Source organism: Mytilus galloprovincialis, chromosome 9, assembly GCF_965363235.1.
Source record: "Mytilus galloprovincialis chromosome 9, xbMytGall1.hap1.1, whole genome shotgun sequence".
NCBI classification, from domain to species: Eukaryota; Metazoa; Mollusca; class Bivalvia; order Mytilida; family Mytilidae; genus Mytilus; species Mytilus galloprovincialis.
Window position 1 is genome coordinate 17,052,423 of NC_134846.1, and position 144,179 is coordinate 17,196,601.

General features: G+C 32.1%; 3 protein-coding genes and 1 long non-coding RNA gene across 8 annotated transcripts; 2 read left to right on the forward strand and 2 right to left on the reverse strand.

Annotated features, from left to right (window-relative positions):
* Positions 1–10,507: 10,507 nt before the first annotated feature.
* LOC143044522 (mitochondrial Rho GTPase 1-A-like) lies at positions 10,508–53,491 on the reverse strand. 5 transcript variants are annotated; one of them, XM_076216578.1, is made up of 22 exons: positions 53,179–53,491; positions 49,577–49,635; positions 48,808–48,889; positions 45,972–46,015; positions 45,014–45,067; positions 44,663–44,773; positions 44,345–44,395; positions 42,831–42,932; positions 41,524–41,565; positions 40,114–40,170; positions 37,522–37,539; positions 33,733–33,841; positions 32,990–33,110; positions 29,887–29,971; positions 29,181–29,326; positions 28,770–28,864; positions 27,972–28,063; positions 22,232–22,354; positions 21,135–21,260; positions 18,295–18,491; positions 17,412–17,480; positions 10,508–13,288 (listed from the first exon to the last, which is right to left on the reverse strand). In XM_076216578.1, exons 1-22 carry the CDS (start codon positions 53,219–53,221, stop codon positions 13,171–13,173), a joined length of 1,944 nt encoding a protein of 647 aa, XP_076072693.1. In that variant the 5' UTR covers positions 53,222–53,491; the 3' UTR covers positions 10,508–13,170. The 5 variants fall into 5 exon arrangements, with proteins under 5 accessions (XP_076072693.1, XP_076072694.1, XP_076072695.1 ...); XM_076216579.1 differs by lacking the exon at positions 37,522–37,539; XM_076216580.1 differs by lacking the exon at positions 17,412–17,480.
* Positions 53,492–53,569: 78 nt separating this feature from the next.
* On the forward strand, positions 53,570–81,856 carry LOC143044525 (uncharacterized). Its single transcript, XM_076216583.1, has 9 exons — positions 53,570–53,632; positions 61,778–61,974; positions 70,448–70,590; positions 72,265–72,445; positions 72,989–73,095; positions 77,274–77,414; positions 78,524–78,604; positions 78,873–79,082; positions 81,228–81,856. The coding sequence occupies exons 2-9, from the start codon at positions 61,920–61,922 to the stop codon at positions 81,342–81,344; spliced, it is 1,035 nt and encodes a 344-aa protein (XP_076072698.1). The 5' UTR covers positions 53,570–53,632; positions 61,778–61,919; the 3' UTR covers positions 81,345–81,856.
* Positions 81,857–94,944: 13,088 nt separating this feature from the next.
* LOC143044526 (uncharacterized) lies at positions 94,945–110,097 on the forward strand. Its single transcript, XR_012968700.1, has 4 exons — positions 94,945–95,140; positions 99,097–99,175; positions 106,739–106,837; positions 109,961–110,097. It is a non-coding gene; the product is annotated as an uncharacterized LOC143044526 (long non-coding RNA).
* A 7,563-nt stretch (positions 110,098–117,660) lies between these two features.
* LOC143046430 (integrase/recombinase xerD homolog) lies at positions 117,661–119,080 on the reverse strand (the record flags this gene model as incomplete). Its single annotated transcript, XM_076219593.1, has 1 exon — positions 117,661–119,080. A coding segment is annotated over one exon (1,029 nt), but the record flags the coding sequence as incomplete, so codon positions are not given.
* Between the last annotated feature and the right edge of the window lie 25,099 nt (positions 119,081–144,179).

Genomic DNA, 144,179 nt, shown 5'->3' on the forward strand with positions numbered 1-144,179 from the left:
TAGCATCATTAAGTCATGCTAAACTACTGAAATCTTCACAATTTTAGTTAAATTTTAAACGGTTTCCGTCTTAAATGAAAGCTGCTGCATTCGTGTTCATTCATATTATTGAAATGTAAGTTGTATTTGATGATATTACATAACATATATAAAGGTTGAGGATGAACACGGATGCGGCCACTTACAATTTTGACAAAAAATCATCTGAAAGTGACTTTTTTTGGCATATTTTATAGATTTTTCATATTTAAGCTTGGATCGGAGCGTTTTTAATGACTAAGTCAGTTAAAATCTTTCACATAAACTAATTGAATCAATTGAAATAGACACTTAAGTGTTTAAAAAGTGTCCAAAATCTTTCGTTTGATGAACCTGAAATTTGAGGCCAAAATCGGCCCTTACTGGACCTACTCCTTTTGGGTTATTTCTGTAATTTAGTTCTTTTTTATTTCGATATATCCTTATTTTCTCTTATTAGTTCAACAGAAAAAAGTAATTTTACAAAAATGTATGCAGATTGTGAGCTTAAATGAACGGTGATCCAACTTTTTTTTTTTAAATTTTTCAATTAAGTATAAGATAAAGTTCATTCGTAGAAAAATATAGGGAAATCTTATATTAGAAGAAAAAATTGTTTTTTACCCGCGAGCCCCTTAAGAACATTTATCAGTCAAACTGAAAGTGTAAATAACTATTAAAAGAATTTATATCAAGAAAAAAAAATGAGCATCCATTTGTTGCAATAAAATCATATCTAAACAGTCGATGTAGTTGTAATTATTTCTAAAATCATTCAGTCTAATGCTACATGTGTGCATAACAATAAAATCTCTTATTTTTAGAATAAATTTTAAAATCTTAATGTATCATAAATTTGATAAAACATTATACATGTACAATATATCAAAGTCAATCACATACCTTATCAAATAAAAATAAAAGGTAAAATTTTACTCGCTATTGAAATAATAGTCAGTTGTTTGAATTGCATGTGTTCACGAAGTAGTTTTGTTTGAATTGCATATGTGTTCACAAAATAGTTTTGTTTGAATTGTATATGTGTTCACAAAATAGTTTTAACCCGACTTCCACTTACCTAATGGCAGCAAAACAAATTCACTCTTGACTATTGATAATGCGTGGAAGTTTTGTCCCAGAAGGTTTCACCAGGCCAGTAGTCAGCACTTCGGTGTTGACATGAATATCAATTATATGGTCATTTGAATAAATTTCATGTTGACAGAACTTTAATTTTTTTGAAAAAAAACTAAGGATTTTCTTATCCCAGGAATAGATTACCTTAGCCATATTTGGAATTTTGGGTCCTAAAAGCTCTTCAACTTTTACTTAATTGGCTTTACAACTATTTTGATCTGAGCGTCACTGGTGAGTCTTATGTAGACGAAACGCGTGTCTGGCGTATTAAATTAGAATCCTGGTACCTTTGAAAACTATTGCAAGCTTGAACTAATATATTCTAATCAGAGCTGGCAAATTTTGCGTTCTGATGCCAGCACCGACAAAATAGCCAATGTTTATTTTCTCTCCATCTTTTAAGTATTTGATTTAACGCCCTAATACTACGAAATGAGATTGATAGCCTGAAAGGTCAAAAACGGTATACACTTCTTCTTTATATATACCCTTGGCTATCATAATCTTTCCACTGAAAAGAAGAATATCAAATCAAAACAATAGCAGACTGACACATCATCTAATTCGAATATCACCAATAACCAAAGAACAAGTCTTTTGAATTAGTTTTATATATAATGATTATGGTAAATAACAGAACAATCAATACTATTGATGTGTGTTTGATTTTTCTAAATTAGCTAGATGTATAGGGTGAGGGCTGAGATCTCACAAATCATGTTTACCCTACTGTATTTTTCCACCTGTCCAAAGACAGGAGCCTCTGGCCTTTGAGAGTCTTGTATGATTTTTAATTATAGTTAATTTATATGTTTTGGAGATTAGTATGTTATCCATCATCACTGAAATAGTACACATTTTTTAGGGGCCAGATGAAGCACGCCTTTGGGTTATTAGATGTTGTCTTTACCTGGTGTGTCCAAAACTTCCTATAATTCATAAATCAATAAGCAGAACAGTTATTTTCTTAATAGAACAGCTTATATCAACCAGATGCTCCGCAGGGCGCAGCTTTATACGACAGCAGAGGTCGAAACCCTGAACAGTTTGGGCACGTATGGCCACAACATTCAAGCTGGATACAGCTCTAAATTTCGATTGTGATTAAATAGTTGACACAGCATAGGTTTCTGACACAAAATGAATGTGGTCTAACGAACTTAATTTGTATTTGGCCTCTGAGCATTTCACTATGCTGTTGAATATTAACTCCAAAAAAAAAACCAGGTGCTCCGCAGGGCGCAGCTTTATACGACCGCAGAGGTCGAACCCTGAACAGTTGGGGCAAGTATGGACAAAACATTCAAGCGTGATACAGCTCTGAATTTGGATTGTGATCAAATTTTTGACATTACATGTTTTTTTTTTTACACAAAACAAATGTCACGATTTTACAAATCAATTAAAGATTTCTTCTTCAAACTTTTTAAATTTGAAATTAAATAGTTGACACAGCATAGGTTTCTGACACAGAATGAATGTGGTCTAATGAACTTAAAAGTTTTTTTTTGCCTTTGAGCAATTCACTATGCTGTTGAATATTAATCCTCTCAAAAAAATATTTGAAGAAATTTTCTTTTTATTTATGAAATCTGAAATGAGAAAACTTTAAACCCCCCCCTTTTTTTCACATCCCCGTTTCCCTTTTTCCAAAACTGATATCAATTCAAATTTCTAATGGAGTTTGCAACAAAAACTACTCATTTAAATACATCATAAAATATCAAAATGTAAAAAAAGTGCTTGTTATCACTGAATGGTAAAGATTGGTTGTTAGTAAAAGTGAATATACATTGTTTATTGTATAAAACAATAAACAAAACTTCATCAGCAACATTTTATATTGGCAAATTTCCAATGAAGTTATTTACATAAAGTTATTGGCAAATAAAAATAGAAAATGACATCATAGTCATGTCTGGCAAATGTCCAACATACATTATCTAAAACATTTTAGATAAGATAAGGAAAAAAAGCTTCATCAGCAACATTTTATATTGGCAAATTTCCAATGAAATAATTTACATAAAGTTATTGGCAAATAAAAATAGAAAATGACATCATAGTCATGTCTGGCAAATTTCCAACATATATTATCAACTACTATTTTATACAAAGAAAGATAACTCCAATTGAAAATTAATTGCTATTGCACAATATTATGCAATTAGATATTTCTTGCTATTGTGCAATACTGTGCAATTGAAAATTTCTTGCTATTGCACAATACTTGATATGGAATCCTGATTTGGACCAACTTGAAAACTGGGCCCATAATCAAAAATCAAAGTACATATTTCGATAAAGCATATCAATTAAGCCCAAGAATTTAATTTTTGTTAAAATCAAACTTAGTTTAATTTTAGACCCTTTGGACCTTAATGTAGACCAATTTGAAAACTGGACCAACAATTAAGAATCTACATACACAGTTAGATTTGGCATATCAAAGAACCCATTTATTCAATTTTTGATGAAATCAAAAAAAGTTTAATTTTGGACTCCGATTTGGACCAACTTGAAAACTAGGCCAATAATTAAAAATCTAAGTACATTTTTAAATTCAGCATATCAAAGAACCCCAAGGATTCAATTTTTGTTAAAATCAAACTAAGTTTAATTTTGGACCCTTTGGACCTTAATGTAGACCAATTTGAAAACGGGACCAAAAATTAAGAATCTACATACATAGTTAGATTCGGCATATCAAAGAACCCCAATTATTCAATTTTTGATGAAATCACACAAAGTTCAATTTTGGACCCTTTGGGCCCCTTATTCCTAAACTGTTAGGACCAAAACTCCCAAAATCAAACCCAACCTTCCTTTTATGGTCATAAACCTTGTGTTTAAATTTCATAGTTTTCTATTTACTTATACTAAAGTTATGGTGCAAAAACCAAGAATAATGCTTATTTGGGCCCTTTTTTGGCCCTTATTTCCTAAACTGTTGGAACCAAAACTCCAAAAATCAATCCCAACCTTCCTTTTGTGGTCATAAACCTTGTGTTAAAATTTCATTGATTTCTATTCACTTTTACTAAAGTTAGAGTGCGAAAACTAAAAGTATTCGGACGACTACGACGACGACGACGCCGACGACGACGACGACGCCAACGTGATAGCAATATACGACCAAAAAATTAAAGTTTTTGCGGTCGTATAAAAACTTAACTATAACCACTGAACCATGCAAATGAGGTCAAGGTCGGATGACACTTGCCAGTTAGACATGTTCACCTTACAGTCCTTCCATAGACCGAATATACTAGACCTATTGCTTATAGAAACTGACATATGGACTTGACCACCAAAACTGAACCTTGTTCACTGATCCGTTAAATGAGGTCGAGGTCAAGTGAAAACTGTCTGACAGACATGAGGAACTTGCAAGGTGCGCACATACCAAATATAGTTATCATATTACCTATAATAAGAGAGAATTTAACATTACAAAAAATCTTAACTTTTTTTCAAGTAGTCACTGAAATATGAAAATGAGGTCAAGGACATTGGACATGTGACTGACGGAAAGTTCGTAACATGAGGCATCTATATACAAAGTATGAAGCATCCAGGTCTTCCACCTTCTAATATATATAAGTATACCTATGTCGATCTTTCTGCAACAAAAGTTGCAGGCTCGACAAAAATCCATAGAATTTGATAAAAGGGTTGTAAAAAGTTAATTACGACAATTCCGTGTCAATATCAAATATTGGGATGGTAGTGTCGTTTATCTGTCAAAACTTAATGATTTTCCAACAGTCTCTTGTTTGTGTTTTAGGTATACATCTAAAATCCTTTACAATGTTGGATAATTAAGTAAGTGCAAGATAATAAGTCAAACTTGCATGATAAATTCTCGCATTTGAGATACATTTTCCGATTAAAATTTCAACAGTGTTTTCTTAATTTGTTGTTTTCGCTGATGTTTATTTTTGGTCATATATTTTCTAATACAATATTGGAATTTTTTAGACATTTGAAATTCTTTGTGCTATTCTACTTGAAAAAGTCATAAAATTTAGTTGGTTTGTTGGAACCTATTCACAATATTGTCTATAGAAATAAAAGGATGTGGTATGAGTGCCAATGAGACAATTCTCCTTCAAAGGCACAATATGTAACCAGATGTTCCGCAGGGCCCAGCTTTATACGACCGCAGAGGTTGAACCCTGAACGGTTGAGGCAAGTATGGACAAAACATTAAAACTGGATACAGTTCTGAATTTGGATTGTGATTAAAAAGTTGACACAGCATAGGTTTCTGACACCGAATGAATGTGGTCTAATGAACTTAAAATGTTGTTTTTTTGCTTTTGTGCAATTCACTATGCTGTTGAATATTAATCCTTTAATATTTGAAGAAATTTTCTTTTTCATTTCTGAAATCTGAAATAAGAAAAATTTAACCCCACCAATTTTTTTTTCACCTCCCCCTTTCCCTTATTCCAAAAATGATCTCAATTCAAATTTCTAATGGAGTTTTCAACAATAACTACTCATTTAAATACATCATAAAATATAAAATGTCATACATTCATGATTTAAGTTGATTTACCTACTATTCTGGACAAAGAAAGATAACTCCAATGCAACATTTTATATTGGCAAATTTCCAATGAAGTTCATTAAACTAAAGTTTTTGGCAAATTTCCAATGGAATTTATTAATAACAAAGTTATTGGCAAATTTCCAATGGAATTTATTAATAACAAAGTTATTGGCAAATTTCCAATATACATAATTTTAGAGCAGTTTAGGTGAGCTATTAAAATGAGTTTCAATTACCAACCTTACACTGCTTTTAAATTATGTTTTGTACTTAAATAATTGTCCATTAACCTGGAAACCCTTTTCCCCCCTTTTTTGCACCTTATTCCTTAACGGTTTGAGCCATAACTCCCAAAGACAATTCTTACCATCCCTTTGTGGTATTCCAATATCAAAAATCTACATACATGGTTAGATTCATCATATCAAAGAACCCCAAGGCCACACCAATTTAATTTCTTGTTCTACAGATTTTTGGACTCCAAAAATTGGGGCGAGCGAGCGATTTTAAAATTTTAATAAAAAGATATTTAATTCGCAAATTTTTGAGGCGAAAAGTGAAGGCGAGCGATTATAATTTTTTTTGTAAATATAAAATAGTAGGTTTTAACAATATCAAAACTTGATTTATCACTTGTACTTTGACAATTCTTTGATTTATGAAGTATTTTTTCCCTTGTTCACCAAGAAATATAGACAATAACTGTTTAGTGTCTTTAAATATCAGCTGTATTTGTACGAGGCTAGGAAACAAGGTGTATGCGAGCTTTTAGCGAGCTACTACACCTGTTTCGAGCCGAGTACAAATACAGCTGATATTTAAAGACACTAAACAGTTATTGTCTTTATCCTGCAATTAATTATGTATATTGTTTGTGTTTTGAAAGACACAAAAACTAACATATTTAGCATTTGTAATCCCTTGAGGCCCGCGTAGTAATCAAAATCACACATTAAGCTGAAGACGGGTTTGTAAAAAGAATCTCGAATGGTCAACAATAATACATCGCTCAAGGTGAATAATTATCTATTTTAACATAACAACTAATTTCAACAGTAAAAACAAATAACAAAACATTGTCAAATTTGAAACAGAAGTGTACGAGTTGTCCTACGCTTCAGACTTGACATTCACTAAACATGCATGCTGAAATTGACATGGTTGATTTTGTAACACAATCATACACATTCAAGTTTTGAAATCGACAATTGTCATCTCCATTGGAATGCAACTGGAATACACATTCTGAGGTCACACAGGTTCAAACAATACTCAGTCCGGCAATGGGCGGAGCTTTTAAGCGATATCTGTATAGTATACAGATACAGCATAGCGATATCTGTAGGGCTGTATCTGTATAGTAGGACACCCAATCGCAGGATAAAATTGTATAATTAAATCTGGTCTATGTATGTGTGACTGACAATGAGACAATTCTCCATCTAACTAAGTCATAATCAGGTTGGGAACATATATATTTCTTTGTAAACACTTTTTAGTACAAACATGACAAAAGCGCTCATATATTCCCAAAGAACTATATATATATATATCTATCTTGTATTAAATGGTCAAAACATGTTCAAGAATTTTGTAATATTCCTGCACTTAAACCATGTTAATATAACACATTTACTTTAACAGTTTAATATTATTCAAAATAAGTGGACCCCTCTTTTAGCAAAATGTTTAGAAAAGTTGTTTAAAATATGATGTATTTCTCCTCTTTTTGATTAAAAAATTCTAAGTTTTCAAAGTTTTGCATAGTAGCACCATACAAATCCTTGGTATTTCTATTCCCTTTTCTACAACAGTGAAATAACCCCTTGTCTGAGGGAGGGTTGTTCCCAACCTGATAATAACAAACACAGGTCAAATTACGGCCTTTTACACAGGGCTTTGATCCAGACCAAACAGCAAGCTATAAGTGACCCCAAAATTATTAGTTTACACAGTTCGAGCAGGAAATCCAACTATCTAATTTATATATCCAAACGGGAAAATACCAATGACCCACATCAACAAACGATAACTGCTGAACGACAGGCCCCTGAATCAATCAGGACAGGTGCATAAACATGCAGCGTCTATGGATAGTTTTGTTTTGATAGGGAATATAAGTAAGGGGGAAAATAACCAATGTTTTGTTCTGTACAGGTATTTCCGCTGTTATATATTTATATCGGAGCACTCCCATGAGGGATAAATTGCTTTTATGCTGAAACAAATATTCTCACAGATATTTACACAGTGTGATGGGGTGCTTATGGGTTTAAAATCGTTATATACAGGTTAGACTGTGATTTTAAAAAACAAATGTTGATATCTTTTTATAATGCTTACAAAAGAACGGTGCGGGAAAAAGACATGATTACATTTCCGGATGCGGGAAGTGGGAATATTTTATAAAAAAATTCTGTTTTGAAAAAAAACAGGTGCTGGCGGGTCCTTCGAACAAGGAATTAAATTGGTGTGGCCCAAGAATTAAATTTTTGATGAAATCAAATAAAGTTCAATTTTGGACCCTTTAGACCTCAATGTGGACCAATTTGATAACCGGTCCTAAATATTAAAAATCTAAATACATGGTTAGATTCAGCATATTGAAGAACCCCATATATTGAATTTTTGTTGAAATCAAACAAAGTTTTATTTTGAACCCCGATTTGGACCAACTTGAAAACGGGGCCCATAATAAAAAAAAACTAAGTACATGTTAAGATTCAGCATATTAAAGAACCCCAAGAATTCAATTTTTGTTAAAATCAAACTAAGTTTAATTTTGGACCCTTTGGACCTTAATGTAGACCAATTTGAAAACGGGACCAAAAATTAAGAATCTAAATACACGGTTAGATTCTGTATATAAAAGAACCCCAATAGTTCAATTTTTGATGAACTCAAACATTTTGGACCCTTTTGGACCCTAATTCGTTGGGACCAAAACTCCAAAAATCAATCCAAACCTTCCTTTTGTGGTCATAAACCTTGTGTTAAAATTTCATAGATTTCTATTTACTTTTACTAAAGTTAGAGTGCGAAAACCAAATGTCTTCAGACGACAACGACGACGGACGGCGATGCCAACGTGATTCCACTAAACAACCAAAAATTTTTCAATTTTTGCGGATTTTTAAAACACGGTCTCACTATAATTAGCGACAAAAAGCGTCAAGAAGAAACAAGAACACTATTTAGCGACAAGAAAACATTTTATTTTTTATCAAAATTACTTATCCAAATAGATATTAAAAGAACATGCAAAAGGAAACAATTTTAGGGACAAGAAAGTTAATATTCTATCAATAAATAGATAGAAAAAGTCATTTATTTGTGATTTTTTATTATTTATTATGTATTACAGCAAGTACTACGTTAAACCTATTGTATTATGATATTAATTCTACTTGTGTTTTAGAACAATAATATATTTATCCTTTACTTTGTTTTTTTTTAAAACTCTCTTTGTTCAATATATAATAAACTTGCAAAATGCATTATTTGTGCATCTTTGTCCAGAAAATACAGACACAAATTGTAAAAAACAAAGAACTGAAATCAAACAAGAGGAAAACATAATTAAAATGTGAATATTTTTCATCATTTTGTTTTGAGTTTTGCCTCATTTAATGATATTTATTATGTTTATGCATAGTTTAATGTTAATTGAAGATTAAGGGAAATTAATGACAATTTAGAGTTTTCAACAGGTGTTCACTATTTAGTGATTGTATATTCTTCCACGCGTAATTGTATAGATGCTTGTACAACGTTGAAGGTGTTAATTGGGTGTTATTTTAGCAATAAACCAAGGGACACGCTCCTCGTTAATCTCATTTGATGTTTCACATTGTGTGTACTGTTATTATCTTAGGGTGAAGCCACATTCAATGTTGTTCCTATCAAGAACAATGAAATGTACTATTGGAAAGGAAATGATATTTTATGTTTTTGGTTCAATAAATTCTTCAAAGTAAAGTTGATAAATGTTTTTTTTATTTCCATTTCATAAATGCATATTTTTTAATATTTATTTGCAAGAAATAATCTTAATAAAAAATAGTCTTCTTGTCGCTTCTTGACACTTCTTCGCTAATTAGTGAAACCCGTAAAAAGTAAACAAATATAGGTCAAAGTACGTTCTTCAACATGCAGTCTTGGCTCACACCTAACTTTAAGCTATACAAGACCCTAAAATTACTAGTGTATAACAATTCAAACGGGAAAACTACATGGTCAATCAATATAAAAAAACAAAAAGCGAGAAAAACGTATGAAAAAAGAAAAGTAAAATCACAAATATACTCAACTCAACTCTTCTAAATGGAAAGTCCCTAATCAAATGGCAATATCAATAGCTCAAACACATAAAACAAATGTACAACAAATGTCATATTCCTGACTTGGTACCACACCAACAAATGACAAACACTGAACATTAGGTTCCTGACTAACACATATTTATGTTCATTTCAGATACAATTCAGTTCAAGTATATTGTTTGTATTATTTTTTTTATACTAATCATTTTATCCAATCATTTCATGTTTTGTTGTGAGGATACATAAAGTAACAAACTAATATAATGGTGAATAACAGAACAATGTATCTTATAAAAAGAGAACAAAACAGTCAATCATATGATGCCATCTCATTCTGGTATATTCAATTTTTTTTTAATTATCATATCCATACCACAAAAAGAAGAACAGCCATTCTTTTTTAACAGGACAGCCAATATCAATTATTGCAGAAAGGGTATGGTCATTTTCTATAAGCAGAATGAACAAAATATTGTTTCTTTTAAAATTTTATTTTCATTTTCAGTATCTTTCAGACATGTATAATAAAACACAGACTCAAATATGACTAACAATGTACATAATTACATAAATAGTTTGACTACATCTAATAATATATACATTCATAATCTAAATTTGTGGTTAATCTTAACAATATCAGAACTTATTTCATACTCTATTGCAGACAATCTATACAGCAGATAAAACATGTACAATAGGATCTGTGGCTACTGATTGCTATGAAAAACAATGGGTTTCAGATTACAAAGCACACAGGAAATATTGTCATGCACAAACTTTGTTGCATAATTTTACATTGATTTCTTTTTTTGATTTTTTTTGTCCAATCAAAGTTTTTTTTAAAGTTTCATTTTTAACAATTAAATAAAAAAAAAGGAGTTAGATTTTAAATAAGGTGCAGTATGTTGAACCACTTATATCTAAAAATAGAAAAAACTTTAAAAAAAACATATTGCTAACAAACACATTTTCTATCAATCTATCACCAGACAAGCAGGAAATATTCTATTATACAAGCACTGGTTTTCTGTCAAACTTGAGTCCTAACATTTTCACAAATTCATTATTTAAAAATATACTTCACTTTTAAATCCTTCTGTATGCAGATACATTTCACTCTTGTTTAGAAAAGAAAATATTTCAGTACTTAAATTTCAAATTGATTCCTTTCCTACTGAAAAAAGGGTTCTTTTAGAACCGTCTGTCAAGCTCAAGTTATATCTCTTATGGAAGCAAAAATTCATAAGGATGTGAGAACTATACATTTGTACTACCTGATTTTTTTCCGAGTAATTTTGTTTTAAGATAAACTAGTTATGAACTAAGCCTCGAATAAAATTGATATCATAATGACCTCGAAGAAATATGGACAAATCTGAAATATTATAATAAACACCAACAAATATCAATAAAACCTTTATAGTATTATCAATAACAAGTGTTAACAGAAATCTTTCATGATTAGAAACATAATGTCAACTGATAATCAGAGCTAAGACATACAAATGATACAATAATGACACTTGACTAATGTTTGAATTTTTTTGTATGCATTCTCTATTTTCTTTTGAAGAAACTATAACGCAATATTTACATTGGATTGATCCCAAAAACATGAGAAAGATAAAATGGTCATGGTATATTTCTAGATGTTTAATATGTAGTTAGGTCATTTATGTGTACCCAATATGCCCTTTAATGCTGAGTCCACACGTAATTCAAATTCGATTCGCATTAAATAATTAGAATTAGTTTAATTCATATTCGAAACATTTTACGTCCTAACGTCAATTCTAATTTGAATTGCAAAGCGGGTCAAATTCGCTTTACTGTCCAAACGACATTACCTTTTAATTCGTATTAACAAAAGCGTATTTCTAATGCGAATTGGATACTTGGAATTTAAAAAGAAGAGTGTGTGAACGCGATTAGCGAATTCTATTCACTTTCGATTCAAATTCTATTGGAATTAAATGTACGTGTGCTCGACGCATAAATCATACACATAATGCATTAGGCAATGTAAGAGTTTTGGAAGTTAAATATGAGATTTTATGCAGTGTGTAGAATACATAATATGAAAACCTTTAATTGAAAACAAAATCTATCAGTTGTATGGTAAAGTTATTACATATAATCTTCATTAATAAATCTACTTGAGAATAATGAGATTTGGTGTATTTTCTATATAAATGAGAAAAGTTCATGAGGTGAAAAAAAACTGGACAATATATATAGAATTTTTTTGTAATTATATATGCATCATAATTGACTGTTAAATAAAAAGAAAAGGCTTCAATGCATTTGATAAATATTGCGGTTTCAAATCTATAAATTTTGGTTCATTTTCATTTAAAATCCAGACAATTATACTATTAAACTAAAATTTATCTTTGGATTTTTAGGCCCACAAGTACTATTATATGGATTTTTTTTAGCTATCTCCTATAAAAAAATTAGTAAAAAGAGAAGATTTAACATTTTTAATCCCACTCAGAAATTGCAAGAAGTGTTTTAAAAAATATTTGAAAATGTCAATTATGATATATACCCAAACCATTAGAGTGAATAGTGTACTGTCAACAAAAAAACTTTATAAAAAAACACAATTCAACCATTCAGCCTCTGAAGAAGGAACATTAAAGGACTGAAATTGGTCAGGCTTTATTATCATCAGGCGCTGTTATTAAGTTGTAACGGCATATATCTTCCTATATTTTATACCCAAACCATTAGTTAATTCTTTTTATTCTGTTCAAGCTGATCACATTACAAAGCTTAAATATATTCCAATATCAAGTTTTACAGCTTTGAATGATAGATGAACACCACAAACATTTAAGAAGTCTTTAAAACCCAAATTTTCAAGCCATCAGTCAAAAGAAGCTCTTGAGCAAATCTCAAACAATGCATCAAGAGTGAACTTTACAGATGATATCTACTAACACATGCTTACTTCCCTTTCATAAAATTTCCTTAAAATTATATCTTAATATAATTCTAGAACTAACAGATTCTAAAAATTTCTGAATTTCTTTTTTGTCCTTGAAGCAACATTTGCATTGCTTGTGCCAAGAACTCATGATTGTTTTCTGAATGCTTTCTGTAATTTGTTGAACTAGCACTAAGTCGCTGTTATCGGAGAGCCTTTGTAATTCTGTATACTATAAAACCAAAAACTGACGCCATAGCAAGTCCGACACCAATTTTCATAAACAGTCTATCGTTCTGTAAAACAACATCCCTCACATGTCTGAAATAAAAAGAAAAAAGTTGTATTTTAAAAATTTAATAACATGAGATTAAAAGATAAAGAATTATATGACAATAAATCCAAAATACAACCAAAAAAGTTATTTTCATCAATATTCTTTTGTAAATAATTTCCATTGTAGATCATGAGATGATAAAAATTATTTTGACATTTAATGCAATTAAGGCCTGTGATATGTTAACAATGGTTAATGTACCTAGAATACAAATAAAATAAATCTTCATTTTCACATGTTTTGCTTTTTATTATCAACATCTATTCTTGTTACAAAAATGTGCAACATTGGCCACATGATTTCTTAACAGTGCTCTTTCAAAATATTACATGACAATAAAATCTCAAGACAGGAAATTCAACTTTTACAGCTCCATCACTAATACTAATCTAACTGTTTTCTACAATCCTGTGTATTTTCTATGTTACAAAAAAAAAGGACTAATTAATTTGTAACAACCAATTTTTGTAACACTAAACATGGAGGTAAAACTTAATTTCCGAGTTTTTGAACTTTAAAAGTTTTACAGAAAAATTGAAGTTGTATCTTTTTACAAAAAACATGCTACATTTACATCCATATATTAAAATTAAATTCTGAATACACACAAAACAAGTAAAATAATGAGCAGCTATTTTATATGAATATCTATATTTTAGCATTCAAGTACAGCACACTTCAGTACAGCCTTTTTTATAAATTTAAACCATTGCATTTCCTGGGTACAAATGAACCATAAATCTAAATGTGCAACAAAAATTACAACTTCTGTTCAGGCTTGCATGCTAACTTTGACACGACTGCAATATTGAATATCAACAAAAATGCAAATTTAAAATCAATGAAATTTGGTAGTCATCCAAAATAAATGAATCCCCAATATTATGTTCTGTTTATTCTATTATTCTGCTCATTAATTGTTTTTGACTTCGTTTCAGATATTTGGAATCCTCTGGTCTTATCCATCTATTGCCCAGAAAAAAACTTGCCCACTAAGCACTTTTATTCTTTTCATAACTTTCTTTCTTATAGTTTAAAAGCCATATTTGAATATGTTATAAAATTCTTGTTACTTTTTTCATGGTTTTTGAAAGAAAAAGCTGGAAATGTCAGTTGTATGAAAAATCTAAAGAAAATCATTTCCCGCTCCCGCCAAATTTTCAATGCCTTAATCTCAATTGCAGGCACACTGACCCATCATGTTCCTCTTCTTTTTAAATTCCTTTATTAATATACTATCAATTTATAAGTCTGTTAATACGCTTGTCATTTTGAAATGGAGTGGTAAATATCTTTAAGTGAAAAACTTATAGTAATACTGATGCATTTTGAACCTCAAATCAATGTTCGCCTCCTTCATGAGGTTAAATTTCTCTGATCAACTGTATAACTTTCATATACAAGCTTGACTGGAATTATTTTTCAAATTCGGTAGTTCCATAAAATGTTAACATTATTCAGTGAAATCTGTTAAAACTGACCCCATAAAAATTTGTAACCTGTCTAAAATGAACACTTTGTCACCTTAACCTCACTGAGCCTATAGCTAGTATCATGACATTTTTTGACATTTTTTTTTGCAATTCAAATTGTTTAATACCCAACATTTATCTTTTCTGAACAAAATTTGTAGTTCAATAAGGAAAAGTTTAGGAAAAGTTTAAGCCTTGTTTTATCATGTTTATGTTAAATAGAAGGCCTTAAAGTAAATACACCAATAGATGGCAGAGTAAAAGGAATAATAACAATAAAGAAGTATGAAGTCAAAGATTAAGGTGGTACCCAACACTTTCACTAAAATTAATTTGGCTCGTTTAATTTTCATAAAATTTTGACAAAGTATTTTCTTTGACCCTTTGACAAAAATATCAAAAATTCCAAAAATTTGAACCAACCATTTTATCAGAAAAATTAAACTGGTTATATAGCAGTTTGACAGACACTTATTTTGATCATTGAGAAGCTTAATATTCCCTAAACAACACAACGTAATTAAAACGTTTAGCTGATTTTACAGAGTTATCTCCCTGTGGTGTTAGGTACCACCTTAAGGCACTGATTAAACGATATAAACTTCATTAGTTTGATGAAAAAAGTTATACATGTATTTTTGAAGCAAAATGAGCTAATTTGGGTTTAATTAAGCAATGTACAAGGTTAAAGGGGCATAAGGGGTTAAAATTCATGATAACCAATTTGACCCAAATTATCATTATTGATTTTCAACATACTAAAACCTTTTTCCAACAAGAGTGCACACGCTGAAATGTCTCGCCTTCTATACTAATCATTAATATTATGTTGATAGTCCCTAAGTATAAAGCTAAACTTTATTACAACTGTCACATAAACTTAACATTAACCAAGATAACTAAACAAAGACCAATGAACCTTGAAAAAGAGGTCCAGGTCAGATGAACCATGCCAGGCAGACAGGTACAGCTAACAATGCTTCTATACAACATATATAGTTGACACATTACTTATAGTTTAAGAAAAATAGACCAAAACACAAAAACTTAACACTGTGCAATGAACCGTGAAAATGAGGTCACGGTTAAATAAAACCTGCTCGACTGACATAAAGATCATAAAATATTTCCATACACCAAATATAGTTGACCTATGGCATATAGCATTAGATAAAAAGACCAAAACTCAAAAACTTAACTTTGACCACTGAACCATGAAAATGAGGTCAAGGTCAGATGACACTTGCCAGTTGGACATGTACACCTTACAGTCCTTCCATACACCAAATATACTAGCCCTATTGCTTATAGTATCTGAGATATGGACTTGACCACCAAAACTTAACCTTGTTCACTGATCCATGAAATGAGGTCGAGGTCAAGTGAAAACTGTCTGACAGACACGAGGACCTTGCAAGGTACGCACATATCAAATATAGTTATCCTATTACTTATAATAAGAGAGAATTTAACATTACAAAAAATTTGAACTTTTTTTTTCAAGTGGTCACTGAACCATGAAAATGAGGTCAAGGACATTGGACATGTGACTGACGGAAACTTCGTAACATGACGCATCTATATACAAAGTATGAAGCATCCAGGTCTTCCACCTTCTAAAATATTAAGCTTTTAAGAAGTGAGCTAACGCCGCCGCCGTAGCCGCCTCCGGATCACTATCCCTATGTCGAGCTTTCTGCAACAAAAGTTGCAGGCTCGACAAAAACAAAAAGTGTAAGAGACACAATTAACAATGCAAGGTTTAAGGTACTGATAATTCAAAAGAGGAAACGTTTTAAATATACAGCAGTGTGTCTTTAATATGCATGAATCATGCAATTTTGTACAATGTCCATAAGGCCAGGCTATCTTTACCATAACCTGACAACCCTGGTGGTGTAAGCACCCCCATATCTGGCAAAAAGGAATTCACTAGCCAGCTCTGTTGGTAATATATATAAGTCTGACATTAAAATAAATTTTGTTATTAGTTTAGTTTCTTTTTCCAGGATACAGTTTAGTTACTGGTTAGTTTGTATCCAGCTTGGCTCTATAAATAATGACAGAACAGAAAAAGGACCAGTACAACACCTCATGCTACAACATACAGCCTGACAGTTTTTAATTTCTAAAAAAAAAGGAGTTATTTCCCTTTATTTGTTAAATACTAAAAAAATTATGATCTGTCTTTTAAACTATCTTTCCCATATATTTTTTTATTTTGTAAAAGATCAATATAATACAGCTTTAACCCTTTCATTATACAATATTTTTTTGTCACAAGGTCAAGCTATTTTAATGATTAGGATATAATTTCGAAGCAATCTAAAAATTGAACATTAGTTGTAATTCTGCAAGAGTTTTAGACTGGTATGAACTTTACCCCAGATAAGTTCATAATTATTCTAAATGTGATATTACATTGAACAAAACAATAAAATAAGGCTAGATTATAAAATTAATTTTCAGGAGTCAAATACAAAATTTGTTAACAATTAATTCCTAAAAAACAAGGGAAACAACTCTCTTTTCTAGAAAAACAGGAAACAAATAACCATGATATATACACACTTATAAACATATCCAAGGAGAGTACATGCAGCAGGCTACGATATATAGATAAAATGTTTGAGACCTGATTTTTTCTTCAAGCCAAAGTGGATTCTGCCGAACCAGTAACATGTGCACGAGTCGTTTGAGATTTCTGAAGGATAAGGACATTTATATAGAGAAGCATAAAAAAAAAAAGAAAAAGAAAAACAGTTTGTTTTCATCAGGCAAATCATGCAATTAACAGCAAATGAATATTTCTGAACCTCCTGGATATTACAAATGATATTTATAACAGCTTTTTTTCAAATATAGAATATATCTATTATTATTTCTCTGTAAAGGCTTTTAATACTATACAGATTATTCCTGAAAACATATTTATTTTTTTGACCGTATTTAGCCGTACATAGTTGGGGCTGTTCCATTAGAATAAATTGGGGAGGGAAGGAAAGAAGTTCTAAAACCCTCCTACAACAAATATATTTTCTTTGAATAATTTTGCATAGATCATTTGGATCTACAACTGTATGTCTAACAACCCATGTATAAAATAAAACATCCCCTGCCTATTCGCCCATAGACATCTCAATGGAACAGCCCTTTAACATAAACATGTATAAAATAGACTAGTACACAACATTAAACATGAATAACAAATTCTAAAAAAACTTGTTTATAAGAATTAAATATAAAAAGAATTGTACTTTTATTATACCCAATTAAGACTAAGTCTAATATCTGTTAAATGAGTAACTTTACTCTTCTCAGTAATATTTCAAACTTCAAATTTTGAATAAACTTGTTTAATAATTTCCTGATATAATGACTATTACACTGTTAAATATTTGTGAAAAAAAATAATGATGAAAATATATTTCAAGATGGCCTTCCAAATTCATTTACTGAAAAGAGTAACTTTAAATTTGAAGTTGTACAAATGTACATGTCACAAGACCATTACTTACGGATATGCAGCCATTGTAGCTAATTTGATATAAACATCTTTGTTAATTTTATCTAAGCAGGCAAAATCTTCAGGGGGCGGAAGTTTGAATTTTTGACAAAATTGTGGAGGAGTCATTTCAAAGTCCTGCCGCACTGCAGGGTATTCCGTTTTTCCAGCCACAAATAAAACTGGGATACGACTGTCTATGAAATGTTTCTGAAAAATAAAAAATATTCATCACAGATATACAGAAATTTTGAAACATGGACAAACTAACAAAGCTTTAGAAAAAGTTACTTTGAAAAAAACTTGTTACAATCCTGAAAATTTGTCACAAAATACTTTTGTAGAGTAGCAAATGTTTTGTGATATAAAGCAAGAGTTGTGATTGAAATGATTGATTGATAAAAAGCTGCTTTATGTTCAGCAGAATATATCAATAAAATATTTTAAAATGATATCATATTGTCAGTGGTTGTGGTTTGCTTGTGTGGTTCATAGGTGTTTCTGGATTTTTGTATAGATAAGACTAGGCTTTCCTATTTAAACTGCATTACGTCATTTTCGGGCCCTTTATAGCTAACTGGTTGCTGTGAGACAAGGCTTTGTTTTGAAGGCAGTACTTTGACCTTTAATGGTTAACCTCTTATACAATGTGACTTGGATGGAGATTTGTCTCGTTGGCACTCATACCACATCTTCTTCTTTATATTTAGTACTAGATGGACACAAAAAGTAAGATTTGTTTTTTTTAATATGTAAGTTCTAAAGGTCAATTTTAACTGAATTAGTACACAATTTTATTTAGGGGTTAACTGAGAACCATCTCCAGATGCAGGATTTTTTTTGCTGCGTTAAAGACTCATTGGTGACCGTAGGCTGTTGTATGCTCCATGGTCGGGTTGTTGTCTCTTTGACATATTCCCCATTTCCATTCTCAATTTTATTTGTCATCCTCATATATGCATAGGATATTTGGTTGTTTGCCTGTGAGAGAACTATAATGGTTTACTTTTATAAATTGTTATTTGGATGGAGAGTTGTTTCATTTGCACTCACACCACATATTCCTATATCTATAGAAACAGTCAATACTATTTATATTGCCAATGGTTTGATATCTTGTTTGTATGAATCTTATCCATGACTTTCACACAATGCACTATAAAAAAGAATGAGGCAGACAATATATCAATTTACATAATGTGGAGAATAATCATGTTGAGATAGTAGTAAAGATCTATGCTGTAATACTGATATATGTCCTATAGTGTATGCATTTTGTAATCATGACTAAAATTTCAAATTCCACATCAATCTACATGTATACTTAAAAGTTAGATGCAAAACAGTTTGGTAATCTCTTCAAGATTTATGCTAACTTTTCGATAAAAGAGGCATTAAAATTGAAAGGATGTTCAAATTATCTCCCTTAAACTTATAAATACATTCAGGCAAATGGTAGCAACTGATATATAATGAGTCCAAGAAGAAAAAATAATATCTTCATAAGACTGAAAATTGGTGACATCATATAAACTAGAGGCTCTCAAGAGCCTGTGTCGCTCACCTGTTAATGTGTTTACTGATGTCGGCCATCTTCGTTGGTAGGCGGGGTCATTAGACCCTTTTTTTTTAAATAGATACCCTAGTACAATGTATTATGATTGTAGCGAAGTTTGGTTAAATTTGGACAAGTCGTTTTAGAAAAGATTTTTATACAAGTTACAAAAATGACGAAAAGTTGTTCAATATTGACTATAAAGGGCAATAACTCCTTAAGGGGTCCTCTAACAATTTTGATCATGCTGACTTATTTGTAGATCTTAATTTGCTGAACATTATTGCTGTTTACAGTTTATCTCTATCTATAATAGTATTCAAGATAATAACCAAAAACTGCAAAATATCCTTAAAATCACAAATTTTAGGGCAGCAACCCAACAACCGGTTGTCCGATTCAACTCAAAATTTGTGAGGGGATATATCTTATTCTGATGGACATTTAAATGTTGAAATATTTGCCCTAAATGTCTTAGTTTCAAAGATATAAAGCAAAAACTGCATTTTACCACTATGTTCTAATTTTAGCCATGTCGGCCATTTTGTTTAGTAGGCTGGGTCATCGGACACATTTTTTAAACTATAAACCACAATGATAATTGTGGCCAAGATTGGTTAAATTTGGCAAAGTAGTTTTGGAGAAGAAGATTTTTAGAAAAGTTGTTAAAAATGACGAAAAGTTGTTAAAAATTTACTATAAAGGGCAATAACTCCTTAAGGGGTCAACTGACAATTTTGGTCATGTTGACTTATTTGTAGGTCTTACCTTGCTGAACATTATTGCTGTTTACAGTTTATCTCTATCTATAATAATATTCAAGATAATAACCAAAAACAGCAAAATTGCCCTAAAATTACCAATTCAGGGGCAGCAACCCAACAACCGGTTGTCAGATTCATCTGAAAATTTCAGGGCAGATAGATCTTGACCTGATAAACAATTTTACCCCATGTCAGATTTGCTCTAAATGCTTTGGTTTTTGAGTTATAAGCCAAAAACTGCATTTTACCCCTATGTTCTATTTTTAGCCATGGCGGCCATCTTGGTTGGTTTGACGGGTCACGCCACACATTTTTTAAACTAGATACCCCAAGGATGATTGTGGCCAAGTTTGGTAGAATTTGGCCCAGTAGTTTCAAAGGAGAAGATTTTTGTAAAAGTTTACGGACGACGGACGACAGACGACGGACGCAGGACGACGGACGACGGACGCCAAGTGATGAGAAAAGCTCACTTGACCTTTCAGGTCAGGTGAGCTAAAAATGGAAAAGAATTTGAATAATAAATAATCATACCAGATACATTTTAGCACAGAATTCAAACGACCGAGGGTTGGTCACATCATATAATAAACAAGCTACATCACAGTTCATCTCTGTCGGGTTTAACATATCACTAACAACAACATCTACTTCATGTAACTGCAAATAAAAACAATCAAAATAATGAAATACATGTACATACATGTATATGCAACAGTCTATCTGCTTTTTATTGATGATGGAAAGTCAAGTAAAACTTAGAAAAAGTTGAATGTTATGAGGGAATAATGGTGGCCAAATTATATGAAAGTAGGGATTTTTTTTTATCAAATATATAACATTCACTATTATTTTGAATATAAATATAAAATGAAAGTATGTGAAATCTTTAAACTTTTATTGGTGTTAAGCATGAACTTGGAAGAAACTGTTTTCCAATTATTTTTTTAAAGCATAGAGAAGATATTGTAGCTTAATATGCCAAATGACAAGTAAGATAATAAGTAGATTCAGAAATGTTATTTTATTGGATATATACCCTGATTGGTCCAAACATAATCAATGTGGGTGCTGAGAATGTAATTAATAAGGACCAAAGTAAAGTTCTGAGTCTATTGTTCAGATATATTTGATAGTATACATATCATGTATATTACTTTAAGAACTCAACTTGTTTTCATTTGGATTGTTCTTTATTTTGTTTTTTATCTCATTGTTTGTAGAGTATTGTGAAAATCATTGATGTTGTAATGTTTATGTCCTTTGGGCCCATAATTTGAAATAAACAAGAATGTCTCCCCAGTACACGGATGCCCCACTTGCACTATCATTTTCTATGTTCAATGGACCGTGAATTGGGGTAAAAACTCTAATTTGGCATTGAAATTAAAAAGATCATATCAAAAGGAACATGTTTCAAGTTGATTGGACTTCAACTTTATTAAAAACTACCTTGATCAAAAACTTAAACCTGAAGCAGGACTGACAGACGCACAGACAGAAAACATAATGCCCCTCTACTATCGTAGGTGGGGCATAAAAAATCTTCTTCATACAAAAAGTTCTACATTATAGATATTCTTCATAAATACTGTTATCGATACCTTAATTAATCAAAACTTTTGACTTACCATTAAATATTTTTCTTGACCATAGACCTGTACAGTATTGATTGTAAAAGTAGATAAATGTTCCTTCTCTAACGTTGCTAAATATCGGAGATTCCGTCCTAAATGACCTTGTAATAACGAGGTCTGAAACAAATATTCAAAAATAATAGTTCTAATGCATATTTGTGTATCGAAAAAATGTCATATATATAACATAATACTATAAAATAATGATATCAATATGTATAATTTGAAAACATTGTGAAAATTCTAATAATCTTAAAGGCAACTGTTTTGAAATGACTTTTAGAAATAATGCAACCCAAAATACAGATTTACTATAAACTAGAGGCTCTAAAGAGCCTGTGTCGCTCACCTTGGTCTATGTGAATATTAAACAATGGACACAGATGGATTCATGACAAAATTGTGTTTTGGTGATGGAGATGTGTTTGTAGATCTTACTTTACTAAACATTCTTGCTGCTTACAATTATCTCTATCTATAACAGTACTTTCTGTGGAAAATGTTATTGAAAATCTTCAAATTTTAAGAAATTTGTTAAAAATTGACTATGAAGGGCAATAACTCCTTAGGGGGTCAATTGACTATTTTGGTCATACTGACTTATTTTTAGTTCTTACTTTGCTGTACATTATTGCTGTTTACAGTATATCTCTATCTATAATAATATTCAAGATAATAACAAAAAAACAGCAAAATTTCCTCAAAATTACCAGTTCAGGGGCAGCAACCTAACAACCAATTATCCGATTCATCTGAAAATTCCAGGGCAGATAGATCGTGACCTGATCAACAATTTTACTTCCTATCAGATTTGCTCTTAATGCTTTGGTTTTTGAGTTATAAGCCAAAAACTGCATTGTACCCCCATGTTCTATTTTTAGCCATGGCGGCCTTGGTTTGTTGGCCGAGTTACCAGACACATCTTTTTAACTAGATACCCCAATGATGATTATGGCTAAGTTTGGTTAAATTTGGCCCAGTAGTTTCAGAGGAGAAGATTTTTCTAAAAGATTACTAAGATTTACAAACTAGAGGCTCTAAAGAGCCTGTGTCGCTCACCTTGGTCTATGTGCATATTAAACAAAGGACACAAATGGATTCATGACAAAATTGTATTTTGGTGATGGTGATGTGTTTGAAGTTCTTACTTTACTGAACAATTTTGCTTCTTACAATTATATCTATAATGAACTTTGCCCATTAGTAACAGAGAACTATATTTGGTAAAAATTTACATATATTTACCAAATTAATGAAAATTGTTAAAAATTGACTATAAAGGGCAATAACTCCTTAAGGGGTCAATTGACCATTTAGGTCATGTTGACTTATTTGTAGATCTTACTTTGCTGAACATTATTGCTGTTTACAGTTTATCGCTATCTATAATAGTATTCAAGATAACCAAAAACGGCAAAATTTCTTTAAAAATTACCAATTGGAGGGCAGCAACCCAACAACCAGTTGTCCAATTCATCTGAAAAATTCAGGGCAGATAGATATTGACTTGATTAACAATTTAACTTCTTGTCAGATTTGCTCTAGATGCTTTGAATTCATAGTTATAAGCCAAAAACTGCATTTTACCCCTATGTTCTATTTTTAGCCGTGGCGGCCATCTTGGTTGAATGGCCAGGTCATCGGACACATTTTTCAAACTAGATACCCCAAAGATGATTGTGGCCTAGTAGTTTCAGTGGAGATTTTGTAAAAGATTACTTAGATTTATGAAAAATGGTTAAAGATTGACTATAAAGGGCAATAACTCCTAAAGGGGTCAACTGACCATTTTGGTCATGTTGACTTATTTGTAGATCTTACTTTGCTGAACATTATTGCTGTTTACAATTTATCTCTATCTATAATAATATTCAAGATAATAACCAAAAACAGCAAAATTTCCTCAAAATTACCAATTCAGGGGCAGCAACCCAACAACCGATTGACCGATTCATCTGAAAATTTCAGGGCAGATAGATCTTGACCTGATAAACATTTTTATACCATGTCAGATTTCCTCAAAATGCTTTGGTTTTTGAGTTATAAGCCAAAAACTGCATTTTACCCCTATGTTCTATTTTTAGCGGTGCGGCCATCTTGGTTGGTTGACCAGGTCACGCCACACATTTTCTAAACTAGATACCCCAAAGATGATTGTGGCCAAGTTTGGATTAATTTGGCCCAGTAGTTTCAGAGGAGAAGATTTTTGTAAAAGATTACTTTAATTAACGAAAAATGGTTAAAAATTGACTATAAAGGGCAATAACTCCTAAACGGGTCAACTGACCATTTTGGTCATGTTGACTTATTTGTAGATCTTACTTTGCTGAACATTATTGCTGTTTACAGTTTATCTCTATCTATAATAATATTCAAGATAATAACCAAAAACAGCAAAATTTCCTCAAAATTACCAATTCAAGGGCAGCAACCCAACAACCGATTGACCGATTCATCTGAAAATTTCAGGGCAGATAGATCTTGACCTGATAAACATTTTTACCCCATGTCAGATTTGCTCTAAATGCTTTGGTTTTTGAGTTATAAGCCAAAAACTGCATTTTACCCCTATGTTCTATTTTTAGCCGTGGCGGCCATCTTGGTTGGTTGACCGGGTCACGCCACACATTTTTTAAACTAGATACCCCAATGATGATTGTGGCCAAGTTTGGTTTGATTTGGCCCAGTAGTTTCAGAGGAGAAGATTTTTGTAAAAGTTAACGACGACGGACGACGACGGACGCCGGACGACGACGCCGGACGCCGGACGCAAAGTGATGGGAATAGCTCACTTGGCCCTTCGGGCCAGGTGAGCTAAAAAAGAAAGACAATCTGATATTAAAACCAAAAAGATCACATTTATTAACTGATTTTTACAGCTTGATAATTCTTGATAAGTTCTACCATAACAGAAAAAGCTTTCAGCCAGAAACATATTTTTTGCTTTATTTCAAGACATCAATTCCATGAAGGATGGTCTCAGATTGTGTACACTAGCTCTGAATTTGTGCAACTGATTTAACCAGATGCTCCGCAGGGCGTAGCTTTATACGACCGCAGAGGTTGAACCCTGAACGGTTGGGGCAAGTATGGACACGACATTCAAGCTGGATTCAGCTCTAAATTTGGATTGTGATTAAATAGTTGACACAGCATAGGTTTCTGACACAGAATGAATGTGTTCTAATGAACTTAAAATTTTTGTTTTCTCTTAGAGCAATTCACTATGCTGTTGAATATTAATCCTCTCAAAAAAATGTTTGAAGAAATTTTCTTTTTTATTTATGAAATTTAAAATGAGAAAAATTGAACCCAATTTTTTTAATCACATCCCCCTTTCCCTTATTCCAAAACTAATCTCAATTAAAATTTCTAATGGAGTTTGCAACAATAACTACTCATTTAAATACATCATAAAATATTAAGATGTAAAAAAACTGCTTGTTATCACTGAATGGTAAAGATTATTTTAATTTATCAGTTGGTAGTAAAAAGTGAATATACATTGTATATTGTATATAACAAAGATTTAAGTTGATTCTGGACAAAGAAAGATAACTCCAATTAAAAAAAAATCTTGCTATTGCACAATATTTTGCAATTAGATATTTCTTGCTTACTATTCTGGACAAAGAAAGATAACTCTAATTAAAAAAAAATTTGCTATTTCACAATATTGTGCAATTAGATATTTCTTGCCATTGCGCAATACTGTGCAATTGAAAAGACTTGCTATTGCACAATACTTAATATAATAATTTTAGATCCTGATTTGGACCAACTTGAAAACTGGGCCCATAATAAAAAATCTAAGTACATTTTTGGATTCAGCATATCAAAGAACCCCAAGATTTCAATTTTTGTTAAAATCAGACTAAGTTTAATTTTGGATCCTTTGGACTTTAGTGTAGACCAATTTGAAAACAGGACCAAAAATGAAGAATCTACATACACAGTTAGATTTGGTATATCAAAGAACCCCATTTATTCAATTTTTGATGAAATCAAACAAAGTTTAATTTTGGACCCCGATTTGGACCAACTTGAAAACTGGGCCAATAATCAAGAATCTAAGTACATTTTTAGATTCAGCATATCAAAGAACCTAACTGATTCATTTTTTGTCAAAATCAAACTAAGTTTAATTTTGGACCCTTTGGACCTTAATGTAGACCAATTTGAAAACGGGACCAAAAGTTAAGAATCTACATACACAGTCATGCCAGTTAGATTCGGCATATCAAAGAACCCCAATTATTCAATTTGGATGAAATCAAACAAAGTTTAATTTTGGACCCTTTGGGCCCCTTATCTGTTTGGACCAAAACTCCCAAAATCAATACCAACCTTCCTTTTATGGTCATAAACCTTGTGTTTAAATTTCATAGATTTGTATTTACTTATACTAACATTATGGTGCGAAAACCAAGAAAAATGCTTATTTGGGTCCCTTTTTGGCCCCTAATTCCTAAACTGTTGGGACCTAAACTCCCAAAATCAATACCAACCTTCCTTTTGTAGTCATTAACATTGTGTTTAAATTTCATTGATTTCTATTTACTTAAACTAAAGTTATTGTGCGAAAACCAAGAATATAATGCTTATTTGGGCCCTTTTTTGGCCCCTAATTCCTAAACTGTTGAAACCAAAACTCCCAAAATCAATCCCAACCGTTCTTTTGTGGTCATAAACCTTGTCAAAATTTCATAGATTTCTATTAACTTAAACTAAAGTTATAGTGCGAAAACCAAGAAAATGCTTATTTGGGCCCTTTTTGGCCCCTAATTCCTAAAATGTTGGGACCAAAACTCCCAAAATCAATACCAACCTTCCTTTTGTGGTCATAAACCTTGTGTTAAAATTTCATAGATTTCCATTCACTTTTACTAAAGTTAGAGTGCGAAAACTAAAAGTATTCGGACGACGACGACGACGACGACAACGCCGACGTGATAGCAATATACGACGAAAAAATTTTCAAATTTTGCGGTCGTATAAAAATGTATGAATCAGCCGAGGTTTCTTCAAGTTGCATTTAAATAGTGAGAATCTATTTTTTTTCTAACTCTCTTTCATCATAGATATTGGTTGTGTTTGGATATGTGCCAAAGGGGGTCTATGGTTTGGGTACCTATGGTTTGACATTTTATATAGCAAAATAGCAAACCAAAGGTGCCTATGGGTATCTATAGGCCACCTCAGGCATATATCCAAACATAGGTTTTAAATGCAAACATTATTACGATTCCAGCAATGCTATAATATACTGATTGCTTGTTACTATTTAAATTCTAGTTGTAATGCTTTAGATTGAACAAAAAACACTCAAGTTTTTATATAACGATATAATAAATTATTACATTGGTTGCAATTAATTACACTGATTTCCCAGTTAAATGAAAACCGATAATTTCACATGTGAAATAAACGTTGTTATTTCACTCTCTGACATCATACAACAATAGGCGTTGTCAAGACGTCGATAACAGCAGATCAAAACAAATTGTGAATGCGTAGAAAAAAGATATAGTTCCTTACATGTTTTACATTAATTTATTTAAAAAAAGCCATTTGGCAATGAAATAAAAAGAATAACTACTTAAAGAATTCAAATATCGAAAAATATTCAACTAGTGACTGAACAACACTGATAATTAACTCATGCGCTATGCCCATTCGTGAATTAATGTGTTGTTCAGTCACTCGTTGAATATTTTTCTCTATAATTACATACCTTGCCCACAGACTTAGCACCAAGCACATGACATCTGAACACATTTCTGGAGGTATGTTTCTTGTCTAAATCTATTTTCTTATCTCTAGTGACTATAAAACAAAACAAACATTTATGTAATGAAAATATTTCAAGCAGCTTTCTAATTTTAATATACATTATCTGTCATTCAGACTAAACCAGAATTATTATAGTGAAATTGTTGTCTTTTATATTTTCTCAAATACATACTCAATTTGATATAATTTCTGGATTGAAATCCATTGATTTTTTCATCAAATTTCTTGAATACGTTTTATGCCTTCAATCCTACAAAACTTAAACTTAGTTAATATTAGACAGATAAAATATTCATTTATGTGTATATTGATGTACATGTATGTATTTGAGAAGACAAAACTAAGTGGCATTTGCTTAGGTACTTTCCAGAGTTTGGTATTTTTGCAATTAATCTTTTTGACCGTGACAGGCACTGGTCAGGTATTATATTCACATTTCCAAACAACATGCAAATAGAAATTACCCTGGTCAAACATGCATGTTATTTGTCTTTCAATTTGTTGATTGATCATTGATGTTCAATGCCACTTTCAGCATTTTTTCTATGGAAGGTGCACTTCCTTTAGGTGGGCAGTGTGTGACTGATTCAAGAAGTGTATGATTTAGTTGCAATTTTCTTTCAATCGCAAATGAAGATAACAGCTTTGTATTTCACGTGTAATTGACACATGCATGATCTCTGATGTCAGCATTACAATTTTGAATATTTGATCACATAATATTTTTATTTTCACTAACCTTGAATAGCCGAAACCTGGCTGTCATGTAAATACTGATAACCTAAATATGCTAAAAATTCTATAGTTCTGGGTACATCTAGGAGCGTGGTCAGTCTGAAATGTATAAAAATTGATTGCTTCAGGTACAAGTTAAGAAGTGTCACTAGCCTCAAAATACTCCCACTGATCATGATAGCCTTGTGATGTTATATAAAATTTAAAGTTTGTACAGAAATTATACATTAGGTATTTACTGAAAATTATACTTTATGGATTAAAATAGCATATAGAGTTTGCACAGAAATTATACATAAGGTATTCACTGCAAATTATACTTTATGGATTAAAATAGCATATAGAGTTTGCACAGAAATTATACATTAGGTATTCACTGAAAATAATTCTTCATGAAAATATTTTTTTAACTTACGCCCATTGAGCCAGATAACCTTGCGAAGTTATCCAACCATTAGGATTTGTACAGACTGTATTATTAACATCTTGTCCCCACGGCATCACAGGACAAGTACTAAATAAGTTCTGTAATTCTGGTGGTGACAGGCATCCATCACTATCCTGAAAATAACAAGAATATTAGTAAAAGATTATACAAAGTTCAGCTAAGGTCAATAAGGAGGAGGTATGATAAGGTACTTTTTTAGGCTAATTAAATTCAATGTCAACAGACAATGACGACAATGATGGTGATGATGATAATTGAGGAACTGTACAAATTATTATACTGACTGCAAGACTTTAGATAAAGTTGGTCAGACTTAAGATGTAATTATTTCTAAAACATTTTGAAGATTTTAAGCCTTGTATTTTGTTCATGACTACTATCTATAGCTATAGTAAGGACCATTTTTCAGACTTGCTCATACCACAAGTTTCAATTTGGTTTGACTTCTTCAAATAAGAATAGTCAACCTGTGTCACATCCAACCTGCTTTCCATGGTAGATAACTCACATTAAATTATGAATTATTGAAACCTATATAGTTACAGCAGTTGTTCTGATGATCAAGGGAATTTACATTATAATTTTCCTTCATCTCTTGTCTTTTTCGTGTGTCAAAAATAGTATGAAAATGTAACGGTTATTTTCTTACAGGTAATATTACCTAAATACTTACTTCATCATATTTGTTAAAAACCATTTTAAGAAACTGTATCCCTTGTAACGTTAACTCTGTTGTGGAACCAGATCCCACCATTATTCTGTAACAAAAGAGAAACTTTAAAAAATTGAACTGTTTGAATGTATTAGATAATTAAAAAAAGTGTAAATATAATCTTCTTATGAAAACTGGTACTTTTTTTGTAATTTCATGTAATTAAACAAATATGATGTATTTCAGTCAATTATTAAAAGTAAATTAAAAGGGTAACAAACTGAGATTAAATCAACTAGATCAAAATTATTTTGTCACATATTTTTATCAAATATTTTAATCAAATAAGTCAACAATTCCTGTAACTGAAATGTTGGTGATTTTATTTGTAGTAATCTTTGTGTGCATTAACACTTTTCAGTTCGGTAATAATTGTTAGTAGTTAAAAAATATTATAAGGGTCCTGTGGAACCCAGTGTTTCCCCTATTTTTGCTGTTAGTGGCAGGCTCAACATAAATGGGGAAACAATATTAAAATTTTTCCTTTAGATACCATCTTTTGATTATAAGAAGCTTTTATCCAACTGACAGAAAAATGAAGTCCATTTATAAAAAAAATATGGATTTACAGGATTTTTTAATTTTTTTTTACAAAATTTGCATATGGTTACTATCTTATGATCATAAACAAGCTTCTGCCCAAGTTTGGTAGAATTCTGGAATACTTTAAGAAAATTTCAACCAGGTGCTCCGCAGGGCGCAGCTTTATACGACCACAGAGGTCGAACCCTGAACAGTTGGGGCAAGTATGGACAAAACATTCAAGCATGATACAGCTCTGAATTTGGATTGTGATCAAATTTTTGACATTACATGGTTTTTTTTTACACAAAACAAATGCCAAGATTTTACAAATCAATTAAAGATTTCTTCTTCAAACTTTTTAAATCTAAAATTAAATAGTTGACACAGCATAGGTTTCTGACACAGAATGAATGTGGTCTAATGAACTTAAAAGGTTTTTTTTGCCTTTGAGCAAATCACTATGCTGTTGAATATTAATCCTCTCAAAAAAATGTTTGAAGAAATTTTCTTTTTATTTATGAAATCTGAAATGAGAAAAATTTAACCCCCCCCCCTTTTTTTTCACATCCCCGTTTCCCTTTTTCAAAACTGATATCAATTCAAATTTCTAATGGAGTTTGCAACAATAACTACTCATTTAAATACATCATAAAATATTAAGATGTAAAAAAAACTGCTTGTTATCACTGAATGGTAAAGATTATTTAAATTTATCAGTTGGTAGTAAAAAGTGTATATACATTGTATATTGTATATAACAAAGATTTAAGTTGATTCTGGACAAAGAAAGATAACTCCAATTAAAAAAAATTCTTGCTATTGCACAAATAGGATATTTCTTGCTTACTATTCTGGACAAAGAAAGATAACTCTAATTAAAAAAAAATTTGCTATTTCACAATATTGTGCAATTAGATATTTCTTGCCATTGCACAATACTGTGCAATTGAAAAGACTTGCTATTGCACAATACTTAATATAATAATTTTAGATCCTGATTTGGACCAACTTGAAAACTGGGCCCATAATCAAAAATCTAAGTACATGTTTAGATTCAGCATATCAAAGAGGCCCAAGAATTCAATTTTTGTTAAAATCAAACTTAGTTTAATTTTGGACCCTTTGGACTTTAATGTAGAATTTGAAATTTGAAAACAGGACCAAAAATGAAGAATCTACATACACAGTTAGATTTGGCATATCAAAGAACCCCAAGGATTCAATTTTTGATGAAATCAAACAAAGTTTAATTTTGGACCCTTTGGACCTTAATGTAGACCAATTTGAAAACTGGACCAAAAAAACTTCAATAATCAAGAATCTAAGTACATTTTTAGATTCAACATATCAAAGAACCCAACCGATTCATTTTTTGTCAAAATCAAACTAAGTTTAATTTTGGACCCTTTGGACCTTAATGTAGACCAATTTGAAAACGGGACCAAAAGTTGAGAATCTACATATACAGTTAGATTCGGCATATCAAAGAACCCCAATTATTCAATTTTGATGAAATCAAACAAAGTTTAATTTTGGACCCTTTGGGCCCCTTTTTCCTAAACTGTTGGGACCAAAACTCCCAAAATCAATACCAACCTTCCTTTTATGGTCATAAGCCTTGTGTTTAAATTTCATAGATTTGTATTTACTTATACTAACATTATAGTGCGAAAACCAAGAAAAATGCTTATTTGGGTCCCTTTTTGGCCCCTAATTCCTAATCTGTTGGGTCCTAAACTCCCAAAATAAATACCAACCTTCCTTTTGTGGTCATAAACATTGTGTTTAAATTTCATAGATTTCCATTTACTTAACCTAAGGTTATTGTGCAAAAACCAAGAAAAATGCTTATTTGGGCCCTTTATTGGCCCCTTATTCCTAAACTATTGAAACCAAAACTCCCAAAATCAATCCCAATCTTTCTTTTGTGGTCATAAACCTTGTGTCAAAATTTCATAGATTTCTATTAACTTAAACTAAAGTTATGGTGCGAAAACCAAGAAAATGCTTATTTGGGCCCTTTTTGGCCCCTTATTCCTAAAATGTTGGGACCAAAACTCCCAAAATCAATACCAACCTTCCTTTTATGGTCATAAACCTTGTGTTAAAATTTCATAGATTTCTATTCACTTTTACTAAAGTTAGAGTGCGAAAACTAAAAGTATTCGGACGCCGGACGACGACGACGACGACGACGACGACGCAGACGCCAACGTGATAGCAATATACGACGAAATTTTTTTCAAAATTTGCGGTCGTATAAAAACTTTAACCACAGAGTGAATATTTGTTGACCCTGCTTACGACAGGAATGTAGGATTACTATATCTAACTTTTGCAACAAAAGTTGCAGGCTCCATAAAAATGAATACATATTTCTGAACTTCCTACATTTTGTAATTGATTAAGATTGTGGTGGTATCAACAATACGATCAAATGAAGAATTTCAATCCAACTTTCCTAATCATATATATCTTTATAAATAATATAAATCAAAATCAAGATAATTTTTTCGCTAAAGTATAAAATAAAATTTACTTTGGGTATAAAAAATCTCGTGTGAGCTGCAATCGATCGTCGTAACCAAAAGCCCTCATAACTGTCCATGTTGTCTCATGTCGACCTCGTTGTATAAATAACGTGTGTAGAAATAAAAACCCTGAAATAAAAGACAATTTTGTTAGTTTTTTTCATTTAAATTGTTTTACATTTGTGATTTAATCCTTTATATATGACTATTCCGTATGGGATTTGCTCATTGTTGAAGACCATACAGTGACCTATAGGTGTTAATTTCTGTGTCATTTAGTCTCTTGGAGAGCTGTCTTATTCACAATCATACCACATCTTCTTTTTTATATTGTTATCAAATATCATATCTTTAAAACAATACAATCTTGAAATAATATATATAGAAATCAATCTCAAGGTGTGGGATTTTCGCCCTGTGTTGAAGAGCAGTGGTGGCCTTTCTGCTATTTGGTTTGGTTATTGCTTCTTTGACACATTCCAAGTTTCCATTCTCATTTTCATATTGATGAGACTTAAAAAAAACCTGAAGATCTTGTTTTGTTTCTTGTCTTTGAGTTGCTGCCATATTGTTCCAGCTTCAACTTTCTATAAATAATTAAGTTAAAATGAACAAAACTTTTCAGCCTTTTTTTTTTGTTTTTTCATTTTTTACTTTGATGGAGATTAATTGGAACTTATACCAATGTTTTTATTCATATTAACAATGATTAATTGAATTGGTGGTGTGATACCAGAATATAACAACAAACCTTTAAGCGTTAAGGCATTCTCTTTGACCCCATCAGTTATATTTCTTTTAACAATTGACTTCACATCATCTAAGGCTTGCTGGTGTAGTGGTGCATTAAAACATTTCCTCTGCAAAAAAAAATAAAAATGGGAGGATATTCAATTAAAAATATAATTGTTAAAAAAAAATACAAAAACAAATATGGCAAATGCTACATTTAAAGTTTTTTTAGACTCTCTCCATCACTGGTTTTTAAATCACTGACTAATGAATGGAAGACACAAGTAATGACGTCCATTCTTCTGTTACAAAAGAAATTTCCAACACTCAAAAGTTGATGGTGTCAAGTTGTATAACAACAAACCCAGTGGCAGATCCAGCCATTTAAAAAGGGGTGGTGGTTTCAAACCCAGAGTAAAAGGGGGGGGGGTTCTAACTATATGCTCCCATTCAAATGCATTGATCGTCCAAAAAAGGGGGTTTCAACCCCCAGACCCCCCCCTCCCTGGATCCGCCACTGAAACCTTCTATTTGCAGATATGAAATTTGCTTTCAAAGGACAACTCATCAAATTAAAGTCCCACAGCATGATTCATCAAATATCAAACCAACCAACTTAATTTAACAAATATGTGATGAGAATGTCAATAATACGTGTCAGTATTCAAAGTATTTTTTACAAAGAAGGAAGTAACTGTCCTGCAAATACTGTACATGTTTAACTCATAGCAATAAATTTTGAGAACAAATATCAGATCATTTCTTCATACAAAAGTCAGAAAACATGTAGCAAAATTACGGACAAACTAACAAATAGCAAATGTAAATGCAGTATAACTGCCCTCTGGAAATTTGGCTTAATGAGGGGGAAAAAGAAACATGAGAAAGAAAATGGGAATGGGATACTCAGATCATTATGTATAATAATTAAGGTGGTGCCTAACACTACAGGGAGATAACTCTGTAAAATCAGCTCAACGTTTTGATTACGTTGTGTTGTTAAGGGAGTATCAAGCTTCTCAATGATCAAAATAAGTGTTCATCAAACTGCTATATAACCAGTGTAATTTTTCTGATAAAACGGTTGGTTCAAATTTTTTGAAATTTTTATATTTTTGTCAAAGGCTCAAAGTAAATACTTTGTCAAAATTTAAAGAAAATTAAACGAGCCAAATTAATTTTAGTCAAAGTGTTGGGTACCACATTAAAGTAAATGTAGGGTTTATGTCAAAGAGACAACAACAAAACAACACGAAAACCGAAGAACATCTTGATGTCTGCATATCACAACGGCCAAATGAAACTTTGATAAAAACTGATGGTCTCCAATGTCAAAACATTTCTTAAGAAAGTAAAAAATATTCTAGAACTGAAACAAAATTCTGGTAACATATAGGATTTCAGACATATACAATGTACCATTACATGTTAGAAAACCAGAAACTCTCCTATTTCATGTAGCCCCAACTGTTAACTTTCAGACACATAACAGTATCATTAAATTTTCTAATGCTTTAATTTAGGAAACCAGAAACTTTCCCAGTTTTAATCATTATCTTTTAGTCAACAACCAAAAGCACAGATTCATTATACCATGACCAACATGCAAACAATAATTTAGTCCTGAAACCATCTGATTTTCAAACATGCTTCAGTTTAAGCATCCCCAATATTAAAGATTATTATGAAAATAAACAGCTGAAGCAAAAAAAAAACATTGTTAAACTGGGAGAAAAAAAGTAGAATTAAGATAATTGAATAGGATAATTGTCACTGCTTGATAATTATTTAGTTTATACATTATTACCCCCTTTTTGTGTAGGATGTATAAATACAAATATGAATACACTACAATGTCTTATGTAGGCCTAGGTTGACCAACACTCTCTGGATATTAAAAAACCCTCGCAACAATTTGTTTAGGCCTCATAGCTGGTTCGCTGGAAGATAAAAATTTGAACTTCAAACAAACATTAAAATTTGCATAGGCAAACTTAAGTAAAATTGTGGAAATGAAAACTAAAAGGACACAAGGACTATCAAAGGTAAGGGCATACAAAATCTATGATTCATTTACAATCAAGAAGACTATTCTGGATTAAACCTTGATCCAAACACTTGTCCTAAATATGCATGAAATATTTGCCACTGCACAATAAGCTAGCAAAAAAACAACCAGTCATCTTGACATTCTGAGTCAAAAGTTAGGAAAGGTGAAGATGTACATGATGTACAAGCATGAAAAGGGAATATTATCAATGTGGCCTTATAAGGATTATCGAATGACGTAGGTTGTAGTGGAACTCTAAACCGTTGTTTAAAAAAAACCTGCAATATAAATCAACAAAGAAAACAGATGAGATGTAAATTCTTAGCTTTATGATACAACCCAACATAAATTAACAACGATTTTTAGAAATCGTCAAATGTAACAAATCCTGCTCAGTATGGAAGCGTTGTTTACTAGTCTAACACTAACTACCAATAAGCAGTGGTATTTTATAAGACAATCAAATTTAATGAATTTCTAGAATATAAAAGCTGTGCTGCAAAAGGTTGGAACACATGTAAACACATGTGATTATCTACCAAAAGAAAAAAAGAGTTCCTAAAGACCTGAAATATAACTGCCTAAAGAAAAGTTGAAATGTTAGCAAGTTTGCCTGCAAAATCATGATGATGTAACAATTCATCAAGTGAAGTAACTAAGGCCACTCAAAGCTTGCTGTCAGAAAATGCAAAGTGCAAAAATCACCAAAGCTTATCAAATAAGAGCAAATTGTCCATAGAAAGACTAAGAGAAAAATGGTAGAATTTTGTTAACACTTCCTCCCTCTAATATATTTTACATAAATGGTCTTTATGTGCAATGTCACTGTTAAAAGTCTTAAATTAACAGGAAACATTAAAATTTCATTTATGTTGAACTTTCCTAATCAATAAAATTGAGCTTTAAGTTTATAAACATAAACAGAAAGAGTAACATAAATGTGGTAATACCCATTGGTGGCCCTTGGCTGTTGTCTGCTCTATGGTCGAGTTGTTGTCTCTGACACATTCCCCATTTCCATTCTCAATTTTAAATAAAACTTTGTAAGTAAAGGTTAGGCCCTTTAAAATCAGCAAACTTAAAATAAGAAAAACATTTAATAACTTCTTTCTATATTTCAAGAAAAAAGTCTGCTAAAATTTGTGTGCAAAATTATGCTTTTTCCCTTATGAAGTTATGTAGACAAACACACATATGGTGTACAAAACTATACATGCTATAAGCCTTGAATCTTTTGATTAGTTTCTTTATGTATGACAATTTTTCCCCCACTACAATGACAAGACCTGTAAAGTCTGATTGAACAAATATAACTGTATTATCATCAAGTTGCCACAGCCAAATGTACAGTAAACAATACTGGAATGTAGGCAGAAGTCTTTCACCTCTTACTTAACTCCCAAAACTGATGTGTACCTGCTATCTATCAACTATGCAGCTTAAATCTGAGAAGCTGCCATGGCGAAAGCAAAAATTGATATTTAACTCTGCCTTTTATTATTCTATAATATTTTCTTGTTGTTGCAAGTCTGTGAATCAACTTTCAAGAATTCAGTTATCCCTAGATTTGGCAAGCCACTTAACCTCAAGGCTTCACTCCTGCATTTGCCATATAGATTATATCCTTAAACCCTCTTGCCAATCTGCTGCAGCAATAAGCTCAGCATATTGTCTTTGTTCTAAGACATTTTGACAAGTAAAAACTACAGGACAGCAGCAGTTGCTAGCAAGTTAACCATTAAAGTCTTATAAAGTCACCTTTAACTCTGTATATACCTGAAGAAGGAACAGTTAAATTCACATAAAGTTTAAAGAAATCATATGCACACATACATTATAGCCCCTTTTTATCATATGTTATCGAATAAAAGGGTTATTAAAAAAAATTCAGTGATGGCTTAAATAATAATTCAATGGCTGGTATATTATTTCTTGCCTGATTTATGGCTACCTAAAAGTCCAGTTGCTTAAATCATATGCATATTCAGGACTGTTTTATACTAGACATATAACTATACACTGCTTTTGACAAGACTTATCAGCTGAGTCAAATTGTTAACATACTAGCTCAATAGGTAACAGTCCCTAATAAGATACCCCACTTTAATGGGACACACAGTTCTGACTCTAAGCACACCAGACTTTTCTCAGACTCCTAAATGCTGCATAACTTGTGCACACTAAGAAACAGCCAATAATAATAAACAGCTGCGCCATGAGCGCATGATACGCCAGACGTCTTGTGTGGAAGTTTTATGCAATAATCATAAATAGTTTCTGAGAAAGTTTTAAGCAATAACCATATATTGTTTTTGAGACACGGCGGGACATGTGAAACCCCCAACCCTGGTTTTTTTTTTCAAAAAACTAAATATCACTAAAATAAAATTTTGAATCAAAACCAAAAAGTATACAGATCTTTAGATTAATATAACAAAGAAGTGTGTAAAGTTTTAAGCAATAATCATAAATTGTTTTTGAGATATGGCACAACATGTAAAAAAAACCTTCCCCTTTTTTACAAAATACTCAATAACTCAAAAATGAAATTTTGAATCATCACCAAAAAGTATACAGATCTTCAGATTAATATAATAAAGACATGTGTAAAGTTTTAAGCTATAATCATAAATCGTTTTTGAGATATGGTGCGACATGTAAAAAAACCCTCCCCCTTTTTTACAAAATACTCAATAACTCAAAAATAAAATTTTGAATCATCACCAAAAATTATACAGATATTAAGATTAATATAACTAAGAAGTGTTTAAAGTTTTAAGTCATAATCAAGAATCGTTTTTGAGATACGGTGCGACATGTGAAAAAAACACACCCCTGTTTTAGTTACAAAGTGCCGTAACTCAAAAAGTTTTAATCTTATTTTCACCAAAAAGTATACAGATCATTTGACCATCATAAGAAACAACTATGTTAAGTTTCATGAAATTTGGATGAGTCGTTCTCAAGTTACGGTGCGACATGTTTACGCCGGACAGACAGACGGACGGACACCGGACATTTGTATACCATTATACGTCCCGTCAAAATTTTGACGGGCGTATAAAAATTAAGTCTTGGTTTTACCAAGATAGGGATCAAATCCATGACCTTGTGCACTTGAAGTTTGTATGCTACCATGAGAATGATCACGACTGTCATACCTAATCAGAATTAATTAGATAGCAACCACCAAAAGAGAAAAATCACCTGATACAAAAAAAACAACATTGAGTATGTTATTAAATCAGGTGTTTATTTTTAGTTTTTTTATCCACTCAAAACCCAGAAATGAAGCTCTTATAAGGTAAGCATCATTACGGTGCAAAATATACGGAAAATAACTGTGAATAACTGCCGCACTTGGGTATAATTAAAAGTACTCAAACATTAACGGGATTCTAAAACCACATCAGATTGCCAAATCATTACTTACGGACAAAAACAACTGCAAAATATCAAATCTTTTTTTTGATTCTGCATGATTTATTATTGTGATTGTTGGAAAGTAGGCCAAAATACAAGATAAATTATTCAGATTTCAGGAAATGTTGCATTCATTTAATGATATCAAAATTTGATATGCATTTTTTTACTTTTGCAAAACATACCCTGCAGCCAATTGTACTAAATATTCTTAATTGAAGATAACAATATATTCCCCCATGATCCTTAAGTAGTAATTATATTCTAAAACACATAATCCCCTCTCCCAAAAAAAACCTCTTCTATAAATAATAAATATTACTATTGGTTTTCCCTGAAATATAAATCTTAATGTTTCAATTTTAATATAAAAGCAGAAATTTGTCTTTGAAATTAATATCCAGTCGTGTCATAATTCTGACAGTAATTCAATACTTTTACATTTTAACCTCATATATCATGTATATCTATAATATATATATATTTTTTTTAACATAAATTATGTATATAAAAGGAGATATGGTTATACTTCAATGATACAGCAGCCAAACAACATGTAAAGCAAGAAGACATCTAGAGGTCAACATCGTTTTTGACAGTTATCAATCATACATGTCTATACAATATGCCAAACACTAAATCAGAACGAATACAGAAAATTAGACCAAAAAATATGCAATAGAAAAGTAGGGATCTTGTTATTCCTGTAACTAAATCCCTGCACTTGACAAAACATAAGGCAAAGGAATAGTGTTTTTACCTACTTAAGTCACCAGACCTTCAACACTAAGCAAAATATCATGATACCTCTCAATGTGTTCGAAACAGTCATCTTAGCTAAATATCTTTAAACCACTTAAGAGTTTATAAAATAAATCCTCGAGTATCTATTGTTTTACAGATCTCTTTGTTTGTGTATTCATTTACCTGAAACAAATGGACTTCGTCATCGTTCAGTAAATGGTCATTATCTAGGTCACAAATCTGAAAAATAGTTTTAAGACAATTTCAACAGCTGTAAGTTAGCATGAAAATTACATAAAATTATTCAATCTTTATTTGGAGTAAATAACACTATTTTAAATCTAGGTTGTATTTTTACTTGTTACAAGAATGGAATATTTAATAATCTCTTTTTGGGTGCATTTTGGTTATTATTTTATTTTTAAATTGCAGCGCTTCAAAATGTTCTTTCCTGTTCTAATGTTCTAGTATAAAAAGGTAGCTACTTCTTGATATCAATATATCTTTCTAAGTGAATGTATGAGAGAAACAAGTAAATTGAATTCTGATGTATTCTGTGTTTCATTTTCAATATTTGATTCTGCGTTTCATTTTCAATATTTGTATTCTGTTTCCTTTTCAATTTTTGATTCTGTGTTTCATTTTCAATTTTTGATTCTGTGTTTCATTTTCAATATTTGATTCTGTGTTTAGTTTTCAATTTTTGATATCTTTATATTACTTCATAAATTTAGATGGTATTCTATTTAACATTCAGACACTTAAATTTGCGGTCATAAAACATCTTTCATGTTGCAAGCATGGTCCTCCAAACAACAATGAACATAGCTACATGGAAAAATATCAGGGTTGTTATCCCAATAAAAACTTGAAAAACGTTGCAATAACAGATGTACAATCAAATCTGATCATTTTACTCAGTGATATTGTTGTCTTTTTTCAAAACTACCTCTACCGTTTTATTGGGAAAAATGCAAATTTTTATTGAAATTGGGAAATTTGTATTTTTTATTTTAAACACATCTCCGATTTTTTGCTGACCTTTGCTGTCTTTTCTACACTGTTTTTTCATGTATATTTTGGTTGTCAGACATTTTCAACCTGAAAGGTAATTTTTGGAGAGGGGAAAGACACAGAAACAGTGATGGTACTTAATGCATTGAAAACCACATGTGTTACAAACACCATGATAATTCTGATCAGAAAACCGGATCTAAAAAGTGTTTTCTAATATCAAAATAATAAATTAACATGAATATGAAATTTACAAACATTACTACCAATGCCATCACTGTTTTGGGAAAATGTAAAACTTTTTGGGAGGAATTTAAAGCCACTTTTTTTAGTAATTGGGAATTTTCTCTGGGGAAAAGTTTGAATTTCAGCTGTAATTTGAGGCAAACAATATCACTGTTACTACAATGACCAACTAACCTTGATCAGTGTCAGCTCAATGTATGATTGCAGATATTGGCCGATTAATTCTGTGAAAAAATGATATTTTCAAATTTTCTGTGAATTATGACAACAATGAAATTTCAAACTCATTAATGATGTAAATAAACCCTTGGAATACCAGTATTAATACATTACCTTGAATACTCGTGTTAAAGCTTTCTTACACAGCGGTGTCAGCTGAAAAAATGAATATTCTTAAAATGTGAAAAGAAGTCAAATATAATTTTAAAAAAATCAAAAAAACAGAGAGTTATCCAAAATCAAGAAAGCAGATATGACAATTAACGATCCAAATGTAATATTTTACAAAATTTCCATGTAAAAAGGAAAAGATCGATGAGCACCCATTTTGGCACCCCCTATTTACTCATTTTTCAAATTTTTGTTGTCCTTTTTTTACTGAATATCATTTTTGATTTCAGGTTGTTGGTTTTCTCATTTCAAATGTTTAACATTTTGCTATGTTGGGGCCTATTATAACTTGCTATGCAGTATACCGGGCCTATTATAACTTGCTATGCAGTATACCAGGCCTATTATAACTTGCTATGCAGTATACCAGGCCTATTATAACTTGCTATGCAGTATACCGGGCCTATTATAACTTGCTATGCAGTATACCAGGCCTATTATAACTTGCTATGCAGTATACCTTTGGCTCATGATTGAAAGCTGTAACGCCACTTAAAGTTGCTAACATCTTTGCCTTTAGACTTTCATGAAAAGTTTTCTCATTGGCAATCATACCCAATCTCCTAACTTATTTATAACTATGAATAGTACAAGTAAATTAAATGATTTTGAACCATCCTTTTTGGAAACTTTTAGACTTTATAGTTCTTGCAAAGGAGTAGGTCCGGTAAGACCCCTTTTTGGCCCCAAAATATAACAGTTTTACAAAATTGTTAAAATGTAAACTTTTAGTTATTTATTGGACAGTTGAATGCTTCTGCTACATAAGAATGGGCTGTTTTTGACAATACAATGCACATATATCGGGTTGTAGCACCATTATGTCATGCTAAATTACTGAAATCTTCAAAATTCTATCATTTTAGTTAAATTTTAGACGGTTTTCTTGTAAAACGAAAGTGGCCGCATTCGTGTTCATCCTTAATATTGAAATGTAAGTTGTATTTTATGATAATACATAACATATGTAAAGGTTGTGGATGAACACGGATGCGGCCACTTTCATTTTTGACAAAAACCATCTGAAAAGTGATGTTTTTTGGCATATTTGAGAGATTTTTCATATTTGAGCTCGAATCGGATCGTTTTTAATGACTAAATCAGTTAAAATCTTTCACTTATACTAATCAAATCAAGTGAAATAGACACTTAAGTCTTTAAAAAGTGGTCAAAATCTTTCGTCAGATGAAACTGAAATTTGAGGCCAAAATGAGTCCTTACCGGACCTACTCCTTTATTTTCGAACCTACCTCTTTTTCTTCAGGATTATATACAGGGGCTGTAGGATGCAGTACTGCTTTCTGTGCATAGTAAAACATCTCACTTATATTCTTCAACGTTCTTGCCGAACACTACAAAAAAGAGTTTATAAAACATGATGTATTTACGAACACAGAAAGTACTCTTTTTTTTTCATGGGACACCAATTTTAGCAAATATCCTATTCACAAATTTTGTTATACCAATAAATCACATTTTTCTCCTATTTATTTTTCTTTATGTATGAAAATACAATGAAAACTTGTTGAATAAGAATTGAAAAAAAAAATGGAAATTTGAACAACTAATTTCAATTACATTCATTCTGTTGATTATACAATATGTATTTTTTCAGAAGAAAACTGTGGTTTATATTTTTCAAAGTAGGTAAATATAAGATTATTACCAAAACAAATCAATTGATTAAAGAATTGATCAAAGCTTCAAATGGGAAACCAGAAGTTACTGTTTTATTATTATATTATGCTTTAAAGTGAGTAAAATCCACATTTGTCATGTTTGTGGTTAAAATGTTTCAAAAACATTGTTCTTTAGTTGTGCAGCAGTTGTTCTATTAAAGCTAGATTTTTTTTTATATCTTTGTTAATCTGCCACTGTAATAATTATTATAGGATTAAACGTTTTTTTAAAGGAATTTATTGGTACATGTATATAAACTCAACCAATTCACTCACAAACAGGACTTTTATAATAAGTTTGTGAGTGACTTGGTCCAGTTTACACATCAAGAAATTTCTTTAAAAAGGCGTTTAATCCTTTAATTCTTTAAAATTGGAGAAAGGGTATAAATTTTTTTACACACCTTACCTCTATCACACGTAAATTGTATATTCATGCCATTAAATAGGCCTGGCGCATGAATTTATTTGTTGGTTAACTCAAAAATATGTACTCAATGAAATGTGCTATTTGAAATGTCTGATTAATATTAAACTGCAAAAAGTCTTATTTTCATTCAAACGATTTTTTTGTGTGTATTATTTAATTAAACGATTAACGTGCAGTGAAAATAAATTTTGTAAACGTCGGTATTATTATCGTTGCCATCTTGTTTACATTGTTTACGAAAAGAAGTTTGGTCATCGTCGTCTATCGAAAAATAACCAACGTCAAGATCATTCTCTCGACCAATCATATCAACCTATTCCCTAATATGCAAATCATATAAGAATTATATTAAAATAATCATTTAAATATGCATATCATTAAAAATCATATTGATGTCTGAAGTCACAAGAAACTATAGGATTGATATTATAATAAAGGAGTTATTTCCCTTGTCCAACAACCAAAGAACTAATTTCAATCAAATTTAAATACAAAAGTATTAAAAAACAATCTGGGTATGGCAAAAAAACTTTTGAATAATTTGAAGCCACACTTTTGCAATAAATTGTGTTTATCTTTAACCTTTTAAACCCATTCACCAGCATGTTTTGAGGAAATAATGTAGATATAAGAAATATCATTTTAATTTTCTCACCTCTACACATGTTTCCACTTCAGCAAAGTCGTTCAAAATAGGCATCATGGTCTGAAAAACAAATAAAAATAAATTTTCTGAACAATTTTGTCAGAACTATAAGTGAAATGATTTTTTTTTTATTCATGAGAGGGTCTTAAAAAGTGCCATCCTTCTTTTTGTTTAATTCTGGAACAGCCCTCTCGTTCACAAATCTGCCAGAAATGCTACTGTATAGACATGATAGATATACACCTATTTGCATTATTTCAAAACCATTTTATATCAGATATATTATATTTAAAGATTTATAAAACTAAATAATATAGTGGTTCCTACCTCCATGGTACTGAAATCCAGTAAATCAGACTTGTTCCCCACTAATATAATGGGATTACTGTGTTCCTCTCCTCGACATTGTCGAATATAAGGTAACCAAAAAGTGGTAATCTGAAAAAGAAAAAAAACTTTTAACTAGTGATACATGTACATAATTACAGCCTAGGGATTCAGATATTTCCATCTGTCGAAAGATGGGTAGATGTATGTAGACCTCCAAATATGTGGGCAAAAGGGAAGTAATTTTCCTTCAAATTGTGCCAATTTAAACCTATCTATAGATGATGAATTCTTTTGAAACAACTGCATAATCTAATGTTGCCTTTAATGAAATAGAATGTCTGTACTTACTCTTTCAATTGTATCTTCATCTTCCACAGAATACACCAAACATATAACATTGGACTATGTAAAAATAGAATGGAAAATCTTGTTACAATGAATATGAAATCATAAGCTTTAAAATTATGAAAATATATTCAGTTAAAAATTTAATGATATTTTCTGATGATAATTTAGATATATTTTTTCTTGATTTTTTTTTTATGAATTGCCATTCTAAACAGTGAATTGTACTGTTAAAACCTAGAAATATACATGGAAATAATACTGATTTACTGATGTTTGTTTAACAACAGTCGCAATTATTTCCTGCATCCTTACTAGAACTAAGTAAAATTAGTTCAGTACTTTTTTTCTACAAGGATAGAGAGTATACATTTGTATCATAACTCAGAATGTGTGTGCTCATTATCAATGCAGGCCTGACCAAATCACCCATATTCAAAAGAAATCTTGGAATAATCCAATTAGAGTAGAAATTTGGCAATAGGTAACAGATCGCTCAAGAGTTTTTGAAGTTTTTGTTAATCATGCTCATTACTGACGCACCAATGACCTATGTTAGATGAGGCTTGGCGCCCCAAACATGTTTGACCCCATCACAGTCAATATGTGCCTGTCCCAGGCCAGGAGGGTGAAATGAATGGTTTTTATAGCCTACTACGTGGTACGGGTAATTCTCATTTTACTCTTCTTTTTTTATACTAAAATCAGCTAGTTATTTTTCTCCCTAGATTTGTTTTGCATTTGTCATTTCATGGCTTTTTATAGCATACTATGCAGTATGGGTAATTTGGAATTATTTGCATCAATGTTTAAACAAGATTTAGCTGCACACATATACATCCAAATGGCAATGAGTGTCTACTTTGTGTGGTTGATTCTGTTTATAGTTTGTAGTGTAGATAACCACATTTCAATACCATTGGCACCCACGTGCATGATGTGGTACAAACAATAATATTACCTTTACAATTTCTGCCTGTAAAGTTTCTTCATCTTGTTCCTGTGCTATAAAAATAATTTAACTTTCATTATAACTATTGTACATTATGACTGAGTATTGTCAATTTTGTTACAAGATTGGTTATTGCAAGTTCATTAAAATGCTTTTTTTGGGGGGTCTTAATTTACCCTCAGCATGCTTAGAGCTAAGTCAAAATATAAAATAACCAGATGCTCCACAGGGCGTAGCTTTATACGACCGCAGAGGTTGAACCCTGAACGGTTGGGGCAAGTATGGACACAACATTCAAGCTGGATTCAGCTCTAAATTTGGATTGTGATTAAATAGTTGACACAGCATAGGTTTCTGACACAGAATGAATGTGTTCTAATGAACTTAAAATTTTTGTTTTCTCTTAGAGCAATTCACTATGCTGTTGAATATTAATCCTTTTAATTTTCTTTTTTATTTATGAAATTTCAAATGAGAAAAATTGAACCCAATTTTTTTAATCACATCCCCCTTTCCCTTATTCCAAAACTAATCTCAATTAAAATTTCTAATTGAGTTTGCAACAATAACTACTCATTTAAATACATCATAAAATATTAAGATGTAAAAAAACTGCTTGTTATCACTGAATGGTAAAGATTATTTTAATTTATCAGTTGGTAGTAAAAAGTGAATATACATTGTATATTGTATATAACAAAGATTTAAGTTGATTCTGGACAAAGAAAGATAACTCCAATTAAAAAAAAATCTTGCTATTGCACAATATTTTGCAATTAGATATTTCTTGCTTACTATTCTGGACAAAGAAAGATAACTCTAAGTTTAAAAAAATTTGCTATTTCACAATCTTGTGCAATTAGATATTTCTTGCCATTGCGCAATACTGTGCAATTGAAAAGACTTGCTATTGCACAATAAATATAATAATTTTAGATCCTGATTTGGACCAACTTGAAAACTGGGCCCATAATAAAAAATCTAAGTACATTTTTGGATTCAGCATATCAAAGAACCCCAAGATTTCAATTTTTGTTAAAATCAGACTAAGTTTAATTTTGGACCCTTTGGACTTTAGTGTAGACCAATTTGAAAACAGGACCAAAAATGAAGAATCTACATACACAGTTAGATTTGGTATATCAAAGAACCCCATTTATTCAATTTTTGATGAAATCAAACAAAGTTTAATTTTGGACCCCGATTTGGACCAACTTGAAAACTGGGCCAATAATCAAGAATCTAAGTACATTTTTAGATTCAGCATATCAAAGAACCTAACTGATTCATTTTTTGTCAAAATCAACCTAAGTTTAATTTTGGACCCTTTGGACCTTAATGTAGACCAATTTGAAAACGGGACCAAAAGTTAAGAATCTACATACACAGTTAGATTCGGCATATCAAAGAACCCCAATTATTCAATTTTGATGAAATCAAACAAAGTTTAATTTTGGACCCTTTGGGCCCCTTATTCTGTTGGGACCAAAACTCCCAAAATCAATACCAACCTTCCTTTTATGGTCATAAACCTTGTGTTTAAATATCATAGATTTCTATTTACTTATCAAGGTTCTCGCTAAGGATTTTTGAAGGCGAGTCCAGGGACTCGTCATTTTTGGCCATGATGAGTCCAACAGCTAGAAGAAAATAATTTATTGCAATATAATGTAATATTATAGTCTCCATATCCTAATAGAGCAATGAAATGACATTAAATTAAAAATCACTTTTAAACTTTTGCTATAAAATGATGATATTTGTGTTTAACTGTGTTCAGTTTATATACAATATTTCAATCTTGATGCATCTATGGACTCATCAGTTTTGAAAATGGTGAGTCCAGACAGATTTTGATGAGTCCAGGACTCATAGACTCACCTTAGCGAGAACCCTGCTTATACTAACTTTAAGGTGCGAAAACCAAGAAAAATGCTTATTTGGGTCCCTTTTTGGCCCCTAATTCCTAAACTGTTGGGACCTAAACTACCAAAATCAATACCAACCTTCCTTTTGTAGTCATTAACATTGTGATTAAATTTCATTGATTTCTATTTACTTAAACTAAAGTTATTGTGCGAAAACCAAGAATAATGCTTATTTGGGCCCTTTTTTGGCCCCTAATTCCTAAACTGTTGAAACCAAAACTCCCAAAATCAATCCCAACCGTTCTTTTGTGGTCATAAACCTTGTGTCAAAATTTCATAGATTTCTATTAACTTAAACTAAAGTTATAGTGCGAAAACCAAGAAAATGCTTATTTGGGCCCTTTTTGGCCCCTAATTCCTAAAATGTTGGGACTAAAACTCCCAAAATGAATACCAACCTTCCTTTTGTGGTCATAAACCTTGTGTTAAAATTTCATAGATTTCCATTCACTTTTACTAAAGTTAGAGTGCGAAAACTAAAAGTATTCGGACGACGACGACGACGACGCCAACGTGATAGTAATATACGACGAAAAATTTTTCAAATTTTGCGGTCGTATAAAAATCTAAGATGTTCCTTACCTTCCCACCTAAAAAGCAGTCCACCCCCAAAAAATTGTTTCTAAAGTGTGTTTGTGTGTGCTCAGTTTTTTTTCTTGTTGAAAACATATTGTACTTAAGCTTTTGGCAAAAAACATAAATCCTGACCAACCTACCAACCCTACAAAGCATAGGAAAGTAGGGTAGGTAATATAAAAAAAGATTACTTTATTTTTAAACAGTACAAACAAATTCAGAATTTTTAAACAGTATCTACTATATATACCATGTACATAAACATGGTACATTATATGAATTCACTCTAAATATATTTGGTGTATGAATGCTTAATTATTTACAGTTTTCACTGTACTTACAACTATAATCTACTATATGTGTAGGAACTCTTTCTGGAGTAACATCAGCAGGAATGGTGATTTCTTCAGCTTTGGCTGGAACCTGAAAGAGAGATAATAATAATCCATGAACACACAACTTGGACAATTCTTGATTATCTCCCATTGCTTATAATATTATTCAACATTCATCTGTCGATATTTTTCATTACGCTTGGAATAAATTGATGTTTACTGTCCTTACTACATTTTGTAAATGATAAAACATAGAAAAAAGTAGACTTAATGTTTTACATTGTCATTTCGGGGTCTTTTATAGCTGACTTTGCGGTATGGGCTTTGCTCATTGTTGAAGGCTGTACAGTGACCTATACATTTGTACTTGTTAATTTCTGTGTCATTTTGGTCTCTTGTGGACATTGTCTCATTGGCAGTCATACCACATCTTCTCTTTTATATTTACACAAGTTTGAATTGAACATGTTGAATGAGGTTTCTATAACATTTTTCCTGGCTACATAAAATCGCACAGAACTTACAATAAGTTGCTAAGTATAAGCAGTTTGTAAGCAAGAAGCAGGAATTAATTATTCTTCATCACTTTTATTTAATCCTACATATTCATTGATATTCATTCATGCTTATTTTATACATTGTGACTTGGATGGAGAGTTGTCTCATTGGCACTTATACCACATCTTCTTATACTTATGATAATTGGAGGTCAATTCACATTAAAAAAAATGCATTTTAGCCATCAAACATGTAAAATAAGTAAATAATTATTTACCTCTTCAGGAAACTCTTCACTGACAAGTGTCAATATCAAGGATGTCTTTCCGACTCCAGCTGTAAAAAATGAAAACTTATTATATTAACAGTTTATTTGTACTATAATATTTATTATTAGTTTTTCCTCAGGATAATAAGAATACATTGTACACTGAACATGCTAAACAGGCCAAATAGCACAGACTGCTGACCTACATGTATGTGTAGTGATAATATGAAGTAATCTAGAATTACAAATATAGTGCTTGGAGAAATGCTGATATCAAAATAAGTAAACTTGTGGACTTCCAAGTCAACTTAGAAATACAATTTATGTATCTTGTATGCAGATATTTTGCAACAACATGTATTCTTCGAATTCAGTGTTAAAGACTTGTTGCCCCAAAAGAAGATGAGAATAAATATCAGGGTACCGGGTATTTAAACTGGACCCCTGTTCACTGTTGTGTTCACTTATCACTACACAAACAACAGGTATGGTCTTAATCCTGCGGTCAGCTTTCTGACTACGTGATTTAATAACTTGGATAACTTCTGCAACATGTCATGTGTTTATAATGCATTATATTGAAAGGAATTCAAACGAGATATTAGCACATTTATAGCTCTACTGTATTCTAAAGGAAATAAAAGATATTACTTTCAGCTCAGTTTGTAATGTTTGTCAAGAATGTGATGTAACATGCTCGTGGGACATTTATCTTTGCTGCCACCATGCCCATGGGTATAATTAACAGATGACTCATTTTTTTTTGCAGCATCGCAGTATAAACATTTAAGGTCAAGTTCCTGTTAATATAATTTTGCAGTGATTTTCCAACCCTCATTTTGGGGCCGAATTTAGGCCCCATTCCCAAAGAGAAATATGCTCTTTTTTTCCCAATTTTCAGCTCTAAAATTCCCAATCGTATATGGACATCGTCGCGAGATTTTGTTATTGTCGTATCTCCGTATCGTGTATTATTTTGTTGACAAATCTCTGAGCGATCGGGGTATTTCGGGAGTTATCATTATCGTTCACTTAAGACGATGATTGGTTTGCAATCTTTTTTGGATTGCATTGCAATCTACGATATTCTGGTCACGTTTGCGCTTGAAACATCCGAATGAATAATTCAATGACAAAGCAAAAAAATGAGACATAATGTAAACAAAATGAACGTAGATCATGTCTCATAATTCCAAATATATCACAAAGAAGCTAAAGGCGGCGGACGGTAGTAAATGCCGGAAGCTGGAAGCTTTTGGATTCAAAAAGTCGTTTCTACTTCCTTCTGATGAAACAAGTGAAAGAAGGAAAAGACCGACTCTCAGATACAGAACTGGAACAACTAGTTGACATGTTTAAAAATAAACATGAAGGAAAACTTGGAATTTTAAATAAAACTAAACTAGAGGCTCTCAAGAGCCTGTGTCGCTCACCTGTTAATGTGTTTACAGATGTTGGCCATCTTCGTTGGTAGGCGGGGTCATTAGACACTTTTTTAAAAAAAAGATACCCTAGTATTATGATTGTGGCCGAGTAGTTTTAGAAATGATCTTTATACAAGTTACAAAAATGACGAAAAGTTGTTCAATATTGACTATAAAGGGCAATAACTCCTTAAGGGGTCCTCTAACAATTTTGATCATGCTGACTTATTTGTAGATCTTACTTTGTTGAACATTATTGCTGTTTACAGTTTATCTAGATCTCTATCTATAATAGTATTCAAGATAATAACCAAAAACTGCAAAATTTCCTTAAAATCACCAATTTTAGGACAGCAACCCGACAACAGGTTGTCCGATTCAATTGAAAATTTGTGAGGGGATATATCTTATTCTGATGGACATTAAAATCTTGAAAGATTTGCCCTAAATGTCTTAGTTTCAAAGATATAAAGCAAAAACTGCATTTTACCACTATGTTCTAATTTTAGCCATGTCGGCCATTTTGTTTGGTAGGCTGGGTCATCGGACACATTTTATAAACTGTAAACCACAATGATAATTGTGGCCAAGTTTGGTTAAATTTGGCAAAGTAGTTTCAGAGAAGAAGATTTTTAGAAAAGTAACAAAAAATGACGAAAAGTTGTTAAAAATTTACTATAAAGGGCAATAACTCCTTAAGGGGTCGACTGACCATTTTGGTCATGTTGACTTATTTGTAGGTCTTACTTTGCTGAACATTATTGCTGTTTACAGTTTATCTCTATCTATAATAGTATTCAAGATAATAACCAAAAACTGCAAAATTTCCTTAAAATAACCATTTCACAGGCAGCAACCAAACAACAGGTTGTCCGATTCGTCTGAAAATTTCAGGGCAGATAGATCTTGACCTGATCAACAATTTTACCCCTGTCAGATTTGCTCTAAATGCTTTGGTTTTTGAGTTATAAGCCAAAAACTGCATTTTACCCCTATGTTCTATTTTTAGCCATGGCGGCCATCTTGGTAGGTTTGACGGGTCACGCCACACATTTTTTAAACTAGATACCCCAAGGATGATTGTGGCCAAGTTTGGTAGAATTTGGCCAAGTAGTTTCAGAGGAGAAGATTTTTGTAAAAGTTTACAGACGACGGACGACGGACGCCAAGTGATGAGAAAAGCTCACTTGACCTTTCAGGTCAGGTGAGCTAAAAATAAATGCTTCAGATTTCAAATGTGTCTTTTTAGAATTTCTATAGATTCTCATCATTATAAATAGAATCAGAAAGGATAGGTTAAATTTTACCTTTCAAGAGTAAAGTTACAAAGCTTGAGTGCATGCAAATGTGTCCTCAGACACATTCAACTTTTATTTTTAATCCTTTTTCTTAAAAAGATAGCTTATTTTGTAGGCAATTCATGCAGTTAATCCTTCTCAGAATGCAGGATTTTGCACCTAATTTTCAAAATTTTCTTGGCGGGGCATGCCCCAAACCCCCCTAGCAAGGAGCCGTGTGCCCGCCGTCGTAAAGACCAATCATATTTTTCCCAAACCATAATTTTTTTCCCAATTGCATGGGCCCCAGGACCCTTCCCCTAAACATCAGGAAAATCACTGTTTTGTAGCGAATTGTAGAACTTGTAAGATTCATCCCATTAATGTCAATGTGATGTTGTGAAAATCCAGGGATGGTACCAGCGGGATTCAAACCCTCAATCTCAGGATCTAAAGGCAGCGCAAAACCAATACACCTTATCGCTATTAGCCTTATCGGCCGGCTGACCGGGCCGCTTGAACTTTTGACGCATACAAAAATCACTTTTCCATTGTGGTGTCAGATATTTTGTTTTATGACGTCAAAATTTTACTGGAACCTGTGTGATATCCAGTAATGGCGGACAAATAGCGATAAGGTGTATTGAGCCAAAGAAGATCTTCCCTAGCCTTTATATCTCCCAGTCTACAACAGTGACAATGGCTCCAATCCGTTCCTTTGGTGAGAAGATTTAGATTGAATGGCTGACAAATTAACCAAATATTGAATATTAAAAGGTAGCGTTGACCAGCAGGGCAGCACCCCCACCAACCCAACCATTGAAATTAGTCAATTACACACCAATCTGTAGATCCCTAGTTTGTGCAATCCTTTGTTGGAGGTTTAAAAGATTAAGAAAACAGAACTTACGATCACCGAGCAGGAGAATTCGAACATCACTTTTTGTTGACATTGCAAACGCTCACAGAAATAGTACAAATATTTTTATGGAAGGTCACATTGCATTCATTTCCATGCAAAAACAGAAGAAACGTATTATTCGTGGATGTCTGATTACTGAATTCAAGTTTTGATCAGATTAATCACATTTCAACAGATGTCATGTAAGTCACAAATTTGCATTAAATAATAGAAAAGCAGGGGAAATCGCATAACATTGAGCACGATGCTTTTCAGAAGGGGAGATCAATGTCGTCCATATTTAATGAAATTGAATCCTCTGGACTTTCCTCATAAAATGATGCTAAAATCTAGAGAGTTATTTGAAATACGGAAGTAAGCTTTTGAATGCGTACGCGCAGGGCGGAAGTAACGACGAAAGCGTCTGCAGCAACCTTTTTTTTTGTTACGACGTGAAAGAAAAGTAAGACACATTTACATTTCACTGCTTAAGCACTATTTAGAATACCAAATGCAACATGCATTATTGAAAAAACATACAAAAGTGATGAAACTACCTTTATATCGACCAATGACACGTATTTTTTTTAATTCCTGAATCATTTGAGAAGTATTGAACTTCAAGTTTTAAATCAACTTTTAAAACGCAAAAGATCTCATGTGTAGCCGGGGAGCATAACACATGTATCAAGTTAAGTTTAGGATTTTCATTCATGTCAATCTGGCCCCAAGTTGATCCACCCTTTTCCAGGGCTTACTCTTAGTGAGCAGTAGCAGGTGACTTAGGGCTGGGGGATAAAAACGCGAAAGCAATACAAATTGGGTGCAAAAATGAAAGGAGCGAACATGATTTCGGGGTCAACGAACTCGGATTCAATAAAATCACCCAACAGTTGCATTAGTGTTTCTTTAGAGACGGAGAAGTTGTTGTTTTTTTCTATTGACAATAAAAGTTCTAAATCAATATGTAACAATTCCAATGTTAAAGAATATTTCATGCAGTGTTCTCCCCAGGCCGTTTTAGCACAGCGCTATTGCAATTCCCCGCTGTCCTATTGCACTGACCGCTGCGCTATCCAATGCAACCGCGTCGCTATATTTTGTTTCCGTATTTTTCAATTTTTTTCAAATTTCCCGCTTATTTTTCACTTCGAATCACATGATCTACTGGTTTACGATTTTTTAATGAATTATTTCCGTTGTATTAAAGTAACATCACGGGACCAGTCTAATAAATTTTACAAAATGGCGTTTTTGGAAGATCAAAATAAACAAAGATTTCAACATTGACATCGATTTTTTTAATTTAAAGAAAATATAGAGGCATATATGAATGAAATGTGATGAAATGAATTGACCGCATTTCCCGACGTCACTCACAAACTTGTTTTACGAACTTTGAACAAACGATGATTTTAAAAACGATCAAACACAGGGGTTTGTTACAAATTATTTGCCGGTTTTACTATCCATACGAACCCCGAAAATGATCAAGTCTTTTAAATATTAATTATCCCCTATTCGAACTTATAATTTAGTCAGAAATTCTTCCATTTGATAACAATTTGAGAGGATATGATTAGCAAAACAAACCCCAAGCTGATACGACTTGAGAAATTTTACTTTCTCGATGTCCAGCTTGGATGAGGCCATTTAAATATTATAAAACGTTTAGGTCATAAAAATGAGAAATATTATCTTTATGCTAAAAAATGTCAATTCCTGTCAAACGTCGTAAGGTAAACAGTACACTGCTACAGTTTGTTACAAAACCAAACAGAAGCTGACAATGACTTTATTGTTGGTCCTACATGTCATGTTCTGCAACATTACCTGATGGTGCTAAGAAATCTTGACACAGGCAGTCTGGTGTAGATCCATCATGGAAAAAGACTTCTCCTTCAGTTTTATACATAGATAGTATGAGGATTTAGATATGAATTTACAATGGAGAAAAAAAGACTCTTCAGACTTCTATATCCAGACAATAACATTAACAAACAAAGCATCATTAAGGGATACACTGTAACTTCAGAGCTCCAGATAAGAATTCACAAATTGGGGTTTTTACCCACCATTTTCTTATATAATTGGGTGATAAAGTTTTTTAATTGCATTATCAATTCCAATTCACCCCTCAAATTAATATCAAATTGGGTTTTTCACCACCAAGCTCCTTAATGTATTGGGTTTTTTCATCAACACAATATTGAATGATTTAGGCAATATCAACCTTAGATTTTTTTTCCATCTTAAATATGTTTCTTTCATTGTTTAGCTGTTTTATTTGGTTTAGGGTTAGGGTTATTTGCTAGCTCTTTTATTTGGTTTATTCACTGAGGAGCAATTGTAGGTTTAATTTGTGACCCGTTTAACATGTGCAAAACCTTCCGCCAGTTTTGTATTTACTCACAAAAACGGATAATATGTATTCACAGGCACTCGTCTTATACCTTTATATAATAAATTCTGAGACCAGTGCCTGTGTGTGTATTCATTAATTAACCGTAAAATGAAGAAAAAAAATAGTATATAAACTCTAATTATACTTGAATGTTTATTCAATTTACATAAATCTGGGTTTATTTGTCTTTTATTAGAATGTTTGGTTTCTGGTGCTTTATCAGGTTATAATTGATTTGGCCATTCACTTTTTCTAACTGATTTCGTTTTTGACGAAACCCCGTGTTTATTAGCAATGTTCTCGTTAAGGTACGCACACACGCCCGTGCGTTCCATGGACGCTTCCTAAAAAAACTGGCTGAGTCTTGTTATCATCATAATTTTCCCTCAGCTTTTCAACAGAAGCAGAAAACATGCTTCTATTCAATATTTTTACGGGACATTCATCCGTTTTAATTCAATGTATGTTATGATAAATCCAGAGCAATGCGAAAAAAATATGACTACATGACACACGATAATTGGATAAACGCCGAGAAGATCGAAATGTTTTCAAAAACACGTACACACCTATTGAGCAACGGATATAAACATAGATTTACGCGACGACTGTCAACAGATAAGGGTAAATAACGCAAACGGTAGCCAATAAAAGGGTTGAGAACTCATGATTTTGGCATATAATTGGGTTTCCCTTTGAATTATTTGGGTTATTGAACCCTGCCATGGGCAATTGCATTGAGTTTTTTATTATTTGTATTGCGTGATCACGCAAATACGCAGCTTATCTGGAGCTCTGGTAACTTCCATGAGCATGACAAGGACATCATAACAAGAGGAAACATCAACAGCATGATATAATAAAAACACATAACAAATCAATTACAAACAAACGGCGCGCTGCGATAAAGTTACTGAGAATTGTCGAAAATTACGCGCTTACCACAGTGCTATCCAAAAATCCTGGGGAGAACACTGTCATGTATAAGTTTCTGTCTAGCCTCTTCATAATTTTCACAAAACAGTAAATAATGTTTCACAGTTTCTTATTGACCACATTCAAATTAATTTTGTTTTGGTAATTTCTTATGTAGAATCCTGATCTTAAATTTTTAGTGCCAAATTAGAGATTTTACCCCATTTTCACAATCCACTGAACAAAGAAAATGATGCGGATGGCCGGCTCGGCATCTGTGTACTATGGACACATCTTGTTTTAAGTGTCCTTCTTTTCCTGTTTGCCAAATACAGCTTATGTCGAGAAAATTGAACCTATAATCAGACTATTGTTGACCTGAATTAGATTACCAATTCCTTTTATTTCTCGTAAAATACCGAGTGATTTTCCAGCTTTCTTTTCTATGATGTTGATAATGGTTCACTGAAGGTAAGTTTTTTTATTTATTATTATTTCACAGAGGAACTATTAATATAATAGTGCAACAAGATATGATAAACTTAATCAGCTTTGAATTTGAACTGTTACTTTAATTGTATACTAGGGTATGAATTGAACAATATAAATGTCCAATGTCAGATTTATTAAAAGAGGTTAAAGTATTGATTTTAAAGTTGATTGCATAAAAAGACAATTCTTTTATAACTTCAAGAGCATACATCAAATTATACGTTCGGCAAAATAAGTTTATTACTTTAATTCGATTTTGGCGATGTCATATGGATTTCATTCCTCAACCGAAAACCTGGATATAGGGATTGTAAAACAAGTCAAAATCTACCCGAAAAATTATTATGATGATTTTCTGATCAATTTCTTTAAATCTATAATTTTACCTGGCAAATATTTATGACAAGTTGAAGTTAAACAACCCTACGGCTACGATAATCAACAACTACTGGTCACAATTACATTAACATGTGTCATCATTTGTTGTTACATACATCTATGTAATCTGCTCATCTGTTGGATCATAACAATCCTCAAAATTGATTAATTTGTTAACAGAATCAGTCAGTCCACAGTGATTTTCCAACCCTCATTTTGGGGCCGAATTTCGGCCCCATTCTCAAAGAGAAATATGCTCTTTTATCCCAATTTTCAGCTCTAAAATTCCCAATCGTATATGGACATCGTCGCGAGATTTTGTTATTGTCGTATCTCCGTATCGTGTATTATTTTGTTGACAAATCTCTGAGCGTTCGGGGTATTTCGGGAGTTATCATTATCGTTCACTTAAGACGATGATTGGTTTGCAATCTTTTTTGGATTGCATTGCAATCTACGATATTCCGGCGGACGGTAGTAAATGCCGGAAGTTGGAAGCTTTTGGATTCAAAAAGTCGCTTCTACTTCCTTCTGATGAAACAAGTGAAAGAAGGAAAAGACCGACTCTCAGATACAGAACTGGAACAACTAGTTGACATGTTTAAAAATAAACATGAAGGAAAACTTGGAATTTTAAATAAAACTAAAAAATAAATGCTTCAGATTTCAAATGTGTCTTTTTAGAATTTCTATAGATTCTCATCATTATAAATAGAATCAGAAAGGATAGGTTGAATTTTACCTTTCAAAAGTAAAGTTACAAAGCTTGAGCGATGCAAATGTGTCCTCAGACACATTCAACTTTTATTTTTAATCCTTTTCCTTAAAAAGATAGCTTATTTTGTAGGCAATTCATGCAGTTAATCCTTCTCAGAATGCAGGATTTTGCACCTAATTTTCAAAATTTTCTTGGCGGGGCATGCCCCCAAACCCCCCTAGCGAGGCGCACACGGCTTATGCCGTGTGCCCGCCGTCGTAAAGACCAATCATATTTTTCCCAAACCATAATTTTTTTCCCAATTGCATGGGCCCCAGGACCCTTCCCCTAAACACCAGGAAAATCACTGGTCCACATTTCGATTTTAATCAATTTATCATACAATCACAATTTGCAAGGTTTTGGGGACCGTAATGTCAGCTCAAATAATTAAGATTCAGCGAAATCTTTTAAATTCTGCATTAAAAGCCTTTCTAGAAAATCAATGTTTTGGCTTTCTGTAATTTCTAGATTACCAAAGGATATTCTCTGTCATAAGAATTAAAAAGAAAAACTTCATAGTAAACAAGAAATTTTAGGTGAACTTTCAATTGATCTTAATATAATTAACTCAAACAGGCGGAATTAATTTTATTGAAATTCATAACAATGAATTCAAATAAAATTTTACATGCACTTTGAATTTAAAGATCCATTGAAAAATTTCAACTCTTACTTTCATGTGCAGTCCTTTAAATTTTTGGAATTAGTGAAAAAAAAATTCAAATTTTACAATAATTGAAAAGAAAATTTTCACAATTATAGCAAGTTTCAACATTGTCAGAATATGATAACATCTGTATGTCGTTGATCTTTAAAATGTTATTTAGATGTTTTTGGCCATTTAACTAATCTATATTTGAGACTACATAAGGATTAAATAAGTCAATGTTTTTTGTTGAGCTATTTTAAACTGTTTACATAGACCTTTGCCAAACAGATTAGTTTGGTATCCTGCGTAAAATCGGGTATTAACATTTGTCAATATTTTGTCAAAACATTATAGTTAAGGTTAAATTAGGTACATGTAAAGGAATTTTATATTATTTGACATTATTTTGAACTGTGTTTGTGCATGGTGAGAATTGATAATCTGAAGACAAAATCAAATTGTCATTTGAGAAAAGCTTCTGCCAATAAGTTCATGAAGATACGATCTAATTTTCAAAAAGTGTCGTGGATCAATATATTGTAATAGATAAAAAGGAAGACATTGGAATAGATTACAAAACAAGCCTAATTCAGGTACTGTTTTTATAACATTTTTCTTTTCTCAAATGATCAAAAGTCAGGCTATTTGGACTATTATTGAATATATATAGATAATATGTTGAAGGTTTTAATGATCTTTTTTACTGTTCAATCAGGGAGGGAAATTCACAGGGTCCCAGAAGACCTTTGCCACTTATATTTCAACATAGATATATAGATACTATAACTGCGACAAGTGTGTTACAATATAATTCCCACTTGAGACAGTAGAATTTTAATATTTAAAGCCCAAGGCTTGTAGAGCTTATGAAATAATTGAATTTAACTGTTGAGAGCGGTAAAATATTTTAATTATAACACAAGTTATAGAAGTGGAATCTGCTTCTCATATGATTTTTTCCATTCCTTTTCCAAAAGTTATGTACTTTATATGTGACATCAGCAGGCATGGTCACCTTTTTTTATGACATCACAGTAGGAATTTCGGAAGAAATCAAGAAATTATTATTAAATGTCATAATTAAATTTTTACCAATCATTTGCTGAGAACAAATATTTCACTAGTGATAAGAAATATTTTTCCCACACCGCTCAGGAAATGAGAAATAACACAAAAAATAGAGGAATATAGATTCCATAACTGCAACAAGTGTATCACAATATTTCTCCACTCGAGACAGTTAAATTTTAATATTTAAAGCGCGAGGCTTTCTTATATAATTAAAATTTAACTGTTGAGAGTTGAGAAATATTGTAATACACGAGTTACAGTTGTGGAATTTGTTTCTCTTATGATTTTTATCCTTCCTTTTCAAAGATTTGAGGAAAGTTGTGTACTTTTGATGTGACGTCATCAGGCATGGTCGCTTTTTTTCATGACGTCACAATAAGAAAATTCAGAAGAAAACAAGAAAATTTAACGTCACAATTAAATTTCAACCAATCATTTGCCGAGAACAGATTTTTCACTATTGAGGAGAAATATTTTTCTCACACCGGTCAGGAAATGTGAAAATAGCACCAAAAGAAGAGAAACTTAATTTTCACATTTGGCTTGATCTTGAACACTTGGCGGACTAAAATATAAGCAGATTATAATCTTAATTTTAATTTTCTTCCCTATCCATATTGTTTTGATGATTTCTTTTATATTTTGTAAGTAAAAAATTACATAGTTTTTCAATTATTGAGTGAAAATATTCACTATTCAGGTTAGCTATAGGTAAGAGAAAAAAAATTGTTTTTTAATAACTTTTATAGAATATTAAAACAACTAAAGAAAACAAGCCATAAAAAAAGACAAATTTAAACAACTCTATTCTGTTAGGGAGCTACCATTTGATTTTTATGGGGGGACTAGGATGAAAAATTTTGTCCTGCATTTTTTTTTTTAGTTGTAATCTCTGTCCTGCCTTTTTATTTTTCACTCTATTCGGTCCTGCCTTCTTATTTTTTTTAGTTTATCCTGACTTTTTTTTACTCAAAATTCCTATCCTGCCTATTTTTTTCAAATTTCAAACTCAAAATATGTAGTTCTCTCCATTTTTTAGGGCTAAGTGGGCTTAGTTTGGTTTGTATATTTCAAATACATGTACATCATTTTGACTACATTTACTGTTCTTTTTATATTGATAAGTTGCAAGCAGTTTGTACTAGAGGTTTTCAGAATCTTTTCACTAATGTTCAATAAGTTTAAATTTGTACAGTAATATTGAAAGCAAAATTTATTCATAAGCCAATAATCAATGCATGCTCCATGTTGAAGGCCGTACATTGACCTATAATGGTTTACTTTTTTTAAATTGTTATTTGGATGGAGAGTTGTCTCATTGGCACTCACACCACATCTTCCTATATCTATTGAATGTAATTTTAAATGAAATAGAATTTTATTTATTATCTAGTCAGGCAGAAAATAATAGTTGATTGTTATGAGGTGATAAAAAATTCATTTGACAAACATCCTTTTAAGATAGATCCTATTTCTTAATTCAAAGTGCTCGAGCGTGCTCTGAATAGCTTTAATGAATTATTTGTATCTGTACCTTTCTGTATACAGATAAAGACATCTCCAATAATAAAATCGAACGTTCATTTAAGTCAAACTATCTATTCATTGTTGTGAAACACAATTATTATATTTTTTTTCTGATTGTTTGTTCCACAACAAGTAATAATTTTGCAGTCATTACTTTCGTTGAAAAATGGAATGTCGGAAGTGTCAAAAAACACTTTCATGTTTTGAAGTAGAGCGTTAAATTGCATTTAATTTTGCAATCAATATTTGACTATTAGTATAATAACACACTGCATCAGGTTACAGAACTTTAAATTTTTACATACAAGTCGGACGTAAACAAGTTGATACAATTCACATATTTAGATATGTAGATAAGTTATTTGTACTTTAAAATAGATATATTTTTAATAACGTCATTTTTATTTTTCAGATTTTTTTTATAGCAATCTGGTTGAGACATGCAAAAGTGATAAAATTATTGTGTAAATAGGATACTCACAAGGACATCCCTTGTTTCTATCAACAATAGACTCTACAGGGTGTTTTATTTATAAAGCAGTATTGATTAGATAATGGCTCGTAGAAATTTGGAGAAACATTTACAAGCAGGAAAATGTATAGAAAAAGGTAAGTGTTGCTACGTCATGTATATAGTTTCATATATGAATTATAATAAGCATAATAAGGCATATGAATTTTCCTTTATCATAAAATATTAAGCTTTAAAAGTTTGATTTTATTTTGTCATACAAAATTTACTCTTTTCACATGTAATTAGGTTTTTGTTATATAATGAGCTTGAAGGATGTAAAAAATCCACGTTATTTTTAAAAATTTTGTTTTTAGAAAAATTAAAAATATTCAGATTGCTTAATAGTCTTATGTTCTTGTTATTGTTCAGATATATGTATCTTGCTTCAGTTTATTTGTGTTTATTGATATGATTTACATAACTATGTTCTTTTCCTACAACATTTTTCTGAGATCATCAATCTGACTTTAAATTTTTGATCTGGGGCAAGTTATTGCCCTTGAATTCTGAAATAGAGAACTTGTTGCATGCTTTTGTAGAGCAAGGGTCAGAAATAAAGCCATTAAAGGACTGAATAATATAACCTTACAACTGATATGTTTATCCAACATTTTTACTAGATCTGAATACTAACATATAGTTATATATAAATTTGAATTAACCAAGGTAGTGATTTTATAATTATCAACAAATCATTTGCTTTTTGGTTATTTCATTAGTTCGATCAAAGATCATACTCGGTACATAAATTCAACTTATTAATTATTTGGATTATATGCCAAATTCTGGTTTTGACCCAGATTTCATAGTTTACTGAACTTGAAATTTGTTTACCAGTAGTGTGCATTGCGAACATATACACTCTCTGGTTAAAGTCTTAGTTTTAGTTTACCATGCATGCATTAACTTCTGGTCTGTGACATCAACTTAAAACTAAAACAAACATTACTTCACAATAATGACTTAATGTGAAATATTAAATATATATACCAGTTTAGGATTTGCTCCCAACTTCAAGGTTCTTATGGAAAACACAAGCTGATAATGGGGAATGGTTTTAATCAGACTGAGGTCAAAGAAACATAACACTATAGTGCAAACAGAGTATTGTGTCCTATCATGACTATCATGTCTATAAACCAGGGGCGGATCAAGCCATTTTAAAAAGGGGGGGTTCCAACTATATGCTCCCATTCAAATGCATTGATTGTCCAAAAAAAAAAGAAGGGGGTCCCCCCCTGGATCCGCCAATGATAAACACACGTCTTTTATTCATTTTGTTGTTTAAGTTTTTCATACTGTATAGTATGATTAAAATGGGCATGAGCTTAAGGTACAGACATGTATAGTGGTTCATCAATTTTTTTTTTGCCAAAATCAACCAATTATTCAAGACCAAACTGTCTAAATCATGTAAATAGAATTGAGTATAGAAACAGGGAATGTCAAAGGGACAACTATACTAGACCAAAAAGCAGAAAACAACCCAAGGCCACCAATAAGTTTTCAATGCAAGGATAATATCCTGCACCAGGAGGCAGGCTTCAGCTGGCCCTCCAACAATAATGTATTACTAGTTCAGTTAAATAGACACCACGGTGACCACACTAATAACTCCGAAACATTTAATTTAACCAAATTTAAAAAAAACACACAAGACTAACAAAGGCAGTAGAGGAAATGCTTGTTACCCTCCCCTTATACCTATAGATACTAGCATGCTCTAATATTTGATACATTGGCCCAAAAAGTTTAGTCAATGGTTATTTGTATAAAACTGTTTTTAAAAGAGTTTAAATTGATATTTCTTGTACATTCTACATTTGTGGAAATTGCAAACTTTTACCAAGTAGAAATTAAAAGCTCTTTGCCAGTAATTGACATTGAAATTGATTGTCCTTGCTGGTTTTGTTCATGAAATTGATTCCTAGTATTAATTGCATTAACAATCAAGGAAATGAATTTGATATATATGCAAAAAGCATGTTTTTAAAGAACACAGTTTTGTAAATGAAATAGATTTATTGGTAATTAATAATTTTACTTGCAGGCTAGAAGAAACTATTTAAACACACCATTTTCTCAATAAAATTAACAGCTGCAAAATTTATGCCTTTTCATTTAGAAATAAAACTGATAACAAATCTTTGGATTGGTTGTTTGCATTGATACATGCATATTTTGGTTGCAGAGTGCACAAAAATTGTGCAATTGAATTTATAAACTATCAACTTTTCATCAATATAAAGTTGGCCTTATAAATGCAGTCTGGGTCACAATAAGTGCATTGACAAATATATAGCTGACTGATGTTTACTTTTAGATCATTAAGAAAGAATAGACTCAGACAATATTGTTTATTTTGATATAATAGTTGGGTGGTTGTCGAGTCAGTTCAGTAGTTTCTCTAGATAACAGTTACATATTAACAATACCTAAAATATATTATGTACATATTGTACATATATACCTGATGACTGGATGTTCATTAGTTGTTCTTTGTTGATGTGGTTTATAAGTGCTTTCGTTTCTCTTTTTATATAGATTAGACCTGTTGGGTTTTCCAGTTTCAGTGGTTTTACACTAGTCATTTTAACGGTCCTTATATTGCTGTTTGGTTTGAACCAAGGCTCCCCTTTGAAGACTGGATGCAGAGTTGTCTCATTGGCACTCCTACCACATCTTCTTATATCTATATACTGTATAAATTTCCCCTCAAACTATTCTAAAGGCTCAAACATAATTCAAATGAATTTTGGCACAAAAAAGCTTTTTGATAAGAAAGGCTTATAATACAGAAGAACAACTTGACAGCTAGTTCTAACAGAGTTAAGTCTTGTATGTTGTATGGCAGCCGTAAAAAGTTTCCCAGTGTCTGAGGTGTATGCGCTTATATTTTTTTTAACGTGATGGCATATGCATTATTACATGTATTATGTGTGCTTCTTCATTTTTGTCAAGCCTGGAACTTTTGTTGCAGAAAGCTCGACATAGGGAAAGTGATCCGGCGGCGGCGGCGTTAGCTTACTTCTTAAAAGCTTTATATTTTAGAAGGTGAAAGATCTGGATGCTTCATACTTTGTATATAGATGCCTCATGTTACGAAGTTTCCGTCAGTCACATGTCCAATGTCCTTGACCTCATTTTCATGGTTCAGTGACCACTTGAAAAAAAAGTTCAGAATTTTTGTAATGTTCTCTCTTATTATAAGTAATAGGATAACTATATTTGGTATGTGCGTAACTTGCAAGGTCCTCATGCCCGTCAGACAGTTTTCACTTGACCTCGACCTCATTTCATGGATCAGTGAACATTAGGTTAAGTTTTGGTGGTCAAGTCCATATCTCAGATACTATAAGCAATAGGGCTAGTATATTTGGTGTATGGAAGGACTGGAAGGTGTACATGTCCAACTGGCAGGTGTCATCTGACCTTGACCTCATTTTCATGGTTTAGTGGTTATAGTTAAGTTTTTGTGTTCTGGTCTGTTTTTCTCATACTTTGTGCAATAGGTCTACTATATTTGTTGTATGAAATGATTGTAAGGTGTACATGTCTAGCGGGCAGATGTCATCTGACCTTGACCTCATTTTCATGGTTCAGTGGTCAAAGTTAAGTTTTTAAGTTTTGCATGGTCTTTTTATCTAATATTATATGCCAAAGGTCAACTATATTTGGTGTATGGAAATATATTATGATCTATATGTCAGTTCCACAGGTTTTATTTGACCATGACCTCAATTGCACGGTTCATTGCACGGTGTTAAGTTTTTGTGTTTTGGTCTATTTTTCTTAAACTATAAGTAATAGGTCAACTATATTTGTTGTATGGAAGCTTTGTTAGCTGTACATGTCTGCCTGGCATGGTTCATCTTACCTTGACCTCATTTTCATGGTTCATTGGTCTTTGTTTAGCTATCTTGGTTAATGTTAAGTTTATGTGACAGTTGTAATAAAGCTTTATACTTAGGACTATCAACATAATATCAATGATTAGTAAAGAAGGCGAGACATTTCAGTGTATGCACTCTTGTCTCATTTTTTTCTACTTTCAAAAATTGTTATCTGATATTTTGTATATAATGTCCTGCAAAGATATCTAAGTTTTTGCTCCATTTTAAAGGCCTGACCTAGACTTTGAGAAGAAGAACAGCAATAAAATGTAACAATTTTATTGACTTAAATGCTATTTGCTAAATTAGTTATTCTGCAACAATATTTTCGTTATCCATTTATCAACTAGGACTGGAGTTAAATGTCAACAAAAAAGAAATGTATTTTCAATGGAAGCAATTTTACTGAGTTTCTAATTGGGATTTTTTCACAAAAGACCCTGAGTGTGTCATTGTTAAGCATATACACAAAAACTTTATCTCAAGTTTTGAGGACCAAAAATTAAAGGGGTCCAGTGTTACAATGCATGAGTACCTTTTATACAATTCATTAATTCAAGTTCATGTACTGTAAATTAAAAAAAAATTTTTTTTTATTTATGCTGATGATGTGACTCACTGAGTGAGTATGGCAATAATAAAAATTTACATTCTGATACTTGTAATATATATCATAGTCTGTATGCAGATTTTCATGAAATCATGATAATAAATATCACATTTGTCCATTCTAAAAAAATAGTGATATTTTCAATAATCACGCTTCACCACAAGTCCTATGGCATATTGACTTGTAAAATTGCTTTTGGGCTTGCAAAATACCATCTTCGCTAGCCAATGGTTACGATCCACTCCCTTTCTCTTCACATCTTCGCTAGCCAATGGTTACAATCCACTCCCTTTCTCTTCACATCTTCGCTAGCCAATGGTTACAATCCACTCCCTTTCTCTTCACATCTTCGCTAGCCAATGGTTATGATCCACTCCCTTTCTCTTCACATCTTCGCTAGCCAATGGTTACGATCCACTCCCTTTCTCTTCACTGAAGAGAAAGGGAGTGGATTGTAACCCTTGGCTAGAGAAGATGGCAAAATACTTCTCTACAAGCCAACAGAATCTACCGGTAACTAAAATTATCCAAAAATTTAGTTTCTGGCTTGTGGACTCAAAAAGTTAAGCATGAAAGCTGTATTTTCTGAATCTACAGTAATGCATTCAAAACTGACACAAGACTACCGGTACATTTATATAAGCAGCAGGTGTATAACATTATAGTTTATTTCACATCATAAATTTTATTTTAATGTACTGGAAAATTTAAATAGAATTAAATGATCAGACAGGGATTACATGTACTTGAAACGCTCATACAATTTGTCTGAGGAGATTATAAAATTGAAAAAAAATATCATTTCATTGTGTTTTGTGATAGATTAAAATTTGTTTTTGAAATGAAACCTTGAATTTCAATTCTGCTATTGATTTTGTTGCAATGAATTTAAATATGATAGATTTGATGCATGTAAATGATATCGACTTGATATTTGCACACAATTTTTCTCATTCAATATTTAACACATGTATGAGGGTCTGGATGGGGGAGGGTCTGTTATTCTGTAAACATTTAATTTTCACCCCTTTTTTCTCTAATCTTCAAAAATTAACCACTTTTTTCTCTAATCTTCATTTTTTTTTGCCAATTATTCTCTAATCTTCATTTTTTTTGCCAATTATTCTCTAATCTTCATTTATTGAGGGCATTATTCTTTAATCATTTAACCCCATCCAAACCCTCATGTATGTGATATGTTACCTTCTATAGTGTTTATCATGATTATAGGCAGTTGCATTTCATACTTAATTTATTCGTTCAATGTATGCTTACTTGTTTTTGATAATATGTCTTCTTGATTGAGTTAAGCCATTTCAATTGATATATTTTTAGTGAGTCTTTCTTTCTTGTAATTTTTTTAGGTTAGGGTGAAGGTTGGTGCCTGTTTAAACATTTTAACAGCTGTATTTGTTTGCACCTGTCAGAAATGTGTTGATGTGGTTAATAATTATTAATGTTTCTATTTTCTTGTTAATGTTTTTTATATAGATTAGACCGATGGTTTTCCTGTTCGAATTGTTTTACACTAGTCATTTTTGGGCCCTACCCGTATATAGTTTGGTGTGATTTACTGCTCCCTGTTGAAGGCCATACTTTGTCCTATAATGGTTACTTTTTACACTGTGACTTGGATGGAGAGTTGTCTCATTGGCACTCATACCACACCTGCTTATTTCTTAGTTATAACTTTATTATCAGGCCAAGAAAGGATTACAGTATGTTTCCTTCTTTAATGTACATGAAGTTCAGGTCTTACATACCATATCTCCTTTTAGTTGGGGCCTTGGTGGCTGAATTTTCTAAGTAGTCACACTTCTGTATTAATACCTATAGCTTGTCAACACTTAAAGGTTGTGAGTTAATTCCCACATTGATGGTACGTTCGAATCCAAATTTAATTGACTAGGAAAGTTGCAACTGAAGGTTAGTGGTTCTCTCTTCACCAATTATAAACAAAAACTGACTGCCATGAAATAGCGCAATAGCGCTGAAGTTTGCTTTTTTACACAAATTTTACACAAAGTTTTTGAGGTATATATCACCCTGTTTTCTGTCTGTCCATGAGCCTTGAAAGAACTGCTCCCCCTAAACAGCTAAACCAATATTGATGACACTTTGCACAGTTGCAGAACACTTGCTGAGGATATGCAGTAAGAAATGTACTGATATCCCAATTCTGTATGTGAAAGGGGAGATAATCACATAAATTTTAACTTCAATATTGCACTACTGTTTATTCTTTTAGTGATGATAGATATCATGATGTTCAACTAAGATGTGTTTTTTACATAACAAAGTATCTGAGGGTATTTGATTTGAAATCTATCTTCATTCTAGAATTTTTAATAAACTCTTAATTTTAAAAATTTGGTGTTTAAATTATTGCTTAAACAATTGAGAGTTTCCCCTGAATTTTTGTATGGTCTTTGGTGTCTCCAGAAACCCATATATCCAAGTTTGGATGTTTCATATACCTTTATGGAGACAATTACTGAAAATTTAACAATTATTATGTTCCCATCTTGGCTCACAATTTGCAAAGTTTCCTGTATCCTCTTCCATTTACCATGTTTACTAGATTTCATTAATAAATTAATGACTTTAAAATTGTAGTAGTTGCATAACTTTTCTGTTTGAGTAAGAATTTGAGGAAAACGAAAGAGGTTTCAGAGATATGATTGTTAAGCTTATAATGTTTGTTTTAAAGATATGAATTTCTGCAATAGTAGCTGTTTCAGCTATCTATCAAATAATATAAGAATAAGAAGATATGGTATGATTATACAGAAAGACCAAATGACGCAGATCTGACTACATCCAGTAGAAGGCAATCATTACAAAAAGTTTCATTTTAAAAGTGACTTTGTTATTCAAAACTTTATTGAAAGTGATTTATTATAATAGGTTACAAACTACATTTGTAGAAAATAATTTGTAGTACATTTAACTCTAGGTAGTAAAGAACTTTAAGGATAGTTAACACGTTTTATGACAGAAATTTATTACAAATTGGACCAACTATCTTTATTTATAGATGTTCATTACAGTTTTATTTGAACATTGTAATGTATAAGCACTCAGTGGTTTAAAACTTGACACTAGAATTATTTATTATTATTTCACTAGTTTTGTATCAGTACAAACAGCTCATAATTTAGGTATTGAGATTAGTGGAAACCCTGATTGTGTTTCAGGGGCAGATCCAGCCATTTTAAAAAGGGGGGTTCCCAACCCAGGACAAAGGGGGTTCCAACTATATGTCCCCATTCAAATGCATTGATGGGCCCAAAAAAAAAGGGGGGGTTCCAACCCCCAGAAACCCCCTTGGATCCGCCACTGGTGTTTCTGAGGACTTGCAGTCTTTCAAATTTCAAAACATTGAATTTTTCGAAAAAACTAAGGATTTTCTTATCCCAGGCATAGATAATCTTAGCTGTATTTGGCACAACTTTTTGGAATTTTGGATCCTTAATGCTCTTCAACTTTGTACTTGTTTGGTGTTATAATATTTTGATATGAGCGTCACTGATGAGTCTTATGTAGAAGAAACGCGTGTCTGGCGTACTAAATTATAATCCTGGTACCTTTGATAACTTTTTTAAGCACAATTTTTTCAAGCACAATTATCATACTCAGAAATCAACCAATCAAAATACTTAATTTGGTGCTTAGAGCACAAATTTTGTACTCGAGGGAATGTGTAAAAACTTATGACTGGCAGCTAGGCCTAATCCTCACTAATCTGACATTGGTTTCTGAAAATGTTCAATGCCTACCTTGATACAAAACTAAGTTTGTATATTTCAATATTGATCTTTATTTTAAATCACAAATACAAAATATAATTCCCCTAAAAAGAAGTATCAAGAATTGGTATTTATTGAATACTTACCTAAAGTTTGTGAATATAGCTGTGTTGCAGGCAAAGTCACAAATACTTCTAATTTGATGATTAGCAAATGTATCTTGTGAAAAGTCAAGTTGAAATCATCAATACTAATATTAACAGTACCTAGAATATTGACTTTTTTTTTTAGTTGAGCTTTGTTTGTATACTTACAGGTAGACCATGGCCAGAAAAATTCTCCAAGGTAGATATTATTAAAGAAATTCCCTTTGACAGTGAGTTAGGTGGAATCTGGAGTCTACAGTATTCATTTGATGGTGAAACATTGGCTGTTGGTTACGGCAATGGTGCCATTAGGGTAAGCTGTTTTGAACAATAGCTAGAACAGTTTTTAGAGTTAATATTAGTTCATTCTGTTATATGAAAGATCCTGATTTTCTTGCATGATATGTAACTCTTTGTAATTCCAATTCATTTGACCTTGATGATGACGGCAATGGTGCCATTTTATTTTGAAAATTATGAACATATTTAAAATAGCTTTGTCCATACTGTTTCATTTAAGTTCATATTCATTTAAGTCCTATACATTTTAACCAAAACGCCTTGATAGTCTTAAGGTATCGTGTTCAACTCTTGTGCAGATTTAAGGTTGTAAGTTTGATTCCCAGCCAGGTTAAATTACAGTGACTTGACTGTTAGTGTTGCTATTCACCAATTGCAACTCATTCAAAATTTTGACCCAATTGCAATTTGTTTTATTAAATCAAATTGTTCAACTGGTCAAAAATTTGAACAAACTGTTCAGCCAAAATGTGAAAGTGCAAAGTGATAAAATAAATCATACTTACAATCCTATAAGTCTGTAACTCCACTGTATTGATGTAATTCCTAAATCAGTCTATCAATCTGTATAGTTATATTACAGCCATTACCATACTAAAGGTGAACTGTTTTATTTTGAATTGCTATAAAAATGTCAAAACTAAGCTTTTATAGAGTTTTTCTTTCGAAAAGTATTCTATATTTATAAGTATCACACATTATGTGAATAAAAGCATTTCATATTCAGTAAAATATGTATGAAATAACAATATGCTTCCTTGGGGAGATAACCTAAAATACTATTCTTTTGAATAAAGACTTTTTGAAACCAAAAAGCGATTATCTCCCCTTCCTACAAACATATTGCAATTTCAAATATTTTACTGAATATAAAATGTTTTTATTCACATAGTGTGTGATTCTTATAAATATAGAATACTTTTCGAAAGAAAAACTCTATAAAAGCTTAGTTTTGACATTTTTATAGCAATTCAAAATAAAACAGTTCACCTTTAGTATGGTAATGGCAATAATATAACTATACAGATTGATAGACTGATTCAGGAAATACATCAATACAGTGGAGTTACAGACTTATAGGATTGTAAGTATGATTTATTTTATCACTTTGCACTTTCACATTTTGGCTGAACAGTTTGTTCAAATTTTTGACCAGTTGAACAATTTGATTTAATAAAACAAATTGCAATTGGTGAATAGCAACACTAACAGTCAAGTCACTGTAAATACATGAAAATTGGTATCGGCAGCTTCTCTGCTATGAAGACAGCATTTTGTAGAATAAGCAAAGACTTATCAACTCTTAAGTCAGAAAAAAAATGTTTATAGAGGATGTCTTCATACACATAGTTACCTTTTGAACTAGCACGTTAAAAATTCCAACTCAGGTGTTCAGTCTGCTCAATCAATGAACAAAGCAGAGTATATTCATATCCTATTATCATGTACTCGTCCAGAATAGTCATTTAATTTGCCACTGGACATAAGTAGCTATCCCCATCCAAATTTAAAGCATCAGACAGCACTGTCTCTTTTTCAAAATAGTTTTAAGTTTATCTCTGAGCTATCAAAAATACCTTAGTACATGTAAAACTGAAAGTTAGTCGTCAGAAATATAAAAACTTATATGGGTTGATAATGAAACTGATTTAACACTTTTATCTTTTTTACTCTCTTTTATTTTCAGTTATTTAACGCAACCACAGGAGAACTTCTTAAAGACTTAAGAAAGACTAGATATGGAGGTTTCCAGATAATGTGTTTACGTTTCCATCCTAAGGAGCACCACATACTGTTAGCTGGTACATCTGAAGGCCTGATATTCTTATGTAATACACAAGATGGAACAGTCACAGAAAAAATCACAGGTAAAAATAGATTGAGATATATATGTGAAAATAATCACATTGTAATCAAAATTCTTTTAATCTATATCAATTTTTAATTACCAGAAAATTCTTTTACTAAAGGCTGATTTTTGGGCTAACTGGATACCTGCATTTTGGAACGGAAAAAAGTTGTTGCGCCAGCTTGGCATTTTTCAAAAAATTATGTACACATTCCAATCCTGTATAAGAAATATTTTAATTTGATCATTTAACACATTTATCTAATAAGTCGTAAGGAAATTAACCTCATTAGGCTATTCATCTCTTTGCCCAACATTCTGACATAGATTTTATGAACAACAAAAGCACAAATGACATCAATAACACCACCTAAAACCCTAAATTCTGGCAGAAAGATAATGATTTGTAATATGAACCAAAACCAATACAAGAATTTGCTTATGGCTTACTCTGTGATAAACAAACAAACCATTTTGGGAGATTCACTTTAAAGGTGTTCTAGTTTGAATTAGGAGAATTGCTTATATTATGATCATATAATGTTCTTATTTTTCTTTACAGAGAAGAATAACGAAATCAACTGTTTAGATTTTGATTGTGAGGGTTTTAATTTTGCTACTGCGGGAAAAGATCTCAACGTTAGAATTTATGATACTAAGACATTTCAAGTAAGTTATAAAAAAAAAAAAGAGGTTAGCCCTGTGTTACCTTTTACTAATATTTGAAACTATTCAAAGCTAATTAATCAGTGTTTGCTGGACATCTGCCTTTATTGAACCTTTGTATGAGCCCACGATAAACTTATTACCACAACAATTATGTTCCTGTTCAAAGTCTGTCAGTCTTGACCACCATGTTTTGTTTGTGGTTGTTTATCTAGAATTTTTTTTTGTTTTTTTTTTTTCAGTCACTAAGTTTAATTTTTATTTTTATCATTCATTTATCGGAACCTTAAATTTGTCATTGAAAAGGGAAAGAATTTTAAATAGTTAAAAAGCTGTCAAAAATTTGTGTTAAGAAGACTAAAATTCCAATTTATAATTTAAATTTTAAAATGTAGATGAATCTATATAAACACAAAAGATCACAGAATACAAGAATATTTATGGTTATATCCATTGATATCTTTTAACATCCAATTATTAATCTATTTGTTGTAATATTCCAATAAAAAAGATAAAAAATTTAATGTGACAAAAATTTAAATTAAAAAAAATCCGATTATAACTGCATTACTTGGCATTGCTATATATTCTGAAGAAGCTACATATTTTGAATATTTTATAGATAATGATATTTTCTATCATATGTAATGAGAAAATAAGTATACATCCGAAAATTTTTGTATTAACTATCCATTTGGACATGCCAGCCCAATGAGAATTTTTTATACGTCAAGCCTTTTAACAACCACATACTTAACTTAAGCACTATGAATAAAAGCTAAGAGATGTACCTTTATACGACAGCAACTCAACAAACCAAATAACCAAAATACTTCTAGAGACAGGGGTCACCACACCAGGCGAAGTGAGCGACAAAGTCGCTCTAGGTCTCCCCACTTCGCTCTAGAGAAGCTCCAGGGAGAAGTTTATGTCGCCCTCGATTTTCAGTAAAATTCCACAATGTCGCCTCATGATTTTTGAGAAATTCTTGATTCAAATGTAAACGACCGATAGGTATTGAAATACAAAGCATGTTTTCACCAAATTCAGAACTGATTTCTCCGCGATAGTATCATACTTCAACATAAAAATTGCTTTCCCGGGTGTACTATAAGCAGGAAAAAAGAAAAATCTCGATTTTGTTATGATTGTTTATTGTCGGCCATCTTTGTTATTGAAAATTGTGGATGGCGCCATTTCATCTTTTCAACTCTCATCATTTACCTAATCTATATTGATATGCACTATTGATTTTGATTTTCTTATATTTACTGACAATACATGTATGTGATGCCCCATAAAAAGTTTCAGAATTCTTTTCAAAAACGGAATATTATCAACTGGTATCCGCTTGTATTTTTGCTACGTATGTTGTTTAGTACACTGCCCGGAACCAACACAACGATTATAAACTACAAAACGCAGTCGGTTTTTTGTTCAGGATTTTGTTTTACAGACTGATACATGTGCTTTGTTTCAGCTAAAGGTCCTTTAAACAGTATTTCATTGAATATCTGCTCATTAATTTGATTAGGATTGGCAATATTTACTTCCAAAGTCATATATTTTTGAAAAATATAAAGTAAGAATTTTTGACGGGGATTGCACCGTATTTGTTTTTGATTTACAAGTACCTATTCAAATCCGGTTATGAAAAATACGACTTATCCGATGTTACTTTTTGTGATTTAGACATATTTAAACACTCGACTTTGTGAAGTGTTTTAGAAACAATTACATACATTTCTAACGGCAACTAGATTTTGGAAGTCGGCATTTCCATGAAAATAATGCAAACGTGTTGGATTACATGTACACGATTTGAAATTAACAGTTTTACTTTACGTTTTCAACACATGTCAAACAGTTTTCTCTCTGATTTCTTATTAAATATTATTTTAAGAACAAATACATTTTTGAATCATGATCTTAGCTATGAAAGACAGTGAAACCGTATTTTAACTTTTCTTAATTGATTATTATTTTTGTTTTAAAAGGTTCTTGGACTTGGTTTAATTTTAAAATCTTTGAAATGCAGCATAATTTGATCCATGTCAAATCTTCAATTCATCCAGACCTACCAGAATAAACATAGCTCTTATGCCATTAACTTATATGGTCCTGATGTCATGATATTTTTTGACAATTTGCATAGGTACACATGTAAATAAAAAAGTATTTCAGACTACAAGCATGGCAAGACAAGGACTTACAAAATGTACTTCCTTAGCAATTGTCATGCAAAAATGATTCGAAAAGTAAAAAAAAGGATAGATTCTTTGAAAATTTCGTTCATAAAAAGTATAAACGCGATATGTCGATTTTCCCTGGTCTCCCTGTTGGGCCTTCACTTCTCCCTGAAGTCTCCCTGTTGGGTCTTCACTTCTCCCTGTTTGGCTGCCAGGGAGAAGTGACTTCTCCCTATAATTTTGAAGTGTGGTGACCCCTGTCTAAGAGATCAATAGCCCTTTTTGACTGACGATTTCTTCGTAAATAAAATGAGTTACATCCCTTTACCTCACAATAAACTTCAAGATCGTCAAAGACTCATTTTCATTGGTCGAAAAAGATACACCTACGAGGTCATTCACATGTGACCTCAAAGCAGGTTTTGTTAGATCTCCCACGCGACATAAAACGGGAGCGATGAGAGATCGGTTTATAATTAGATTGACGATGAATTTAACACTTAAGATCTTTTGTGAAAAAGGCTACTGTTCATTATAGTCTTTCACTTTTTTAAAAATATATGTCTCAATTGCCTTGGTTCTATAAAATTGTGAATAAATTATCAGAGACTACCAGAGATTAGTCATCATAAACCCCAATTAACAATTACTAAATCATGTGATGTTAGATTGTGAAAAGATTTTATAGACTTATGAAATATTTAACTTTTTATACATGGGAAAATTAAAATTCAGAAATGTTTTTTTTTTGTTTTTTTTTTTTAATCTTAATGGTCTTGATAAAGTTGAATAACTATTATATTTTTTTTTTTAGACATATTTTTAACTCCCTCTTGTCGAAGTAAATTTATATTAATTAGTTGTTGACTTATTTAGATATTCATTCTATATTTAGTATAATAAAGATATGATCTTGATGATTAACCAAATACCAATATAAAAGACATGTATTGAAATAGATTTAAATGTTTATCTGATTTAGTTTAAGTTCTTAGACTGTTATAACACAATCTAACCTGCCTTTAAAAAGGCATGTCAGTAGCAGTTACTTGTATAAACTGTAAACAATCTCCCAAAATATCACATGCGTGTAAACATGGTAAACAAAGTTTGTATTTTTAACATGTCCTGGTCCACCTTGAGTGCCTGGATAATTTATTTGTATAAAACACAGGATATTATATAAATATGAATTTCTCATCCAATAGGCTGTTAGACTAAAATATACAAAAGTAGATCAATGATACAAAACATTTGAAAAACCACAAAAAGATCAAATATCAATGCATTTTAGCATTTTGTTAATTATTTGTTTGACCATTTTAGGGTCTTTTGGTTGTTTGTTTAATTTCTTTGGTTTTTACACGCCTTTTTAAGGGAAGTATTACGGTTTGCTGTTGTCCACATGTAAGTCGTCAACATGTCAGAAATTAACTCAAAAATGCTTTAACCAATTTGCTTAAAACTTTGTTAGATAGTTTGTATCTGTTGATGTGAGCTCCGTTTTGTTTTTTTTTTAATTTCAGATTATACATTTCATGGTTCTGGGGTTTTATTCATTTGTACAAAAACTCAAAAATGCTTTCATGAAACTTTGGTGAATATGTTACATCTATTTACATAAGCTCCCTTTTGATTTCTATATATTATAGATTTTACCATTCGAATTTATGGTGTACGCCACATGTGCGTATCATGCACTCATGGCGCAGCTGTTTATTTTTTTTTGTGTGGTTATGTTGCTGTCTTACTCACATATATACAAAACATTTCATTTATTCATATTTGAGTCTGATTGAAAGAAAATGGCAGGTTTATCTCATTAAGACAACAAACCCATCTAAAAAAAAAAAAAGACCACACAAGTACATATCAAAATACAATGATATTTTTAATTTGATGAATTATTATTTTCAGAATCAATTTATCCCCTGAAGAGTTTGTATTAAATTTCAAACTTTTATTTAAAAGGTAGATTTGATTTATTTATAGTTAGACAAAACATATGGTGGTTATGACAGTACACAGAACCCGACAGAGATAGCTTCATGTGCCATGAGAGTTTTCAGCCTGAAATATCACCCAGATAAACCTAATATATTTGTTACTGGTGGATGGGAAAACCACTTAAAGGTAAAATATCTACTATTTGTTTCCTGGATGGATGTAAAAAGAAATATGAATTTTGCTGTTATTATGCACAATTCAATTAAATAAAAAAGCAACATGTCTGTTCAATATAATCCAACTCCCAAAGTTACAGAGAAGAAAATTTTAATTCACAAAGATTTCAAGCAAAAATGATTTTTTTAAATTGAAATATTTGTTTGTTTGCATTAGGTAAGTGATAAATGTGTTAAATTTTAAGTTGAGTCTGATTTTTAAAATTACTTCCATAAATATCTATAAAATTGAGAACAGAAATGGGGAATGTATCAAAGAGACATCAACCAACCAAAAAGCAGAAAACAGGGAAGACTCATTGTCTTAAGGTGGTACCTTAAACCTTAACTCTGTAAAATCAGCAGAACGTTTTAATGACATGGTGTTGTTAAAGGAATATTAAGCTTCTCAATGATCAAAATAAGTTTTTGTCAAACTGCTATTTAACCAGTGTAATTTTTTTGATTAAACAGTTGGTTCAAATTTTTTGAATTTTTTATATTTTTGTCAAAGGGTCAAAGTAAATACTTTGTCAAAATTTTAAGAAAATTAAAATAGCCAAATTTATTTTAGTTCAGGTGTTGGGTACCACCTTAAATACAGTGAAAAAAACCCACACCCAAAGGCGTGCTTCAGCTGGCCCTTAAACAAAAATGTGGACTAGTTAATGGTCATGGATGTCATACTATATACCTCGAAATATATAAATGAACTCAAATTAAAAAAATCATACAAGACTAACAAAGACTCAAGACTCTTGATTTGAGGACAGGTGCAAACCATGGCAGGGTTAAACATGTTCTTTTGCGATATCAACCATCCCCCTATGCCTCTAGCCAATGTAGAAAAAAACGAACACAGTTTAACTTAGTACATTTCTAGTACTGCTATTTATCTTTTGGTAAAGTGAATTTATTGCAGTAAAATCTTTCTTAAAATGTAAAATTGTGGTTCACCCATTAAATCAGTGATAATAGAACCCCATGGATGATAATGAATCCAGAGTCACTTTAGACACCAAGTTTTTGTTAACTTATTAAGTAGTATATGCAGTAACTATAGGTGAATTTATTTTTTAGATCTGGGATCACACTACAAATAATGGTGTACAAAGAACGATGCATGGTCCACATATATGTGGTGATAGTATAGATCTAAAGGTTTGTTACTAGAAAATCATATATGAACATGTATGAAATACAATAAATCATGGATGAAATCATCTGTTGTCTCCTGATACAAGTTATTGCCCTTGTGTGACAATTATTACTCTTATTTTCAACAGAACTTAAAGTATATAAAAAGAAACATTAACTATAAAAGATGTCTGCAAAATGAGATCTTCAAAAAGGTCAATATGACAAATCATCAGTAACTCACGTTTACAATGCTTTATACACAACATATTTATTCTTATGTTTTATACAGGAATGGTCTGTTTTAACTGGTTCCTGGGTTGGACAGAGTGCCCTACAAGAATGGGACTGGACGTCAGGAAAGTCCAAAGATATACCATTTGATTTCAAAGGTCACAATGGTGCTTACTTATATTGTGCTCAGTATTGTGACAATGATGTTGTGATGGCAGGAGGCAGTGGTACTAACAGTGTTCAGGCAATAAACAAAGCAACAGGCGAGGTAAGATTTAGGGGCAGGAAAATGAAGTGTTGGGTAATAATTAAAGTGACAGGCGAGGTAAGGATTTATTGGCAGGGATGTTTATTTCCTGAGAAAAAAAATACCTGTTGAAACCCACAATCGATGGTGAACAAATTCTTTTGAGAATGAATTAAAATATCAACAGCAAGCATAAAACATAATGATTTTAGTTTTTTTTTCTAAACATTACAAAAGAAATAAGTTTGAGGTGTTGTATACATTTGAAACAAGAACAGGTTGAAAAGGTTGTATGAATAATTTATTATAATTTTGGAAATTCTACTTAAATATGCATGAGGAAAAGTGATATCAGGTCAGTGACTGTATATGACATAGAATTATACAGTCAATGCATTTTGATTGCTCAAATAGAACAAGTGCAGTATACATAGTTATAGATATCCGACAATTTTTTCAATTAGTAATAAGCAGTTAATAAAAATATGGAAGTTACATTATATGAATCATAAGGTCTCATATAAATTTTCAGTAATAATAAAAAGTCAAAGTAAAGACTTGCTTCTCTGCTGAGTGTATGGCATTTAGGAGTATGAACAAAGACTAGCCAGAGTTAGAATAAGTTGTCATGTCTTTCTGCAGACTGTTACTTTGTGAGCTAGCATTTTAGAAATCAGACTTGCATGTCAGTCTTATACCAAGCAGGGTTCACATCACATATACATGTTCTTGTCCTGAATATGTACATATATTTTTCCAATGGATGTGTTAAAAATAACATTCATCCTTGTTATCAGTAAGAATAGATAATGAACATGAGTTTCTAAAAAATGGAAACCTTGCACCTATTCACCAAGAAATTAAATTTTAGAAAGAAAACCATACAAAATATTAAACCAACTTTAAATTTATGTTTCTTCATTAATATATACATGTTAGGCCAATTAAAATTAATTGATAGATTTTCATCCCCGCCCGCCCCTCTGAAATCGCCCCGCCCCGAATTTTTTTATTTTATAAAATTTACGATTTCCGGATTTTGTTCATTCCCGTTACCGGTAACCGTTAAAATTTCGTTTCATTCAATGCTTCCTGTTTCAAATTTCGGTTTTGTACCTCGAGTAAATCTAACCAAAATGATTAAGTCGACCTTTCCGCTGCTCTATGATGATAACATCATCTTCCGAGAGTAAAGATTGATAACGAGAATGACATGAAATATTGGTGTTACGAGAAAAACGCTGTTTCCAATACTGCAAATCGCGGTACCGTATGTCACAAATTTCTGTGATTAGAAAACTGCGGACTTTTTTATTTATGCAATGACTTTGTCTCAGGAAATTTAAACTGTAAATGATACCCAAAGCACAAGATTTGTGGAAACCATTGATACAGAAAACATGACTGAATTATAGATATTGAAACACAAGCACGAACTTGTCAGATGTATGACCGTTTATTGAATTTAAAAAGTCGACTAACATACGCATTTTATTTATGCAAGCCCTTTGATTTTACCCATGGCTGTCTTTTTATATTGACAAACAGCAAATGTCCCAATATACCCAAAAAGACTCATTAAGCAACAACTTTTTTTTTATTATTAAGTTCATGTTTTACATGATAATTATATTTTCATCTTGCATATAAAGTACCAACCCTATTATTTTCAACACTCTCTGAGTTTTCATTTTATTCTGTACTGACTACTCGTAATAATTGTGTTGCATACCAATGCATTTGCTTCATTTTATGGTAATACAAACCATTGTTTAGAAACCAAAATACATTTTGTGTAAGTACATGTAGTCTAACTGAAGAGAGTATTTCTCACACGTTTTTGTTGCCACAATTAGATATATTTATTTAAGGATTTGAAATATTATGTAAGATTCCTCATACTTGTGTATACATGATATAAGCTTATTATTACACTTGCATATATGAAGAACTCGTCACAAAAGGGTTTCAAATGAAATAAAATTTAAAAAATAAAATCCTCCCACCCGCCCCATTATTTTAACAAATTTGGATGAAAATCTACTAATTAATTTTAGTTGGCCTTACTTGTTACTTGTTATATTATGAATATATCTTACATTATGTATATAAATTTCTAATATAGCCATTAATTTCATAAGGGTTTGGAAATTTGTTATTTTACAGAAAATTGGTGAAGTTCAGATGAAGAGTGCTGTTCACGCTTTAGATACTACGATGGGAGGAAGATTATTTGCTGTCGGTGGAAAAGAAGACAATTTAGTGCTCGGTCGATTGTGTTAGAATCAATAATAACTAGGATATTTATCATATTTTTTTAACTTAGAAGTGACATTTTAACATGAAGATGGTGCATTGTAATCATTGAGGCCTGGCCATATCTATTTATAGAATAAGACACAATCGTGTGTTTTTTGTGCTCAGCTTCACTCACCTTTGACAAGGTTGTCAATAGTGCTTGGCGCAAAGTAATAATTTGTTAATGGTGTATGTTACTGCTCAGCTTTACTTGGTTTCATCGAGATTAATCGTCCATAGCCTATTTCTTCGTGTTTTTTGCAAGAAATGATGGAGGACTACAAAACATCATCTTAAATATTCAAGCTGACTACCTAGAATTGTAATAAGAATCCCCCAATTTTTTTTTTAATTTACAAACTCAAGGACTGATGAATTTTGAACTGTACCTGTCCATTGATGTTAGATGTATGGAATAACAGCTTTTAAACCCTGTTCATGCTCATTGATAAATTCCGTCCATTCTCTAGTGTCTGTGATATGCTATGCTCATAAAATTTATTTTTTCATGTTATATACATATAAAAGTTCAGTATTGTAATACTGTATAAATAAAGTTTGGATATGACACAATTTGATTTTGAGTTATCTCCCTTAGCAGTTATTTTGGAAATTTATAATTTTTATGCCCCACCTACGATAGTAGAGGGGCATTATGTTTTCTGGTCTGTGCGTTCGTCCGTCCGTCCGTCTGTCCCGCTTCAGGTTAAAGTTTTTGGTCAAGGTAGTTTTTGATGAAGTTGAAGTCCAATGGACTTCAAACTTAGTATACATGTTCCCTATGATATGATCTTTTTAATTTTAATGCCAAATTAGAGGGTTTACCCCAATTTCACGGTCCACTGAACATAGAAAATGATAGTGCGAGTGGGGCATTCGTGTACTGGGGACACATTCTTGTTTTGTATTTTTTAATTTACTAACCCAATTGAAAAAATGGATAAGAGACCCTTCCTTGATTGAAGTGATGAAATAAGAAGGCTTAAATGAATTTAATTAATCAGAAACCAATTTTTTCTGATCCCAAGAAGTCTGATAGTGACAAATGGGAAGTAACTGTAAGTCAAACTGTGTCAATTTAAAATCTATCTTATTTTTTAACAGTTTCTTAAGATTCATTCAGACAGTGTTTTGAACTTAAACAAAATATAGAAATTAAGAGACAACTGCTAGCTAATCATATTTAATGTGAGTTAACACTGTCAGTTTAATTTTTAGTTATATTTTAGTGTCTGAAATTTATTTAACTGCTTTTTAAAAAAGATGTGAAACAATCATTATATTATTGTGTGGAGTTTCTTGTATACATATCATAGAATAAATATTTTTTTAGGTGTATCTTTTTAAAAGTACCAAAGACTTTACTGCTTATTAAACGAGATATTTGTCTATATCAATACAGGTGCCATATTAATGAAATTATTAGTTCTCTTTATATATTTACTGTGTGAACCCGATTTATATTTAAATTCCTTGTGTAACAACTTTTCCTTGCACTGTAATTTTTCCTAAATTTTAATTTTATTCCATTCCAAATTATTAAGTTATTATACATTCAATTTTGTCCACTGTAATCTTTGGTCAACTATTTTTTTTATATAGAATTAGAAATGTAAAATGGCATAATTGTTGAATCTTTTCTCTGCATCTTCATTTACACTTTTACACCAGAAACCAGTAATGTGTTTATATCATTTTTCTTGCAAGTCCATGGTTCTATTTAAATTTCTTCACAAGCTGTCAGAATAGTGTGTCTAGGGTAAGGTGCACTATCTTCCATATGAATCAGAGCGTAATATTAGTACATTTGCACATGGAGAAGTTATGAAGTATAACTTCTTTTGGTGTGAATCAGGTACTTTCATATGGAAATCAAGATTATGACATCAAAACATTAAAACAAATATTAATATTGTGTTTTTTACTAAAATCTTCAATTTATTTGATCTACCTCATTTCATGATTAATTTAAGATAGATTAAGTGGTATGAAAGTTAATTAATTAGCATATAAGATATTTTGAACGAAAAAAGCTAATACATACATAAAGTCAAATGCATGTGTTAAAATGATAAAAGTTAAATAGTAGTATATACATAGTGCTAACGTGTTTCAGTGCTTTTTTTTTATTTATAGCAAATTAAATGTCAATGTTGGGTATAAAATTCAAAACCTGAAAAAAATTGTTTAAATATATACCTTTTTATATAAATGTGTGCATATTTTTTCTTTAAGAAGTTAAAGGAAGTCTTAAAATTACTATAAATTAATTCTGCTCGTTGAATATATTCATATTGTAAAAACTGACATATCATATTTTATCATTCCTTTTGTATAAGTTTTTTTAAAACAAAATGGTTGTGAGTTTCTCAGTATTTGTTGTATATTTTTTATACATGTGTATTTATTAAGCATCCGTCCAATTTACCATTATATGAAAAAAAAACATTGCATCGTGTGTATTTTAAAAGATTATTATATTTTTTAATTTATTACTTTTTATGTCAGTCTATTAAGAGAAAAATTTCTCTTTTACCAGGTTACAAAAAAGTCTTCTGTTCAATACTAAAAGTATTTTTATTTTGCTTTGCATAACTTAAGAAATGTTCAAAGCTAATATTCAGATTTTTTTAATTTTAAGAAATATGTGCCTTGACAAATGAAAGCATTACATAATTTTGTATTTGAAGTACCAATAGTATGCATTCTATATTTGGCATTGATTTTGGCTTTGTCTGGTTAGAATATCATTTCACTGTGTATAGACTTGCTAATTAATGCATCTAATAAAACATTTAACACCTTAACTTGGATTTTGATGTCTCACCCACAAAGAGAGTTGCAGAATAATAGACACAGGGTTGCTAATCTGGTAAGGGCAGAGTAAACTATTTGCATACAGCTTTATATTTCATAAAGTAAGATAATGCACAAAAATACTGAACTCCGAGGAAAATTCAAAATGGAAAGTCTCTAACCAAATGGCAAAATTAAAAATCAAACGAATGGATAACAACTGTTATATCCCATACTTGGTACAGACATTTTCCTATGTAGAAAATGGTGGATTATAGCTGGTTTTATAGCTACCTAAACCTCTCACTTGTATGACAGTCACATCAAATTCCATTATATTGACAAAGATTTTGTTTAAGACGTGGCATTGGTCAGTTTATTTTCACCTTTACCTCTCCTTTGTAAGGTAGAAGACTCAAATGGTTCCTAACATGTATATAGGTGCCTTTCATGTTTCAGAAACTGATTAAAAACTGTAATTTTGTCATATTTTAAAATTCTTCACTTATGATGAGTAATAGGAAAACAACATTTGGTATATTGGATCCTTGCAAGCTCTTCATGTCTGTCTCAGACCAGAGTTCAACTGCCCAAGACCTCATTAGATGAATTGTTGATCAACTTTAAAAACGTTTCTCAAATACTATAAGCAAAAGTCGCCTCTGTTTGGTGTATGAATTGATTTAAGGGTGTGCATGTCTGTCTGGCAGGTATCGTCTGATCTGACATACTTTTGGTTGTTTATTGCTCAATCTTAATTTTTCATAGTTTGGTCTGTTTCAATAAGCAATATGTCAATTATATTTGGTGAATGGGACATTGTCATGTGTACTTCTGTAATGTTCATTAGAACTTGACCCTATTTTCATTATTCATCAGTCAATATTCAGTTTTTGTAAATAGATCTGTTTCTTAGATACTATATATGCAGTAGGTCAACTACATTGATGTATGGAACAATTGTAAAATGTTCAGTTTGGCAGTGATGATATGACCTGGACTCGTGATATGTTGTTAAGTTAATACGATACTTGCAGTAAAAACTTAGATACTTTCAACATCAAATCAATCATTGATCTGAAAAGCATGTGAACAAATTCAGCATATGCAGTCTTACACCTTCCGTGTCTGAGATCACTCTGATTTTGGTGGGGTTTGTGTTGCTCAGTCTGGTTTTCTATGTTATTTTGTGTGCTGTTGTTTGTTTGTTCTTATCTTTTTTGGCCATGAAATTGGTCAGTTTATTTTGACATTGCCTCTCTCTATAAATGAAGGTGCATGGTATCAAATATCAAGATATGAAAGTGTTTACAGTCAGGATTCTATACTTCATCAAAGTTATCTCCCCAATACGACAGTCAATTTTTAAAATATTACAATCGTAAACATGAAGGCAATTGTCGGGATGACACGCTGACAAGTTTGCTCTTTAAAACTGATATAATATCCACATTGCACCATTACGATCCTTATATGCCTGTTGTATTTAAAAAAAAATGTATCTACTAGCTATTGAGCAACACAATGGGTGCCACATGTGGAGCAGGATCTGCTTACCCTTATGGAGCACCTGGGATCACCCCTAGTTTTTGGTGGGGTTCGTGTGGCTTATTGTAAGAAAGGTGTTTCACTTGACCAAATATGTTTTAGTGTCAACCTTCAGCCTAAATATATGAATATAACAGAATCTGAAGCGAGGTGATGTATCGAATCGTTTCTTTTATACGTTTTCAATACAGTATAGTCAACTCAAACTCGCCTGAATTTAAGGTTCATGTGGACCCTTTGACTAAAATAGCTGAGCCAAAAAAAAGAGTTCCATTTCTTTTGTTGAAATTCAAATGGATTTCTGCCTTTTAAAAAAATACGAATAACGAAAAATATCAACCTATATATATATAAATAATCAAGTGTCTGACTAAGGACACGTGCAAACAAATGCAGCGGGTTTAAAGATTTTAAAACAGGTAAAAATGATTATGTTGAATTTAATTCTTTGGAAAAATAATTCAATAATAAACTGTCATGTTATGTAAATATAGATTTAAAAGTATGCCTACACTAATTGTTGGATAGGATACAAAATATATAAATAAGCTAAGTCACTGACCCATTAATTTTCCTTTGCTTTTTGATAATAGAAATGATCGACGTTAGAGACACAAGAAGACTTTACACCATTTCACGTATATAAGGTAAGTTCGATATTTCTATTCTTTTATGATTATTGCTTAGTTTTTATATTGAATATTCTCTGAGTCGTTATAATCACTCGAAACTAGGCTAGACATGCACAGTAATGATAGATGTATCCTCAGGATGTATCGCGCTGAAGTACGTCCATTATTCATTTTTCATCATTCAAAATTCAATAATGAATAATGAAATATTTCCTTATTCACTGTTCAACGTTACGTGATAAATAAATAAAAAAAACTGAAAAATGTTCTCACAAGTCACATAATAATAGATAAAATAAGTATTTCATTCAAAACTTGATATTTATGGAGCTTCAAAATTATTTAAAGGGGCACTAGCTACGATATATATAAAAAAGATAAAGTATGATTTTTTTAGATCAATCATTAATTAAATTGGAATAATGAAATAATAATTTGCTTTTAGCAATCAATTTCTTTTAATTTTGTTGAAATAAGCGATTAAACATAATTTTTGACTGATTCACTTGCAAGTGAAAACGTCATCATCATACTAACCGGTATTCATGTGAACTTCAAGTTAACCCCTAGCTAGAGATTGACAACGCATGCATTGTACGTGTACTGGTTATTTAAAGAAAAAGAATGTCAACAATGAAAGTGAAACTACGGTAAATCATTTGATTACTAATTCGATGCACATAAAATCATTCTTATATGGTTAAAAACAATGAGAAACATCTATTTTTAATCTATAAAATAAAATCAAACAGACCTATACAAATGCAATTGCACGTGTTGGTTTAATCTATTCGTATCTTTATTTTTGTTTACATCGCTTATATGGTCATATGAGGTTAAATCGATAGTTAATTAGATGGCGTATGGACTAAAATACACACGAAACGAACCTAGTATATATTATCTACCCCATGCTCTGTAAACTGTTTATTTTAGACTTTTGATAGTTTGGATAAATGTTTTACATTGTTATATAAACCAAATATGAGAATTTGAGTCAAATCGGTTACAATGAATTTGACAGCTAGTGCCCCTTTAACATTATAAGTATTTTAATAAATAAATGAAAGGGAGATAACTATTGGATGTTTTGATGATGTGTTGAATCAAAATTAAATTCAAAGTTCATAAACAAGATTTTCTTCAGTAATAAACTGAAATAAATGGTGAGTTTATACACTGTAAATTAAACTTGAGTTGTATTTTTTTTTTGGTCTGAATTTTGTTTAAACTGCTTAAAAAATGTGAAACAATCATTACATAATTGTGTGGAGTTTCTAGTATATTACTGAATTCAAAGTATTTTTGTCTATATCATAGAGGTGCAATATTGATTAGATTATTAGTTCTCTTTATATATTTACTCTGTGGACCCCAATTTAGATTTCAATGTGTTGTGTAACAACTTTTCTTTGCATTATTATATGTTATAAATTTTATTTTAATTCAATTCCAGATATTATATTCCCTTTTGTCCACTGTAAATAAACTCATCATAGATACCAGGATATTCTTTGTTAAAAATAGTAAGAAATTTTTGTTTTTATCAACTTTTTTATATAGAATTACAAAATGTAAAACTGGCATAATTGTTCATTTTTTTATTCTCTTTTCTATTCATCTTTACACTTTTACACCAGAAACCAGTAATGTGTTTATCAATTTTCTTACAAGTCCATGGTTCTATTTTTTTTGGCAAGCTGACGGAATAGTGTGTCCAGGTTGTGGTACCCTCTCTTATGAATCAGCGTGTTACATCAGTAAGTTTACACATGAAGAAGTTATGAAGAATAACTTCTTTTGGTGTAAATATGGTACTTTCATATGGAAATCAAGATTTTGATATCAAAACATTAAAACAATTATTAATATTTTTTTTATTTCTAAATCTTCAATTTATTTGACATACCTCATTTCATGATTAAGTTAAGTACTTCGTTCTTTATTTGGCATTTTAAACTTTTTTGGATTCGAGCGTCACTGATGAGTCTTTTGTAGACGAAACGCGCTTCTGGCGTATATACAAATTTTAGTCCTGGTATCTATGATGAGTTTTTTTTATTAGAATAAGTGGTATGAAAGTTGATTAAGTACCATATAAGATATTTTGAACAAAAAAGCTAATGCATACATTATGTCAAATGAATGTATTGAAGGATCTAATTCCATACTAAAATTGACAAAAGTTGAATACTAGTATATACATAGTGCTAAAGTGTTTCAGTGCTTCTTTTCATAGCAAATTAAATATCAATCTTCGGAATAAAATTCAAAACCTAAAAAATAATTGTTTAAATATCTAATAAAAGAGGGACGAAAGATACCAAAAGGACAGTCAAACTTATAAATCGAAAATAAACTGACAACGCCATGGCTAAAACTGAAAAAAGATAAAAAGTAAAATCACAAAAATACTGAACTTAGAGGAAAATCAATTCGGAATGTCCATAATCACATGGCAAAATCAAATAACAAAATACATCAAAAACGAATGGAGAAGAACTGTCATATTCCTGACTTGGTACAGGCATTTTTAAATGTAGAAAATGGTGGATTAAACCTGGTTTTATAGCGCTAACCCTCTCACTTTGATGACAGTCTCTTCAAATTCCGTTATATTTGCATTGATGCGTTAACTAAACAGACACAATAAATAAAATAGTCAAAATATGGGTACATCAGTCATCATCGTATAACAATTTTAAAAGGAACAATTTAACAGAACGCAAAAACATCTTTCTACAAACACATTCATTGATTTGTGTGTCTGACGTCAGAAAAGTTTATACGTCACATAGATTTGTCGTTCAATGTGCCTACAAACAATTTTGAAATTTAAATAGGCAATGTTAGCATACAGGCAAACAATAGTATGCATGACAAACAATAGTATACATGACACAACATAGAAAACTAAAGAATAAGCAACAGGAACCCCACCAAAAAGAAGGGGTGATCTCAGGTGCTCCATAAGGGTAAGCAGATCCTGCTCCACATGTTGCACCCGTCGTGTTGCTTATGTGATAACAAATCCGGTAAACTGCCTAATTCGGTAGGTCACATTCATGAAAGGGAAGAGGATTGTAGTTACGACGTCAGCAACATATCCGATATCATTTGTGAAACGGTTATTCCATAACGGTCAGCCAACTCGTGATGGCGTCCGTAAAATTTACGAGAGGGTGATTTCAACTTCACCATTTGGAACTCTTGGTTTAATAGCTTCCTTGTGATTAGCAACCCTCTATCAAGAAAATCATGATAGGAAATGCAAGCACGGGAACATCGTATCACTTGGGAGATATATACCCCGTATGGAGGTGCTGCTGGAATGTTGCTACTTAGAAATGGAAAGTTCACAATTGGAAAGGTGAAATCATCTCTTTTGTTGTAAAGTTTTGTTTTCAACCGACCCTCATTGTCAATTTCTAGATGTAAGTCAAGATATGAGGCCGACTTAACTGTATCTGTAGTATCCTTAATCACTTCGATAGGATAGATGCGTTCCACATAGTCACCAAATTTTGAATTATTTAGTGAAAGAACATCATCTATATAGCGGAAAGCAGAGTTAAAGGATATCGCTAACTTCTTATCTTTCTACCTAAGAAGTTCCTGCATGAAGTCAGCCGCATGATAATAAAGAAACAAGTCGGCAAATAGAGGGGCACAATTTGTTCCAATTGAAATGCCGACAGTCTGTTGAAAAACACGTCCTCCGAACGTAACAAATATGTTGTCAATCAAGAAATCAAGCATCTTGATAATGTCAGTTTCAGAGAATTTTTTGTTAGAATCCGAGTGATTCTTTACAAAGTAGGATTTATCCCTCCCTAAGACAAGATACTTGTATCTACGTTGGCCATTCTTTTTTATGAAGCAAAGCAATACCAACTCTTTCAATTTGTCTTTTAGTTTGGGATGTGGAATACTTGTGAGTCTTCAATGTAGCGAGAAACTCCCGCACCTGTAGGTGTCCTTCAGCTGGCCCCTTAAATACTATATATACTAGTACAGTGATAATGGACGTCATACTAAACTCCGAATTATACACAAGAAACTAAAATTAAAAATCATACAAGACTAACAAAGGCCAGAGGCTCCTGACTTGGGACAGGCGCAAAATTGTAGCCAATGTAGAAAAGTAAACGCATAACAATACGCACATTAAAATTCAGTTCAAGAGAAGTCCGAGTCTGATGTCAGAAGATGTAACCAAAGAAAATAAAAAAAATGACAATAATACATAAATAGCAACAGACTACTAGCAGTTAACTGACATGCCAGCTCCAGACCTCAAATAAACTGATTGAAAGATTATGTCTTCATTATATAAATATCAGGTACAATCCCACCCGTTAGTATTATACTATCATAACATATATGAGAAGAACATAACCTGTGTCATGCCAAAAACTGTTATTAAAATAAATGTGTTTAGTTCCGATGCAAAGACCCTATAAGTGAATCAATATCAAAGCCAAAATATGTAATCTCTAATGACCTGACAACAGTATCGTAACTATATCCCTCCTTAATACGTCTGTTTAAAGGTTTTGTAAGCTTTTGAGGTGAATACTGACATTTTTGTGCTTTGTAAAGAATATTACCATAAAAGACTGGATGTGAAATACCTGAACGTATAAGATGTATGCATGTTGAGTTATATTTACGAATTATTTCCTTATACCGATGATAAAATTTAGTAAATGTTTTGACTAGTTTGTGATATCGAAAACTCTGGTGTAATAATTTTCAGTAATACATAAATTTCTCTCGCTAAAATCTAATACGTTGTTACATACACGAGCGAATCGTACAAGTTGAGATATATAAACACCATAAGATGGTGACAAGGGAACGTCACCATCTTAAAATGGATAATTAACGCGCGTCTGGCGTATTAAAATTATAATCCTGGTACCTTTTATAAATATTTAGGACAGTGTTTGATCCCGTAGCTTTAGATGGATTTACATTTTTCAATAGTTTGTGTACGCCTTCTGATGTTATGTCCTATTTAGATGTATTTGAAGTTGCGGTGGTATTTGTGAGTTTTGATCTAATTTTGTGAATACGGATTTGAGTTGGTTGTTTTAATTTTCTGCCTTTTCTTTTTTGTCGTTTGTAAGGCCTCCATTTGACTTGAGCGGTGCTACTCCAATGTTGTCTTGTTTCCTTGCTTTCATATAGTTCCAGAATGGTTTAGAGCTATGCTTTTCATCCTGAATTATGATGTCATTTATATAATTCTATTCTGCTTTTCTAAATTGGCATTTGCAGTCTTTTTGGAATTGTTTATATTCTTTGTAAACAGCTATAATTTCGGATATTGCAAGTCACAGACTTTTCAAGCCAGTCCGCATTGGAAAAGATGAAAAAGAGAAAAGATATTTCCTTAATCTTTACTCTGCTAACATTGGTCTCGATGGCGTCAACTTAGGCAATATCCTTCATCATAAATTAGTTCAATCGAAAATACCAACTTATTACAAAGACCAAACCTATTGCAACTAAAATTTTCAATTAACAACACGTTTTGCAGGACCTCAGTATTGACGACTTTAAGTCTAAACCTCCTGATTGCACTTGTGTTAGTTCCCAACTCACATATAATCCGGCTGGCCACGTTATTACCGGTGACTTCAGCATTGTTAATAACACTTCCCTACGAAATGTGTTATCAAAAGGTCCAAAATATCGTCAGCCGAAATCCATCAATTGGAAATACATCTTTAACATTTTGATGGATTCAGTTAAGGATTATGCCAGGTAATGTGCTAAGCGCGATAAGGAAGACATAAACAAACACCCTTTCCGAATAGATTAAGGCATCGAGGTCGTTGATACAAATCAGAATTCAGAAACTGAATGGGCCTATCAATGCCCATGCTACATCAATCTTTAAAGACCCTAATGTTGCAAAACACTTATCCTACCTTCATGACACATATGTTGTTGTCCACAAAGGTAAAGCCCCAAATCACATTGTTTTTGTGTGTAAAACTCATAAACATTAACTGCTTGATAAACGAATTAGGTATTGACAATTTACTTGGAAACCCAACATATACCCTAACGACACTTACACAGGAAAAATTGCACCATATGATTTTCATATGTTTTATAAAACATATGAAAAACATATGATTTTTATATGTTTTTCATATGTTTTGTTCAACATATGATAATCATATGTTTTAAAACATATGTTTTCTGTCTGTTTTGAAACATATGAAAAACATATTCATATGAAAAACATATGTTTCATAAATCTTATGAAAAACATATGTTTTTCACGAAACATATGAAAAACAGCTGTTGAAAATCTTATGAAAAACATATGTTTTTTATGAATCATATGATAAACATATGTTTTTCTTTATGTTGAAAATTACGTGAAAAAGGTATTTTTGTGGTATTTGAAGAGCATATTTAGCCTATTATACTCCCAGATTCAGCATATTAATCTATAATCTAACACCATATATTAGTGATAAACCCTGATAGTTTTGCATGGTTCACAAATCTCATTAGTGATCTTAGATCGAAGATGTTGAATAAATGTGTAAACATACATATGTTTTGCCTATGTATAACTATGATATTACAACAAATGCATAAGATAATGCATGAATCTTTAAAGAAATGATATATGCCAATGCTAAGGAAAATGCATACTTAATATTATTAACTTAAAAGTACTTGTTTCAGTCGCAATATAATCATAAACTTAAGTTATGAAAATATTGCAAAGTCAATAAAGTCAATCAACAACGCATAGGGGTTGTAGTAAAAAATCTCCACAGAAATGAGATGTGCAGACGCTTATATAATAACATGTCAAATACCATAGACTTACCATACATTAGGTGATCCCTCGTAAACCAATTCATCAGAAACTTTAACATGTAAGCTATAGAAAACTTCAAAGTCAATAGACCATGACTGAAGGGGCTTGGACCAAGTTATCTTCATTGAAATGATGAGTTTCAATACTATTATTTTCTAAAAGAATTAATTTGTATGTATTTCCCATAGGGTCCTATGTTAAAGTAAGTCCCCTGCTGGTGGCCATTTTGGATGATGGCTACAAAGTAACAGAACTTCGTCAGCACCTCATAAGGAACATTTATGCTATGTTTGGTTAGCACCTCATAAGGAACATTCATGCTATGTTTGGTTTGATTCCATTCAGTGGTTCTCCAGAAGAAGTTCAAAATGTAAAAAGTTTACACCGCCTGATGCCAAGTGATGAGAAAAGCTCATTGGAAATGAGATGTGCCTACGTCAGAAACAGTATTCCTTAGTCCTGCTTTTTGATTCAAGGTGACACAAAAACCAGAAAAGAAGGATTTTATTTTTTTTATATATTGATTAAACAAGACACCATTGTAATATGTATGATTAGACATGGTGAATGTGTCCAAGAAATAACAACATGAAATCTACACAATTCAACTCAAGCATATGAAAGTGTAACTTGATAGAGTATATACGTTTCTGTCTCGTGGAATTGTGAAATAGAAGGCAATACATTCTTGCTCAATCCTGTGTCGCTTTTTTATCCATGTGTTTCTGTAATTTGAATTTCAAAATGACTGAGTGACGTTTTTACGGCGAACTGGTCAACTCCACTATAGCGAATCACACGACTTTAACATAATCAGTAAATACCAGCAAAAAACATCATTTAAGGTAAAGAATTGTCGTATGAAAAAAAATACACGGGAAATGGCAAAGTTCTCGAAGTCTTGTCTGATTCATCAGTTTACAAAAAAAAATGTCCAAGCAAAGGGGGCGTATGCCCCTCTACGCCCCCTTTTTTGCCCCCACCCTCTGGAACGCCACTGACAGTGATACTCAAATTGCAGACTCTTATTAGTAATAACAAAAATCTGTGTTTTCTGTGACCTCATTTTGTAAAATATATGTACATGATATTTTATTTATTACACTCTAACTGTCTAGCAGTTACATTTAATTATTCTCTGATTTAGAATAATTCTCGTTTGTCAATTTTCCAAACTTCACCATCATGCCCCCTTCAGCGCAGTTATTTAATAATGAATGGAACAAAATGTGAATGAGTTATAAATAATAGATAATTGATTGAATATCTGTTATTTAGTTTTTCTTTATTCTCATGATTCTTGAGGCCCCTCATGGGGGGGGTCCTAGTAATCACATAATCACCATTTTTTTGCCAATATAATCACATAATCATTAAATATTTGCTTATCTTTAGTAATCAAATAATCATAAACTAAAAATACAGTCCTAGGTAATCAAATAATCATGAAATATTTGGCTTAATAATCAAATAATCATTAAAAAAACGGCCAAGTAATCACATAATCATGAGGGCCCTCATTCTTCCAGAGACACTATATATGCTCTGAGAATAATGATTCTTTATTCTATATTTTTCCTTTTTAACTAACTTTGTTGGTTTTTTGTCCTTATTTAATTCCCCATTCTCGATTCCAGACTAAGTTAACTCTCACATAAATGATATGATATTATACGTAAATGTACGAAAGCTTGGATCCTCGAATACGGAAAACCGGAAATCTTTTCACCGTGGTCGTTTTTGTGTAATATGATGTTTGAAATGGTCAGACGTTGACACAAAGAACTTTGGTTTTTCAAACAGATGGTTAAAAAAGCTATTGTAAACAGATATACTGAAATGGGTTACATTACCGATTAACTGGAAGAAACCGGAGAACGAAACATACATTTAAAAAAGTCATCGCAACAAAAGTGTATCCGGATAACTTTTTTGTACTTGTCCAATGAAAGGTAAATATAATCATGCACATTTTTAGGACGATGTTAGACTAGTTTTATACTTTCATGAAAAAATATATAGTCACTTTATCCATGTCATGCATGTAAACCCCGAAAATCAGTCAAAAATTGACAAAAACGGAAGCAAGTAAGCTCGCCCCACTGGCACTGGTAAAACGCCAAACGCCTCACTTTTTTTTAACAACACGGCCTGTTTTTGGCTATATCGTGTTTCTATCCCGTACGGGATTGAAGAAAAATGCCGATTTGCAACATATATATAAAACTCCGCTATTTTTTTTAGATGAATAAAGGAAAGATTTTATTTTATATCTTCATAAAAAAATGTCATAAGATGTGTTTCATTCTGATCCTCATTCTCTCCCGTAATATACGACGATTTCAATAAAGAAGTGTCTTTTTATATTAAATACAGGATAGAATGAGGATCACTATATACGACGATTTCAATAAAGAAGTGTCTTTTTATATTAAATACGGGATAGAATGAGGATCAGTTTATAGAAGACGATTTCAATAAAGAAGTGTCTTTTTATATTAAATACGGGATACATGTAGAATGAGGATCAGTATATAGAAGACGATTTCAATAAAGAAGTGTCTTTTTATATTAAATACGGGATAGAATGAGGATCAGTATATAGAAGATGATTTCAATAAAGAAGTGTCTTTTTATATTAAATATGGGATAGAATGAGGATCAGTATATACGACGAAATACGGGATAGAATGAGGATCAGTATATAGAAGACGATTTCAATAAAGAAGTGTCTTTTTATATTAAATACGGGATAGAATGAGGATCAGTATATAGAAGACAATTTCAATAAAGAAGTGTCTTTTTATATTAAATACGGGATAGAATGAGGATCAGTATATACAACGATTTCAATAAAGAAGTGTCTTTTTATATTAAATACGGGATAGAATGAGGATCAGTATATAGAAGACGATTTCAATAAAGAAGTGTCTTTTTATATTAAATACGGGATAGAATGAGGATCAGTATATAGAAGACGATTTCAATAAAGAAGTGTCTTTTTTATATTAAATACGGGATAGAATGAGGATCAGTATATAGAAGACGATTTCAATAAAGACTATTTCAATAAAGACGATTTCAATAAAGAAGTGTCTTTTTATATTAAAAATGTGTCATTTTATATCAAATACGGGATAGAATGAGGATCAGTATATAGAAGACAATTTCTATAAAAAAATGTGTCTTTTATGTAAGAAAAGTGTATTTTATTACGGAATAGAAAAGAATAATTAATTAATCTATATAAAAGTTTAAGAAAGGGTTTTCTTTGGGGAGATGTTATAAAAAAAGGGGTAAAGATATTTTGGGGGGAAAAGAAATATGAAAATTCAATTTGTGATGCCAAATACGGGATAGTTTAAACTATCCCGTATTAGTATACTAGTATGAATAAATCCAATCAATATGGTATAATCTATATATCGGTTTATTTCGTAACAAAGTTTATTTATAATACTCTAATTACGAAATAAACGATATTTATTATTTAATTTTTGTCTTTAAAAGATATTTTTGTATTCATGTTTAACTGATTCTCATTTTATGCCGTATTATGCATACAAATTCAATAAATATGGTACAATCTATATATTGGTTTATTTCGTAATAAAAGTTATAACTCTAATGACGAAATAAACGATATTAGTAATTTGACCTTAATTAGTAATTAATGAAGTTTATTTCGTTTAATAATGTAAGAAATACAGGTAAATATTGGCAGTGCAATCTTTCCTTTATTCATAATTTCACGCTAGACGATATACAACATAAAATATATATGCCATTTCATTCTTTCCCGTAAATGGAAATGACGGGATAGAATAAGGATATAGCCCTGTTTTTTAAATTGCTCCACTCTTTTTTAGGGAGCTCAGTCTCATTCATCTACCATTTGAATTGTATGGGAGAAAAGGGAGAGGTTGGGGTTGGATGAAATTGAAATATCGAGGACGAGTTTTGAGTAAAAATCTAAAAGCCAGGACCCCCCCCCCCCCAAAAAAAAACAAAACAAACGTAACGACAATGCAGGATAACATTTCCATCATAGCCCCCCCCTAAACCCTTGAAATAAATATAATTTGAACTTCAGCTTTTATCCGACAGCTTATATGTCGGATAAAAGCTCTACAGAGCTTAATTATGTTGTATTGTTATATGTATAACTGACTTTAAATAAATCTTTTATGCTTTTATGCTCATACTTCAATCCCTAATTATACTCCTGCCAACAGTCATGACAGTGGCAACTCACCTTACTTGGGAAAAATCTAAATGAATACAATATCAATATACAGTGCTCCAGCTAGAAATCAAAAGGGGCAGGGTGCCAGTGGAGGGCAGGGCACTTTTTTATGATAGGAAAAGGCACTGCTCATTTCTTTCGTTAAAGTTTCTGTGTGTATCACAAGTTCATATTCTTTTTTTTTACTGTATACATGGTATATGTTGTCAATGAAGATGCATAAGGTCCGAGACCGCAATTGTCGTCCCTTGATTTTCGTTATTCACGAATATAGTCCCTAGTGTTGACAGTGGGTCACTTGCCATTAATTTTTATTCCCCTTCCAAAACTATTTCTCCATGTTTAATGCCTCAAATTGCAAGAAAGGGGGTGAAATTATAGTGTAAAAAAATTTGGGTCCCTAATTTTTTTTTAGGAAATGTGACAACTCACCTTACTTGGGAAAAATCTAAATGAATACAATATCAATATACAGTGCTCCAGCTAGAAATCAAAAGGGGCTGGGTGCCAGTGGAGGGCAGGGCACTTTTTTATGATAGGAAAAGGCACTGCTCATTTCTTTCGTTAAAGTTTCTGTGTGTATCACAAGTTCATATTCTTTTTTTTTACTGTATACATGGTATATGTTGTCAATGAAGATGCATAAGGTCCGAGACCGCAATTGTCGTCCCTTGATTTTCGTTATTCACGAATATAGTCCCTAGTGTTGACAGTGGGTCACTTGCCATTAATTTTTATTCCCCTTCCAAAACTATTTCTCCATGTTTAATGCCTCAAATTGCAAGAAAGGGGGTGAAATTATAGTGTAAAAAAATTTGGGTCCCTAATTTTTTTTTAGGAAAGTAGAGTTTGGTCCAGCTGAAAAAGGTTAAAAATTAGCACCTCGGAAGCTGTCAAAAGATTTCAAGACACCCTATATATAAAATTGTCCATATTTTGAGTTAGAGATGATGAAGTTTTCTATAATTTTGATATAATTTGTCCCAAAAGTAGTACAGCACACTGTAAAGATTTCATTGAGAAAGCGCAGGTGGGATTTTAAAAATTATATATATATGTTATAAAGGTCTGCCAACTTGCCCTGCCCTACTTTAAAAAATGAAAACTTATCTACCCAGATTTTTAAAAAAATGTGACTGTCACCAGTAAAACTGCATTTGCAACCGTCAAATCCACAATTGACGGTGACAACTCTTCAACTACAGTACTGGTATTCCGATTCTAATTCATAACAAAAAGATATAATACGATGGAGTTTGAAAAAATGTATAAATTTGACATACAAAAAAAATCTGTGAAACTTCATGAATGATTTTCGCGCAAAGACGTCATGGCTAAATATGACTTCATGCAAATGAAAACTGACATATTGGAGGTTAATAAGTTGCCTCTTCGATTCAAATTTGGATAAAATCACTGTAAAACAGTGAATTGGAGAAGGTGTTGTTCTATTATTGACAACATTGTAGTAAATCGAACCTTTGTTGATCCAATCAATTCAATATTGCGGCCCCCTCCTTAGTTTTGCCTTGTCAACTGGGGAAATGTATGTATTAATTAGAGAATACATTTATTTAACTACTCGTATATGCTTAATATTTTTAGTGATTTGCCAGATAATTGCAAAGAAAACTGTTAATTGTATCATAATATATCTTATAGGTTTTTTAGCCAACTCAAAATCATGCTTTTAGGACCCCCTTGTTGTACTGAGGAAGTGGACCGCTCAAGAAGATGAAAGGTAATGTAAATATAAAAATAAGAAAATGTAGTATGATTGCCAATAAGAAAAGAGAGGAATTTGTAAAAGTGAAAATTCACTTGTTTTCCAATCCTAATACTAATAAAAGTGTCTTATATTGTAATGTTTAAATTACCTAATTATTTAAAAAAAAAAAATTGTTTACACTAATGAGAAAAGACAACTCTCCATCAGAGATCAAATGACTTCAAAGTTAACAACTATAGGTCACCATACATCCTTCAACAATGAGCAAAGCCCATACATTATACCATATATACTGTAAATTCTGAAATATTGTGTGGATTTATTATTGCCACCATTGCCATTTTCAGTGGCAGATCCAGAAATTTTCATAAGTGAGGGCCCACTGACTGCCTAAGAGGGGGCCTGCTCCAGTCATGATTCAGTGATCCCTATATAATCAACCAAATTTTTCCCAGAAAAAGGGGGCCCTGGCCCCCACCTAAATCCGCCTCTGATTTTATCATTTAAGACTTAAATGCAAGTTTAATTTTTAGGATTTTGAGAAAAATCCTGTTAAATTCATAAAAAATATTTCAAAATGCGAGTTTAAATTATTGCCTTTACAACTAAACTCTGTCCCATTTTTCGCTCACCTGGCCCGAAGGGCCAAGTGAGCTTTTCCCATCACTTTGCGTCCGGCGTCCGTCGTCGTCCGTCGTCCGTCGTCGTTAACTTTTACAAAAATCTTCTCCTCTGAAACTACTGGGCCAAATTGAACCAAACTTGGCCACAATCATCATTGGGGTATCTAGTTTAAAAAATGTGTGGCGTGACCCGGTCAACCAACCAAGATGGCCGCCACGGCTAAAAATAGAACATAGGGGTAAAATGCAGTTTTTGGCTTATTACTCAAAAACCAAAGCATTTAGAGGAAATCTGACAGGGGTAAATATGTTTATCAGGTCAAGATCTATCTGCCCTGAAATTTTCAGATGAATCGGTCAACCCGTTGTTGGGTTGCTGCCCCTGAGGCCTAAAAAAAAAAGATATGTGTTTCCGGTAACATCATTTTGAAAAATAGGGTCGGTAGGTCGGAATTCTTTTTTTTTTTTTTTTTTTTTTGACATCGTAAATGAAATCCGGAAAATTATCATGTTTTTTCCAAGTCCGGATCCGTAATTAGTTTCAAAAACCGGAAGTGTGCCATTTGCAATGTTTTTGAAACACCTGCTGTGCAAATTTCTTGGATTTTAACCTATTTGGAATACCTTTTGACATTAATAAAATGTTTTACTGGCTTTCTATACAAGAGGAAGCAAGAGAGAAAAAATATTATGTCATCTATCAGAAGCCTGTGTCAAAAACAGGGTCGGTTGATATTTTTTTTTTTTTTTTTTTTTTGAAGATCCAATAAAAAAGTTAGGGTCGGGGCTAAAAAACAGGGTCGGTCGGGTTACCGGAAACACGGATCTTTTTTTTCTCGGCCTGAATTGGTCATTTTGAGGAAATTTTGCTGTTTTTGGTTATTATCTTGAATATTATTATAGATAGAGATAAACTGTAAACAGCAATAATGTTCGGCAAAGTTAGATTTACAAATAAGTCAACATGACCGAAATGGTCAGTTGACCCCTTTAGGAGTTATTGCCCTTTATAGTCAATTTTTAACCATTTTTCATAAATATAAGTAATCTTTTACAAAAATCTTCTCCTCTGAAACTACTGGGCCAAATTGAACCAAACTTGGCCACAATCATCATTGGGGTATCTAGTTTAAAAAATGTGTGGCGTGACCCGGTCAACCAACCAAGATGGCCGCCACGGCTAAAAATAGAACATAGAGGTAAAATGCAGTTTTTGGCTTATAACTCAAAAACCAAAGCATTTAGAGGAAATCTGACATGGGGTAAATATGTTTATCAGGTCAAGATCTATCTGCCCTGAAATTTTCAGATGAATCGGTCAACCCGTTGTTGGGTTGCTGCCCCTGAATTGGTCATTTTGAGGAAATTTTGCTGTTTTTGGTTATTATCTTGAATATTATTATAGATAGAGATAAACTGTAAACAGCAATAATGTTAGGCAAAGTTAGATTTACAAATAAGTCAACATGACCGAAATGGTCAGTTGACCCCTTTAGGAGTTATTGCCCTTTATAGTCAATTTTTAACCATTTTTCATAAATATAAGTAATCTTTTACAAAAATCTTCTCCTCTGAAACTACTGGGCCAAATTAATCCAAACTTGGCCACAATCATCTTTGGGGTATCTAGTTTAAAAAATGTGTGGCGTGACCCGGTCAACCAACCAAGATGGCCGCCACGGCTAAAAATAGAACATAGGGGTAAAATGCAGTTTTTGGCTTATAACTCAAAAACCAAAGCATTTAGAGGAAATTTGATGTGGGTAAAAATGTTTATCAGGTCAAGATCTATCTGCCCTGAAATTTTCAGATGAATCGGTCAACCTGTTGTTGGGTTGCTGCCCCTGAATTGGTAATTTTGAGGAAATTTTTGCCGTTTTTGGTTATTATCTTGAATATTATTATAGATAGAGATAAACTGTAAACAGCAATAATGTTCAGCAAAGTTAGATTTACAAATAAGTCAACATGACCGAAATGGTCAGTTGACCCCTTAAGGAGTTATTGCCCTTTATAGTCAATTTTTAACCATTTTTCATAAATCTAAGTAATCTTTTACAAAAATCTTCTCCTCTGAAACTCATGGGCCAAATTAATCCAAAGTTGGCCACAATCATCTTTGGGGTATCTAGTTTAAAAAATGTGTGGCGTGACCCGGTCAACCAACCAAGATGGCCGCCACGGCTAAAAATAGAACATAGGGGTAAAATGCAGTTTTTGGCTTATAACTCAAAAACCAAAACATTTAGAGGAAATCTGACATGGTGTAAAAATATTTATCAGGTCAAGATCTATCTGCCCTGAAATTTTCAGATGAATCGGTCAACCTGTTGTTGGGTTGCTGCCCCTGAATTGGTAATTTTGAGGAAATTTTGCTGTTTTTGGTTATTATCTTGAATATTATTATAGATAGAGATAAACTGTAAACAGCAATAATGTTCATCAAAGTAAGATTTACAAATAAGTCAACATGACCGAAATGGTCAGTTGACCCCTTTAGGAGTTATTGCCCTTTATAGTCAATTTTTAACCATTTTTCGTAAATCTTAGTTATCTTTTACAAAAATCTTCTCCTCTGAAACTACTGGGCCAAATTAATTCAAACTTGGCCACAGTCATCTTTGAGGTACCTTGTTTGAAAAATGTGTCCGATGACCTGGCCATCCAACCAAGATGGCCACCACGGCTAAAAATAGAACAGGGGTAAAATGTAGTTTTTTGCTTATAACTCTGAAACCCAAATCATTTAGAGGAAATCTGACAAGGAGTTAAATTGTTAATCAAGTCAATATATATCTGCCCTGAAATATTCAAATGAATTTGACAACCGGTTGTTGGGTTGCTGCCCTCCAATTGGTAATTTTTAAAGAAATTTTGCTGTTTTTGGTTATTATCTTGAATACTATTATAGATAGCGATAAACTGTAAACAGCGATAATGTTCATCAAAGTAAGATCTACAAATAAGTCCACATGACCTAAATGGTCAATTGACCCCTTAAGGAGTTATTGCCCTTTATAGTCAATTTTTAACAATTTTCATTAATTTGGTAAATTTATGTAAATTTTTACCAAATATTTTTCTCTGTTACTAATGGGCAAAGTTCATTATAGATATAATTGTAAGAAGCAAGAATGTTCAGTAAAGTAAGAACTTCAAACACATCACCATCACCAAAATACAATCCATTTGTGTCCTTTGTTTAATATGCACATAGACCAAGGTGAGCGACACAGGCTCTTTAGAGCCTCTAGTTAATTATTGCCTTTACAACTAAACTCTGTCCCATTTTTGTCAAGCCTTTCGAAAAAGGCAAGACTAAGCAATCCTACATTCCGTCGTTGTCGGTGTCGTCAGCGGCGGCGTCCACACAAATATTCACTCTTGTGGTTAAAGTTTTTGAAATTTTAATAACTTTCTTAAACCATACTGGATTTCTACCAAACTTGACAGAAGCTTGTTTATGATCATAAGATAGTATCCAGAAGTAAATTTTGTGAAAATAAAATTCCATTTTTTTCCGTATTTTACCTATAAACATGATAAATGGACTTAGTTTTTCTGCGGGAAAACATTACATACACTCTGTGGTTAACGTTTTTAAAATTTAAATAACTTTCTTAAACTATCCTGGATTTCTATCAAACTTGGACAGAAGCTTATTTATCATCATAAGATAGTATCCAGAAGTAAATTTTGTGAAAATAATTTTTTCCGTATTTTACTTATAAATGCACTTAGTTTTTCAGCGGGAAAATATTACATCACTCTGTGGTTGTAGTTTTTTAAATTTTAATAACTCTCTTAAACTACCAAACTTGACAGAAGCTTGTTTATGATCATAAGATAGTATCCAGAAGTAAATTTTGTAAAATGACAAATCCATTTTTTCCATATTTTACTTTAAATGGACTTTTTTTCTGCCAGGAAACAACACATTCACTCTGGTTAAATTTTGAAAAATTTTAATAACTTTCTTATACTATTGGTGAGCTTTTCTCATCACTTGGCGTCCGTCGTCGTCCGTCGTCGTTAACTTTTACAAAAATCTTCTCCTCTGAAACTACTGGGCCAAATTAAACCAAACTTGGCCACAATCATCATTGGGGTATCTAGTTTAAAAAATGTGTGGCGTGACCCGGCCAACCAACCAAGATGGCCGCCATGGCTAAAAATAGAACATAGGGGTAAAATGCAGTTTTTGGCTTATAACTCAAAAACCAAAGCATTTAGAGCAAATCTGACAGCGGTAAAAGTGTTTATCAGGTCAAGATCTATCTGTCCTGAAATTTTCAGATGAATCGGACAACCTGTTGTTGGGTTGCTGCCCCTGAATTGGTAATTTTAAGGAAATTTTGCTGTTTTTGGTTATTATCTTGAATATTATTATAGATAGAGATAAACTGTAAACAGCAATAATGTTCAGCAAAGTAAGATTTACAAATAAGTCAGCATGACCAAAATGGTCAGTTGACCCCTTTAGGAGTTATTGACCTTTATAGTCAATTTTTAACCATTTTTTCGTAAATCTTAGTAATCTTTTACAAAAATCTTCTCCTCTGAAACTATTGGGCCAAATTAATCCAAACTTGGCCACAATCATCTTTGGGATATCTAGTTTAAAAAATGTGTGGCGTGACCTGGCCAACCAACCAAGATGGCCGCCATGGCTAAAAATAGAACATAGGGGTAAAATGCAGTTTTTGGCTTATAACTCAAAAACCAAAGCATTTAGAGCAAATCTGACATGCGGTAAAAGTGTTTATCAGGTCAAGATCTATCTGTCCTGAAATTTTCAGATGAATCGGACAACCTGTTGTTGGGTTGCTGCCCCTGAATTGGTAATTTTAAGGAAATTTTGCTGTTTTTGGTTATTATCTTGAATATTATTATAGATAAAGATAAACTGTTAACAGCAATAATGTTCAGCAAAGTAAGATTTACAAATAAGTCAGCATGACCAAAATGGTCAGTTGACCCCTGAAGGAGTTATTGCCCTTTATAGTCAATTTTTAACCATTTTTTCGTAAATCTTAGTAATCTTTTACAAAAATCTTCTTCTCTGAAATTACTGGGCCAAATTAAACTAAACTTGGCCACAATCATCATTTGGGTAACTTGTTTAAAAAATGTGTGGCGTGACCTGGCCAATCAACCAAAATGGCTGCCATGGCTAATAATAGAACATAGGGTTAAAATCCAGTTTTTGGCTTATAACTCAAAAACCGAAGCATTAAGAGAAAATCTGACAGGGTTTAATTGTTTATCAGGTCAAGATCTAATATTATTATAGATAGAGATAAACTGTATACAGCAATAACGTTCAGCAAAATAAGATCTACAAATAAGTTTACATGACCAAAATAGTCAATTGACCCCTTAAGGAGTTATTGCCCTTTATAGTTAATTTTTTACATTTTTCATAAATTTTTGTAAATTTTTAGAAAATATTTTCCACTGTAATTACTGGGCCAAGTTCATTATAGATAGAGATAATTGTAGCAACAAGAATGTTAAGTAAGATCTACAAACACATCACTATCACCAAAACACAATTATGTCATGAATTTATCCGTGTCCATTGTTTAATATGCACAAGACCAAGGTGAGCGACCCAGGCTCTTTAGAGCCTCTAGTTTATTTGTACCAAACTAAGACAGAAGCTTGTTTATGATCAAAAGCTAGTATCTAGAAGGAAATTTTGTTTATATTTTGTACCTGTGTATCTGTATTTTACTTATAAATGGACTTAGTTTTTCTTCCAGTTAACATTACATCCAGTCTGCAGTTAAAGTTTTTAAAACATTTATTAGATTCATAAACTATCCAGGATTTTTTACCAAACTTGGACAGAAGCTTCCTACAATCCAAATATGGTATCAAGCAGAATATTTTTATTGATTTTTTCCCTCATTTTTGTTGATCTTGCAATTTACAGCAAAAGTAGGCGAGACACTGGGTTCCACGGAATCCTTACAAATTTTTAGCAATAATCATGCTAATAAAAACCTCACAACAATTTCTGAATTTACAGTAGTCTGGTATATAAAAAGACCCTAAATGAAAACGAAAAATTTGTAAAACAATTCAAACTGAATTACAGGCTTCTGACATGGGACAGGCACATACTAATTGAAGGATGTGATGGGGCTATTGGGGGCTAGACTATATAGCTAGCAGTTTGTGGTGCCAAACCCACTTAACCTGGTACATGTATATTGATGTGAAAAGGGCTTAACTCACCAGATCTATATACAGTATACAAAAAAGAAATGCATCTAACAAAAACTCACACATTGAAGACATGTTTTTTGACAGTAAATTTATTCACACATTGACATTGGCAAGATACATGTACATTGAAAGGTTGTTCTGTTTGTTAAATGCCTGAAGTACAAATTATAACACAAATGACAACAGGCCCGAGAACACAGTTCTTTCGTAGTGCATTAAATTCAAATTAAAAAAATCGCACCTGCTCTTTCTCAAAAAGATTTTTACAGTGTAGTGTACTACCAGTGAGACAAATAATATCAAAATTACAGAAACTTCTACCAGCTCTAATGTTCACGAGTTTAGTCTTTCCTATATCAAAATGGTGTATTTTAACATGTTTGCCTATTAACTTAAAACAGCAAAACAAAATCTAATAAACATCTGACAGTAATTAATGCCTAGAATGATTTTTTTAACTGTATACAGTAGAATACTGATAAATTAAAACCAGAAAGTTCATACTGTACATATATTTATTAGCTAAGCTGTTGATCTTCTTTCTGTTGTTTGCTTACATGTTCTTTGCATTCACTCAAAAGTAAAAGTACATATAGTTCTGTAAAGGTATAAAATAGTGAGCATCAGTTCAATATGTTCATACTAATTACTACATCTAGTTTTTGTCTGGACTTCATGGACTTCTTGATTAAATAATTTAGATTTTATTCAATTTTAGCTTGTTACCAAAAGAATGGAAAGTACGGTATTAAAACCACTGGTGAACATGTACTGTACATGTAGGTGTGAATGTCCTGCAAAAAGAACTGATATCAAAGTATGTTCATCTCCAGAATTGCAGTAAATATAAATAATTTGATGCACTCTGTTCTCAAGTATAATTGTACATGTACACTTGCTTATTTTTCTCTCTTTCCAATGTCAAGTCGGGGGTTAAGAAATTTTGTTATAGCTCACTAGACCAGGGCTAATTGGTAGCAGGATTTTACTAGCCCTGTTGGAAGAGCTGCTAGCCCAACAAAACTGACCTGCTGGCCCGAGTATGACTTACAAATTCAAAGTTTGCTGCAAAATACAATGAATTCTATAAACTTTACAATTTTTATCCGTTGTACAGTAATTTTTAGCTAATTGGATAATCAAAACTATGTCAGCAAAAAAATATCCCATTAGCATATATATTCAATTCGTTGATACATGTGATAATTGAATATTCCTTGACTATTCTGTAATAATGAGTTGACCAAATCCCGATATGGTACAACTCTTGACCACTGCTATAGTATATTGGTATATAAAAGGATTGGGGTGATTTTTATCAAATACATCATTACGTTTGTGTATTAAAAAGAATTATGAAATGCTCATATTTGTTTTCAGTTTTAAAAATTTTCTTTATTAAAATAAATCAAATGACCTCAAATATTTATGTGAATAAATATCACCATCCATAGTTTGTGTCTTTTATAATTGTTTTATAAAGGAAGTACAGTAATATTTATATATAAAACGTATACATTTATCACGGGTAAGCTAATTGTGGGCTATAAATTGACTACAAACTGGGCATGAGTCTCTAAACTGAAATAGTATTTGTTAGAAATTTTATTTCTTTAAAATCGAATTCATTTGAATATCAATGAAGATAATCGCTAAGATAGAACATGTAGAATGGTGATGAGGGGATTTTCCACTTTCTATTTTGAAAACGCCAAGAATTTTTTGTTTCTAGTCCGTCGGGCATATTAAGTTACAAGTTTTGGTTGCCCGAGGCCCAAACGCTGTAGTCCCGGGCGTTGGGCTAGTGGATTTTTAAACCCCTGCAAGTATGCTTCAAGGCATCCTTACCCTGATCCCCTCCTGCTCCATACACACACACTCAGAAGTTCAATTAATCAGCATTTACATTGTATATTACAAACCTACCTAGTCAGACTGGCCTATACAATGTATATATTATGAATTGACAAATTTTTTGTTCTTGTTTTGAATACATAAAATATATGCCACTGGACATAGTTTCCATACAATAACTTTAGTTTAAGTAAATGGATCTCTATCTCTATGAAATTTAAATACAAGGTTTGAACCCACAAAAGGAAGATTGGGATTGATTTTGGGGTTATGGTACCAACAGTTTAGAAACAAGGAGCCCAAAAGGGGTCAAAATAAGTATTTTCCTAGGTTCCAGACAATTACTTGTGTATAAGTGTATGGATCTTTCTGAAATTGTACCACAAGGACTTGAAGGTTCCATACCAAAAAAAAAAGAAGGTTGGGATTGATTTTGGGGGTTATCATGGTTATGGCACAAACTGTTTATGAATTAGGGGCCAAAAACAATACTTCTCAAATACTTTGTATAAGTTGCTTATTTCTAGATTAATTTCAATGGGGTTTTTTTTATTCTTGAATTCTTGGGGTTCTTTAATATGCTGAATCAAACCCTGTATTAAGTTTTTTTTAATTTGGTCCTTGTTTTTATAAATATTTGCGTTCTTATATTGGTATCACGTAGTCGGCTATATAAAATGTACAATATATACAATGCAATATTCACTTAACTACCAACTGATAAATTAAAGCAATCTTCACCATTCAGTGATTACAAGCACTCTGATTACCATTCTAGGGTTATGCCCCTTTACAAGTGGAAAAATTGAAGAATTTTTAAGTTTCTGTTCTCTTAACTTAAGTTTGTCTCAACTAAATTTAATGAAATGTGTGCTTATTACCTCTAAACTCAGTTTAAGTTTAATTTTTGGCAACTTCACTTTTACAGTTCTTGAGTTATGTCCCTTTATAACGTTATGTGCTAGCAGGGGCATCATCTGTGTCCTTTTGGACACATTCCCTATTTATTTTTTTAGAAGTTACTATTAATTCTAACCATGACTGTATAAATAAATTTGGTGTATTTACTGTCTTCTGATTGGTTAAAATTATTAGTTTTATTTTCAATGTTGTCAATTTTGATGGAGACACGCCCACTCTGGCGTTGTGTATTCATACGCCAACATATGTGTGTACGTTGTTATTGTTAATATATATAATATAAAAAGTTCGTTGAGCCTTATTTTTGATAGAAATTTATTTATAATGAATGGCAATAACTTATTTTGATTTTATTGAACCATAAAACTAATTTTTGACTCTTGACATTTTACATAATCCGCTTCGCGGATTATTCAATGTGAAGAGTCAAAAATTAGTTTTATGGTTCAATAAATTCAAAATAAATAATAGCCATTCATTAAATGACATTTTATATTTTAATATTTTATGATGTATTTAAATGAGTAGTTATTGTTGCAAACTCCATTAGAATTTTGAATTGAGATCATTTTTGGAATAAGAGAAAGGGGGACGTGGAAAAAAAATTGGGGTGGGGGTCATTTTAGATTTCAGAATTTAAAAAGAAAATTTCTTCAAATATTTTTTCTTTGAGAGGATTAATATTCAACAGCAAAGTAAATTGCTCAAAAGCAAAAAAAACAACAATTAAGTTCATTAGACCACATTTATTCTGTGTCAGAAACCTATGATGTGTCAACTGTTTAATCACAATCCAAATTCAGAGCTGTATTCAGCTTGAATGTTGTGTCCATACTTGCCTCAACCTTCAGGGTTCGACCTCTGCAGTCGTATAAAGCTGCACCCTGTGGAGTATCTGGTTAAATTGGTCGCCATTTAGGTCCAAATGCCATACATATTATATACACAGGTAATGTGTAGTACACATGCATGAATAGAGTTAGTTTTCATTATTTAAAAAAAAAGGAAAATATGTAGTATCATTGCCAATGAGACAACTATTCATCAGGTCAAAATGACTGAATGTTAGCAACTAAAGATACAAAAATAAACAGAGTTTTTCATTCATTTAATTAAAAGCATTCACATAAGTATATTTTTTTACATTTTCTATTTTACATTATAGGTAATGAGATGTAGTAAAGAAGAAACAATGAGATGGAGTTAAGGAATGAATTATAAAGAATGAACATGATGAAAGAAGGAACATAGCCAAAAAGATACTGAAATAAAAATAAATAAATACATTTGTTAATACATAAATTTGTATGTTTTTTAATTGGATATGACATTTGATAGTGATATTAGATATTCACATTTAGGACATATAAGAAGATGTGCTATGAGTGCCAATGAGACAACTCTCTATCCAAGTCACAATATAGTTCAAGATACAGTCCTCAATACGAAGTGTAGAGTTATATAAGATAACTGGTACAGATGATTGCCAATGATACAACTCAAGTGATTATTAGTAATTCTATGGCCTTGAAATGGGAGTAAAAACCAACTTATTAGCAAGCTATGATGGACCAGTTTATAGAATTTATAATTTCTTTCAACCTTATTAATCATTTTGTTATTCGACTTACAAGTTCAAGGTACATACAGTACAGCCTGTGACTTCCTCTTAGTTATGTCCACCCTCTTGCATGGTCAACATCCAATGGTGAACATTTATTGGGGTATTCAATCTTGAGATGATGGCCATTTATTGGGGGTCATAACTCATGGGCAGATTTTTTATCTAATTATGTTACCTGTTAAAATCAATCAGGGTTGAAGTTTCCAGCTGGTATGTTTCATTAAAATTTACCTGTACAGGTAACTTGGGTTTCTTTTAAAATTGACATTTCACCTTTTTTTGAAAATGTAGAATAAAGTATTGTTTTACTCTGTTAATTTTTTATTATTTTTTGTCTTTAATGTTATTTAAATTTTTTTATTTTTTAATTGTTTTTTTTTTCATTTTTGTTTGTTTTGTTTCTTACTGTTTTGTTTCTTATTCTTTTAATTTCTTCTTAGTAAGAATCTTGAGTCGAAATGGCAAAAAGTCAAAACCAAAGTTATTGGCTAGCATTTGAAATAAACATGATAAACAAACTTTTAATAATTGTTTTTTTAAATAAAAGGTTTATATAAATGTACATGATGTACATTGTATTCAATTGTTTGTTAACATTATTAAATGAGTTATTACTATTAATAATAACTAATAATCATGCAAGTGATATTTTAAATAAAAAAAATGAAAGTAATTAAACAATTGGTTTCTTAACAAAATAAGATGATTCAATATCAATCCTTTTACAATAGATTTTGATAACATCTAATATTATTCAGGAAAACTACAAGTACCATTATATGGTTTAGGAAAAAAATAATTTTGTTTATCTAAATTTTCTTCAAATCTCAAAACAAGAGTTGTGCATGCGCACAAACAATCACCGAAAAGACTTATTTTCCAAATGTCCACCTAGTTATCATAAAATTTTGATAAATGTTCATTAAAAATGCTAAACATAATGAAAATGTTCTAATATATCTGAATCAAGTGCATCTTATGAAAAGAAATTATTTAAAGAAATTGTGTTGAAACTTATTAAATATGTTATCTTCCGTTTGGTTAATTTCTTTCAAAATTTGTCGGACTCTCCAGAAAAAATAAAGTGCACTTCTAAAGATGGTGACACTTTAATGGTCTATTAATTAAATCATTTTTTTTCAGTGTATTATATTGTCGATAGTGCTGGACTGGCATGATACATAGTTTGCACCTGTCCTAAGTCAGGAATCTGATGTACAGTAGTTGTCGTTTGTTTATGTAATATATAGATATAGGAAGATGTGGTGTGAGTGCCAATGAGACAACTCTCCATACAAATAACAATTTAAAAAGTAAACCATTATAGGTTAAAGTACGGCCTTCAACACGGAGCCTTGGCTCACACTGAACAACAAGCTATAAAGGGCCCCAAAATTACTAGTGTAAAACCATTCAAACGGGAAAACCAACGGTGTTTCTCGTTTTGTTTATATAGATTAGACCGTTGGTTTTCCCGTTTGAATGGTTTTACACTAGTAATTTTGGGGCCCTTTATAGCTTGTTTTTCGGTGTGAGCCAAGGCTCCGTGTTGAAGGCCGTACTTTAACCTATAATGGTTTACTTTTTAAATTGTTATTTGTATGGAGAGTTGTCTCATTGGCACTCACACCACATCTTCCTATATCTATTTACAAAGAATATTTCAATCAACCTAGGCCTTTTAGATAAAGTTAATAATTGCAGGGACTTGAATGAATTAAGACTTTTAAAGTCCTTAATAAAAAATGAATTTAAAGAAAAATCTAAAAATAATAACTTATGATAAAAACTGTAAAGTTAACTTGATTGTGTCAATTAAGGTAGAGAATTTTTGGTCATAATTTAGAAATAGAAAATAGTAGACAATATAAAATTCCTAGAAAGGATAGAATGTGTAAACTGTGCCTCTTGTAGGTCAATGAAGAACACCTATTCCTTGATTGTAAAATTAACAAAACTAAACTATAGATATAAATCTATTTGAAAATTATTTACCTTCTCATTAAAATGTCTCTAACCCTAGAACAAAAATTAAAAGAAATGCTTAACCTCTAAAACATGGATCATGTTTAAAATATCATATGACAATAAAAATATTATCTATCTACAATAATAAACCATTTTGATTTTAGAAAATTAATTTGAGAAACACCTTGTCAATAGAAAAAGGCAGGCATTGTAAATGTTTGCAGTATATTTGAAAATGAGATTCATTTATTCTTCACTACCAAAAATAGACTTAATATAAAAAATAACTTAAATTGATCAAAAATTATTTAAAAGGTATAATATCAAAACTTATAGTCAGGCGACAATTAATTTTTTAATTAAGCTGTTTGTTCAACTAGTTTTATTGTTTCATTTTATTTTTGAATTTCTTGTCATAATCACAGTTATTAAATTTGACAAACACATACATGTATATTTTACCTGAGACACCTGACCTGTAAGTTATATAATTTTAACACTTCAATGCATTCAAGATTTCCCTTTATCCTTGACTAGTTTTTGAGTAATACCTTGTGTATTTAAAAAGCAACAGGGGGTATGATGATGAACATATAGGGCCACCATGGTGAACATATTTTTTATGTCCACCATTAATAAGATAAAGTCACAGGTAGTACTGTAGACAGCTAGATGTATTTCTTGCATGCTTGATTATAATTCTGTTGATAATGATTTTGTGAGAAATTTTGCTTCTCAAAAGTTGCTTGGACATGGCTATGAGAAAGTCAAATGAAAGTCAGCTTTCAAGAAATTTCAAGGTCGCCATAATGTCTGACAGTTAAAATGATTGTCAGTGCTTTAGAAATTATATCTCATATTTTCCATGTGTTGTTCAAGTACATGGCATGCTATATACAGTGTCTAAAACTTAACTTGTACTTTAAAAGTATGCTTTCTATTGAATAGATATGTAATTTCATATTTACTCTCACATGAAATTCATATTTATATCATTATGAGTATCAAATTAGAAAAAAAACCCAACATATGAAAAACATATGTTGAGATCCTCATATGAAATCATATGATTTGATGGCATGAAAAACATATGTTTAACATATGTTTATCATATGATTTTTTTAAAAACATGTGTTTATCATATGTTAAACATATGTTTCTCATGTAGTAAAAACATATGTTTTTCATGAGTGGTTCTCAACATACGTTTGACATATGTTTTTGAACATATGAAAAACACATGAAAAACATATGAAAACATATGTTGCAATTTTTCATGTGTACTAAAGAGGAAATCCTGGATAATCATAGGTCTGTTCTATGTTCCTTTGGAATTTCAAACAAAGATGATGAGCTGGATCTTCCATCACTGTATTGGGTACCTAAACTGCATAAGTGTCCAAACAACGGTGTATTGCTGGGTCTTCAAAGTGCTCCATGAAATCTCTTTCTAAATTATTAACATCTATTTTATCAGCAATCAAAGACGGGCTTCAAAGTTATTGTGAAACTGCCTATTCTAGAGGTGGCGTGAATCAGATGTGGATACTTTAAAATTTCCAAAGATCTTTTAGAGTACATACAGTCTAACTCTCTTTCATCTTGTAATTAATAGTATTAAAACATTTGACTTTTCTACACTTTATACAAGTATTCCACATTCCAAACTAAAAGACAAATTGAAAGAGTTGGTATTGCTTTGTTTCATAAAAAAATAATGGCCAACGAAGATACAAGTATCTTGTCTTAGGAAGGGATAAATCCTACTTTGTAAAGGATCACTCGGATTCAAACAATAAATTCTCTGAAACTGACATTATCAAGATGCTTGATTTCTTGATTGACAATATATTTGTTACGTTCGGTGGCAGTGTTTTTAAAAAAACTATCGGCATTCCAATGGGAACGAATTGTGGCCCTCTTCTTGCCGACTTGTTTCTTTATTATTATGAGGCTGACTTCATACAGGAACTTCTTAGGAAGAAAGATAAGAAGTTAGCAATATCCTTTAACTCTACTTTCCGCTATAAAGATGATGTTCTTTCACTAACTAATTCAAAATTTGGTGACTATGTCGAACGCATCTATCCCATTGAACTAGAGAACTAGAGATAAAGGATACTACAGATACAGTAAAGTCGGCCTCATATCTTTTTTTTTATAACGAATTTTCTTTATTGTAACAAATAGACTAGCACAACATTTATGAACAAAGGTGTATAGAATGGCATTTTCACACAAAGGAAGTATTAAATAATAAAACAACAAGTGAATATATATGATGGTGCAATAATAGGTTGAAAATAAATAAATATCTTATAACATTGAAATCGTATGTGTTCTTGCAATATACATAAGTGGTGTTTCAATCAAATTTTTTTTTTACATTTAATTATTTATTCTTTGATAGGGCCCAGGGACTCCAGTATTTGTTACATTCCTCTACAGAGAGGTTTTTAAATGAAATGTATTTTTCTAAGTTCAAGTGTTCCTTTAAATAGTTTTTTTAAAGCATTTAAATTTGGCAAAACTTCTTGTAGTTTTGTTCGGTAAATGTAGTATTTTGAAAGTAGAATAATCTTATTTTTAACAAAACTCAATTTAACATTTTCGTAGATACCAAATAAAATAATCATAATATTAAAAGGCAGTTCAATATTTGTCATTTCAAAAATTCAGATGTTTAGTGGATGCCGGAGACTGGCAACCATCGGACAGCTCCAAAATAAATGTCCTATGATCTCTGGTCCTTCTTTACAAAATGTACATATGTTGTTACTATTTATTTTCATCTTGTAAAGTAGTGAATTAGTTCCCAAAATTCTATGGATAGTTCTATATTGGAACCAGCAAAGCTTAGTGCTTTTACTATATTTTGTACACGAAGTGTGTATTTTTTTCCAGTTAATACCAGTCATATTAAGATGGTTCTCCCATTTTTCCTTTGCAGCAAATGTAACATATTTTTCATTCAATACTTTGTACATTTCTCTTGAACCTTTTTTTGTTAAAAGGTAGTATTGCATAAATTTTTTTCTCCTTTACTTCAATATTAATCGTGTTTAACCACTCATTAAGCGAGTGAGCTATTCCATAATAATGTAAACTATTTGGCCTAAATTGATATAATTGTTGGAAATTTTGAAATGACATAACTTTGCCCTGGTCATCTAACAAATCTTGCACTGTCCAAATTCCCGCCTTTGCCCAGTTTTTATAGTAGACTCTTGAACCACCCTTATAATAATCTTGACATAAAAGATCTCGCTTGACCTTATCTGGTTTATTATCCCAGATAAAAGCATACATTTTATTTGTTAAATTACATAACATATTCTCATCTGGACTAGGGATAGATAGAAACAGATGATTTAATTTAGCTATGACCAAAGTTTTTAAAATGGTAATCTTTCCAAAGGGGGTGAGATACTGTTTTGACCATTTTTTCAAAGTGTTGTCTATATTATCTAAACTGGCCTATAATTTAAATTAATTATTCTATCTAGGTCGACTGAAAACGTAATTCCAAGTAGCTTAAATGTACTGGAGCCCCATTTCAATCCCCACTTTACACAAATTTTATCCTGGCTATGTTTTTTGCTACCTATCCAAATAACTCTTGTTTTTTCTATATTAATCTTAAGTCCCGAAATTTCAGCATACAATTGGAGACCACGAAGAGATGCATCGAGCGATTCTGGCGAGCCATCTAATATCAATGATGTATCATCCGCATATTGAGAAAGTACAAATTCTGTATCATCTATAGTAATACCCTTTATCTCCCTACTATTTCTTACCAAAATGCCTAATATTTCTGCACATAGCAAGAAAATATAAGGGGATAAAGGATCTCCCTGTCTACAGCCTCTCTCTATAGTGACGAATTCTGACAGACAACAGTTTTGTGTCACCGCAGCTGTTATATTGTTATAGAAGGTTTTAACCCAGGATATAACGGATTCACCAAAATTCGGCCTCATATCTTGACTTACATCTAGAAATTGACAATGAGGGTCGATTGAAAACAAACCTTTACGACAAAAGAGATGATTTTAGCTTTCCAATTGTGAATTTTCCTTTTCTTAGTAGCAACATTCCATACGGTGTATATATCTCCCAATTGATACGATATTCCCGTGCTTGTATTTCCTATCATGATTTTCTTCATAGAGGGTTGTTGCTCACAAGAGTTCCAAATGGTAAAGTTGAAATCATCTCTTCGTTAATTTTACGGACGCCATCACGAATTCGTTGTGGAATAACCGTTTCACAAATGATATCGGATATGTTCCTTACGTCGTAACTACAATCCCCTTCCCTTTTATAAATGTGATTTACCGAATTAGACTATTTAACGGATTTGTTATCTCACAAGCAACACGACGGGTGAAAGTTTGCCCTGTTTTGTTTATTGGCATTTCATTTATATGATTACATATATCGTTTGTTTATGTCAGGTTTTATCTCATCACAATTTGCTTTATCAAAGATGTATCGTTTTTGTGAGCGTTGCTTACAGTAGTATGGTTTTATTAACGAGTCTGCAATGGCGATGTCGTGGTCTGAAATTACTGGTGCATTGCCAGTTGATTTAATAAGGGATGGATTGTTTATGAATACCAGATCTAACCCGTTGTCCTCTCCGGTTCGTTTGTCATGGATTTGGACAAGGGAAAAAGATAGGTCCATAAGTGCTTGTTGTACTTCCTTATCTGGAGCAACTGTTTTTATTTCCATATTTATCCAGTCAATGTCTGGGCAATTAAGATATCCAGCGTTAATAATATATTTAGGTTTTTTCGAGTGATCGTTTTAGATTTTTAATCACTCAGTAATGTCTTTCATATTTCTATGAGGCATGTACTATGATGCAATGAAAAAGTCTTTGCGTTATTTTAATTTGATTTTGGACCATTTAATTTCGCAGTCTGTGACGGGTTTAATGAATTCAGTTTAAATTAGAACTTTGTGTATCTCGGAAGAGGTCAGATGAATTATTGCCTCTTTCTCCATTGGCTTTCTGGTTTGATGAAGTGTATGAAAGCTGATATTTCAGCTCTTTCGTCCATGATTATGCGACAGTTTACCGTCATAATAGATAGGTTTCCTATGGGTGGTAATTTAAGTTTATTTTCTACCTCATTTCATTCGTACTAAAATAAATATTTTCTGATCTATTAACTAAAATAAACAACAAACAAGAAATAAGGTTGTGCGTTCGTTACAAAGATCGCATAAATTTTTATATAATCAACGAGTCAAACAAAAAAACAATACAGATCAAACATATGTATAAATGTCACCATGTTATATACTTACATAAGCACCAAATGTACAAAGCTATTTCAAAATGGAGGGGGAGGGAGGGAAACACGTCCTTTCTAACTTTGTAATAATCAAACAGACCCACACACATTCCTTATATACCCTCAACCGAAACCGTCCGTGCAAACACTTAACCCGGGAAAATATACACAGTAAGGAAAAACCCCTTAATGATATAACGGAACGCAAAGAAATAGATTTATTTTCTACCTCATTTCATTCGTACTAAAATAAATATTTTCTGATCTAACTAAAATAAACAACAAACAAGAAATAAGGTTGTGCGTTCGTTACAAAGATCGCATAGCAAATGGGGTTATAAGAAAAAGAGGAAAATTATAAACCCAAATTTAAGGATACCAAAAGCTTTTGTTCAATGCTATCTTTGATATAGCCGTCCTTAGCTCTGTCCGTAGCCCAACGCCAATGAACTTTGGGGAGGCGATCAGGAACCTTGTTATTAGCGGCTGCCGAAACTCCGCCACTTCTAAGACTGTGAAGGGCGTAAAGAGAACTATCCAAACCTATGTCTTTAAGTGCTGACCGTAAAATCTCCCTACATCTGGTATAAGAAAGGGACTTAGACTTATTAGTAGCTTTGTACTCGCCAGATATTTTCATAAAGTTAATGGCAGTAAAGAGAAACTCGTCGGATTTTTCTATAATACCTGCTAACGCAATATATTTTCTTAACCAGAAAACGGGACAAAGCTCGTTGCGTGTTTTCGCAATAACAACTGAATTACCTCTCCTGTATAAATCTGTTTTACTTTTTGGAATTTTAATCTCCAAAAAATTTGATTGAAAATCCAGATCACACATCCGTATATTTGCTAGTTCACTAAATCTTAAAAAACCAGAAAACCCTAGAAGACACAAGACACAAGTGCGCAAAAATAATAAATTATGCTTTTCTACCGTATAGTGTCGAACTAATTTTAACAAAATATCTTTGGTAATAGGCTCCTTTTTGTTCAAAGGTTTGCCCAACGTCCGTTTTCCGCCTTCCAGAATAAGTTTGAGAAAATCATCTAAACAAGGATTAATGTTGAGGGAAATCTTATGCTGCCAGTTAATAGAGTAAAAATAGGCTTCCAAAACTGAAACGGAAACTTTTTGTTGTATAAGTCCTCCTAAAAACAATGCAACTGAAGACACCGATGCTGGTAAATAAGAAAAATAGTTCTGAATACACCATTTTCGGAATTTTTCAAAATATAAGTCATACTTTTTGTTCGTTGCGGTAGCTCTAGCGTTTTTAACTATGGCAGGAAGAGCGTGTACGGATCCAGACAAATAAGGATGAAACTTGTATTTTTCCAGGTCTTTCCAGTGGCTAACCAAGCGTGTAGAATCTGTAAAAAATTATCAGCATAATAAATGATACGGGCATATGAAAGTTAACCATAAGGGAATATGATATAAATATGTACATGTATTCGTAATTATACAAAAGAACAACAAAGTATAAACAAGATAGCTCAAAACAAAAATGTGAAATTGTGCATAAATTGTAACTATATAAAAGTGCAAAGCTCAATAGGAGTAAAGTTCTCCTGTAACAATCCGTTAATTACAAAAAACAATAGAGAGCGCAGTCCTCTCTTATATATATAGGGAGCACAGTTCTCCACAAAAAGTAAATATATCGTGTCAACAAACATGCATTACTAGTGTATGGCAAAATAGAGAGTGCAGTCCTCTCTTATAGGGAGCACAGTTCTCCACAAATATTTCATCTCTCGTATTTAAATACATGCATTACTAGTGTTTGGCAAAAATAGAGAGTGCAGTTTTTTCTCATAGGGAGCACAGTTCTCCGCAGATATTTCATGTTTCGTGTCAATATACGTGCAATTATAGTGTTCAGCAAAAATAGAGAGTGCATTCTTCTCACATAGGGAGCACGGATCTCCACAAATATCTCATATTTCGTGTCAATATACGTGCGTTGTTAGTTTTGGCAATAATATAGGATGCAGTCCTCTCTTGTTAATATACATAACTCGAAACCACAATAAGTGCGTTTGATTAACATGAAAAATATTCACATACTACTAGCGTCAAAACACTAAAACTAAAACACTACTTTGAAAAGTCTGAGTAGCAAAAATGCTAGATTTATCTGAACCTGGTGTAAAAAAGTTCGTATGATATTTGTATTCTACATAATCTACAATACAAGACAAATATTTTCCATTCATATCAACAATCGATGGCCAATAAGAGGCTGATATCCATTTAGGCACAATGAGTACACCTTTAGCTCTACAGAAAATTAGATATCTAATTGTCCTATTGATCAAATGTACAGGTGGAACTATCCAGCTGTTCTCAAGTGCCCAATTATGGGCGAAAGCGTCAACCCCACTAGTGCCTGGCGTCCAGAATAAAGAATAATATTTTGCAACTTTGTAATTGTTGCTACTAGCAAAAAGATAGCAGGTAAAGGGACCCCATAATTTATCAAAATATCTGAATATACGCTGATGTATGCCCAATCGTCGAAGTCGAAAAACTTGCTTACAAAATCAGCTGTACAATTTTGAAGTCTGGGCACCCATGCAACTGATAAATCAATATTAAAAAGAAGACAGGTGTTAAAAATAGAGAACGCCAGACACTGAAGCGGTGACTTCATACTGCCCACTTGAACAATTCTAATTACATTCTGATTGTTTTACAAATTTGTTCTCGAGTTTTGAACTCATGGTTTTTAATAACAATTCTACAGCTTTTAGCTCTCTAAATGTTGAGCTTTATGCTTTATTAAAATCGTCCCACATACAGTGAAAAGTTTCGCTAGACTCGTCTAGCAAAATACCAGCTCCAGCGTGGTCACTTGCATCTGTGTAAATAATCCGCTCTGGTAACCTGAACCAAGGGGAAATAACTCTAGGTGATAAACTATCAATATTTTGAGACCAAAAATGAAGCTCATCTATAGCTTCAGCCGAAAGGCTAATTTTTGCGTCCCAAAAAACCTTACTAGCGATAAGCATAGACAACTGTCTAGTAAATATCTGGCAAATAAGTCCGTAGGCAAATCTCATAGAAATAATGGAACCGACCACAGATGCAAGTTCCCTAGCCGTAGCAAAATACTTAAATCTAAGGTTATGCACCTTAACGCGGAGATTTTCAAGTTTTTGAACAGGTATATCAATGGCCCCCTCTAAAAGATTCCAGGTAAAGCCCAACCACTCCAAACTTTGAACCCGGTGCCACTGACTTTTCTCCTCATTCACATGAAAACCTGCGTGTTTAAGGTCATTTTGTAAATGAAAACTAGCCGAATTACAAATCTGAAAATCATCACAAATCCACCCGTCGTCAAAATACATGATAATTTTAATACCCTGAGACCTCCAAAAGGAGACTAAGGGCCTTAATGTTTTAGTAAAAATATGAGCAGCACTGCAAAGACCGAAAGGCAAAACTGAAATTACGAAAAATCGTGTCTTATCATTAAATTTCCAAGAAAAGCCTAACTAAGTATGAAAATCAGGGTGGATACTAATGTGATGATATCCGCTAGTTAAATCAAATTTTAGCTTGAAATTACCCTTTTTAGCATAAAAAAGGCCCTCTAATGAACCTTCAAACTTAATCTTTCTATTTACAATACAAGCATTGACATGTCTTAGGTCTAGAATAAGTCTGGATTTTTTATTCTGTTGTACAGACACCGACAAGGGATTCACACAGTACGGAGGCACGAAAACCTCGCTGACAAGATCTTTTTTCAGAAGTTCCTTAATGGCGCTTTCTGTAAAGTCTGAATGATCGAAAGCTGACTTATTATTTCTAAGAAATGTTTTTTGCGGCAAAGAAACAAATTCCAACCTGTAACCATACTCAATCACGTTTAAAATAAAGTCTGACTATTTTTAACAGTTTTTGACTTAAAACATACATTATTGTCAAACTCAGATTGTTCATCTAAAAGTATAAAATTAGAATACTCAACTTTACTGCTGTTTGTTGAAAGGTTCTGGGTTGGTGACTGTAGCGACCGCTGGTTGTCTACGTTGTAATTGGGCTGTGTAGGGGCAGAACTTGGCGAAATGCCCTGGCAGGTTACAGTAGTGGCAGGTAAGGTTGCTCCTGGAGTGAAGTTTTGTCTGTAGTTTTGAAATTGTGGTCTTGGATTGAAGATTTGGCGCTGACCGTAGTTTTGAGAGCCGAGAAAAAGCTGGTTATTAGACATGCCGTCGAAAACTCCTGGTCTAGTACGCTGATAAGATGGTTGTGTGGGTTGATTTCTGGCATAGGGAGTCTGCCTCTTTTTGGAGGCTCTGAAGATGGCTGCCCGTAACTTGGAGGCATCCTCGCTATTGTCAGGAAGATCATTATCGGAATATTCTTTAACCGTCCCCCAACCATGTCGGTCTGCTATCCTAAGTAATTTATTACGATGAGTAAGTGCCTTCTTTTCTGAATCAATTAATTCGAAAACTTCTTCTACACTTCCCCTAGACAAATAGTTTTTAAAGCGGTCAAGATTACTAAGTCTTTCTTGGTTAAACGAAAATTGGATTTTTATCCCTTCCCCTTTAATATCCGTGTTTACCTGCAGCTTTTCTTGTAGTTCTGATACTATAGAGGAACGTTGCTTGTCTAACGCAATGTCAATCTTTGTATTAAACAAACTTACTGCGTCTACTGCACTAAACTCATTGGTATCTTTTGGCTTCTGCACATTTGTGTGATTATCAACGGTTATTTCTTCACCTGAATCGGACATTTCAATGACCAAACGCTTTTAAACTAAAAGGCTAACGCAATCTGGAATATATAATAACACGTCCTTTCTAACTTTGTAACAAACGTTGCATTAATCAAACAGACCCACACACATTCCTTATATACCCTCAACCGAAACCGTCCGTGCAAACACTTAACCCGGGAAAATATACACAGTAAGGGAAAAACCCCTTAATGATATAACGGAACGCAAAGAAATAGATATATTTGCATTGGTGGAATTTGAATTTTGTATAAGGTTACTGCTCCTTTTGCTGTTTCTACTGTGCCTCCTTTCAGTGGATTTTAGGCTACTAGTATGCACTGGGCTGTAAACTGATCAAATCTCTATGTATTGAAAAATAGGTTTTTGAGAGTGGTGAGCTCATGTTAGTTATGAACAGTTCAAAACTGTGGTAGGTAAACAAGTATACATTTATGGATTCACATTTGCAGCACATCCACTGCACATTTGATCTATGTAGTAATTCATAGTCCTGACTACAAAGTTCAATACATCATGTACATGATATGTGATGCCAAATATTACATTCATCACAGCATACACCTTCACAAAGGTCTGACACACAACCTGCAAGGATTTACAGTGATATTTTTGTTTTGGATTTTGTGGGATGATTCCTGCAATTGGAAGAACTAAATTTAGAATACATTTGAGCTGTGAATTGATGTTATCAAGTTCAGACACAATTGATCTTTTCTGATATTTTGTCTATGTATGTGTATAGATATAGGATTTGATCTGAAAGCATATCAGAATAAACGTCAGGAATGCCTTTATTAAATTTATTGACTTTTAAAATGTTGATTTTAATTCAAACCTGGAATCCAAAAATGCCATCAATTAGAGATTCATATTTTATTTGGTAGAAACGAAATAGGAGAAAACCTTGTGTTAAAATATCATTTTACTGTGAAAGAAATGCTGGTCTTATATAAATCTTTGATAAGTGATTTTATTAAATCCCGAATAACAGTCGTGACCACATTGTCTATAAAAAAAACTGCAATTAAGATAAAGTTATGAAAAGAATACAAGACAAAATTGAAAAAAACTGGCCAAAATATTGCATACACATGATTACAACTCAGTCAGGATTCTTCTTCGTAAAATTATCTTCCTAAACACACCTTTTTTTTTAAACCGTAAAAGTAGAAGCCATTGTAGTGGTGACGTTCTCTGTCAATTTAGCTCTATGAAACCGATAAATCTATCCATATTGTATCATTTCGATCCTTTTATGCCAGTTGTATTTTAAAAGACAAATAATTCTACTAGCTATAGAGCATCATTTAATGTACGTTTATGCATTTGATCAATGTTGTAAACGTAGAATTCCGAGCGTTCATATAACAGTCACGGTTTAATCACACTACATGTATTAGACAGACGTTACATAAAATACAAAAGACACATCATACACTCCGACAGTACAAACATTCGGCCATCTTGTTCATCCGGCAACATCTCTCTCCCTCATACGTCACTATCACATAACGTCAAAAATACGTGAAACAACGTTAACACTGTTTTCGACATTACGGACATGAAGACAAAGTAACAATCACAACAATCAACTTAAAACTTTTGTCTGATCGGCTGCCAGGGGGAAATTTTCGAAAGTTCAAAAACTAAAAAAAAATCTAATTAAATAGATTAAATAAAAATTTCCCTAGATAAATAAACTTTTCTTTGAAGTTTGCATTTAAAAGATCCACCAGAAAAGCTTGTCGTCAAGTACTTAGTAAATAATTTGAAAATAATTTGTCATTCGAACACACCTTCTCTTTAATTATGACTCACTAGAAGGGTATTTCACTTGACCCAAATATTTCAACTTTTAGTATTGTAATATTTTAAAGTTGTTATATCAACCTACAGCCTACATATATCAAATTAATAGAACATTTTATACGTTTTAAGACGGTATAGTCATAAGGAGTTGAAAAATATGGCCGTGTTTACACCACAAAATCTACTATGAGTAGACAAACTGATATATCTAGGAAAGTTTTAAGGTTCATGTGGACCCTTTGACTAAAATGGCCGTATTTTCACTTCAAAATTTACTTGAGTACAGACAAATCTGTGCATCTTGAAAAGTTTTAAGGCATAGCATGCCCTATATAAATATAATTCAAATGCATTGTATGATTTAGAAAATTCATAACTTAACTGGATTTTGCTGTGCACTTTTTTTCGTCCCTGCAGAAGATGATAAAATCAACAAACAGTTGAGTTTTCTTTGATATGGTCCACTCAGGTACACAGTTTAAATCACCAATTATTGTCAGGTATCTATTGTCCATCTATTGTCCATGTCAATCAATACAGCTCACTTCAATTATTAGCTGTGGGGAAGTTCTCAAACCTGTTTCACAACTTAGTTTATTTTGGCACCTTCTGGAGGAATGAAAAAAAGTGAACTGCAAAATCCTGTTAAGTTTTAATTTTTCTAAAACATAAAACATATTTGAAATATATTTATCTAGGGCATGCTATGCCTTAAGATTTTTACAGATGCGCAGGTTTTTATCTTACCTACTTTCATTTTGGCCAAATCACAACTTTCACTTCAATAATACTTTTTTTCCACATGTTTTACTTATTTCAATATATATGCAACTAATAGGACTACTTATATAATAAAAATTTCAAAGAAAACAGTAGTCAGAATACTCAAGAAGAAATACCCCATATAATATTTAGGAAGTATATTCCTAGACCAAAGTTATAGCATTATATGGTTCAGACCCTAAGATAGTTGTAATAAATTCTGAGGAGAGGTGTAGAAGAAAATGCAATACCAAATTTTATGCTTGCCTTTGGAACACACATGAAATAATTGGTCTGCTTTGGGACACGCACAAAATAATTGGTTTGTTTTGAACACACACAATTCGGCTTGTAAGCGAAGTGGGATATGTACATAAACATTATATGTTAAAGATTCTAATAAAAATTCTGAGAAATTTACATTAAATACCAATTTTGGGGTTAGAATAGACAATACATAAGTGCATGGATACTGTAATCTGCATAAAAGACACAGTCAATGCTCTGCATAAGTCAATTAAATTTTATCAATCGTACAAAGTTTTGTGCAAACTAAACATATCAGGTTGTCAATTAAAATATTCTGTTGAGCGAAACAACAAAAGTGTGACAAAAAAACGAACTGTGTGTGGTTGGTTTTGGTCCATTTTAAGATTAGTGTGTAATGATTTCTTGACTGCTTTAAGCGTTTATGCGGTTGTAATCCATGTTCTTGTCACGCTTAGTATTACTAATGACTTTTGAGTCCCTACGTATCTTCTCAGTCCTTTAAGTACACAACAATATAATTGCACAGCAGTTTTCATAATGTTTATTTTAAGGACAACTCTATTTGTCTTTCTCTCTATTTTCACCACATTTTTAATAGAACCGTACTTAACGTTATTATCCTTGCACATTTTAGTCTACTATGAATCTGTTTTAAATATGTCAACTATAAATTATAAGCTCATTACAAAATACCTTTACCTTTGTGATAAATGTCCAAAAGGTATATGTCATCTAAGGAGCAATCTTGGTAAAGGGCCGAAAATCCCCCACCCCCAAACTATTCACATAGTTTTAAAATATTGTGTTTTTGCTTAGACATTTTCTGATGTCGAGCAAAGTGTGGATTACATGATCACATTATATTATTTCAAAGCTGGATTGATGTTTGTTAATTGCTTTTTATTCATTTCTAGATTAAAGACTATTAAATGTTTCAGTTATTATTTGTCAATCTGATTGCCCCACATATTCCGTCCTTTTACAAGCACATGTATAAATCTACAATAACTAATATCAACAGAAAATAAACGTTTGCAACACGTAAACTGTATAGTAAAAAGCCAAACAAGTATAAAGTTGAAGAGCATTGAGGACCAAAAATCTAAAACGTTTTGCCAAATACGGCTTAGGTGATCTAATGCTGGGATAAGAAAATCCTTATTTTTTTTTCGAAAAATTCAAAGTTTTGTAACAGGAAATTAAAAAAAATGACCATATAATTGATATTCATGTCAACACCGAAGAGAGTAAAAGAGTCCCGTGACCTCTTTTTTTCTTTTTTTTTTTTTTTTATCTGAAAGCATAATATTAGAGCTTTCTTCTTATATTTTTCTATGGTGTAGTTTTCCTTTTATGGCAGAAAATTGGGTTTTCCATGCATTATCTATACAAAATCCGTCAATTTTGCGCAACCTGTAGCGTGAAGATAAGCCCCGTGACCCATACTTAAAAAAAAGGCATGATATGAACTACATTTTGGAAAATTGTCAAAAAATTCTATGGATTATAATTATAATCTACCTCAAAACTAAACATTTTATAAAACGAATTTTGTTGATTTTGATATCCTATCTCAGCCATCTTGGAACAGGCCACATATTGAAATTTCAAGTTTGGTCCATAGCTTATATTGTTCGAAGCACACAGCACTACTAAAAGACAAATTTAAACTAGTTTGATGGATATTAGTTCAGTTTGATATTTCGGGGCAGCCATTTCGGAAAAAAGCCGACATATTGAATTTTCAAGATGGATTTATAGCCATTATCTTTTCGAAACAGCCAGCACTCTTACAATGCAAATTTTGACCTTATATAAGTTATATATGTTGATTCAAATATATTATGGCGGCCATCTTGAAAAAAGCCGTCATTCGAAATTTCAAGGAAGGTCCATATCTAATATTGTTTGAAATTCGAGAGATAATTTGATGCTTTTGTCATTTAACCCACAATTTTTTTCACATATCTGCAATACAAGTAAAAGTGAACCACAAGTTCATTGAAATTCAAATTTTCTGTAGTATTGTATGCAAACTTTGACAAAACCACGAAATTAGATATTCACAAAATAGGCAGTTTTTGCTTCATCCATGAAAATTTAATTCCACGAAAATAAATCGATCCATATCATTTGATGATTGTTACGCAAAAAGAGTTACCTACTGTAATTGGCGTACGTTTAGGTCATTTCATCGTCTCAGAGGTACAAGTATTCAAAATATGCTATAGTGCTTCATCTAGTTTTCTCTGCCATCTTACCCCAGAGGAAAACTCAAATTAAAAAGCTTTAGTCACGACTGAGGCGAGACATAGTGGTAGATTTAATAAATAAACAAATATCTTTTTAATTCCTTTCAGATGGCAGAAGGAGGGTTTTCGATTCTCAACCAACCAATTAACCAATTCATACAATGTATCCACTGTTCTTTGCTTTTCGAAAAAGATCATTTCGATAATTGGCCATTATCATCTATAGTCGAGTACCTTCATGGGATAAGCGATACAGCAGGATGTGAATATCTTGATGAATACTACTTTGACACGGCCTATGTTCCATGCGATATAAGTTGTCCACATTGCGGTAAAGATTTTGAAACTGTTGCACAGGTATCTGCAAGTCCAATATGGAATTATGATGACATCATGGAAGGCAGAGTGGCTCAAATCTCTTATTTTCAGGATGTTGAAATATTAAAAGTCTCCATGTTCTTTGAGAAAACTACTTCAATTCAAACGTGTTTCAAGTGTGATATCGACTTTGACAATCCTGAAGATGTTGAATTGAACGTTCCAAATGTCATTGGTATTGTCGAAAGTGCTAGTTCATGTATATTGAAAGTTATTGCAAAGACAAAAATGAGTAAAGGATTTTGCTACCTTGGATTTGAAGAAAGTACCGGTGGTATCTTCAGGCCAATCTTTAACACCTCCAACCAGCAATGTTGCTGGCCTACCAATGCAGAACTAACGTTTGGTATGCTGTATAAATTTTACGTCATACATTATCCTAATCCAATTAAGTACTTCACGCCATTCCCACACCGTAATGAAGACATGGTTGTCAGTGGATTCGTCTTTTGTGGAGAGCCAATACCTAATCCTATGTACTATCCAACCTTTTTACATTTGGCTAAGAATGATGTCGTAGACATTTTTAAAGATATCAAAAAGAAAAGATACGTCAACGAAAATACACAATGCAGTTCGGTGGGAATATTAAAGTCGTCCGCAATGATTGCATTCAATCCGTTTAAACAGAAATATTATTGTAAACTAAAATGCAAATCTGGTGTGTACGTCTTGCCAATCACTGCAATGCAGTATACTAATATCGGTAAATCATATACGGATGCAGTAATCGTTCTTGGATTAGGTCGTCCCTATAAAGGGAAAAAAAATGAATATGACCCAGCTAGATGTTATTTACTTGCTGTTGGGATATATTTACCAAGTGGACAAACAGATCTAATCGGTATGCCTTATGAGAACTAAATGTTGAAGGCCTACTGTGACTTTCAGATGTAGAACTCCTTTGAGTGTATATTAAAATATTATTCATTGTTATAAAAACTATAAATTTAACAGGTATAAGTATCTTAATTTTTTGCGAAATTTTGTTCTTTTTTTCCGCGACAATCGTTCTCTTATAACCAGACGTTTGGTCCAAAATACACAACACTATAAATGCTAAATAATCTTAAACACGGATTTTCTAATACGAGATAACAGGTTTATAGCCAATAAAAAATTCAGACTTTTTGGAATGTAAATACAACAAATTACATTGTGATTCTTTAGATGCTGATGTTGTGATTGCTGTTACAAACCTTGTGTAGTTAAATGTATACGCAAAACTTATTGTGCTGCGTCAAATTGTATGGCTGCTCAGATTCATATCTTTGATCTGTTATAAAATGTTGGCATAGTATAGCTGAGTCTATAGCTAGTTTGCAACACCCAGAGTCCCTTACGATACATGTTGTAATGACAGTGTCACGCAATACACTTATTTTGTCCTGTACCATTTTTGTCGAGACTGCGACTTTTGACGCAAAAGCGACACATAGCGATTCTAGATTCCGTCGTTGGCATCGTCGTCAGTGGCGTCCACAAATATTCACTCTGTCGTTAAAGTATATGAAATTGTAATAACTTGCTTAAATTACCCTGGATTTCTACAAAACTTGGACAGAAGCTTGTTTATGATAATAAGATAGTATCCAGGAGTAAATGTTGTAAAACAAAATCAAGTTCATCCGTATTTTACTTATAAATGGACTTAGTTTTTCTGCCAATTAACATTACATTCACAAGAAATTAGTGACCTCAATCTTTGGGTAAACTTACTTAGAACGAAATTATCATTATTATTGTATGCAGATGATATAGCATTACTTGCAAAGTCGGCTGAGGATCGTCAATGTATGTTGAATAAACTTCACCAACGGCGTAAACGTTGGAGGGTGTTAATCAATACGGATAAATCTAAATGTATTCACGTTAGATCACTTTAGGAAACGAAGAACCAAAGAAACTTATTTTGAATTAACAGTTGGAAAAAACAATTGGAGAAGGTTGAAAATATATATGGGTTACATTCAGTCATATTTGAAATTTTACAACCAATGCGTGAAATTTGTCGAAAGTTAGTAGAAGAACACTAGGGAAGATCATATCCAAAATTCACAACAATAAAGACTTTGAACCTAATGCATACGAAAACTTGTTTTACTCGTGTGTAGTACCTATCTTAGTTTATGTCTCAAGTGTTTGGATATACAGAAAATTCCAAAGATAGACAATATTCAAAACTGAATTATCAGTTTTTTTCTTTGTGTTCACCGTTTTGCGCCTTCTCTCGCCTTACATTGGGGATGTTGGATGGGTCTCAAGCAAGTTTAGTAGACGAACTAACATGGTAAGGTTTTGGGAACAAACTACTCAACTTATAACGTAGCTCGCTTTTAATCCAGACTATAACCGTTGTATCAAGAACTGGTGTAGCGAATTGATGGACAATTTCTGTAACCTTAATTTAGAACATTATTTTGAATCAAAAACTGCTATTAATTTGAAAAGTGTAGAAATGAAAAATTAGCGCCTTTATTCAAACATATAGACGGAATGATTATATACAACATGTGTGTCATAACTTTCAAATCTGCCTTTAATTAGCAACAAAATGTAAAAATCAATTTACGATCACAATTCAAATGTGGAATATAACATTTGAGGATAGAAATCGCACGATATATTGGTGAACGACCAGCAGAAAGGCTCGACATATTTTGCACTGAATTAGTAAAGACGTGTCCGAAACTGAGCCTCACTTTTTATTAGAATGTATATTCTGTTATGGTACTCGAGAACATGTGTTTGTTGATTTTTTTATTACCACTTTCTATAAATCTATGGATTATAATCAAATATTAAGCTTATAAATTGTTAATTATGAGTCATACTCGAAGACTAGTCAAATATATCGTACAGGCATATTCCAAAAGACGCATGTCAATGTATGTACATAAAATGTTACGCATTCCAAAAGACGCATGAAAGAAATTACCCTGGATTTCTACAAAACTCTAAGTAATAATATGAATAACATGTATAACATGTTATACTATAAATAATAATGATAACATGAGGTCACTACACATGTATGTTTCTGTTTATAAATAGTTTGATATAAATGTATTTTTAAAATTAACTTTCTTCAACAAAAAGATCATTTAATGAACAATTTGTTATTTTCAAGAACGTGATAAGGTTTATCAAAATCTAGTATCTAGAACACAGGCACTTGTTTCTATCCATACGAAGGTCGACTATCCATATAAATAGAAGAAGGTGGCTAACGAATGTCACGACAGTCTCCGCTTCGGACGCTTTTTCTATCGTTATCGTAATAAAAAAATACCTCTACCTTATATGAATCGATTCAGTGATTATTTTCCTTTAACACTAGACATATTTTATATTCCCCTCAATGTTCCTCTTCTTACTAATCTTACTATTGTTCACTAATCCGTGGAGATTTTTGAACTACCATCTTTACAATGTATCTGCTTCCGGTTCAATTTGCAGTGAATATTTCTGTCGTTTTCCATTGGTCAGCTATAATTACCTACAAAGTGAAAACGAAAGTGAAACTGAAAGTAATTAAACGTAAAGTGAAAGCATGGTTTTGACAGAAGATCAACGTTACATCTTAGAGAAAGCTCTTAAAGGTCATTCTATGGTTGTTTTAGGACAAAGCGGTACAGGTAAAAGCTTTTTGGTAAAAGAAATAGCGAAAGAACTTAGAAAAACTGGTAAATTAGTACAAATCACTGCAACAACAGGCATAGCTTCCGTCAATATTGGGGGCAAGACTGTTCACTCTTGGTCTGGAATTAGTGACGGTCGGTATTCTAACGACAGCTTACTTGAAAAATTAGAGAGAAATGAGCATTTTGGTATATATAAAACTAATATTACAAGTACCCAATGCCTTATTATAGATGAGATTTCAATGCTTTCCAGGAAATTGTTTGAACAGCTGGAGTATATATGTCGTAAGATAGTAAATAGTTCTTTGGTTTTTGGTGGATTGCAAGTTATTGTAGTCGGGGATTTTTTCCAGTTGCCACCTGTTCCTGATTATTTAAAAATGGACTCCGGTGAATATTGTTTTAAGTCTCCTGTTTTTGACAAAATATTTTGTCATAAAATCATTCTCAAAGAGGTTATGCGTCAAAATCAGGACGACTTTATCCAAGCAATCAATGACGTTTCTAGAGGTGACATACCAGAAAATACTCTAAACTTAATAAAGCGGTTGAGTCGTCATTTGCCCCCTGGTGAAGATCCTATTAGACTTTGTGCCAGAAATTTTGACTGCTATATTTATAATGCTTGCAAACTAATGGATATGGACGGAGAAGAGTTTGCTTTTTGCGCATTAGATGAAGGGGATGTTTCTAAATTGGAGAGAACCCCTGTCCCACAACATTTACATATAAAGTTAGGCTGTCCAGTGATGTTGCTGAAAAATTTGAGCGAACATTTTGTAAATGGTCTCCGGGGTATTGTTACTTCTGCATCAAAAGAAAGCATAACTGTAAATTTCACAGATATAAATTCTAAAATTTCTCAACTACAAGTAAAGCGGGAAACATTCACAGTTTATAGCTCCATTGATAGTAAGGTAATAGCTTCCAGAAGACAGTTTCCTTTATGTCTGGCCTTTAGTATCACTATACACAAAGCTCAAGGTCTTACTTTAGACAGAGTTGGGGTAGACGCCAGTTGTATTTTTGCACCAGGACAACTGGGTGTGGCTATTGGTAGAGCAAGAGAAAAAAAAGGTCTCCGTATAATTGGTTTTAATGAATCTTCAATCATGAGACATGAACCTGGTTTATATAAGTATTATGACCATACACAATCTAAATTTGATGACATTAACTTTTTATGCTGTAAACAAAATTTCAATACTGTAAATGATATTCCATGCATATCAGTAATAGAACCTTTACACGAAGAATTATCTGACTTCAGTGATGGAGAAATTGATGAAATGGACTTTTTATTGTCTAATGAACATATAGAACTAGATGAAACTGAAACTATTTTGGTTGAGGAAAAAATTATTGACATATCTGAAATAACAGATATTTTTTTAATAGAAACAGAAGCACCATTTGAACAGTCTGTATGTGCATATTACAAAGAACTACTTAAAACTCAAAGAATTGACATTGAATATTTTGTTAACAAGTTGTATACTATTATAAATGACCTTTTTACGAAAACATGTGGTGATGTGACCAAGAAATCTACAGAACCAAAAATTTGGACAAAATATTATACAGAACTTTATAAGTTTTCTACTTCAAACGAATATATTTCACTAGTTAAACTTATTTCTCACTGTGAGCCTACTGGACAGGACTTTGAAATGTGTAGTAAAATATATGACAAAGTTACATCTGTTGTATTACAAAAGCATACAGAGCATTTACTCAGTTCACATGATGTCAATTACAATAAGAACTAGAGGCTCTAAAGAGCCTGTGTCGCTCACCTTGGTCTATGTGAATATTAAACAAAGGAAGAAGATGGATTCATGACAAAATTGTGTTTTGGTGATGATAATGTGTTTGTACATCTTACTTTACTGAACATTCTTGCTGCTTACAATTATCTCTATCTATAATGAACTAAATTGACTATAAAGGACAATAACTCCTTAGAGGGTCAATTGACCATTTCAGTCATGTTGACTTATTTGTAAATCTTACTTTGCTGTACATTATTGCTGTTTAAAGTTTATCTCTATCTATAATATTATTCAAGATAATAACCCAAAACAGTAAAATTTCCTTAAAATTACCAATTTAGGGGCAGCAACCCAACAACGGGTTGTCTGATTCATCCGAAATTTCAGGGCAGATAGATTTTGACCTGATAAACAATTCAACCCAATGTCAGATTTGCTCTAAATGCTTTGGTTTTTGAGTTATAAGCCAAAAACTGCATTTTACCCCTATGTTTTATTTTTAGCTATGGCAGCCATCTTGGTTGGATGGCCAGGTCACCGGACACATTTTTTAAACTAGATACCCCAAAGATGATTGTGGCCAAGTTTGGATTAATTTGGCCCAGTAGTTTCAGAGAAGAAGATTTTTGTAAAAGATTACTAAGATTTACGGAAAAATGGTTAAAAATTTACTATAAAAGGCAATAACTCCTAAAGGGGTCAACTGACCATTTCGGTCAAGTTCACTTATTTGTAAATCTTACTTTGCTGAACATTATTGCTGTTTACAGTTAATCTCTATCTATAATAATATTCAAGATAATAACCAAAAACAGTAACATTTTCTTAAAATTACCAATTTAGGGGCAGCAACCCAACAACGGGTTGTTGGATTCATCTGAAAATTTGAAGGCAGATAGATCTTGACCTGATTAACAATTTTACCCATGTCAGATTTGCTCTAAATGCTTTGGTTTTTGAGTTATAAGCCAAAAACTGCATTTTACCCCTATGTTCTGTTTTTAGCCATGGCGGCCATCTTGGTTGGTTGGCCGGGTCACGCCACACATTTTTTTTAAACATGTTACCCCTATGATGATTGTGGCCAAGTTTAGTTTAATTTGGCCCAGTAGTTTCAGAGAAGAAGATTTTTGTAAAAGATTACTAAGATTTACGAAAAAATGGTTAAAAATTGACTATAAAGGGCAATAACTCCTAAAGGGGTCAACTGACCATTTTGGTCATGCTGACTTATTTGTAAATCTTACTTTGCTGAACATTATTGCTGTTTACAGTTTATCTCTATCTATAATAATATTCAAGATAATAACCAAAAACAGCAAAATTTCCTTAAAATTACCAATTCAGGGGCAGCAACCCAACAACAGGTTGTCCAATTCATCTGAAAATTTCAGGACAGATAGATCTTGACCTGATAAACACTTTTACCGCGTGTCAGATTTGCTCTAAATGCTTTGGTTTTTGAGTTATAAGCCAAAAACTGCATTTTACCCCTATGTTCTATTTTTAGCCATGGCGGCCATATTGGTTGGTTTGCCTGGTCACGCCACACATTTTTTAAACTAGATATCCCAAAGATGATTATGGCCAAGTTTGGATTAATTTGTCCCAGTAGTTTCAGAGGAGAAGATTTTTGTAAAAGATTACTAAGATTTACGAAAAATGGTTTAAAATTGACTATAAAGGTCAACAACTCCTAAAGGGGTCAACTAACCATTTTGGTCATGTTGACTTATTTGTAAATCTTATTTTGCTGAACATTATTGCTGTTTACAGTTTATCTCTATCTATAATAATATTCAAGATAATAGCCAAAAACAGCAAAAATTCCCAAAAATTACCAGTTCAGGGGCAGCAACCCAATAACGGGTTGTCGCATTCATTTGAAAATTTGAGGGCAGATAGATCTTGACCTGATAAACAATTTTACCCCATGTCAGATTTGCTCTAAATGCTTTGGTTTTTGAGTTATAAGCCAAAAACTGCATTTTACCCCTATGTTCTATTTTTAGCCATGGCGGCCATCTTGGTTGGTTGGCCGGGTCACGCCACACATTTTTTAAACTAGATACCCCAATGATGATTGTAACCAAGTTTGGTTTAATTTGGCCCAGTAGTTTCAAAGGAGAAGATTTTTGTAAAAGTTAACGACGACGGACGACGACGGACGACAGACGACGGACGACGACGACGACGACGACGGACGCCGGACGCCAAGTGATGGGAAAAGCTCACTTGGCCCTTCGGGCCAGGTGAGCTAAAAATACTATGTCCGATTCTGGAAAAGGTAAATTAAGATATATATTTGGACGCTGTATTGCAAAAAGTAGATTTCATAATATGAAACATGCTAAAACTAATATGTATAAAAAGAAGAACCGTGAATCTCTTGCAAAGTCATTTATTAAGGTTAAAATGTTGGACTCTCTTACTAAGAATTATACAGAACTGGTGCAAGATTCTAAGTACAAAAAAACTCTTTTAGAGACGCACAGAAAACAAAGCCTTTCACAAGGATTAACCAACATTACAGATGAAACGTATGAATTTATATTAAAAGTTGATGAAAAGAGGCTTTCAGTTCAGCAAGAAAAAGTATTCCATTTGTATGGTGCTGACTTTTTGAGTCATTGTCACAATGTTCTTTTGAAGGATACAAATTTGTTTAATATTTGGAGAATTTTATTCCAATCTTTTGATTATTGTAATAATTATTTACGTATTGTACATCAAACAGCAGAACAATGTCTACATGAATTGTTTGAAGATGTAGTCCATAGATTTTGTAGAATTGCAGACAATCAGTTTCGAAAAGATTTTTTGATGACGGTTGGTAAATCTAAAACTGAGAGTCTCAGGAAAAGAGTTGATAGTAAACATAGTAAAACAGTGGCACCTTCAATCCTTAATATGAAGAACATATATAATGACAAATCTGTTTCAAAACAAAGTACTCACTTTAAATTGAAATCTGCTATATTTGACCAGGGAAATTCTGCTTTTGTTAACTTTGTTAAAAATGATTTACTTAAACTATGTAAATCATATGACATAAAAATGTCTTGTAGCAGTTCTAATGATGTAATAAAGCAAAAACTCTGTTCTAAAATACCTTCATTAGAAGGATTTAGTCACCCACAATATCTACAGCAAGCAGTTTCTGATACTACAACCGTCTCGACTTCTACTAAATCTAAACATGCAACTTCTAGTGAAGCTACACAGTCAACTTCTGGTGAAGCTACACCGTCAACTCCTAGTGAAGCTACACCGTCAACTTCTATCAGAAATACATCTGCAACACAACCTAGGAGACGAAAACGCAAATCAAAATTTACTACAAGGTCACAACGAAAATCTTCAAAAACAGAAAATAAAGAGGAAAAGGAGACTGTATGTCCATTATGCCAATCAGTTTATATTGATGGGGATGACTGGATTGCTTGTGATTTGTGTGATCTTTGGTATGATCGCAAATGTTTAAATCTTAATGATGACCAATGGGATGATTTAGAAGGAAGTGACTGGTATTGTCCTGATTGTCTGAAATAATTAATATTTTCATCAGATGTTTTATATATTGATATTGAAAAGAAAGTTTAAGGTATAACAACCAACTAAACGAATGGAAAACAACTGTCATATTAGCATTAACGGTACCAACTGTACTGCACTAGATGTGCATTTCGACAATACATGTCTCTTCAGTGATGCTTGATACCAAAATATTGAATTGATTGATTGTTGGTTGCTTAACGTCCAGTGGCAAATATTTCTCAAAATATTGGACTGCACTAGATGTGCATTTCAACAATACATGTCTCTTCAGTGATGCTTGATACCAAAATATTGAATTGATTGATTGTTGGTTGCTTAACGTCCAGTGGCAAATATTTCTCAAAATATTGGACTGCACTAGATGTGCATTTCAACAATACATGTCTCTTCAGTGATGCTTGATACCAAAATATTGAATTGATTGATTGTTAGTTGCTTAACGTCCAGTGGCAAATATTTCTCAAAATATTGGACTGCACTAGATGTGCATTTCAACAATACATGTCTCTTCAGTGATGCTTGATACCAAAGTACTGAATTGATTGATTGTTGGTTGCTTAACGTCCAGTGTCAAATATTTCTCAAAATATTGGAAAAGTTTTTGTAATATGCACATACAGATCCACTTATCCTATGTAGACTATATCAATCAACATAATGAATGAAATAAATACAAAATTATTATCAGTGACATTAAGCAGGAGGCATGGAATGTCCAAGCCACACTGTTCGAATTATTATTTTTTCAAAGCAACAGAACAAATGGAATACAAATATTATCAGTGACATTAAGCAGGAGGCATGGAATGTCCAAGCCACACTGTTCGAATTATTATTTTTTCAAACCAACAGAACAAATGGAATACAAATATTATCAGTGACATTAAGCAGGAGGCATGGAATGTCCAAGCCACACTGTTCGAATTATTATTTTTTCAAACCAACAGAACAAATGGAATACAAATATTATCAGTGCCATTAAGCAGGAGGCATGGAATGTCCAAGCCACACTGTTAAGATAAAGTTTTAGAGATTGTGTTTCTCAGATGATAGACTACCTTGTTCGTGCTAATGTTGAGTTATTAAATTCCTTTTGTGATAAGACAGTCTGTATACATATGTGTATACAGTTTGAATTGATATGGTCTGTTCTGCACACCAGACCTAAAAAGAAGGAAATGGTATGGTTATCTTATCACATGTAATGTAGAGGTCAGACCCAAAGCAGATAAAAGACCATGTGATTGAGGTAAATGCCACTTTAGTTATGTAATTATATATTAGTTATTAAAATGGCAAGAAAATATTGCCTTCAATGTTCTATAAAATTGGTTGACACACACAAACATGTCTCAATGTTCATTATAAAATAAGAATTAAATGTGGTATTATTGCCAACAATAGAGACCAAAACACATAGAGTTTAACAGCTGTATGAAACTGTACCCCTTCTTCAATGAGCAAAAGCCAATTATTATATGCATATAGTTTACCCACCATTTTCCTAAAAAAAATTCTTGATTCAAATCAGAAACATTATAAAAATATACTTACAATTTCCTTTTTTTTATTGGTGGTCCTAGAGCTAGTGGTTTGGCTGTATGTCCTCCAACGTTTGACTTCTTGGAAGTAGTGGTCTGTCCCAAAATAATGCTGTTTATCCCTGTCCTGTAATCATTGTAATTTGGGTTTGTTTTAGCACCATGATAAAGTGAACGTTCTTGGCAGAAAATGTTTTCAATTATGTCACTATTTATTCTACTTGGCACAACCTCTGTTTTTATTTCTTTCAGGCACATTTCAACCAGAGACATAAAGCCATGAAACATAAAGTCCAGATCTTCCCTTGTTTCCATAGTAAGTAAAGTTTTATACCGTTTGTTAACATCTTGATCGCATGCATGTTCTTTTTCCCATGCCTTAAACCAGTTATACAGCAATAGATCGGTTTGAAGCCCCATCTATACAACTCGTCAATACAGCTCCATGTAGTGACAAATATTTCTCCAGGTTGAGCCTGTACATTAGGAAAGTTGGCAAAAGGCCACCTAAAACCAGATAAACCACTGAACATGAACTGCTGTACATGGTAACTTTGCTAATTGGCATTCTATTTTTCCGTCATTTAAAGCTTGCATTCTTCTCACATCCTGTCCACTATCTGATAATCCAAATATCTTTGTGTCCATCTTAGTGTGGACTAATTGTACATCTTCCTGAATGGCCATTTCGTCCAGAATGATGCCACCATAGTATCCTTCAGCAAATGAATACATTGCTATTTGTATGAACACAGCTGAGAGATTTTTGACCATAGAGAATACTACACTGACACATGCAGAGTTGATACCGACAAAATATCTGAAATAAACACTTCAAATTAACAATGAGTTTATAATAAATTATTTTCTTTATTTGATTTTTAGATTTTAATATATATGTCACTGAGTAATGGTTACACATGGAAACTTAAGATATAGGAAGGTTTTGAACATTGAGCACTTTGTGGTCCTATACTTTTGTAATTGTTAGTATTGCTGCTGTGGTATTTTTAATGTAATTACACCTTATGTAAGAATCCGGGGTTTTAATTGGTTAATAGCCAGTGTATTTTTCACCAATTTACTGTTATCAAATGAATATTGTTCATTTTTAACGCCACCGGGGTATTTGCTAAAAGGATATGCCTTTTTTACCCTCTCTGCCGTGGTATTTGCCAAAAAATACTCTATCCGACTGGACGCTTGTAACGTCACGATCATCAATGCGTTTTAGTACATTAACATTCGGTGTAATTAAACAGATATATCATGTTATTGAGGGGTATTTGCGAAAAATACCAGTCGAGAGAATGTTAAATTTCACTCGCCTATTCGAAAAATACCAGTCGAGAGAATGTTAAATTTCACGAGCCGTAAGGCGAGTGAAATCTAACATTCTCTCGACTGGTATTTTTCGCAAATACCCCTCCTTAACATGATATATCTGTTCAATATTACATTCCATATGTATTTGTCTATCCTATGGAAGAGAAACAACAAAAAGTAGAATAACAGAAGAAATGGACCATAAAAGAACGAAACGGAATGAAACGCACACAAATTAAATGGTAGAACAAAAAACACAACACAAATTAAAATAACAGTCTAACAGTCGTGACTATTCACAGTAATCATGTTGACTAACCAAAATGGTCACTTCCGACTATTTCAATAAGTCATTTGGACTGCATTCAATTGTCAAACTGACAAATGTGCATAGTCAATTGAACAATCCAATTCGTCATAACGAGTATGACATATAGTCATTTTGACGTCCTAACATAGTCATAATGACCACCCTACTCAGTCAAATGTGACTTATCATCTAGTCAAACGACTAAGAGCATAGTCAAAATGATTAAAGTGCATTGTCATCTAGATGACAGTCAAAATTACTAATTAAATTGGTCAAATTGACTAATTTAGATTTTCAGTGAATCTTTTTATTTCATTAACTGTAAATCTATAAAGAGCATTCCCCTATCTCACCGAAAACATAGAAAACTGCGAAAGTAGGCGAGACACTGGGTTCCGCGGAACCCTTATGAATTTCTCATCTTATTCATTTAGGATGTTTTAAAATTGGTCCCTTGTTTCTTATGGAAGGGAAAATCCTCCATAATTACACCTTTCTTAATTTGTAAATGCAATTTCTTAATTTGTAAATTTGTACAATTCTATTTCTTTAGTTGTAGCATGTATTTTTTACATCCGCTACATGAATTTCTACATTTCTTGGTTTGTGATATGTAACTTTAATAAAATGTGTAAATGTTCCAGACAGTACCAGTATTTGGACCGTACGTGTACGGTCTGACTAATGTTAAGAAGTTGGTCAAGTTTAATATGAGGAAGGCGCTACCTTAAATGCCAGCTTTATACTAAGACAATGTCCTATGTTTTGATTAGTGTTGGCTGTTTAACGTCCAGTGGCAAATATTTCATGCATGTTCAGAACAAATGTCCTAGGTTACATGTCTAAAATGAAATTATAAGTTCAGATAGAAAATGTTTAGGGAACGAACATTGAACTTGAAAAGGCATGAGGGGTTATGGTATTTTTCCTGAAAAAATATTCTGGTTCATAAATTGATGAATAAAAAATCTGTTCAAGCATAGGACAAAAAAAATGTTTTTAATCCAGATCTTCACCAAAAATGATTTTATCTTTCAGATATATATGCAAATTAAATTTAACTTTTATATATATCTTAAAACATAAAAACTTCCCAAACTTCCCAAACCGCACATGTAAGTCTGTACACAGTAGTTTTTTAGGTGATAATAAAGGCCGTATAATAATTAGGCCGTATTTGCCAATTTGTTATGATAAACATTAATACTAGTGTTAAATTTTGACCAAATAATTTTAGTTGAAGGGCTTCGTTAAAAAAATCTGACTCAAATAAAATACAATTGTGTTTCTGATCATCTTCAGTTTGTGAGTTGTATATGTTCTACATCAACTTCTTGTACTAATTCAGAGTCAGCTTTATGTCTTTTTTTGCAAATATTTTTTGTATAACATGCACATGATGTAGCTTACTTTTCAAGTTTTTATATGACAGCAAAATAAAATTGAGAATGGAAATCGGAAATATAAGCATGTAAAAAATTTGCTGAATGATGTCATAGTTGTTTTCAAGTAGACACATTGGTTTCAAGACAATAACTTGAGTATAAGTGAATGGATCTCTATGAAATTTTACTAGAAGATTCAATACACAAAAGGAAGATTATAATTGATTTTGGGGTTATAGTACATCATTATTAGGGGTGGTTTTTTTTCTTCAAAATTTTGATACTCATCTAGTATATATAGATTCAACAAATACTGATTTGGCAGGAGATGCACTCAAAATAGGGTGTTTTAAATATTTTATCTGTAGTTTTTCCTATGATTTGTACTTCTTGATAATCATGATAATGTTGATGTGAGTATCATGATAAAGAAAATATATTTGGTAACTGTAAGTATATATTCACAATTGACATGCACCGGAGCAGGAAAAGGATCTTCTGTCCCTTTATTTCCAAAAATGCACATGATTTTTTTTCACAGAAACACAAGTTATTTGGTAAATAAAACATGTGTCAATGTTTGAAACTTTCAGCAATAAAAATTCAGTATAGCTTGTTTGAATGTTTCACTGATTGTATGAAAATTTTAACAGCAATGTACAAAACACTTGATAAAATTGCATTATCTGCAGAATTGTTGATAACTTTCCTCACAATAAATTCACAAGAACATAGAACTAACACATTGCCCATGCTATTCTGATCTGAGTTTTATACATACATATACTGGCATGGCTGTGCTGTTTCAAGTTGTCTTCTTTTTCTGTTTCCTAAGAAGTATTTGTTTAACCTGTTCAGTCACTATAAAGTGTTACAATTCTTATTTAGACGCAACACATAAATAGTGACCAAAAAGGTACTGCTTTCACATGAGAGGAGCTAGAAAAAAAATTAAATGTACACATTTTCAATAGTTTGTAGGACTTACTATCATATGAAATTAAGGAGATATGTACATGTAGTTCAAGACTTCTGCTGAATAGAAATATGTGGGTCTACCTGATTCCTGTTTTCAAATTAGTCCATATTGAAGGATCCGAAAGTAAAATATGTTTGATTTCAACTGACATAAAAAAAAAAATGGTGTTATTTATATGCTCAATATACATCTGCGGTCGTATCAGGCTGTGCATGGCAAAGCATTTTATTGCCTTTAGGTTTGTACTTTTTTTTTTTGGTCATGAAAATAAATTTTTAAGTCTGTTGTGAAGTTGCTAACATGAGAATACTCTAATTTTACCTAAATTGTTAGTTTTTTTTACCCAACTTTTTTATGTACCAGACAAAAGTTTATTCTGTGCTTATTTTGTAGACTTCCCTTGTTTACAATAGAGTTACACCAATTTAATTTTGAGTCCATGTAGAGTCATTGAAAAATGAGTTTGAAATTACATCCAAACAATCCATGATCCTGTAATGAGACCAGTACCCAAATTCCATACATCATTACATGTATGGTTAATTTCAAATCCTTTAAACTGGGATATAAACAGAGATTTTGTTTTATTTCATGCTGTAACTATTATTTTTGGAAGAAAAGGATATTCATGGTAACACATCTAATTTGCTCATTTTATTGAAACCCAATTGAACCTTTCCATAGATTCACCTGATAGTGACCTGTCCATTTAAACTTTTTGCAGTTCTATTGTCCCATTGAACAAATACAACAGGTATTGTTCTCTGTATAGTTTATAGTCACTTAGTTAGACCTTTAAATTTCTTCTAAGAGAAATCTATCACTCATTAATTAATCTACCAGAGTAAAAAGAAGATAATAAGATAATTGCACATGCAGGTATTTTTTGTTGAAAAGGTGCAATTTGGTTACTGAGTACAATTTTGGTACTGTGATGTTATATCATAAGTGTGTATTGCTAAATAGGTTGAAATGTGAACCTGATAGTGATATAGTGATAAAGTACTTGGTAGAGTAAAAATGTTTTGAGCAGGGATAAACTGATGCATAAAATATGCAGGTGACTGCTGCAGCTTGAATTTTAAAGGATGTAGCCCACATTCTTCCAAGTAACATGCCCTGTATATACCTATCATGGACAGTGGTTTATTCTCATGGGTTATCATATTAATAACTCCATCTTCCCATAAAATCCAATTTTGGACAATATTGAAGCATACAATATATACAGTAGTCAGTTCTAAATGTACTACTCAGACTCAAGTCTCCTTTTATGATTAAACTTAGAGAGAGAAAACAAAACAGTTTCCATTTCCTGGGACTGTATAAGGTGTGACATAATCAATGAAAAGATGTCTTGAGAGTTTGCCATTTAGGAAGTACAGAATTAGAAGATTGTGAATTATTTGAATGTTTTAACTTTTGTTAAGTTTTGAATTAGTCTGTGGGCTACCATAGGATCCAGAGGAGACCCTTTTCTTGGGAAAAAAATGATGATTATATAGGGAATAACTGAAGCATGACTGGAGCGCACCGTCACCCTCCCCCCCCCCTTTTATGAAAAATGCTGGATTCGCCATTGACTACATGAATAACCGTGATCACATTCAACTGTATAATTATCACTGTTCCTTGGTGTGGGGAATAATGATATGTGGCAGATGAACATAAGGAGTCATGGTCAACCAGTGCACCGGAGTTTGCCCGGCATGGCCAATTTGTAAA

Bases quoted from the DNA above. Each gene is read 5' to 3' on its own strand.
- LOC143044525 (XM_076216583.1), top strand. From the start codon at position 61,920: ATGGCTCGTAGAAATTTGGAGAAACATTTACAAGCAGGAAAATGTATA. The intron at 70,591-72,264 runs GTAAGCTGTTTT...TTTTATTTTCAG, and splicing joins ACGGCAATGGTGCCATTAGG to TTATTTAACGCAACCACAGG. The intron at 73,096-77,273 runs GTAAGTTATAAA...ATTTATTTATAG, and splicing joins ATGATACTAAGACATTTCAA to TTAGACAAAACATATGGTGG.
- LOC143044522 (XM_076216578.1), bottom strand. From the start codon at position 53,221: ATGTCAACAAAAAGTGATGTTCGAATTCTCCTGCTCGGTGATC. The intron at 46,016-48,807 runs GTAAGTACAGTG...TTATTTTTATAG, and splicing joins ACATATAGTAGATTATAGTT to CACAGGAACAAGATGAAGAA. The intron at 45,068-45,971 runs GTAATATTATTG...ATTTTTACATAG, and splicing joins TACAGGCAGAAATTGTAAAG to TCCAATGTTATATGTTTGGT.